Source organism: Chaetodon trifascialis, chromosome 8 (genome assembly GCF_039877785.1).
Source record: "Chaetodon trifascialis isolate fChaTrf1 chromosome 8, fChaTrf1.hap1, whole genome shotgun sequence".
Taxonomy (NCBI): Eukaryota; Metazoa; Chordata; class Actinopteri; order Chaetodontiformes; family Chaetodontidae; genus Chaetodon; species Chaetodon trifascialis.
This window is the reverse complement of record NC_092063.1, coordinates 13,003,845-13,130,000: the sequence shown is the minus strand read 5'-3', so window position 1 is coordinate 13,130,000 and position 126,156 is coordinate 13,003,845. Positions and strand designations below refer to the sequence as shown.

General features: G+C 42.6%; 3 protein-coding genes across 3 annotated transcripts in view; 1 reads left to right on the top strand and 2 right to left on the bottom strand.

Annotated features, from left to right (window-relative positions):
* Positions 1 to 4,480: 4,480 nt before the first annotated feature.
* Positions 4,481 to 77,290, bottom strand: LOC139335393 (chemokine-like protein TAFA-2). Its single transcript, XM_070968984.1, has 5 exons — positions 76,747 to 77,290; positions 41,799 to 41,899; positions 12,583 to 12,732; positions 8,622 to 8,746; positions 4,481 to 4,966 (listed from the first exon to the last, which is right to left on the bottom strand). The coding sequence occupies exons 2-5, from the start codon at positions 41,896 to 41,898 to the stop codon at positions 4,955 to 4,957; spliced, it is 387 nt and encodes a 128-aa protein (XP_070825085.1). The 5' UTR covers position 41,899; positions 76,747 to 77,290; the 3' UTR covers positions 4,481 to 4,954.
* Positions 77,291 to 90,761: 13,471 nt separating this feature from the next.
* Positions 90,762 to 110,153, top strand: LOC139335391 (rho-related GTP-binding protein RhoA-D). The gene is made up of 5 exons (XM_070968981.1): positions 90,762 to 90,877; positions 104,818 to 104,973; positions 106,673 to 106,793; positions 108,043 to 108,173; positions 108,260 to 110,153. Exons 2-5 carry the CDS (start codon positions 104,818 to 104,820, stop codon positions 108,431 to 108,433), a joined length of 582 nt encoding a protein of 193 aa, XP_070825082.1. The 5' UTR covers positions 90,762 to 90,877; the 3' UTR covers positions 108,434 to 110,153.
* Positions 110,154 to 110,945: 792 nt separating this feature from the next.
* Positions 110,946 to 126,156, bottom strand: part of LOC139335419 (putative helicase mov-10-B.1) — an 18,095-nt gene continuing 2,884 nt past the window's right edge. The window contains exons 4-25 of the mRNA XM_070969015.1: positions 125,120 to 125,192; positions 122,228 to 122,334; positions 119,652 to 119,742; positions 119,406 to 119,550; positions 119,071 to 119,317; positions 118,860 to 118,958; positions 118,099 to 118,279; positions 117,270 to 117,412; positions 116,979 to 117,155; positions 115,158 to 115,270; positions 114,826 to 115,022; positions 114,560 to 114,657; positions 114,303 to 114,400; positions 113,701 to 113,799; positions 113,452 to 113,554; positions 113,244 to 113,361; positions 112,122 to 112,313; positions 111,913 to 111,984; positions 111,646 to 111,771; positions 111,477 to 111,565; positions 111,253 to 111,365; positions 110,946 to 111,156 (exon numbers count right to left, since the gene is read on the bottom strand). Coding sequence (XP_070825116.1) covers positions 111,095 to 111,156; positions 111,253 to 111,365; positions 111,477 to 111,565; positions 111,646 to 111,771; positions 111,913 to 111,984; positions 112,122 to 112,313; positions 113,244 to 113,361; positions 113,452 to 113,554; positions 113,701 to 113,799; positions 114,303 to 114,400; positions 114,560 to 114,657; positions 114,826 to 115,022; positions 115,158 to 115,270; positions 116,979 to 117,155; positions 117,270 to 117,412; positions 118,099 to 118,279; positions 118,860 to 118,958; positions 119,071 to 119,317; positions 119,406 to 119,550; positions 119,652 to 119,742; positions 122,228 to 122,334; positions 125,120 to 125,192 — 2,743 coding nt within the window. The 3' untranslated portion in view covers positions 110,946 to 111,094. The remainder of the gene's footprint in view (positions 111,157 to 111,252; positions 111,366 to 111,476; positions 111,566 to 111,645; positions 111,772 to 111,912; positions 111,985 to 112,121; positions 112,314 to 113,243; positions 113,362 to 113,451; positions 113,555 to 113,700; positions 113,800 to 114,302; positions 114,401 to 114,559; positions 114,658 to 114,825; positions 115,023 to 115,157; positions 115,271 to 116,978; positions 117,156 to 117,269; positions 117,413 to 118,098; positions 118,280 to 118,859; positions 118,959 to 119,070; positions 119,318 to 119,405; positions 119,551 to 119,651; positions 119,743 to 122,227; positions 122,335 to 125,119; positions 125,193 to 126,156) is intronic.

The window sequence follows — 126,156 nt, the reverse complement described above, 5'->3', positions numbered from 1 at the left end:
GATGCAGGTTCTTAGTGATTAGAATGAGTAAAACTAAAATTATACAATATTAAATAAAAGAACACAATTGTTGTTTATTATAGCATAATTTGCCAAGTACTGTTTATTTATGCCAGTTAGCTTAATGGGCCCATCCCAGCTACAGCTCCTAAATCAGCCTCTGAGAAGATAAATGTGTAATAAAACCTTTCTGACAAACCGCATGCCATACCAAGTAAAGCACTTGTGTAGCTAATAACTTTAATGATAGGTGTGTTTCTTTCAGAGTCCAAGTTAACCATGTTAGTGAGCCAGTACGTACGATACAAGGGGCCTAAGTGACATTCAGCCACCTTTAATGTTATCACAGCATGTTCATGTTCATGTTGAGTTGAAGTGTATTAGTTATTATTTATTAGTATTGATACAAATGTCGCTGGGATTTGAATGAGGTTTTCTCCCTTCTGGACCAGAACCTGGAAGTTCTGGTTTCACTTCAGCTCTTTATGAAACATAGAGGCGCAGTTAAGCGTGTCTGTGAATTCAACCCTCGACGTGTCACCTTCCTCTTATCATTATCCGAGTAGTGACGTATCAGCTGTAGCATCTGCTCTTGCATCTGTCATTAGCAGAAACCACTTCATCGTCACCGCTTACCAGAGAGCATACTGACTAATCCGTGCATCGTCTGGATATTCAGAGTATAATCACAAACGATGAGATTAATGCTTAGTGGCAGTGTTGATCAGAACTGTCAAACAGATATGAGGAGACTGCACCTGATATGTCACATCATCGCCACTGTTGAATGTTTTGTGCAACTACGTGTGAATGAGAGCGGGTCTGTATAATGGGAGCTGTGAAAGAATTTCAACAGGCCTCACATGGCTGCCTCACGATTGGATTCACACTCAGCTTGAGAAACACCTTGCGAGCAGTTAACAAGAATACTCAAAAATATTCATCTTCTGATGTCAAAACCCTTTTACACATTCTCTCTCTCTAATTATAGCAGCCTGTTCCATGCTCGGTTCCTATTTCTCGCCTCTTGTGTGTGTATGTGTGACAATCTGAGTGTGTGTGTTTATTCTCAGTAATCTTTTAATGACATGCACTAACGACGCGTTGAGGCTCAGAAAGAGCCCAGGCCATGAAATGCACACACACACACACACACACACACACACACACACACACACACACACACACACACACACACACACACACACACACACACACTCACTCACACAGAATGACTGGGGCTCAGTGGAAGGCCACAGCCCCTGAGAGGATCCGGTGGGAGATTAGCCAAATCAAAAAAACGTTTTAGAGGAAGGCAGCTTTAATGCAACACAACACAGATAGTGTGTGTGTGTGTGTGTGTGTGTGTGTGTGTGTGTGTGTGTGTGTGTGTGTCATGGAAAGACAAGATAGCTGTCCACAGCCTTAAACCCAACATTTTGTTTTCAGCGTCTTCAATCTGAGCCCTCTTGTTTCATCTCCTTCATCATCAGGTTTGCATCGGAGGCGTCCTGCCACTCAGCATCAGTATCAATCACTGGCAGCTGTATGCTTGCAGTACAGTATGTCCTGCTGTTTTGATTCCATCTACCGCAACATACTGCACTTTCAATGGTTCTATATTTAAACCTACATCAACCTCATCTGACTGTAATGTTTAATATGACAGTGCTTGGCTCTCCTGGGTTCTGACTGAGTAGAATTTCCCATTTACTTGTCAAACTTGATGACTGACACAGGTGGCTGGAATAGGACGAGAAAGCAGATACAATACAATACATAGTGTGTTTGACTCAGTTCTTCTTAGTGGGCACAAATCATCTTCCTGTGATCACATGTCAGTGCTCCATACTGTTGTCAGTGACTGAGGACTGTGAAGATCTCATCTGGGTGTCTTATTCCCCGTCTTGCAGGTACAAACAAACATTGTCTTTTTGTCTTAAGTCACATGTAGTTATGCAGTCCTGGGTTTTTAAAGCTGATACTATCTCATTGTTTGAAAGTTTAAAAACGTCACTAAAACATATCTTCATCTTTTTACAAGAACAAATAACACAGACCAAACACTTTTTATAAGGGTTCCCTCAAATTTGGTTCTTGCAGGATTGCGACCAACATATGCACTGAGAGGGAGGGACGTTTTACACTTGACAATTAAACTTATCAGTGCTCTCTGGTGGATAAATTATGCAGGGTTTCCCACAGGGATTTATCGTGAAAGCACGCTGCTTTGTGTGAAAGAAAGAGTGCCAATGTCAGAAGAAAATATTACATTTTAATGAAATATAGAATACTATAATAATATTAGGCTTACTGCCTCCACTGAATCAGTGTGTCGTGGGGGAAACTGATACGTAATGCCAATACTTTATGAGTTACCTCAAAATATCATGTCTGCCTGATTAATAGCCTTAATATGATGTATCTATGATACATCTGTGGTTTAAATCTGCTGATAATATCAGCCATGCCCATGTATTGGTCAGATTTGAGTATTCAAGTGATGCACTGTGGAAAGTATTTAAGTTACATAAAATATAAAATAATGGTAAACTACAATCAGTGTCATGGTTGCATCCCTTCACCAAACAGTCAAGTTGCACTTTACACCCATGTCTGCCTGGACTCATGGAACAGGAGACACCTTGCCATGGTTGTCATTCAGAGAGAGGAAGTGAAGAGGTACCTTGTAGTCCAAATCAATAGAAAATCAGACTGAACTAACAACACTGAAGCCCTGTCCAGGAAGGGACAAATGTGAAATATGATCACACTTTCTCCTGTTCCTGAGTTATGGTGTTGAATAATGGCCAGAGAAGCATATGATGTCACAGTGAAGTTGACCTTTGACCATTGACATTGCTATAAGATGTCATTACTTTATGGTCAAAAACACATGAGACCTATGACCACAAAATTTTTAAACAGTTCATCCTTGGGTTCAAATGAATATTTGTGCCAAATTTGATTTCATCCCCTCAAGGTGTTCCCGACCTGTCATATTCAGGAGAATGGGACCGTGATTGGATGGACCAGCCGAACACATAAGGTTCTGCCATGTCTGTCGCTGGTGTAGAGGCATAATATCACATAATAACACAACAGTTATACTTTTCTGTAAGAAACCAGCAACAGGATGGTGAGGGTGCTTCTGCTGTATACCACACAAAAGTCAAACCACTACAGAACAAATGCAGACACAACAAGGCTACAAATGGTACATTATGCATTAACTTATTGATGCCAACAACTGTTTCACTTTAACAGCCCAAAGCTTCAGCTGCATCAGTACATTGTATGTTGGTAATGAAAGTGGTATCACTGCCAATTCACAATCATTGTTAAAAAAAACAAAACAAACAAAACTTGTCATCAAGCTCCACAGAATGCCAAAAATAGAACCACAACATCCTGCCTCCAAGATTTAGTAATCTTGTTTTCCAAGTCCTGCCTGAAATGTACAAACACCTTTTTCTTCATCACCTGCTGAGGATTTTTGTGGTGAAAACTCCAACCAAATGTCCAGGTTTCTCCTGTAACGGTCGTTGCATTGTTGATTACACAAAGGGCAGAAAATGCTGTTCTCTTAACTCCGACCCGCTGATCAATCGCCTTTGACAGGGGATGGCCAAGGAAGAACTGTATTCCATACTTGAAGGTTTTTCTGTCAGTGTTCAGAGCTGTTTGTTTGAAGCAGGAAATAAATCTGATCCATTTTTAAATGAACAGGAAAGCTGGTCATTAATGATGTTTCCTGGAGCCAACACAATAACACCAGTAATTACAAATAAATGATTTTGAGTTTCCTGTGCCGTCAAGGTTTCTTGAGAAGTGGATTCAAACTGATGTTATCAACAAAGCTAATAGCTTTATGCATCTTCTGTTCAACAGTCCAGTCCATTTGGTTTTACTTTTATTACACTTTTTTGCTTACACTGTGTGGTATGCTGTGAGCGTGTGACCAAAGGTTCATTTGTAGAGCTGAAGCAAAATGCAGAGATTAATCTTTTCTTTTGAAAGGTTTTATTCATTTCATATAATACTGACACATGTACTCAATAGCGGTTAACAGGCGTTTAAAAACACAGATATTAAAACCATTAGAGCGTCAATTTATTTTTAACCCCATTGATTCCATGGACCTTTTTTTGTTTTTGTTTTTTTTACACGTTTACATGTTTCAATATACCATAACATCTACTTGGTATTAGTCTAACCTCACCCCTGAAAGGATTTTGTTCTTTGTCAAAAAACAAAAGAAAAAAGAAGACTGACAAACTGTCTCCCCATTTTAAAAAATGGCGTGTGGTAAGCCACAAACTAGTCAAGGTAAAATATTCTGATGGAGGTGAAGTCTGAAAAAAGAAAAGGTTCGGTTTCAGATCTGAGAAACATTTTGACAGCATCAAGTGTGTCCTATGTGGCACAGTTAAATTTAAATGTGTCATCCAGACTACATGAGACAGCCATTCTGGATCCACTCCTCTTTTTTTTTCTTTTTTCTCTTTTTTTGTAGTGACGTTTGTAATGAGGGACAGCCGTCTCACATCCAGACCCTCCTTTATTCCCAGTATGCGAATGGAACACAACTAAGCCATAGAAGAGAAATGAAGAATACAGATTGTTGTAAAGAAAGTTGTTTTTTGTCATCTAATCCGGTGCTGTTTAGGTCATAGTTCATTTTTTTGAAGTTGTTGTTTATAGTAGCAGTAAAGGATTGTGGGTGATGCAGTCCTTTGCAGTAAAGGACCAAGGACACTCAGTTGTGTTCAAGGTGATGGAAGACAGTGTCAGAGTCCTGTCTCCTCAGCCACCGTATCCTCAGAATAATGAAACAATTACTGGTTCCTCATAGAAGTCCATCTGAGTGCATTTCCTCACCACTGGTAGGTCCATTGTGTCGTGTAAGTAACTCCACCGCCATTTTGTTCTGCTCCTCTTGCGACGGGTACGACTATCGGGTCACCTGTAACAGGGAGAAAAGAAATGGGTCACGGAAAATAATTCCTAAAGAAGTAAGAATGTGGCTTGAAACAGCACGAAGCCGGCTCTGGTACAACATGTCAGCAACACAAAGTTTTTAAATGATGCAGCACAGTCTGCTACTTGAAAATAATGGGAAGTGATTGTTGTTGGTGGTCCACCGACAAGCATGGTCTCTTCTGGCAAGAGACTAAACAAGACTCAGCTTGAGTCATGGCAGCCAGCCCACAATGCCTCACTCTCAGCGCTTGGCCCACTGCCATGTCATTTCGTCTGTTTGTTGAGACGGCTGCTCTAATCATATGGTCCCTTTATCTCATCCATCCATCTTTCCATTTTCTTTGCTTGTGCTTTATTTCAAGCTATTAGGAGACATTTCCAACCAGCCAACGACCAGACACAAATTGCTGTATAACTGCCAGTGCTCAGGCATGTAACAGACCAGACTTTCTAAGACTATTATTCTGCTTTCCTGCATGCTTTTCTCTCTCATTGTGTTTCCTGGTGGCTTCCCCTCTCACCACCAACACGTACTGTCCCCCTCGTATTTCCTCTTGAGGGAGCCAGTCTTTTGTCAAACCCAGGTGCCAGCTAACAAAGTGTGAAGGCCAGCCATCACTGAGAGAGCTCAGAGGAGCGTTTCCCCCAAGCTGGCAGCTGAAACTGTTCTACTGTATCTGCTCTCGATGGCTCCAGGCCACCCTTCCTGGGCCCGCTCTCATTGCCTTCAGGCATCTACTCCTGTGCCTGATCAAAGAGTCTGCAGGCGTTTGTTGTCACGCCAGTTCACTACACAAGCACACCGCTGCATCTCTGAGCCTGCTATGGTTCAAAAGTCCCTTTAGGTGTTCATCCCCCTGCCTGTTTAAATATGCCTGTAGGTGGCAGTTTTTGTGCACAATTAGATAGCGGGTTTAAATAGTTAGGTATCAGTTTACAAAGAATACAATCAGTGCTCAAGTATCATCTTTATGGGCCTTTTGAAGCTCATGCATGCCACATTGTCTATTGGTTATTCCACAAGCCTTAACTGTCTGCATGGGTGGCTGCTCAGATGGCTCCAAGGCAGATGTCCCCTTCACTCTTACATTATACACATGTTTTATAACACACAGTTTCAATTATGGAAAGTCATTATTTCAATTGTTTGATCTTTGGTTTGTCTTACTGTGTAATCATCTAAAGCTGCATCAAATCACAGTACTGTACACAGGCCTTGATTCCCTGTTTGTGTTGTTTCTATCAAAGAGAAAAGGGCTTTCAGCATATCTTACCTAAAGAGGTTGGTGGTGCTTGCAGACTGCCCCATCTGTTTAGTGTTGATGTAATCTAGCTATATAGGAAGTGCATTGCTGATACCTTGTCGTTTGTTTGTTAATGTGTGTATGACAGTCAGCGTGTGCATCTACGCAAATGCACACTTGCCTCAGTCGACGACAGCTCAGCGGCTCGGCAGCCCGGCTGTGTCTGTCTGCTCATCCATATGATATTATTTGGCATTGATCGAGCTGTCTTCTATCCCCTCCCTCTCTCCTCCCTCTGCCCTCCTCCTCTCCTCCTTTCCTCTGCTCCCAGCCAGGGATGGATGGAGGAAAGGATGGAGCCAGCCAAACCCTCTTTGTGTTCTTGCCTGCTCTATGTACCCAGACACAAACATAAGCTCCTTGTCAGCTGACCAGTTCCAGTATTCTTGTTTTCAAGTGCTTTCTTTATTCTTTAATCTACCTATCACCCCTGCCTTCAGTCTTTCCTCTCCATTTTCCACTTGTTACCTTTTCTTCCATCCATCTCCCCTGCCTCTGTCCTTGTTTTTGCTGCTCTCCATGTCTTTCTCTCTCATCCCCTTTCTCTTTCACTCAATCATCAATTTCAATTTGTGAGCAGGTCTTAATGGGACTATAAGAGAACGTTCGATGTTATTGATCTGGATGCCTGTGCATCTTGACCTCGGCGTACCACACCAGAGGAGAAAAAAAATCCGTCTTTCATCATCAGGCAAACACATCAGCTAACACGATCACATATTGTACACACACGCAAACTCACACAAATCATTGATCAAAGACCTGAATGCAAGAGACAGAAAATATTTGTGCACTTTCAACCTACGACGGAGTCAATGATAAAGCGGTGCCTGGCTGAAACTGGTTTGCTTTGATCTTGTCGGGAAATTATAAATGCGCACTTTGAGGTTGATAAAACTAAATGCATGAGATCAGATATATGAGGCAACATCCGGATGGCACTCACATATTCAGAAATTGCATCATCTTCATATCTGATCAACCCTCGTGTGTCTCTCTGTGCCTGTTACACACTCGAAGATCATTCTGTAATTTTCTATACTCCTCTCTTTGTGTCTTTATCTTGCCGTTTTGAGCAGTGAATTTGGAAAGTTCAGTTACACTTATGCCTAACACAAACTTGAGCACGGCAGCACAGCAGCACACATCTATTTCAGGGTGAGAATAAGAGGAGGGGCTGTTGAGAAGGAAGGAGTGTAACTTGAGGGGGCGAGATCCACTTTGCTAGGTGAGAGGTGAGTAGAGGAAAAAGTAGGTAAGGAATTTTTAATCAGCCCAGCGTATAAGAGACACTCTCTGAGTGTTTTAGAGAAAGTAAGAGTGGGGAAGAGAGAGGAGACCATGTGTATCTCAAGCTTTTCTCATCCCTCTCTTTTGCCCAAGCAGATGCACTCTCCCGCCTCTGTCCACGCCTTCAATCAATTATTTAGGCAGAAAACAAAAGTCTGCACCCAGCCATGAATAATGGAAGGTGAGAAGGCAGAGAGAAGGATGGAGGTTAGAAACAGAAGCATACAGTGACAAGAGGTGAGTCTCGCACAAATCCTCTCCTATGACAGACAGCTAAGAGCCTGCTTAGGTCAAGCCACTGAAGAGAAGCTAACAGGTGCCAGAGGGGGCTCAGCAGAAAGATCTATAATATACAGTACATGCACGCACATACACGCACATGAAGAAACAGACAAATGGAGAGTACATGAGAATCGAGGAAATACCAGGAAAAGAACACAAACACACACACACACACACACACACACACACACACACACACACACACACACACACACACACACACACACACACACACACACACACACACACACACACAAACTGCTCATAGTGTTTTATGGGCAAATGGGAGCATAAAAACTATCCAAGGACAATTACCACTGGAGTGTATCTGGTGTGGTGAGTTGTTTTTGCATGGAGTCAGATGGCATACCAGTCAGATGCAGGGAAGCAGGGCAAGTGGGAGTGAAGGGAATTGTGATGTTCTCTCTCCCTCTGTGTGCGTGTGTGTTATTTGTCTTGTTCCTGTTGGCCTTGTTTCTCTTCAGAGACTGTTTGATGTTGGATCCAAGAAGGGCGTTAGGAGATAGTAAAGAGAGAAACTGGGTGAGAAAAGAGTGATATGGAAGAGGAAAAGAGAATGATGTAGGGGATAGAGACAAATAAGACAGAAAGGAGAAGGAAAGAGGATGGAGATATAGCACAATGGAGGTGGAAGTGGGTCACTCGTGGTGGGTCTGACCGTGTGTGCATCTAAGTGTAAAGTTAGTGTGTGAGAGAGGGAACTAGAGCTATTAAAGAGAGATAGAGTGTGTGCACACCAACCTTTGTGGTCTTGACTTTGTTGCCTGTGCTGCAGCTCCATCCTGTGAGGTCTGGGAGAACCTTACACTCCTCACCTTCCATGCATGGCTGCATCTGACACCACCACTTCTGCGCTACAATGGAAGCTGGAGGAAGAGACACAAGTATAGCAGATATTTAGTTTGGTAAAGACATGTCTTGATGTTTGTTTTCTTTCAGCACTTTCATGAGACATGACTCATGGGACCATGCATTTTCTGAATTTTGACACCAAGCTTTCCCGAGCCAAGTTTCCATCCAAATTTGGCACAACATTGAAGCAAATGTCTGCAAAGGAAAATGTGAATTCATGTGCGTTTCTACCAGGTTTTCATCTGCCTCACTTTTCATCTCTTCAATAGAGCGTAAGCCTCAATGGATATTTACGTCACATGCTCCATGTACGTCATGATTTATTCACAAAGTATCAACATTTCCATCAAGGCCAAGTGTAAAAATGTACAATATTTTAAGTCGTTTGTTTGTTTTTTGAAACAAATTTCCAGTGCAATGTGCAGAATGAAAATATGCATAAAAATGTGGAAGCAAATGCTGATAGACTGCTTGATATGAATGCCAAAATTAGGAATGTTAAAATTAGGAATGTTTTACACCATGCTTACCAAATATTTCCAGCTACCTTGCCTTAATCAGTGTAGTGTATGGAGTAGTTTCCAGTCTCCTTATATACACCCTTATTGATATTCAAGGGAATATGAAATGGATTTTATTTTCCTGCAGTGGACAGATGACCAATAACAGCAGAGTTGACATCCAATCGCATGATCACTCACTCATGTGATTGGAGTCGCTATCCAATCACATGAGGGTTTCCTTTTAAAATGCCTGTGGAATCATCCAATGGTTGTTTGTGAAGCCAGCAGGCCAGCCTGATTAGATCAACGTCAGTAGCATTCATGTGCTAATTAGAGCTATTCGAATAACCACGCCCCCCGCCGACAGATGGTTCGTTTCCGATGATATTCGGAGCCAGCGAACTTCCCCATAAACTCCCGTAAATTGCCGATAATCAGCGAAATTCGCGGGAGTTTACTGGTCGGAAATGTGGTTTTTCATGCAGTGATGTTTTGACAGTCTTTGAACAATAAAGAAACATGTTCTGTCTGCAGAGCATTGTTTTAAATGCAGATTATTACTGTTTAGGGTTCATGGGCACTAAAGTCATGTGAATTTAATCAGCACATAAGGGATCATTTACATTTTCAATTCAAGTAGGAAAAAAGGACAAAATTTGAGGCAAGGCAGGCACAAGACAGCTGGGATAAGTTGTGATCCTTCAGGATTTAGAGTAGATTTGTTCACAACACATCAAATCAGATAAAAATGAACTGATGAAGTGCCTTTAGCAAACACGGAGGAGAAAAAGGCTTAGAAAAACCAGCCACATCAAGAACAAGAGGATGATTAAATATCATCTCAAGAAAAAGTAACAAAAGAACCACAGTAAAAGCTGTGAAGTGTTCTTATGAATAGTCTTTCTTTATTGGTCATTCTGAAGATGTGTTTTTTTTACCACAGGTAGTGTTTAACATGTTAGTATTTAAGTAGTCATAACATACTTACTCAAAAAACAGCATTCAGCAACATCATTGCCAGGGCATTACTGACAATTTCTGAGAGAGTTACTTTTTCTCTTTAAGAATTTCTTAGTAATCAGATGGTGCAGATGGTAACCATTTTGGAAAGAGAAACCCCAGTATAAAAAGATTAGGCAGACTTTCATCAAGTCGTCATTATGTGTTCCATCAGGAATTGTGTCAGCTCAGTGTTGATGTAATGCCTGCAAGCAATCGAAGAGTTTTTTGGTTAATAAACCCTTTCCAAGTGTAGAGAGTCACGAGAGTGCTATTTTGTCAAAAGTGATAGCCTAATAGTGCTAATGATAATAATATATGCTAAATAAACTCATAACAACCCACAAACAAAAGATAAGAGTCAGATTGTTGTTAATCTTTGACAGCCATTGGTGCTAACACAATGGTTTAAGCAATTCAACTCTGAATTCTACAAGTCTGCGTACTGAAATTTGTACATCCTTATTTGTTCATTGTATATACCAAAGGTTTAGGGTTTTAACATGAACACTAAAGCAAGAAACAACAGAACGGCAGAGACTGCCGTCTGGGAAGTGTCGCTCTTCATAGCTGCAGGGGGTGCAGTATAGTGATTTTGTGGACACAGGGACAGCAGCCAGAGGGGTTTTCCGGGTACATGGGTACAGTTTCTGGTTCAGAATTGTCAGCACCACTGCGAAACAAAAGCTCATTTATGTGTAAGAGCCAAGATAAACATTTGGGTCTAAAGAATCAACCTTTCCATCATTGTCAACAAAGCATCTCCGGAAAGATCACATTTTCTCCAGATTATAATATTTGCAGTAAAGATTCATGTCGGTAGTGCTTTTATGTTCACATAACATTGACTGAAGTGCTCAATATACAGTAATAGTAGGAGCACAGGAATTCTCCTTTATAGAACATTTTCCCCTATTCTGCTTCTCAGTTAAGAAGCCATTATATTATATTAGAATTTGTTCTATTCATTTTTTATGTGTATCATTGGAATTATTTGCTTGGTTATGAATCACAGATTGCTTTTACTGTTCAGAATAGTTCCGATTTGTGCTTCTTTTACCTTTACGGCTTATTTGGGTAATAGCCGGAGAAGACATTTCATTATTTTTGAATTGCTTGTGTGTGCAGTACAACCTTTCGTCGTACAATACGTTTGTAATTCTGCTGAATTTTTCACAGAAATATAATTGGCAAAGTCAGTTTATAATTTTATAATTGATCACGCTCCTGAAGTCACCAGCAGGAAGCAACGTTGGACAAATAATCACAGAGGATTCAGGTTTGCTCTGATTATGTTCTGTGCTTTTTTTATTGACCCCGACAGTATTTTGTTTACCAGAACCCAAATATACTGCCATGAGGGTATTGACATCTATCGTTTCACTTTTATATCAATTTCCTCAACAGAGCAGCATCTGCACATTCGAAATTGAGGATCACTGTGTCAAGGCCATCCAGAGAGTATCACTTGTGTTTCAGTCAGAGACACTTATGTGAAGAAATTTGCCATTTATAGCAAATAGTTGCACTGTCAGATTTGGTTAAAAAAGCCTCTGCTTTTTGAGGGGTCTCTCAAAAATTCAAGCAGCATCAGTGTTCATGCTGGGACAACTAAGCCCCCACCTCCTAACAAACAGGTACATGTACATTACATCTGACTTAAATCAGAAGCACCAAAGGATATAAGACATAAGAGCAAGGTAGGAGCACATTAACAGAGCAGCAGTGAAAAGAATTGGGTTATAATGGCTGTGCTGTGTACCTGCATGAATATAATTGGATATTACTCGTCAGCTAGTAGCCAAACAGCTTAAGACATGGGCAGTGATACATTGGATGACTTTTTAGCCAGCCCCTAAGGACTTTTTTTTCCTCTAAAATGCTGCTGACTGGCTATTGTTTACCTCAGTTCCAGAGTCAGAGTCATCTCCCATGTATTTTGTATTTTCAACAACACTGTGTGGGTGCATGTCCTTGCTTGTGAGTCGTCCCCACCACCCACACACACACACAGTAAGCATCACACACACCAATCAGGGAGTAATTTAAGAGCCCGTATAAAATCTGGGGTTACGGTATGTAACCAATGTTCACTTGGTTTAACTATTACTATACCAGAATGACTTTGACCATAATATTTTCACCTGTTCATCTCTGTTGCAGCATTTTGGGGTGAGAATTTTTTGTGTGATGTTAGAGCGTGACAATGATGGTGTAAATGTGTCACATGCTAGAAGCGTGACATCTGGTTTTGCAATACAAAACGTTTAATCTTTACTCCCCTAGTAGACACCAACACTATACCCCAGTCAGCATGAAAATGCTGAAATGCAAACAGTCATACATACCATCAACACAGGAGGGCATGGCCCGGGTGGTGCCAGCGACCTGTCCTGGGAAGCAGGAACATTTGACAGTCTGAGATCTCTCCTCAATCTTGTTCTTGTTGCAGCAGCGATGGGCAGCGATCACCTCACACGTCCCTGCCTTCACATGCACTGTGAAACAGAGAGACGCAGACAGTATCGTTCAGTATCAGACATTTTCCTCCAACATGTGATCTAATATCAACGATTAACAAGCGAGAACTGACATTTTGTCACATTAGCGTGGTTCCGGACCAATGAATTGCTGCCCAGGTCTCTGATTTATTTATTTTTTTCCCCTGTGTGTCACATCGGTCTGGTGTTGTGCTCGCTGACAGGTGAACTGAATCAATCAGAACTTTGTTTGTGGGGTTATGAGGACGTACCCGATACCTGATCCAGAAAAACACCAGCATAAAAATTGCCTTCAAAAATGGAAACAAGTGCAGATCAGATGAATGCAGCTAAACAGGTGGTTGCAATTGCACCTACAGAAATAACAGTTAAATGACAGAACTGTCAAATCACTGCCACAAGACGAGGACAAAATAACCACCTATTCACCAAATAAAAAAAGGCAGCATGAACGCAATGTTCGACTGAATAATGAAGTGAAATGAAGGGTAATTCAGTGTGATTAGAGACTATTATCAGATGCCATGAGCCAAAAGAGCAATTCATAATCAGAGCTACCAAATTAGACATTTTCTGAATTCTGACTCTACTTATGCACCACTGTGTGCACAAACAAAACCAAGCACACATGCAAAAATCCATATTCTCCATATAGACACTCACACATAGACTCATAAATATAGCAAATCTGAAAGTCCCAGCTTTTACTGCATGGCTGCTGAGCCACAGCTGCTCCTTCACTAAGAGGATCTGTATAGAAAATGCATGTTAAGTCTCTTGTAGCCCTTCTGCAATGCACGGGGAATAAAATGGTAACTCGGTAATTGAAAGAGAGGAAAAACAGCCAATGTTTGTATTAGAATACACTGATTTGATTGTATAGTATAGCATCCCAAGTGAGTATTAGCTGCAAGACTAATGATGGGTGGATGTGGGAGGCCCCTTCATTTCTGCTATGGCTACCACTTTGTGTGCACATCTACACACGTACACACTTCAATCAGCCAGCCGTGTGGTTAATTAACAACAAGTCCACCCTTAGCATAGAAGTCCCTTGAGTCAGCTGACAGAGAGGGAACAAAGAAATCACTCCACATTTGAAGATTTGTGATGTCAACACATGGTCTTTTCATACCAGCCTTTCATCAAATACATTAAAATGTCAAGGACAAACAATAAGCCTTGTCAGGAACGCTGTGTGCAAGGATGCAGTATGTGCATGCCTGTTTGTGACTCCATGTTTCACCTACAATGTACACCGTTCATGTCTTCACACATGTGCGTATATGTATGCATGTATAATCTCATGGCTGTGTAAGTCAAAGTCTGTGCGTTTGGGACTTTCACACAGTTGTTGGAAATTACCGCTATTTCCATTACAAAAGAGTCTGCCCACAATACAACAAAGGGTGCACACTGCATGGCAATGAAAACTAAAGCAGCAAACAATGACTCTGCTCTGTCTAAAGAGTATTTAAAAGTGAGGCAAGCTGAACTGAAAGAGGCAGTATGAATATGTTTAACAGACTAACAGAGATTTGAAAAGTTCTTAATTTGCTCCGTTAATGAGAAAAAGACAAAGCAGCAATCCTGCAAAGCCCAGTCCAATTAATATCTCAGTGAAAAGCTCGTTCTAATATCTCACCCGCTCTGTGTGTGTCTCTCATCTTTCTTTCATGTCCTCTAGTTTCTCTTTGGGCTCACTGCTGGTGGAGCTAAAAGGATAGTGATGCTGCTTGATTGATCTGTCCATCTGTCTGTCCATCAGTCCAACACTTTGGTCCACAGAAAGATATCGCATCAACAGATTGCTGCAAAATCTGGTGTCAATGTTTATTGCCCCTAGAGAATGATTCCCAGTTTTGGTGATGGTCTGACCTTTGGTTTATCATCAGCATCAGACAGACTTCCATTTGTATACGAGAAATATGCACATGTAATCTGAGCTTTCCTTCACCAGCCTCAGGTCAAATGATGAGCTAGTCATAGTATTGTATTTCCTGGATGCAATGCTGTGTGATTAGTTGTGGATTAATGCCCCCCAGAGGATGATCATTTCTCACTCTCTGACTTTGGTGACCCCCCGACCTTTTCTCTGTCCCCACATCAGGCCATGCTTTTATGGCTTTTAATCAGACCAGACCAAATTACCAACTTTGTACACAGACAGTTAATTGTCAGTTTGACATGACATTTCTCCACTTTTTTTCCTCAGCAGAGGATAGATTATATTGACTTTGCTGATACTGTGACTTCCTTGTGCCACTCTTAAAATATAATTTCTACTTGCAGAAAGACATTTGATCATTTAATTTAATTACATTTATCCTTCCCCGGAGAAAAAAAAAAAAAACCTTTTTGAATTTGGAGATTTCTTGAGCAGGTCACTGATCCGGCACGGCTGGAAGAATATCCGAATCAACTGTGTGTCATTTATTCTATCCAACACTGTCATAGCCTGGGCTGAAATGATTACTGCAGCCTCTAGAGATTGCTGGTGGGCTTTAGAGGTTTAGTTTTGTTTGATACTAACACCTTTCATTTTGCCTCTCGGCCTCTCTCTCCATGCACCGCCCTAATTGGCTTGCTTCTTTTTTCTTACAGGCTTGACAAGCCTGTTGGCAGATACACAGCTCTGGAAAATCAACACACACAGAGTAAACACCTTAACCCAACCCCCCACAGGCACACACACCCCCTGGCCCATTTTTAGGCTCGGCACCTGCAGTAGTAATTGACTCAGCATTAGGAAGAGCGATGGTGCATTAATCCGAGGATAGGGTAGTAGCGAGGGGGGTGAGGGTTTTACTGGAGCAATGTAAAAGTTCATTGAGGCTTGATTACACATATTAATGTTAATAGATGGCAGTAAATTTCTTCACTATGGACCGCATGCTGAAATGAATAAGAGCTGGAGCCGTGTGACAGAATGGTTGAGATGATTATTTCAGCACTGCTTGATACATAGATGTCTACAACAGACTGTCTTGTTTTATTTTACACATCCTCTCATTTGCAGCTGAATAGCTGCTTGTTCAGTGAATTACTCTGTAAAGTTAATTCGACAACTTTTAAAACATTACTGCTGCCGGATGGTAATAATAGTTGTAAAATCACTGGCTACCAGAAGCACTGACCATGTGATGTAGTTGCTCATACAAGAAAAATGAGGCCACGGGAAACCGAGCGTCGAAAGCCCACTGACCACAATAGTTTGATTATTATAATTGCTGTGATTGCTGCTGTTCATTACTCTGCTTGTGGTTTTAATCCTTTCAAATCAACCTTCAAAAAATGTTGATTTGAGATTTAAAACGTTAGCAGAAGAAGACAGAAAACAAGGTCCTGATGTTTGCTCTTGTCTCAGTTGTTGCAATCACTCGCCTCCTCCATCATTCTTACTCTCAGAGAAAAAAGAAGAATGACATGCTTTTACCAGCATCATGCCTTCATCAGGATGTGATGCACTGTATGTCTGAGGTTCTCGTAGTGAGACCCTGCTGATGCTGGCGATGTTGTAAAACACCTCATACATGTTACTGCTGCACTTGCTGCTTACTTTGGTGGACCTACAGGCTTTATGATGGCCGAAATCTATGATCTGATCAAGTACAAGATTCAGCATGTGAAAAATGACTACATTGAGCAAAAAGAGACTTGGAGGTAAAATACATGAAGTACTCACAGAGAAACAATACTACAAAGGCATATGTGTGCACAGTGTTTAGTGTGCTCTTGAGCTGTGTAATCCAGCTTAAGGTGTCAACAGTTTGATGCTATGTTGTACTGAGATGTTTATAATTACCAATCTGCCAGAGAGTGAGGCCACAGACTCCAATAAACTCGATAAATACTCAGCTGAATTAGGCATAACTCACCACATGTCATACACAGAAGGACACACACAAATATACACAGAATACACACACTCGCAAAGAAGTCTCTGTGTGTCTAGTTGTGTACAAGCCGCTAAAATAAAAAGCAGATGTAAACACTCAGGAATGTTATAAACTCCAGGGATATAGAAATGCATCATGGATTGCCTCGTGTGTGTGTGTGTGTGTGTGTGTGTGTGTGTGTGTGTGTGTGTGTGTGTGTGTGTGTGTGTGTGTGTGTGTGTAATAATGCTAAATTACACTAAAAGCCTTGCTTGGTGAGAATGCAGCCCTCTTTCAAAGATGGCGCTGCTTTTCTTTGCAATCTCTCTTTCCCACTTCATCTATCCATATCTGCTCTCCTCCCATCTCCTCCTTTTTCTCCTCCTCTTCCTCCTCATCTTCTTCATCTATCTTATCCTGTCCTACTGCTATTTCATAAATGACCCCTCCTTTTCCCAATCTCTCTTAGCCACTCCAGCACCCCATTTTTCTTTTGCTCTCTCTTGCTCTTAGCTTTGCACAGCAAACTCAGCAGGGCAGCAAACCATTATCCTCAATCACAGGCTCTAAATCTGAGAATTTTTTACACTTTCTATAATGTGTTCTCCCTCTCTCACCCTGTCTCTTTCTCTTCCTGTCGATGTCTCTCTCCCGCTTGAAGCCCCCTCCCATCTCTCTTCATGGCATGAGGACTTGTTATCCCTGCCTCTCTTAACACAGCAGTGGCTGTTAACCCCATTTACTAAGGATGACGTGCTACTGACAGACTAACAGATGGACAGATTGCCCTGACTCTGAGCAACCAGGAGCTGTGTGTGTGTGTGTGTGTGTGTGTGTGTGTGTGTGTGTGTGTGTGTGTGTGTGTGTGTGTGTGTGTGTGTGTGTGTGTGTGTGTGTGTGTGTGTGTGTGTGTGTGTGTGTGTGTGTGCGTGCGTGTGTGTGTGCGTGTGTGTCTGTTTGTCTGTGTGTGTGGTTTTGCAAACACACACAGGGCACAGAGATAGCTCTCATAGTCCCAGTGGGGTACTTCTTTCAAATGTCATTCCTACCACTGGGGCTTCTCTCTCTCTCTCTCTCTCTCTCTCTCTCTCTCTCTCTCACTCACACACACATATATACAGTACATACAGTATTAAGAACCAGCAGAAATGCAAAAGTAATAATTCAACAAAAAATGGACCAAATCTACTTTCAGTGACCATTGTGAAAATGTAAATAGTTCAGGGTCATTTCACATCTGTCAAAAGTCCCAATTGCACCAGCATTTGTCACACTGAAATTCTGGTCCAAAATTAATTATTTTGAGGCGAATAGCAAGTCCATGCAGTGCAAGAGGTTAAACTTGTGCAGTTGGCCATTTGGAAACCCTCTTTAGTGCTGAACTTTGAGGAAGTGGAATGAACCAGAGAGTCCAAAACAGAAGATTCATTTTGTTGCACCGTCCACTTCAACAGTATACAACCCTTGTCTGTTAAGGCCCCAAGAACAGCACTGGGGGATTTTGGCAAAGTGTTAACAGCCAAAATGTCAGCTAATGTGAGACTAGGGCTGGGCGATAAAACGATAGCGATATGTCTTGCGATAGACATGTAATCAATATAAATAAAACATGCGTTCGATAAAACATTTGATAAAAAAGAAACCAAACGTTGCAAAGCAAGGTTGGTTGCATGAACAAAGGCACTCGCTCTCAGGTAACCGAGCAACGGAGGGAGTAATCACTGATCAGTGAGATCGTTGTCTCGTGTTTGATTCTTCGTGAGGAGTGAGATGAGAAATAGAAAGTGAGCGCTGCAGCGAGCAAAGACATTGTCGATAAAACAGGGAAAGTCAGCTCGCCAGTATGGCAGTTTTTTGGATTTTATAAGTCGGACCGTAGTCAGACCAATGTGGTCTGTAAATTATGCAAGACTGTCGTCTCCACCAAGACCGGTAACACCACAAACTTATTTAACCACCTTAGCCGCGCTCACTCTTTGGAGCGCAGCCGTATTCGCCAACGTCCACCGACCGCAGCACCACTGCACAAGCAGCAGACCACCATGCAGAGGTATCTGCTTCAGTGCCTGATGACAAATCATCTAAAAGGCACGAAGACATAGGCAGCGGCATATCATATAGCTAAAGACATGCTTCCGCTGAGCACTGTGGAGAAGCCAGGTTATAAACATCTCTTACGCGTACTTTTTTTTTTAACACACTTGCAATAAAAATATAATTGAATAGTTCATGTATGTTTAGAGTAAGAAGAGTGACTAAAGTTGTTCATATGTCTAGGCTGGTTTTATAGTTCAGTCAGTCTTACTGTACTGTCTATCATGTTTGTTTGTTTGTTTGTATGTTACAGATGTCAAGTCCACCTCAGTTTCTGCCGTTTCCAAAACACTGCAAATATTTGAAAACATTTTATTCACCAGAAGGTGAATCAGCTTGTGAACTTCCTGCACTAAATGTGCAGAAAAAAAGTTCTCAGGTTTCTCTCTCTTTACATTTGAACATTTTTATTTACATTTATTATCTGAGTGTTTTCCATGGTTGTGTTGACATTTCCTTTCCTTTCTGCCTTGATAGCTGAGGGGATTATAATCAGAGGAAGGTTCAATTTAAAATAAAATTGTTTAAATTGAATGTATTTTTCTCCTGGTCCTTATTTTAAATAGCTCATAAAAAATAGCAATAATTATCGATATAAACCGATATAAAACACTTATATCATGATACAGTTTTCAGCCATATCGGCCAGCTCTATGTGAGACTATGGTACCAAGAAAGAGCTTTCACACACATAATCAAATTACTCTTAAAACGATCTCAGTCCATTGATCTGTTTGATGCAGTATACAGCCACAAAGAGTCACATTAACATATTGCTTGTTTACAGGAGGGTAACCAAAGACTCTCATTAGAGTGACTGAGCCACCATGTTTGGACTCCTCATCATTTGATTCACTCCTGTGTCGAGTGTATAAATCTATCTGAAATTACAGCTATGGAAACGAAAGCAGCTATTGTGGATGTGGCAGTGTCATTGAATTTTATATGATGAATGAAATCTGCACTGATTGTGTGTCTTGACAGTTTCCAAGCAGTGAAGTTCAGATTGGCCCTTTTTAAAAGACACAAACCATCTCTGTAGATGCATATTCAATGGCCGGAGTATGTTGGCGAAGCCAGTCCCTCATCAGGTCTGATCAAAGCACGGGCGTGATGTGTGAATGGAGAGGCTTAAGAGTGAGACAAACAAATACACAATGACCTGATTATCCATTTATGCTTTTAAGAGAAATACAAATCATTTTGACCACATTTGAAATTAATTGAGTAAATTGGTTTTTAAAAGTTATTTTTTGTTGTTCAGGTATTGAACCTCACCCAAAATAACTGACAGTGAAAATGATGCTTCAAATTACAATTAAAATTGTATCCATGCTGCATATAGATGCACTATATAAATCACATATTTAGTATCTATAAATATTTATATTTTTTCTCCCCAAGGCCCATAGTGTTGTCTTCACAAAGAGCATATTTTTAAATGAAAATGAGTACAGAATGCTTGCCAAGTTAATTAGATTACAATGTACGTTTCTCAGTGCATGAGCGTGTGCCCATCAGTGCATGTACGTCCATGCATTTGTGTTAATAATTAGATTACATTGGCCTCTGAGATGGCACCATTCGCTATGAATCGTAAACACAGAGCAAATTAAAATTCTCTTTAAGAGCCTGCCAAGAAAATTAGCATTGAGAGAAAGGGAGGCACGCTTACTCGACCACTACTGTCTTCTCCTTATCAACCCTGCTTTCGATTCTCTGCCATGTCTGAGTGCTTTCTGCATGATGTCTACAATACCACCTCCTCTCTCTTCTCATCTACTGCCACATCACTTCTACCTAATGACTTGAAGGTACAGGAGACAAATATTTATCATTCTTTTTTGGGAAACATGAAGATGTGGCAAGCTAGAAGCAGAAGAACTTCAGATTTTTTCTTTCCTCGATGAATTCCTTTTGGATATGAAGTAACGTCACTGTGCTGTCTCTCTCTGCTCATAGTGTGTGTGTGTGTGTGTGTGTGTGTGTGTGTGTGTGTGTGTGTGCGCGTGCCTGCGTGCCTGCGTGTGTGCATGCCTGCGTGCCTGTGTGTGTGTGTGTGTGTGTGTGTGTGCATGACTTGACTGATCAATGGCAACCCCCTAAGGAGCCTGACTCCCCTCACACACTGATGTCCCTCCCTGTTATCATAACCCTTGAGACCAGCAGGGGAAAAAGAAGAAGGAAGAGGAAGAGCAGCATGAAATTCGTCCAGGGCCATGGCGCACGTGTGCATGTTTAAAATCATGGTCTATTCTAGGCAGCACAGCTAAGACTGGCCTGAGCAATATGTCTAAAAACACCTTTTTAATCTTGGGAAATAGACATGTCATTTTTTTTTTTTTTTTTTTTTTTTTTGCTCCTGGCTTCACAAAAGGAACAATTCAAGCAACGTTTTTGACTAACTAGAGTTTTATAAATATCTTTTTGTCGGAACAGAATGAAACTACAAATTTAGATACAAACTAACACAGGTCTATTTTCCACTGAGCCTACAAGGCAGAATGGTATGGAAGCAAGTTCCTCCCTCTTCCACAAAGTCTGCCATGTTACACCGCCATGTTTCTACAGTAGCCCAGATCTGACAAACCAAAACACTGGCTTTCAGGCCTGGTTCAGACTACACAATTTTTTTGTCGTGTCAGATTTAACGACCACAGTGCTGTATCATGGTTGGGTGACTCGCCAGACTACACATATGACCCCAATTGATCACGGCACGTCTCATCTAACGATCACGCACGACATCAGATGTCATTTTCTTGTCGAATTCTGACATGCTAGACTTTGCGTCGGGGTGTCGTAGTTCGTCCCAGCGTCACATCGTCCAGTTGTCATTCACAAGCAGCTATTTTGCTGGTAATTTATCAGCCACGACAAAATCGTCTCAAAATTGGGCTAAAATCGTGCAGTCGTGTGGTCTTAGAGAGCAGCTTTTTGCATTTTTCTCATTTTTAGTGGCCACCCTAAGGGAGGGTGAGGTGAGGGGTATTCAGCTGGTTGCAATTATGTCCAATTAAATAAACATGAAAACACAACATGAAACAATGGGCTTGCAACAGCTGAAACTTCAAAATAGTGAGCTCAATTCAGTTAGCCTTTAATTTGGTGGGCATAATTGAACTGAATGTCTTGGTGGTCTGCAGCACTGTACTCACTTCCTTTCACAAACAACATGAGTCACTTGCAGGTCTGTTTTTGGTTTCAAGCAACTTCTGAGGAAAATGTCTGTCTCTTTACCCGCTCAATGCTCCACTATGTTCACCAGCCCGTCAGTTGCTGTGCCTGTCTAATGTTTGGTTGTTTGGTGATGAGCAGGGAGTCTTCAGTGGATCTTTGGAGCTTTTTCACTGTAAACAGCAGCCCACTGTAGCCGAAAATTACGCTATGAGTGGTGAGTGAATCAAAACAGTAAATTCGTGGGTCTGACAACTAAACAGTGAGCCGTGGGGAGCTGCAGATTCTGGTGATAATGCAGCACAAAAAATATGGCTAAAATAATAGCTGCTTGCTCAAGGTTAGGTGGTCATGTTAAGAAAAAAACAACGCTGACTGTTGTAGGGGGGTTTGTTAATTTAACATGTGTTGTTATTGGACAACAAAGAAGGCCAAAACATCAGCACCATAACTTGGAAAAATACCACATCAAGCGCAGACTGCAGGTCAAGACTGCTCTAAACAAGGTTCACACACACACACACACACACACACACACACACACACACACACACACACACACACCGTCCTGTCCGGTCACACACCACCCCTCAGCTCAGCATCCTTGAGCGAGTGAGTGACCACAATTGGAAAGTGTTCCCTCACAGCGGCAGTTCCTGCTCACGATGTGACAAACATAAAGAGTGAGAGAGAGAGAGGAAGAAACAGTGGGATCAGGCTCATCGGAATTTTGATTTGAAAGGAACAACAGAATACTGCGGACGTCCACACGCAGGGGATCGTCTCTGTCGGAAAATGTGCAAAACAGAAACAGCCTCAACATTATCAAATACTCAGAACATCTCCTCCTGATTGCATTCATGTCTCCCTTCATATCTGTTGTGCAACTGGTTCTCTTTCACTCTAACAAGGTGATTGACAATTGTGTCACTGAGGAAGGGACGACCCGCCTGCTGAACCTCTCCATCTGCAACATGCTCCCTCCACCACCACCACCTACCCACACACCCATCCCTGCACTAATCATCCTCACTGATATGAGAACAGCTTGTGCCACATTTTCTCCTGCTTTCCAAAAACCACGCCTCTGTTTCTCCGTCACTGATCTCCATGCAGTTTTAATGCAGCACAGAGAAGGGAATTATCTCCCCATGCCACCACCACAGTCCTCCTGCTACATCATACAAGATATTAGCTCCTGTGACAGGGCTGGCCTGGTGACACGTGTCGTGTCCTGACATACTAGTAGCCCCCACCACCACCATCTCTGCCACCCCACAGCAGACAATTTGTACTAATTTGTGCTTCAGGCGAGATATTAGGGTGGTGGATTGGGTATAAATTGTTAATATGCACAGATGTATTAACATAGCATTACCACTCAGCCATTAACCTGTGGCAGCATGTGAGTGTGTCTGTGTGTGCGCACGAGGCCGGCATGTTTTAAAGCCTCCGTTAATTGTTAACTGCTGACTGGAGGTGACTTTTCATAAGCCCTTGGGGAATGTCCAGGTCTCCTTACTCATCTGTATTTCTGTCTCCCTCTTTCCCTCCCTCCTTCTACTCCCACTCTCTCTGAAGTTCGAAACCCATCCAGTGCATAAGAGTATTTGCATCATTTTTCCCCTCCTACAGCGGTCTCTCCTGTGTATTGTTGTTGGGGGGGGGGGGGCTCAGAGCCATGCCAGCCTCTTTTCAATTCTCTGACTGGTGTCTCTCTCTGTTTCTCTGCCTCTCTGTCTCTCTGTCTCCTTCTCTGTGTCATTCTGGCAGACCAGTATAGAGACAGAAACACAATGATTGTGTCTGGTCCAAACACCCCCCTCCTCCACTTTTCTCCTCTGTCAGTCAGTGAACAGATTGGAGAGGAGAGATCTATAGCACAGCAGCCATGTTGATGATGATTTTATTCTGTCTGAATTCTCTTCCTGTCAAAGGAATAAGGGCGGACACTCGTAAACATCAAACTCTTCCTATTTCACTTGAACAGGTTGCCATGTGTTTGTGTGCACGAGTGCATGTGTGCGTGTGTGTGTGTGAGAGAGAGTTATGGTTGTTGTTTATGTCACTCTGTTGTAGTGGTGTCATTTCACAGATCTAGATAAATGGCTTGCTATAACCCTGTTTACTCTCTGTGAAAGACTGGACAGTCCCATATGTTACACCACACACCACCAGTCAGCAATCCTTGTAGGTCTGATGTTAGATTTTTTTTTGCTTTTTTGGAACTGAAGGATGAAGAGATGAAGGAGCTGCACATTTTGTAATTGGACATTATTTTTATGATGATAATGGTTTTTAGCAGACAAATTATAGGCATGGTGTTTATGCTGAGGCTAATGAATGGCACAATGCATAAAGTGTGGCGAGTTCTGTGTGTGTAAGCGTGGGCACGCAGGATGAAAGATGATGATACGCTGGTGCAGACTGTAAAAGGATGAAGTCAAAGTCATTTTGTGGCAATCCACCAACATGTGGGCAAATTTCGCTTGACATATGGTCGCAGGCCTACAGATGAATAATAATAACTGATGAATAATAAAATGGTCTGCCTCAGCCTCCTGACAACAGATTTAATTCTTACTGGTCACGGCTTAGTCGTATGCACAGCCTGATCAGTGTAAGAGCTCCATGTCACCAGTATTTATGACTGGGGCATTTCAGACCAAAACAAACCCAACACTTTCATTCGTATTGCTGCGATCACTGGAATTATTTGTTGAGGTGAAAGAAATTTGCATGCTACTTTGGTGTAGAGTTCGCACCAATTGCAAATTTTCATAGTTAATTTATTTATTTTACCTTTGATGGAATAGAGCTAGACTGTATGAGTCCATTTCAGAAGAATCTATCACATTAGGTATGCTGCAGCATCTAATTGTATATTACACTGCTCTGCTGAATGAAAAGCAAAGCCAGTGCAGCTTTGCTCTTTGTGTCCATTTTGCCAGCAATAACCGGTGCACCCCTCACTGGTTGGCCACTTTGTCACCAGGCCTCCAGTAAAACCTATTTCATGAAGATGCATGAAAAGCCACTTTCAGGTGTGATCAGGCTCTTACCTCCTTAGAAGATAAAGGTTTTACAAATCAGTTTGGGGAGGGAAGATAGTAATGGGAAAAGGGTGCCAGTGTCTCAGAGAGGCCAGAGATGTCATGAAGTGGTGTGGGGTCCTGGGAGTTGTTCATTGTTAAACAACCACCAGTGCAGATGAAAATCTATTTGATGTGATTCAGTCAAAAATAACGTTCACAGACGAGGTATCAAAGTAAAAGTATCAAAGTTTTATTCACGTTACATTTAGTCACGTCCACTGACCCGTCCTCACTCTCTGAAGTAGCAACAAACAGCAACAGGTTTTTTTCAACCTGCTCTTGGGGCACCGCTTTAAAATCTGTTCATGAAGCAGTGATGTCATTGGTTCTCATGCTATTTCAGCTTGGATTTCTAGTCTTTGGTATCCAGGGGGTGTGCTCTAGATGCTGCTCAAATGTAAATCTTTCCTGTCTCACTTGTTTTGGATATCCACATAAGAAGTGTTCAGTTTTTCCTTTAATAGTGAAATGCTCGAATCTGGACATTCAGGGCTACTTACATGAGCCAGAATACTGTGCTGAGGACTTACAGCATATCGAGGGGGAAGAGGCTGTCGCAGCCGGGGGTCAAGCACTGCCACCCGATGAGGACAGCAATGCAGAGCCAGTGGTGGCACCTGCAATAAACATGCGCTGATGGAAACAAGTGGAGTCTTTGTACTGCCGAAAATTTCACAGAGGAGAGATTCTTAAATGAAGATGCTGAATCTTATTTACAGAGGAAGGGGCACGAGCTTGGCTACGTTACAGCAAAGCTTTGGGCCACATACGGACAGGGAAGTGCTGGAAACATTTTTCAGGACACCAAAAATAAACTGGAAAAAACAACCAAGGCTGACGGGCTGAGACGACGTCTGAGCATAGAGGAAGTACAATAGCAACAGTATTTTGTTACGAACGCAGCATAGTTATGGTGGGAACTCATGCAATGAAACATTTTTATGAGGCCTGTTCAAGACTAGTTTAGCGCACACCTGTCCCACTTTGTTATCCAGCGGTGCTATCAGAGTTCAGCCTAATGTAAGTGGCTCTAAGTGGCTGCTTGTTACACTTCAGTAACCTTTGCGTAACTCGTCATCTGAAATAGTCGTATGCTTGCAAAACACATAGTTTAGTCATTTATGAAACGTGGGTGTTATGATGTCTTGGGAAAAGCAGCATGATATTATCTATTATTTCAGTTTTTCTAATTCACCAGGGATTTTTTACATTGTTCACTGACTGCATGTCCCCTCAACAGAGACATGCTGTGATATTATATCTGCTAGATGCGCTACATCCATCAAATGTTCGCATTCTTATACATTATGTAAATCCTTCCGAGGTTCCTTTGGTGTGAAACATATATATAGTGTAAATAAGCTTGCCTTGCAAGTATTGTGTTTTTGCAGACAATATTGCCTCACTGCCTATCACCATTTCTTGGAGTGGATCTTGCAGGATGAGAGACTCAGGAGACAATTGTCTGGTTTTGCGGGCCTGTGTAATGCAGGCCATTAGGGCATCATCTCACCAGAGTCATCACCTGACACCTGACAGTACTGTGGATTCACAGAAATAACAGATAAAGGAGATGAGCTGTGACTTTGAGCTGATTTAACACATTTGTTTACACCTTTTTTCTTTACTTTTTTTTTTACGAGTGAGATCATAACATTATTCAGCTCACAGAATCATTGCAGTGTGCAATAGGAGGTTGCTCATGCATATTTTTTTTAGAACTTTTGTGAATAAAACTTTAAATATGTGTTGATTGTAGCTTGTTCTGTGAAGTATGTGAATCTTGAGGAAAGGCCGAAACATCATCTGAATAAAAGACAAACATATGGAGGCAAAGTGACAGCTCTTTTCTACTCTCTGTTTCACTGTCATGTTCATGGTGAGGGCATGCCATTGAGTTATGAAAGCAACAGCAAATATTAGGTTTGTGCTTCTTTCTATAGATTCTCTTTGTGCACAGCTATTGCTGGCATAGATCCATTCTGCACCTGCATCATTGCTACATAATTTGTTATAATAGCCAGAGTGCTATTACACCAGAGTACTGTATCACGCTAAGAATCCATCTTTTTTACAGTGGAAAAACTTTTCACACTCTTACACACTTTCTCACAAGACATCAGATGTCTGTTTTATGACAGTATAATTTATTGCAGTCATAAAAAAATAGTAATCCAAATGCAGGCGTTAACATCCCAAAAGCACTTCATATTGTAATCTATCCCTGCTACTTCTTTTTGCAAAACAGAGCTCTGTTCTATCTATCCATCTATTGCAATAACATTGAAGGAAATTGGCAGTTTAAAAAGCAGACTGGAAATTTGTCAGTGGGGATATTTTAATTTGAATTAGCAAAATTAATAACAATTATTGCACATTATTGCACAGTCCAGCATCACACCCAGAAGCCTCTCTGGCTTTGGAATTGGGTTACTCCCTTTGAAGGTTTGGCCAGTGCAGGCGGGGGCAGGGCAGGTGGTGATGCTGGTGTCATCTGGTGTGGAAGCTCTGGTCAAGCCGATCCAGTGGGAGCTGCTTCACACTGACCTTGGAAGGCAGTGACAGCAGTGCATTCTGGTTGTTTTAGGTTTTCTACCTTTGAGCAAAAGGGTCTGTTTTCCCTGGAGCACCCATTTCAAAGACATTTGTGCCTTTCCACAGCATAGACAGACCAGTTTTAAGACACAATCATCATTCCAACAGTGAAATTCCCCTTTAAGGACTGATAAACAACAGTTTTGTGTAATGAGGTCCTGCTCATTTCTGTCCCTAATGTTAACACAGTCATACAGATTGAGCGTGGTGGATGACACTGGCATTAATACAGCTAAATTAAGATAAACAATATTAAACACAAACATAATTACTCGCTTTATTTGACAAAGATGCTTCAAACACTGTCATTGGCCATTGAACACTGATGACCGATCTGATGAGGTCTGTGACTGGTGCGTTGAGCCCATCTCCTCTTAAAGCCTCTCTTCCATTGTGTCAGCACTTTCTCTCTAACTGCATTCATCAGGACAGATCATTACATCCTTCCACTCCCCTCCTTTCTTGCCTCTCTCTGCCTCTCAACCCATCCCTCACTACCAAATAGAAGGGAAGCCCTGGTGTGTCTGAGGCTGGCTGGCAGCAGAGCCAGTGGTGGAAAGATGAGGGAGGGGAGATGAAGGCAGAGAGGAGGAATGAGAAAAGAGGGAGACAAGAGGAAAGAAGCACAGCCTGCTCTGACTGTAAATGGTGTGAGAGGAGAGAGTTTGCGTTGGGTGGATGATTGGTCTGTTAGGACTCTGTGGGAAGGAAACTGAAAAACCACCATAACTGGGCTATTAGTACGCAGCGGGATAAAATTTAAACTCTAAGTCTGTCTGCTGCAACTTTGAAAATCACACTGAAAACAATGAGTCCAGAGAAGCACGTACTGTTTGCTCAGTTGTGTATCTGTGTTCTGCTTACTGCAAAATTATGTGAAACCTTTTTTTTTTTTTTTTTAAACCTTCAACAGCACACTGTATATTTATTGAGCTGGCCTGGTTACAATGACACAAGATGCTTTACTGGCTTTATTCGGTCATCAGTGGTTATATTGTCGTTACTGTCCATGTGCATTACACCCACACAGACATTTTCTCCTATTTTGCTTAAATAAACCTCTTCTTAGGTAGGACCACACCAGATTTCACTCGATGTTCATTTCAGTGATTGCTTCTGGTCATGAACTGACCCACCACATTCACTTTGCACAGAGTTCAATCTCATTGAGCTTTTACACACAAAGTCACAAGGCTCTTGGCTGATCAGCCACTTTGAGAGATCAGGACTGACCTCTCCTTCAAGGTACTTTTTATTTTCTTTGCTAACAGCACAGAGAAATAATCCAAACAGCAGAGAAGGAGGGATGCTGATTGGCTACAAGGACAGTAACAGTGGTTAATGGCCATAAAACGCTGTATAATCTATAACTTTCTGAACTGCTGTTGTTAGCCCACTGAAAACACTTGTGTGGGAGCACACAGCCTTGAAAAGAGGCAGGATGTGACCTAAGTGCTTTTCCTTTTTGCATATCCCTTTGGCTCTCACAGCCTCACAACGTTGGAAGACGGAAGCGTTTTGGTTTTTTTGTTAAAGGAAATCACACCAAAGTTGTTGCAGCACAGCCAATATTCTGTACTCGCTTCAGGCAGTTTGTATAATTCACTTCAGACTCACCAGGGGAGATATTAAAGAACTCAGTGGCAGAGTTTCATTTTGAGAAGAATACAAAAGCTGAAATACAAAACACTCATTTATTTGTTTCACATTTCACAGTTTCTTAACAACAGAATTTGTATTTGTTTCAGTGAGGTACAATCTGTGAACATTGCCTGAGGAGATCTAAGGAACGCCGTGTGCTGCGATGTGTACATATTCATCTGTGTGTATGCAAGCAACTGTATGTTTATCCTTACTCTTGTAACATCTTAGTTACACATACCAGAGGGTCATTGTTGTGCGAGTTTTTGGTCATAACATCTCGAGTTTTTGGTCCTTTGACAAAGCCTTTGCAGTTTTTGTCAAAGAAGGTGATTTCTGTAACAGTTTGAAATGATATCTGTAATTTAAATTCCAGCAGAGAAATTTGTTGATTAAAATATTTTTTCTTAATCATCAAGGGGGCAGTTCCTGATTAATTACTGTAGGTTACCTTGCACTTCACATGTCTTTGTAATTACATTCTATACACAGCTGGCACACGACCCAACTTGAGGCCAAATGCCGCTGAGTCAAGGAGAAATTCACAGTATTTGTTTGGCAAGCAGGAAAACGACTGAGAACACTTGTTAGCAGAGAGAGAGGATTATGTACAACATGCAGAAAAGGAGACAAAGGAGTTAATTACAGTGCCCGACAATGCAGCACAAATGAAAAAACAAATAGAGCTAAATGAAATGTATGAAAGGAATCATGACCTCTGTGTAAAGGGGAAATACATAAAGGTTGTCTCAGAACCATTTCTACGACTGTCTCAAGCATGCAGAGTCTTTTACTGATTCTCACAGTGAGTGCTGTATGTACTGGCTAAAGCGCAAGATACTTTACACACACACAAATGTATGTGTGTGCACACAGGAAGACCACACAGAAAACAGCAAAAGTCCACAAGGAAGCGCAGTTATTTCCGGGACATCTCTCCCGTAGATGAAAAATAAAGGAATTTCTATTAATCTGAGCCAAAATAAGCATAAAACACTCAGTGAGGGATTGAGTGATTTGTGCTTTAATACAGCCCACAGAGTATTTACAGTGGTGTTCTGCTAGGATTAGTTGTGTGAGAGGATTAGTGAAGCTGCATTACTGCTGTTTTATTTAACTCACAACAGCAAAAGACTAAAAATAAAAGCCTCTTAACCACATTTAGGCAACATGAGAGGCCAGGCTGGACAGTTAGACAAACATGTTTGCGCCCTCTTAAAACTCCTGTGCCGGAGAGTGCAGAGCATAAACACACACAAACATTTCTCACACGCTCAACTTTCTGTACTTAATCTATAATCTAGTAATCTGCTGAAAGTTGCCCAGTGCAGCATATGCTGCGTAAAGAAACACTGTGTCATATCTGTTAAGGCGATGATGTTGGTGAGAGTGCAGCATATGCAGATACTGGCAGGATCAACAGAGTGGGAAACTCGCCGAGAGAGGAGAGGATTAAAGCAAAAAAGAGACCGGGAGAGCGAGGGAGACAGTGACAGAGAAAGCGAATGAGAGAGAGAGAGATTTGCAGAGGCAGCACATTACCCTCTCTCTCTCTCTCTCTCTCTCTCTCTCTCTCTCTCTCTCTCTCTCTCTCTCTCTCTGTCTCTCTCTCTCTCTCTCTCTCTCTCTGTCTCTCTCTCTCTCTCTCGCTCTCCCACACTCTCTTTCCTTGCATCAGCATTGATCACAGTACATCAGTAAAGTAAAGAGCACCCCATCCATCAGTGCATGGCTCTGGAGCTGCTGTAAGGAATACTAAAGCTGCTCTCCACAGGACTTGCACACAGAAGCACAATCATATGGTCTCTGTTTACTATATCAACATTAGCATTACAACGACCAAAATAGAGACGCCGCTAATCTGCTAAAATTGTACTACATTTGAGATGGCACACTGGGGGTGTTCACAATGCTAAACCAAATTGCTAAAATTTCCCCAATCACATTTTTATTGAAGTAGTCACGACCGGTGCCAGGTTTACATTATGCCACGTGTTCGGTTTTGGTTCTGCTTTATTGTGTTTTTAGCACACGTTCAAACAAGTCCTGGTTTGTGCAGGATTCATCTTTTCTATTTTACAAATTTCTCCTGCATTGGTGGCTGTTTGTTTGAAGGTCTGCTTCTAATGAATGATTTTTTCAGAAAAAGGAAACATGAACTTATCCAGTATGGCTATGTACATTTTCCCTGCCCACATATACGAAGCTCCTATATAAGATAAGTATGTTCCATTCATTATTCACATGGCTTCAAGCATGCCAGCTCCACTGGGAAAACTCTGGAGGCTATTCTACTTTAGATCCAGCCAACAGAGGCCAAGCAACACTTAGGAACCGTAAACATGTAACTGTAGAAGCTATTGGTAACAGTGTTGCTGGGTTATGATACACAATGAAATAGCACTAATCCATCCAAATCATTCTTGGGTACAAATATACACATGGCTGAGGAGACAAAAGCTTTGGATGGATTCCTGCCTCTCCTGAAAGCCTGTCTCAAATATCTAAATGGTTCAAAAGGTAACATCTAGCCATTTGTGTCCCTGCCAAACATCTGGTCATTTGTAGAATCCCCTGAAACTGTAAATCAGAAACCGTGTACGTGAGGAACAAAAGGGGAGGGAAATGGGGTCAAATGGACCCCAAGGAGGCAAAGAGAAATGCTTTGATATGCTAAGAGCTTGACTGTTTGCAAATTACACAGTAACATTCTGAGAGTCATGTATATCAATGGTAATTCTTTACTATACAAACAATAAACAATAACTCAATGCAGAGTGCAGATATATGTGTTCATGTCGGGCAGTTTGAAACTAGGTTTGAGGTCATTTTCAGTGCATTTCATGCAGGGATCAAGATAATGTGTTTAGGTTTGCTGTTTACGTCAAAGAAATTGCTTTAGGCCAACATATCATTACCACGTTTTCTACACTCCCATGTATGGACAGTATCGGCCTCAAAATCCAGTTTCAGTTAGGCTGCAGGGAGTATAATAAAAAGACAAGCAATAAAAAGACAAGCAAACATTATTCAAAAGCTCCAGAACGAACTAATGACCACCATATGTCCTGGCTGATAACCCTCTTGATACGAAACTGATTTTACTTCACTTTTTATTAGAAAGATTTTGGTGTGATCCCTTTCATCTGTATGTTCTTCTGTGGGGGTTAAGACCAACGGTGGTTTTCACCCTGCAGCTCAGGGCACTCGTATTCCTGGATAGATTGAGCACTATTGCTTCAATGTATGGTTTTCTGTCTGAGCGATGTGATTAACCAACAACCTTCAAGTCCCAAAGTAAGCTCCCCTGGTCATCCTTGACTCTAATAAAAGAAAATAGAATGTATTGGCTATACATATTTCAGAGCATCTCTCCTCGCTTGCCAAGAGCTTAGTTGAAAGAGCGATTCCCATCTCAATGTGACTTTCATGTAAAATAAAGCCAACAGAATTGCAGATACAAAATTGGAAATTCAAATGCATGTAACCGTAATACTGTGTTTCTATGAATACCAAAGGCGAGTATTGTACAAACACATAAGAACAAAACCGCTGCGCCGCCCACCAGGCAAATACTTCTGGAGGACAAATTGGAAATTGAATCATAAACTATAAAGAGCCAAGGTTGAGTTCAGCTGCGGAAGAAAAGACAGACGAGATGGAGGTGGAGAGGAGAAAAGAAAGAACGGCTGCATTAAATAAAAGTTCACTCTTTCTCTCCTGCCCCTGCAGAAATTCACGCTGTGCTACCTGATTGAAATTTCCTGGTTTAATAGCTGTGAAATAAAGTAAAAGTTAGGAAGAGGAGGAAAGAGAGAAAATGAAACAGAGGGCAAAAGAGAGGAATAGAGTGGTGCTGGAGCAGCGAAGGAGAGGGAGGGAGACTTGAAAACTCAAAGACCAAAGATACACAGATTTAATGGAAAGTGAATTTCTTTATGACTTCTAAAAACTGCAATCAAGGCTAATTAGTCATTACTGTTTTAAACACGTCTCCCTGTAGTTCTCTTGCCAGAATGCTAATCCACAGGGCTGTCGTTACCGTCCTAGTTCCACATAGTGGCTTAACCAAAGGCCGAGTCAATACAGGCTTTAGTTTTGCTTAAGAAACCCTACAGATGTATCAGGCTGGGTCTATGCGGGGTTGGCTGGTGAGCTAACAGGTAACGATTAGCGCTAATGAATGCAATGAGAGGGCCCCGATGAGGTAATCTCACCGTGCAGCCACAGGAATCTTTCCATTTACACCAATTAGTGCAGACACATAGGCAGGCGGTGGCCACAGCAGCCAGACACGCACTGTAAACGCTTTTATTGTTAACTCTGAGGGTTAAACTTTGTGTGTGGGCGTGCGGCATGAATCCCTTCCTCTGCATTGTCCTCGGGATCTTCTCTCAGGCTCTCTGTTGTTGTGTTTGTCAATAAAATGTTGGAGTGGCCTGTTTGTGAGTGGGATTTTTTTCTGTACTATTTGACCTATTGGTAACTTTACAGAAATACCTTCTCTCAGGAGTTTGATAGAGCAGTGCGCAAGGACGTCTTTAGGTTACTGTGGATCGCAGTATGTTTCACATTTTTTCCACAGGAGCATTTCATTTGACTTTTTTTAGCCATGCTATTTGCTTGACTCTCGGGATGGCAGTGTCTGTCTGTCAGCCTCGTGGTCCGATGGTCGGTATGCACTGTAGACCAGACTGAAATATCTCAACTTAAGTGATTCCTTGACTTTTCCTCTAGTGCCACCATTAGTTTGACATTTTCGTTCTATAATAAAATGTCTCAACAACTATTAAATGGATTGAAGTGAAGTCTGGTTCAGGCATTCATGTTCCCCTCAGGATGAATTGTAATAAATTGATCCCTTGACTTTTGTTCCAGCCAACCAGAGAAGTTTCCACTTATGCTATGAAATATTTCAACATATCTCACTATGAAATAAGATTCAGGTTCCCAGATGATGAATTCTCCTAACTTTGTTGATCCTCTCACTTTTCTTACTCTGCCGTCATCAGTTCAAAATACTTTGCCTTAATGACGTGCAAAACTAATGACTGTCCCTTCAGCCTCAGCCGTACAATTAGGGACGCATGTTGTTTGATTTTTGCCAATATCCGATATGCTGATATTGTCAAACTCATTTTGGCCAGTTGCCAATGCCGATGTCGATATGTGCATAGATTTTTTTCCCACCAAACTGCAAAGTACACTTGTTGTGATGGCCCAATTGCAGATATAAAATACAGTGCTTTTCAAAGTGAACATATTCACTGGGAAAAGTAAAACTGCTGCTGACAGGGTTTTTCTTTTTTGCTTGTGACTGTTGGTTCTTCATGAATTTGTGATGAGGATGACGACGAGCAGCTCAATTTTTAGTATTGAAGCAATACGATTTGGCTCGTCCTCACATTAGTGATGCTGAGCAATCACTGCAAGTAGCAACTTTGCTTTGGATGCTTCAGACAAACCTTGTGACCACAGACATACTCGGGTCACATGCACGGAATTAAAGTGTGATCTTATTGGCAGAAATGCTCATTTTCAAACTTGGCCATGCTGATGGCGTGCTGATACTGTTGTGCATGCCTAAGAAACATTATACCAACTAAACTTCTGATGCTGTTGATCATTGTCTTTAATAAAAAAAAAGAAACAGGGATTCCTTAACAATGAGAAATTTCACATTACTTAAATTTATAGACTTGAACCTCTGTATCATCAAGAACCACTGCCCTAAAATAGTGACACGCGCACATGAATAGCAAACGCAGAAGACACATTTACATAGTCAGATATATTCAAAGCACATGGCTGGTCCTTAGTAACCCAATCACACCCTCACAGTCCGCTTTTGTTTATCTGTCGACCTGGTTCTTCAGGCATAGGCCATGAATCACTCTGCCTCCCAGCAGAGTGCATCTCGCTGTCTGGCATCACCTTTCTACTTTCACAGATATTCATTTTCTGCACTTGGTGGAAAATAACAGCTATAAACACACTTCCCCCCCTGGTGGAAAAGCCATTTTTGTTGCTTTGTGACCCTCTTGTTCAATATTTCAGCAAACAGTCAGTCCACTTGACAGACATTAGAAAATGTATTTCTCATCTCCACATCCCTTGAATATGCGATGGAATCATGTCTGAGTAGGAATAAACGCAGAAGATTATCTTGTGATAGACTACAAAAGGCCAGAGTGCCTGGAGCCAGTTATCAGATACACTCCTGGCACCTTAATAACTAAATACATCATGGTTAAAACAACACTTGCGTTACCAAGGACACGCTGATTGGCGAAGGTTAGAATATGTAAATTTTGTTCCTTGGAATTTGTCAACACCAATTGAAGTGGAGCGAGGGAGAAAAGAAGGGAGAGAGAGCCAGGGGCTATGTAACAGCCATAATGATGAACAAATGGACGCGTCAAAATTAACAGGTATCTTGGTTGCTCTAAGGCAAAGGGACAAAGATCATGACGTCCTCAGTGGAAACCAGTATGGCAAAATGTAATTATGATTTCATAATGTGAAACATTTCACTAAAGGCAAAGGTAATTTTTAAGTATGCTGGACTACAAAGGTGTTTGAATTACCTGAAAATGTACCTGTTCCCAAGTTCTCAATGAAGGCAATTTCTGTCCAGATTGTTTATATGAACTGCTTTATTGTGTGTCTGGCCATCACTGATGTTTATATTGTCACAAGGCAGCAAAACCTCAGTTTTGATGATTAGTAAATTAATATTGTTTTTTTCAATCAAGAATCAATGATTTCCCATATTCACGACCTCATGAAGGGCTTCGCAGATTTGACTGAACGCGTTTGAGATGAAATAGTGTGCAGAACCAACATGCACAGACACTGAGCCTTTTCACACGCGTACACACACACACACACACACACACACACACACACACACAGCGACATGTCTGCCGCCATTCAAATGTCACAGCCTGAACTGGCAAAACGCTGAACTTCCCAAAAGAACAGAACAGTTCAAACTGTCTGCAGTAAAAGAAGGAAACACCTCCTGCTCAGTACCACAAAAGCAAAAGAACATAGTACAATAATGGCGCCGTTGTATCTCACCCCTATCATCAGACAAGAACACTAATATTCTGCAAACCGCCTGTTTATCTTTGACGTTTTTTTACATCCTGTGCCAAAGCTTTCATGATTGTCGCTTTCTTCAGTATTGTGAAACAACATCAGTTTACTTTTGATAAAAAGGTGAACATTAATTACAGAAATGCAGTCTCATAGTGGGACATGCTTACGTGCATATCCACCACCTTGATTTCTGCACCCTTATTTCCACCTCACTGCATAAAGGGCACACTACTTCCTGCATTAGAAGAAGAAGAAGAAGACATCCCTTTATTAGTCTTCTCCACTTTTAACCCATCCCGGCAAGTCCTTCTTCCGCGGCAGACCAAGAGCGGTGGGCTGTCAGCCGACGGGACCCAGTTTCCTTTGTCACCATTGGTTCTTGCATGTTTTTAGTGGGTGTTTTTTTTATGGAGGATACCCCAGGTGAACATGCAAACTCCACACAGAAATGCCCCTTTTTCCTCAAGCAGCAGGCACTGAGGGCATGGCACCCACAGCGCCCCAGGTTGGAATCAAACCCGGAACCTTCTAGCTGTGAGGTGACAGTGTTACCACTGGTCCACCGTGCCATCATTAACCACCATTAACAGTAAACACTGCATTCAAAGGAAATCGTGATGTGCAATATGAAGACAGTTATTATTATTATTATTGTTCTCCCTGTAATTAGTTGACTTCATAGATTTGACCTCTCTTTCTCTCTCTCTCTTACATAAAATAACATAAACACACTCTCTCCATGTCTTGACCAGTGAATCACAAGTGTTTGGGAACGCTGAAATATTTGTCAGCATGAAAAATTTCACATTTCTAATTTTCAGCTTGAATTTTTCACGGGCCATATGGAGCTGTGTTGTAGACCAAGCGTGGAGTGCAGCTTTACTGTGGAGCAGCGTCTAAGGAGGGCAGACAGCCTGTCTCTGCACATCACATTAGAGAGCCTCTTTGAGTGTGCGTGCATGTAGGTGTGTGCGCATGTGTTTGTGTGTCTTTCCGTGTGCATTTACTGCATGCCTGACTTAATGCACATGTCCCTATGTGCTTGTGTGTGAGTGGTTCAGCACATGTGTCTCAGCATCCCGATACTTTGTCTTTGTCCTTACGTCTCTGTTTCCCCTTCCTAGCGGACAGAGAGCCTTTCAGAGTAAGTTAAATTCTTAGTAGCCTCTAATCAGTGGCGATGTATGGAGATTGCAGCCTATAGACAGAATCAATGACTTGACAGTGTGTGGTGAAGTGATCAGCATAATCACTGTTCCGCTTTACTTCAAAATCCAAGCCAAGCCATTTCTCCAAGGCTATTGGCAAAGCCACTGAGACATTTAACCACGGCCGAGACTTCGTCTTCAAATAAGATCTCTTCATTGCAGGAGATCTGTAGTCCACTAAGAGCATTAGAGCTCTGTGGTCTGAGTATAAAGCTTGTAACTTTCACTCAGTTCTGTAGCGATGTGTATAATAAAGCATGTGAATAAGAGAAAAAGACAGGAGGATGGATGGTTTAACAGATGGAGAGGCACCGATGGAAAAAAAAGAAGCATCTTTTTCTGTTCTGGCCTAAGAGATACAAATCTGGAGAATAAAAGGTGAGCAGAAGCCAGGCGGTCACGCATACACATCCATATACACACATATAAACATGCATGCTGAGACTTCCTTTGCCACCTTCCTGCCTCTTCCACTTTCCTCCTGAGGTTTCCACAGCCTGTGTCTTGTCAGCACATGCGTCTTGAGCTGGTGGCAAGAACGCGGATGCACACATACTCCCACATACATACACATTAGGGCCATGTAATTTGACCTAAAAAGAAAATCTTGATTTTTTGGGGGGGAATTCATGATTTTAATTTACCTCCCTGCAAAATGTGAGCTAAAGCTGAAACATAATTGAAACATATTTTTTTAGGAATGCGTATGCAACACAGTCAAGCAAATATAGGCTTGCACACTTGCAGGATCAAAAAAATACAGGTTAGCTCATGCAGCTTTGGACTGCCAGTACCAGATGCTTTACTAAGATGAGCGTGGATGTTCACTTTAATTATCCGTGTCAGCACAAGCTGAGCATAAAAGTCCATGCGCTAATTCATTTGTTCCTGCTGTTTGTGTTTCTTGGGCTGGCTGGCTGGCTAGCGTTAGTGAAAATCAAACCCGCACACTGTTCTGTCTACTCCCATGGCTTCACCTACTTTAACAACAGATAACACCTGGTCAACAGACACAAACCGAGCTCAGACCTGTGTCTGTTTTCAGTCTATTCCTGTCATTGATTCAACTGTTAAATTTGCTGCAAAGACGGCCTGAGATAACTAGACACCTGCAGTTCTGACAGTCCCATAAACTGCAGCAGGTGCACATTTACTAAAACTACTATCTCGCAGTTTGCTAACATAGCCCACTATCATCTATTATTACTTTTTGACTAAAAGCAATTAATTTGATATGTTGCTACAAATAGGAGAGGGGGATGCTATTCGCAGCAACTATCATGCAGAAGGGTAACATGATGACCTCAGCCCAACAGTATTACAATCAAATTTTCATACATGCAAGCATATATGCATGTGTGCCTGTGTGTCTCTAAAATGTGTGTTCTCATGAGAAAAAGACAGTGTGTGTGTGTGTATAATGTATGTGTGAGAGCGTCAACCTTGAAGTGACCTAAGGGATTGTATTCAGTAATTATCTGATTACTCGTCTGTTTTTCCCCACTCAGACAACCTGCAACTGGATAACGGTGTAACTCCCTGATTACAACTTACTCCACAATCAATCACCCATTAACGGGAGCACACAGACAGTACACATGCCCACACACACACACTCGTACGACTGTCAAGCTGCAACACTAACACCACCATTACTGCCACTTTTTTTCAGGGGATAGTATAATACAATAACCATGACAGTGTTCAGCAACACAAAGCGGCAACCACTAAACTGTGTGTTTTCAGTGTTTCCGTTGGATTGCGCAGACCTCAGCACTTCACTGAAAGCCCAATGATGCTCGACAACAAGAGAGCATCTAGATCCTTTTATCGTGTCTTTTCACCATCCTTCCATTTATGAAAATGTTCGCCCTTGCCTTGTCGAGAATGGCTGGCATCCAGAGAAGAGGGGAGTCAACCTTACACACAAACAGAAACAATATAAGCACACACACAATACCATGGTTATAGGAGCTCGCTTTCCAGCAAGGACATACACACACATACTGAACAGACACTTAAACTTACACAAAGAGCCATATAGTTTCCAATAAGTGATAATATAATGAGAAATTTTCAATTATGACACAGACGGCCAAAGGACAAGTGTACTATAAAGAGCTGCGCTCCTTTTAAAGAATTAGGAAAAATACTGAGACTCATCAGTCATTTTCCCTTTCAGTCATCCGCCATGTCAAGAACATACAAGGCAGATGTTTGGGCATATAGTACGTTAACTTGAGGATATGTGAATATCTTCAGCATCAGTGATGTTAGACACGCAGTAACAACAATGACAAACAAAGACAACCAGTTCAGATGAAGGCCAGCTGTTGCACTCCACTTTATCACGGCATGAAAGCCAAAGGCAGTGCTCGGCATTTTCAAGCCATCACACCCTATCATATGTAGTCAAACCCAAGACAAAATCCACTATCCATCACTGCTTGGTTTTATCCTTGGGTGATTTTGTCATCGTCAATGACTTATTTTGGTCAGATATGTTTTTTAAGATGTTAGTCACATCCTTGATTTGGGCTGATTTTTGCTCCGCAAGTCTGGAGGAGCAGGCTTGAAATAAAATTCACTGTCTTAATGATCATGTCCGTGATACTGGCGCCAGCCTTTCAAACTTGGTGTGACGCCTTGCAACCCCTGGAGCACCAAAGATCTGCATCTTTATTGACGCCACTGAAGTGCAGACTTGAAGGACCGCAGGTGCCTTTTGGGGTCCATGTAGTCATTATTATTAATTATTTTAGTATAACATAATCACACCTCTGCTGGCACCCTGTCCCACAATAGATTCAATCCTCCAATCCTTCAAGACTCCATTCCTCAAACACCAACCTCCTGTTCCCACCATCCAGGACCATGTAGCAGACTGTAGGGTGACAGGACGCTCTCCAGAGCCACCCCCTGCCTCTGGGAAGCCAATCTCATACATTCAAGAACTTTTTGTGACTGTCAGTCTGAAATATCTATTTGATGGATTGCCATGAAAATCTGTGCAGACCAGAGGATGACCTGTAATCACCTTTACGACCCCTTAACTTTCCATCTCTCTAATCTATCTAATAATTTCACTCATGGCCAAGTACCATAAACTAATGGAAAGCCACTTTATTAGGTACACCTGTAAAACAGCCCTGCTGTGACATCTATCTTCACAAAGCTTATAATGTTGAGTTTTTATTGTTTGTTGTTGAGCTCATAGTTAAAGGTGTTGTTGTACTGGACTATGTTATATTAAGTGTCCTCCCTACTTACATACATTAAGTGGAGTATTGTAAACACCTCTGAATACATACACTAACACCAACTGAACTAGTACAACTAATAAAGTAGATGCTGAGTGTTAAGTTTCATGAAGCAAGCATTTTTTCTAAGTTTGTTGTACTGGATAATATTGGATGAAACTATTTCAGTCAGTAAAATGATCACTGAGTTTTACCTTTCTGACGCCATTTAACAAAATCTAAACCCTGAAAGTTTACAGATACGCAGATGTGTTCATATTCATATTTCCACCCCAAGAGTGTCTGTAAGTGAACAGCGTGCCCTCAGGAATAATAAAGTTCTCACTCGTATAGAGGTGCAGTAGTAGTAGGTGCAATGTGCTCTCTATTAAAGCTTTTTTTTTCCTAGAGGAAGGTAATTTTTCCATGTCACACACTGCTGATCATTGTGAACCACAGAGGCGAAGATACCTAACCTGCACATGAGAAATGAACTGGAAAGTAGTAAGAGGCCTCAGGGCTCAATCATGCTGGTGACTCAGCCACTTGGCCCACATGGGAGGAGTATCACGCATCCAGGGATTTCTAATCCATAAGGCTCACTGCTCGCCGTCTGTGCTGTAACCTACAGGCATTTTTGAGAGTCGCCCCACTGATGGGACTGCAAAGACGTGAAAGCCCCTGAACTGAGCAGACCTTTCTTGTTGGATTACTTGTGTTCCCTTTCCTTTTATTAAAGAACTTTTTGTGTGTTCTTCTTGGCATCCAGCCTCTGTGGTCTTGTATTTCATTGTGAATCCGACCTCTGCATTCCCTCGGGTAGCACGCGGCCTATTCACTCCAACTTTACAACATGTGAAAAGAAATTGGCTGCAGAGGTTGCCTGCAGTGGTAATCCGTGATAGATCCAATCCGGTAAATTTCTTACACAGACACTGACCATGTGACAGGGATATGAACATCCACACACACACACACACACACACACACACACACACACACACACACACACACACATATACAGTTACCCACCTGTGTGACTCCTGTGTGCATGTGTGAGGGAGGCCAGACAGAGGGACAGCAGCAGACTCCACAGACCTACTCCACAAATGCAAGGACCCCGTTCCCGCATTCTGCCATAAAGAGACAAAAGCACATATACACCATTAGGAAATGCACACAAACAAAATGAATAGAATATACTGTATACTCTTCTTTCAGCTGTTGTAAAAGCAAATATATCCCCCCTTACTGCCTCTTTAGCCATTCTAGCAGCAGATTGCTCCTTTTTTTAAGGCATAATACCTGCAAAACTAATGAAATTCCCATCAGTTCATGCCAAACCTATATGATCGACATGGTAAAGATTATATATGCTTCACATCAGCATGTTAGCATGATCATTGTGAGCGTGTTAGCATTCAGCCAGCAGCCTCACAGAGCTGCTAGCATGGCCGTTGACCCTTAGTCCTGTTAAAACAAACTTTCCAAGATAAATGTAAAGCACATAGACACAACCGACTTCCGCTGACAACCTACAGGAGCTCTTTGTCTTGCCAAAGAAAACAATATTTACACAGGGAAAATTATTGTTGACCGCAAAAACACTCAAACAGAAAGGGAGAGGGTGAGTGACATAGAAGAGGGGGAGAGATGAGGAGAGAGAAACAAAGGGATGAAAGACAGAAGTTTGGAGACTATCAAACTTGTAGATTTGGAAAGTCTCCCTCTGCTTTATTCTTATCTTGGCAGCCAACAGGAAAACTATGTAAAAAACAGTGATGAGCCAACTTCTGTTAATACAACGCTGATTCAGTCTTGTGTATGTGTTTGTAAATGTGGACGGTTGCAAATAGATGGCATCTGTTGCTGCTGAGTGAAGAGCCTAGTAATCCAAACTAAAGCAGTTCAGAGCTTTTACAGCCTACTCAGGTCGGACAAATGTCACAACTCACAGGCAAGGCGATAAAACTTCTGAAAAAGCAATAATGGAAACTCTCTAATAAAAACAAAAGTAACAAATAAAAATTGTTGAATAGAAGAACTGTGTTTTGTTTATCAGCAATATATTTTTAATAATGGTATTTATTTTTTATGATATTACTCTGAGCAGGATGCACACAACAATGAATAAACACTGCAAAACACAAAATCTGTGTGTGTGTGTGTGTGTGTGTGTGTGTCTGTCTGTCTGTCTGTCTGTCTGTCTGTCTGTCTGTCTGTCTGTCTGTCTGTCTGTGTCCCTGTCTGCCCAAATGCTAACAGGTGTTTACATTGAAGTGGTGATCAGGGATGCATATGATTAAAGTACTCCATATTCTGAGCACTGAGCAGCAAGGAAACTTCCACAACAGACAAACAAACTCTCTTTCTCCACCAGGGAAACTGTGTTTTGTAAGTAGGCCTGTATACGTGTGTCAGTGTGTGAGCAAATAACTGCAGGAGGCAAGCAAAACAAAAGCACGTCTAAGACTTAAGACACAACGTGACGAGAAACTTCAACCCATTTTGCCTTGAACCCACCACATTGATATAAAAACACTTAAACCCAACTCAGTACTACTGCTCTCGTTTGCACACTTTGGATGTCTTTGCAACTTTAAACTCTCCACACCGACAAGAGTTGGTTTTGGTCTTTCTTTCTTGTATTTCTCGGCAGGGGAGCCTTTACTCAGATTGGAGTGAACATGGTGTTGCATTGTCCTTTGGTTCGTCTTTTTGGTCTGAAGTGCAGCTGCTTTCTCTCTGGACAAAGGGAAAGAACTATCATCAGAGCCTGGGACCATAGTCACATAGTCATATCATATCTGTATATCTACATCTATAATTTACAAACTCAAACAGTGGATTTAGTGTTAAGCCACTCTTTCGATACTTTTCATGGAAGTTGATTTACTTTTCTAGTAAACCAGTAAACGTGTAGTACAGAAAAAATAAAAGAATCCAGTGAAATACTTTTTGAGTGGATGTGTGATGATGTATGTAAAACAAACCAAACTTTCCAGGTTTGTGTGAGAGTCTGTGCAGATTAACTCAGTGCAGATGAGATTATACAGTACTCACACACACCTGGTTGGTTATGTCTGTGCTGATGTGTTTATTTGTGCACGCATATTCGGGGGCATGTTTGTGAACTCTTTGCCATGAGGAGGTGTGTGTGTGTGTGTGTGTGTGTGTGTGTGTGTGTGTGTGTGTGTGTGTGTGTGTGTGTGTGTGTGTGTGTGTGTGTGTGTGTGTGTGTGTGTCTGTGTGTGTTAAGCCCTGGCTTGAGTTCTGAGCTGGGTGTGTGAGTCATCTGGCTATGCAGCCAGGCATTTCTAGAGCTGGGAGAAGCTGCAAAGCCAGACAGGCTGAGCCAAGGCTTTCTCTGGTTAGAGGGCTTCATGCACACGTGTGCACACACCCACGCACACACACGTGCGCACACACACACAATCATACACATATACGATTTATTGTCGCTTTTCGTCTTTTCTCCCATTCATCTCTTCGTGTCTCCTTTAGACTACCTCCCTCCCTCCTCCACTTACTCCCTTCCTCCTGTCCACACCTATGTTCTGCTTGTAGTAAATAATTAGGAAACAACAGCAGAGATGCTGCCCGCTTCCTCTCCAGCTCATTTAGACACACAGCAGTGTTTGTGATGATGCAGTGCCACTTCATTTTGGCTGGTTGTTTGGTCTGTCTGCCGCAGAATGAGTGGGTGTGTAATATAGAAATGGATTCAGAACGAAGCACGAAAAGAGAGAGAGAGCGAGAGAAAGGGGGAGGGGGAAGTGTGTGTGCATGTGTGTGTGCGTGTGTCTGACTGCTCAGGAACACAGGGCTCTGATCAATAGCCTCTAAACTGCTCTAAACTCAGCAGCCGATCATGACTCATGTGCACACACACACGGACAAACTCACTCATACATGCCCACAAACAGCAGCTGCTTTTGTACATAGCATGGTTTAAGTCAAGGGATTCGTGAATTTTCTGATTGTGTGCTAAGTGATCGAAACAATTGTGTTTACACTTCTTTACATCTGCATATTGATCCCGTGCATGTGTGTTGAGAAAATGTTTCCAGCAGCCCCTTCAGGTACTGCAGATGTCTGATAGAAATTCCTAAACTCCCCAGATCATATCTGCCAGTATGAATAGCGGGAAGAAAGCAGCATTGGATCCTCTAACCCTGGATGATGTAGCTTTCATTAACCAAACACAGAGGAGCAAAATAGAAAGGAAGAGCGAGAGGAGAAAGAGATAGAGTTGGAGAAGGAGTGGAGGTCTCAGATGAGTTTTGCAGTCTGTTCCATCCCTTTAATTAGTCCCATTGGAATGCCCTCGCCGCTCCACGCTGCTGATCAGCTTCCCCTCTATATCTCCAGTCTGTGTTTGTGTGCGTGTGCACGTGGGCGTGTGTGTTTGTATGCATCTTAGCTAAAGCCGGACAGACATCTCACGGGCATATGAGCTCTGGTTGATCTCCCAACGGTGGAGGAGAAAAATGTAGTGGAAATACATTAATATTCAAGGAGTTTTCATTCCCTGAGACATCCGCCATTTGGAAAATTGGATGCCTGTACTCTCTACATCAGTTACTGCGGCAATTAACATGAAACAATTTTGCTATCAGAAGATATACCATAGCGGTGCTACTTTCATCCTTATCCTGAAAACCTAACTGGCAGTTTTAAATATTGAGAATAGTTTTAATCTGTGTCTGCGCCACGACAGTATGCACCTTGTTTGGGGTACTTGCACGCTTTCCCAGTTTGGTTCAGTTCAATCAAACTCTGTTGCATTTGCCAGTTTAGTGTGGTTTGTTTGGGCTGGTGTGAAAGCTGTTCATTGATCTCTGGTGTGGACCAAACATCCAGACTGATGCTTTGAAAGCAAACCTGAGGTGTGTTTATGGTCTGAGGCAGCAACGCCAGCACAGAGTGTTTGGAAAGTGTTATTTGGACATGATGCCAAAAACTAAACTGCTGTTCAGTCCATCAGCTGATTGTGATCTGTAACCAATCTTAAAAGACCTGTATAAGCGATATACAGTATACTGTATATTTAAACAGCTGGCAATTGTAACAGATATCCGTGTCAGCTTGTGAATGACAGGATTTTCCCTGATCCATCAGTCAGTCAGAATCAGTGTGAACAGCAGTGTGTTGATCTTGTGTCACCTGCTGTACCTACTGTGGCACCTCAAGTCTACAAAAAATATGTGCTGTAGAGATCTTACAGTAATATCCCTCCATTAGATTATGTACTTTTGTCATTAGTTGCCAAAACTGTCCAAACAATGAGTTACTTGAACATGAACTGGACCAAGACTTTTTGCTCTGATCCAGACCAAATGTACTGAGCTGCAGATGTGCAAGCACCCTAAAATGTTCCCAGTGCTGTATTGTGTCATGTTGTAATTTTGTGATTAAATATGAGAAAAGACTTCTGCACCAATTAGCAGTGAAATCTGTGATTCCCTATAAGCTTGTTTGTGTATGTGTCTCTGTCTTTGTGCATGAGGTGTATGTGTCTCCTCCCTCACGAGAAGTTAACTAGCCCTCGTATGACTATGGATTGGGAACAATAGATAGGGATCTCATTCATTCATCCTGGGAATTTAACAGAGAGATGACAATCGCAGTCTCCTGTGGAGAGGTACCATGCCTAAGGTCGTCAGGATACTCACAGTAGCTTGCTGTGCTGTTCAAAGTCGCGGTATCAAAAGAGAATGGAAGATATTGTCTGATATTGTCAAGGGGCAGCAAAGAGGAGCCGAAAGGACAGAGATGATAGAAAGCAAAGATGAAAGGTAAGGAGACGAGTGCATAGAAGCGAGCTAAAGAGCAAAAGTGAATGGCACAAGGATGAAGGAGAGGGAAGAAATCCCATTTACACCTGTTATTAAAATGTTATCTGTATCCAGACACATTGTCTGGAAAAGGAAAAACACTGTAATGCGAGGTGTAAATGAGTCGTGACTGGAATGTGATCAGATTGGATCTGTAGGTAATCTGCATTGTGTTCAGATCTTAGTTAGGCGTAAACAATCCACACAACGTGCCGCATCCATAGGCTACACAGTCACAGAGTAGTCTACACGCCTGTGCTCCAACACGCCAGCACAAACTGGCACAGTATATTTGAACGCCTGGGAATGCCCGTCCAACAATTTCTTATTTCCTGATAATAAAGGGAAAATGAGCACATTTTTTTAAACATTTACAACAGCTTGAAATATATTTGGAAAATATGTAGGCCTGCAACTTTCTTAAAGCATACTCCAGGTTAGCACAGCAAGCAGCAGACGGCGACAGAGCAAAAGAGAGGGAGAGAGAGAAAGCGTATTGTAAGTACTGAACACATTCAGTAGGTCTGAATGAATGAGTGATCTTTGACTTTTCACATTATTTTCCCCCACTGCTTCTTTCCGTTTTGCTCATCTAACTCGGCCAATTAAAGGTTTGTTTTGACTAACCCAGAGTTGGTGAACGTTGAAACGGTGGAAAGTTTCATTTTGTTTCTGTTGACTTTGAATTGTGCGCTCTGTTGATAAATTGACTATTTCTGTAAATGGAGTTTGGTGGCTTTGCCGAGGAGATAGCAGCTGTTTCTGGCTGAACAAAAAGGTCTGTTTTTGTAGAAATTCTTTCCATAATAGAATAGAATACCAATCTGAGCATGTCTCTGGCAAAAAACAAGCACCTATAGTGGTTTTGCCCGTTTTGCGGCTGCCTGCTGCAGCGCTCTCGCTCAGTAGTGGAGCAATTTGAAAAATTAACCGTAGATTCTTAGTCTTGTTAATATGCTGATGCACCAGTGTCTTAACTGCACCTAACTCGTCTCTGCTCACCCACTTATTCTTTGCAAGGTCGCAGGTGACGACACCTTATTCAGCTCAGACAAACACTTAGCACACACACAGAGCACATACATAACCTATGTTTCTAAGGCCAAAGCCTTGGATAATTTGAATACTCGAAAGAATGTGAGCCATGTAAGGTTGCAGGTGTACTTAATTTCTACAGTGGCACAATAAATGAGTTGTGGCTAATTAATCACACAGCAGAAGATGAAAGTGGAACGGATGGAAGGCAATAGTGTGATGATTTGTCAGAGGAAGTCTGTGTATTCTTGTGACTTAATTGAAGGGTTTTTTTGTAGCTGGACTTTGGACTGTGACTCTCCAAACCTAATTGCAACTTCGGGAGATTTCAGCTTGATTAGGCTTCCCTGATCCTGCCAGGAGCATGTGTGTGTGTCCATGAGTGTGTGTTTCGTGTATGTTTCATTAATAAAAGTTTGGCCTTTGTGGAGAAATTCACTGCATGTGACCTGTGGAGAAAGCCTGCAGGTTCAAATTAAGCCTCCAATTTAACAGGCATTGTGGAAACTCAACGGTGTGTGCGTGTGTGTGTTGCAGAGAAATACAGGGGGAAAATGGAAAGAACAGAGAGAAAATGAGGAGTGGGAAGCTTTTGGCCCTTTCCTCCTCCATTCCTCCAACTCTTATCACTCCATCATTATTTAACTGCATTCTATGGCTTGAGCAGAATGCACATCACAGGCTTGACATTCCCATCTTTCAAATCAGCTTTTGCCAGCTGCTGCTACATGTGTGTCCTCAACACATCCCGAAAGCTTGATTCGAGCCAAAGGTGTCACACTCCATCTATCTCCCTCTCTCACTCTTCCTCTCTCCCTCCTCTTTTGCTCTGTCGCTGTCCGCTGCTCGCTGTGCTAACCTGGAGAACTCACTGCACCGCGAGGTACGATCCTGATGTCACTACAAATCCATCGTCCACACAACGGCACAGCCACCCCTAAAACATCCCCAGGTCAAACACAAACAAAGACATGCACGCACGCACGCACACACACAGACACACACACACAGACAACACACCGCTGCGGAGTGTGTTTGCTGACAGTGCAGATCCAGGTGGTAAATGCAGTTATGTTGTCTGAGCCTTTCTATCACCCACAAGTCCAACAGCATCAGACAATAAAAGAAAAAGGGAATTGCCAGCCTTCACCTACAGGCACGGGCTACACCATAGCCATAAGCTGGCTTAACACTGCAAAAATAACATCAAAGTCCCTCTCTCCAAAGAATACACAGCACAAGACTTTCATATTTATCTATCACATTTTGACTACACTTCAATTTTCTACAAGGTTCTTGGGCAATGACAGAAAAAAAAACCACTTTGAACTAAATAAACAAATGCAAAGTGGGGATCTCTTGAAGCTTTGGAATTTAGGAAATATATTAAAGTAAAATGCAAATGGCTTCCACTGTGCGGTCCCTGAGAGGGGGCAGCGTCAGGCATGGCAGAGCACGGCCGAAAAAACAATCCCGGGGGAAGCAATGGCTTCTTTAATTCAATTTCAATCCAGGTTTTTTTTTACTCTTGTGGCGTCTTGGTTGGGATTATATAAGTGAGAAAAGTGGAAAGCCATAAGCCGTACACACTAACACTATAAGCCTTGGTCGACAAATGTATTGAAAGAAAAACAGATAAAAGTAAAACACTCAGTTTTATTCCAAAGAGCTGACAGTGTTGCTGAACAAGCAACATTAGGAACAGAGGCAGTTCAGTAAGAGTCTCATCAAAGGGTGTAAAACAATAAGGAGCGCCTGAGCCTCAGATGTTTTGGGATAACTACCTGGACTGTGAAGGGCTGGAGGCTGGAAACGGTGCAGCTAGTGCAGGAAGACGGCACGTTCTACTTTTCCAGCACACTTTAATAGGAGTCTGATTTCATCCGTCCATCTCGCAGACAGACAGGTGAAAGTGACCGGCAGTAAAAGCACTTTCTCTCTCTCCCTTTCCCCTCTTACTCCGTCTGTCCTCTCCTCTCTAGTGTGCCACCCAATTTAATTTTTCATCACACTGTGGTTTTCAGAGGACCAGCACTTTTTCTCCTCTCCACCGCCCTCAGCTGGTATATTTAGATTGTGTTTCTTTTCCCCTTCCATTTCTCCCCCCCTTCTCTCTCTCTCTCTCTCTCTCTCTCTCTCTCTCTCTCTCTCTCTCTCTCTCTCTCCTGCTTCCACCACGTATTAATGTCTTCATCACTGACATGAATGCTTTGATGAATCAGTAGCTTGACTAAGACTGCGTAATGTAATGTGATACACAGTACTGTACATTACGTGCTCATTAAAAATGTATTAAAAGACCACTAAAGCCACAGAAATTATCATGTAATAACTCAGTCATAGAAAATAGGTTGTTACACTATTAACCATAATTGCAGTGCATAGTGTAGATAGGCTAGTTTTGTATTGAAGTTAAGGTGACAGCTTGAACCAGCAACAGACTGAACATACCACTGAACTGCAGACACTCAGAATCAGTGCAGGACGTCACGATGATGCGTTCACTTACGATCATATGTACTGAAGTGCCTCTGAAAAGTGCAGAGACCACTAATCTTAGGTAAAAATTGAGCTAACTACAAAGTGGGAACTGAGTGAACATGATTTCCACCTCTGTGATTAGTATTTTTCAGTACTTTGTGATAATAATCCGCAGATTAATCAATAATTACAATAGTCGTTCCTCGTGGCTCTAATTTATAAAGAGGCAGATTGTGGCATCTGCTGCCTTCAAATAGAACTCGTGAGCCCGTGGTTATGGCATGTGATGGCGTTAACACAACATACTTGTCCTTTGAGTGGTTGAGTCATGAGAACACAACTTTGAGGCCACAGCAGCACAAATGTGGCCATCAGTTTCTAAAAGCCAGCGAGGCTAACAATGTAGCAAGCTAGTGAGTGGGCAACATAATGCAGGAAATGCACAATCTGAAATGTTTGAGCTCAATGCTTTTGTTTTTTTCTCATTTTCCTTAGTGATGAGTATGTTTTGATAGTGTTCGCTGAGTGATGTCCAGCTGAAGTCAGATGTTACCATGGAATCTATTCATATTTCACAGAAGTATGACTCCAACAAGAAGCGATGAGATGAAAATGCTTTGAAGGTTAAACACATATATTAACACGTGGTCTGCTTAGAGGAAACCTCTCAAGTTACACACCGGAGAATACACCTGCCATCCAAGAAAGCACACACACTTGCAAGCACTGTGGCAATAATTTGTTTAAAGGAGATTTTTTTTTTAAAGAGAAGCTGCTGCCAGTTGGGGAACCTCAAGAACGATCAATGTGAGTGTGAAAATCTTCATCCAGAACTGGGTTCATCCGTGTGTGTCAGTGGAGGGTTGCCAACGGGGCTGGTTATAGTTTATGTAGAAAAAAAAAATGGTTGAGAGAAAAAGCAGTGGAGCAGAGTAAAAATATATTAGGGGAGTCAACAATCCACTATCTCTGTTTTTCTTTTTTTTTCTTTCAGAGAGACTGTGGGCAGGGGGAGAGGAAGAGATGATGATCAGTGATGTGCGTATGTGAGAGGCAGACAGTAATGATTAGTGTCCAAGCTGCCCATAGAAACTTCTGCCTCAGTTTAATGAATACTTAAAGATGGAGAAAGAGCCTGAGAGATGGTAAAAGGGCATTGACGCATCTTTCCCATCCTTTCTTTTCCTTTCCTTTCCTTGTCTCTGCTTCTCTGACATATTAACACACAGGGCAGAAGTTTCCAAAGAACAATGAAGAGATCACAACGGGACGACTCACTGATGGCCTCAGTCCTCTCTGGTCTCATTCTGTAGCCTCTCCTAAACTCTCCCGGTTCAGACCTATTTCTCTGCCCTAAATGCATAATTTTGTAAATGAAGCATCTGCTTGGGTGGTCCCAGTAGACCCATGTGTATCAGGCTGAGGCTGACACACACAGAGACGAAGCCACACGCGCCATTGCTCAAAAATAGTTTTGCTAACAGTCCCCCAAAAAACGTAGTGCCGAGGAAGTGTCTTTTATGGAAATGACAGCGACGTTTTTAAAATGAATGCAGCCTCATATGTTTACATTTCAGCTTGTGCACGTTCGGTAAATGTTGATTAATAAGAAGCAGTGGGCTATTGCTGATTCCTGCGTAGAATCAGTGAATCAATGAATCAATGAATCATGCCACTAAAAAGGACGGTTGCAGCGTGAACTGAAACAAACCACGTTTTGCTGTGATGGCGTGCACGCACAGACTCACAAGGTGAAAACAGTTCCAGCCACGCTGTCGCAGCTCGTAACATAGTTGTCGCTGTGTAGCTTCATAACTTAGTGATGATATCAGCAATTCAAGGTGTTAGATGCTTGTTAGTGTGGATGTTTGTGTGTGCATGGATGCGCAGATGCATCTATTTAGGTCTACTGATGGATTATAATGAAGTCTTCCTGGGATGTTCACCGCATTTCTTGATAACGAAAAGCAGCAAAGACAATAAAGCAGAGGGGCTCATGCATTACACAAACTTTAGCCCTTCTCTTCTCTTTGTCTCTTCTCCCCAGATCACTCCTTGTTGCTTTCCTATTTCACCTCACAGCCTGGTGCACATAACTTATGCATGCTGTTTTCATACAGGTTGCCATGATTTGGTGTGTGACTGTGTGGGTGTGTGTGTGTTTGCCAACCAGCAGCCTCAGATAGCAGCAGAGCAATAATGGTGTATAACTCATCCTAATGATGCAACAGTGAAGCAGCAGCTAAGGTCAACACAAGACACTGTGGTGGAAGGTGAACCGCGTGGACACACACACACACACGGACAGACTCATGAATGAATCAATCCAGCAAACACACCTCCAGGCTCATAAACATGTACGCTGCCAATCTCTATATCACTCCCAGTCCACATTCTCCCGTATTTGCTTGCAGCCCATTATTTTTTCACCTATCCCTTTTCTTCTCCCCTTTCCCTCCACCCATGCCTCTCTTCTCCCTCCAGCCGTCATCCCTCATCTTCTCCTCCCTCCCTCCATCCCTCCACTTCATGGTGATATTGTTGGAGGTCAGTCGACGCCCTGAGGAAGAGGGCTGATGAATAGATCTGTGATCACTGGCTGTAATTACAGTGTCAAATGAACTGTTAGCTGTCCAGTGCGTGCAGGTTGAGCGTGTGTCTGTGCGTGTGTGTTTGCGTGTGTGCGCTTTCCTAATGTGCTAGTCAGCTCCCCACAGATGCAGTTGCAATATCAGCATACACAACAACAGATGGGCTCCACTTACACACATGCACACACACACAAAGGTATGCAAAACCACTGTCTCACGTATCATTCATCATGGTCTGCAGTGACAAAAAATGAAACCAGCATGTTCAATTAGAATATTTATAACTGTACATGTGTATGTGTGGAGCATTCTGTTTTGTCTTCATGCCAATTCTAACGTTTCTGCACAGGCTCATATAAGAACAGGCAGGTTAGTATGTAAGCATTTCAACATATTACATCCTGTCATTGAACATCTCACTCAACAGGACCCTCTTTACTCTGCCAGTTAGTCTGGCAGACGTGGAGCTTTGGCACTCACACACACACACACACACACACACACACACACACACACACACACACACACACACACACACACACACACACACACACACACACACACACACACACACACACACACACACTCACACACAATAAAACTCCCATCACACGTTATTGCCAGGATGTCAGGGTGAGCTATTGACTTCTACACACAACCCTCCACTGGACATGATAATGAAGAACTGAGGCCACTGGGGCAGGCAGATCAGCAGCTGGCCTGGCAGGAATCAGAGGCAGACAGACGGACAAACGGAGAGTTTCGTTTTCCTGGTGGGTGAAATTATGTCTCTTTCTGTTTCTGTCTCACTCAGGGAGAGGAAAAAGAGAGAAAACAGTCGAACAGGAAGCTCTTGAAACTGGTCCAATCCACTCTCAAGCATTATTCAAATCAGAATGTATTTACATAGCTCAGAGCTTAAGTCACAGACTAATGTGAGGCTTGATTGAATGTTTATTTTACATACTGTACCTTTCAAGTTGATATGGTGAACTTGTTGGCAGTTACCGACACATCCAGTAAACACAGAGCAACATTAACATTCAGTCTTGTTTATCGCCAACTGGTGTTTTTAATTTCAATGTCTCTTTTAACATTGTTTTTAGTCTTTACCAACTCCTGAGGGAAATATCAGGCTCCTCAGCTGCTAAATACTCCACTATGTTCACCAGCTTGTCAGTAGCTGTGTCTGTCTGCTGTTTGGTGCTGAGCTGCCCGCTGTGTTCGAGCATAATGCTGTGAGTGAACCAAAACAGTAAGCTTGTGGGATGGACAGCAAAGCGAGGGGCTGAAACTTGCTATGAAGCTGAGGTTCATCACTACAAGCGACCCCTTTCACATTGTTTTCACGTTTCCTTTATACGTTATTAGAATAATATCAAAAGCCACTTTAAACCCTACTCTCTCTCAATATGTGTGCATTAGAAGCAGAAATGAGTTGGAAGAGAAAGAGTTGGACTGATTCTGCGTCTGAGAGTGATTTGATTTTCTACATCCTGTTCTATCCGGGCAGACATTTTCCTGCCCTGTCACTGTAGGTTGAGTAAATCATTTATACTGCTTGGCCTGATGCACCCATGGTGCCTGCAAGACAAACACACACACACACACACACACACACACACACACACACACACACACACACACACAGTGTACCACAATCCACTGTTCCCATGGATGCATTATATGCACAGCAAGTAAACATTTACATTGCCAAGGTGAGGCACCTAATCACATTCAGAGCTACATCTAGAGGAAGAGGAAACATGGATATACATTCTAGCCACGTGTGTGTAATTGTGTGTGTGTGTGCATGTGTTTGTGCCTTTGACTGTGTATCTCTGTGTGTATCCATCTGTATGTGTGTGTGTGTCAGAAAGAAAGACAGACAAATAGAGAGACAGTGCGTGTGTGTGTCTAGTTGGTATTCCAGGACGGCTTGTTGTGAGTGTGGTTTCCCACAATTCTTATCAGAGTTGTGATCACAGAAACCTGGTCTCCTCAAATGGAACACATCCCTCCCGCGCACTATCAGGGACACACACACACACACACACACACACACACACACACACACACACACACACACACACACACACACACACACACACACACACACACACAACCCTATGTTTCTCTGTTCTTGAATCCCTTCCTTGAGTCTAATTCAATCTTCAATTTATAGCCTGTCGCCGAAACACGTACAGCGACGAACATGAATGCAATTTGGAACAATCTAAGGTGAGTATGTCTGTCTTATGAATACATAAGAGTTTTTCCTTTGGAAGTCCTGCCCAGAACCAGCAGAGGCATTCTGCCTGGGGACGGATAAAACAATTGCTGGCTTAAAAAAATTGAAAACAAAGTTTTTTAAAAAAAAAAATCCTTCAGCAAATACAAAGTACCAGGATGAAGAGGACATGTGATATTCAGTGGGAAATGTAAAGAGGTCGACATTTTGAGGATTGGTGCTGAGGTGGGCGGGGGGCAAATGGCTGCCAGGTTGTCCCCTCTCACCTCACAGTGAATTCCCTGAGATTGATTCGCTTGATAAGTAGTCTGAGTGACAAACCAGCAATGTAGTATAGTAACTCAAAATACATAAGCACTCACATTAAAGCAACGCAGCACTTCAGTAGCAGTGAGGTAGATCTGCATGCTGATATGCACAGAGCGGTTCATGCAGAGGTAAGAAAGTGACAAGAAAAATACTGAGATAAAAAGAATCTTGTTCAAAATCTGCCTTTGCTTCATTCTGGGAAATGTGTCCCAGTTAGCATCCTGCTGCTCCGCACACACGCAAGCACAGACTGGCACGCGCACGGTAGCGTGCGCGCTCACACATACAGTACACACACGTTCCTGTGCTGCTAATGAACAGGCTGCTTTCTCCCTTGGGATTTCTCTCCCTATATGTTTCTTTCTCTCTACCTTCACTTCATCCCTCTGTCCCTCCTCCCCTTCCTGCTGTATTCTCATGACAGCTTCTCCTCTCCCGGGTTTAGACGGTTGACATGTGTCACTCAGACATAAGCAGACTGGCAAGTTGTGAATCCAAACACAGACACACCCACATACACACACATGCAAATAATACAGAGCATCTTTCCCAAAAACAAGCCAACTCAATGTAATGAAATAGACTTTGCTCTCTCTCTCTCTCTCTCTCTCTCTCTCTCTCTCTCTCTCTCTCTCTCTCTCTCTCTCTCTCTCTCTCTCTTGTCTCACACACACACACACACGCACACACACGCACACACACATACCTGTGATCCAAGGCAGTCTTCAGTCTGTGAATATATTAGCACAAGACAGTGTGACACCTCTTGTAAGTTACTGTGTTGTCATCTGCAAATTGGATGAACAAATAAATCTATAATTCCCAAACATCACAGGCTATTTGAAATGCGTTAATCCCCCGATCCGCAATGTGTTCATGTTATTCATCTTCACGCTTGACATACACAACCCCTCTTATTCAAATATTTGTTTTCGCATCCTTTTAATCAAATTTGCATGGATTGATTTTCAGAATGTTTAAAGCACTGAGTCCCTTGCCTATAGATAGCACCGTAATCCATTTGAAGACTGCGTGGTACACTTAACATTACTCCAGTTTAACATTGTCTTGTGTGATACGTGTGGTAATTGAAGCAACTAGTTATTTCTCAGCTTTTGTTGCAGCTCACAGTTGTGCCTCATCAAAGACTTACAGCTGTGAGCCTCGGTGTCAAACAGCCCTACATTTTGAGGCAGACTTCAAACAGTTCATTTTTAGTCAATCATATAAGCTGTTTTACTCGGAGGCGTTGTTCAAGCCAGGTTGAAAACCTTTGAAAATTATCTGGTGCATGCAGATGTGTGTTACAGAAATAGAGAGAAAGGGAGAGAATGGATCGTCATCACTGATGTCAGTTAACACAAAACACAAAGTGAAAAGTGGTGCCAGCTTGGCAGTCTAAAGCCTCATCTTCAGTGAATCGCTGACATGGGGAGTCTGAGATACATGAAGTTTACCTTTAGCCACCCACTGTTCAGCCTGCAGGATGCTAGCACTGTGCAGAAGTTTGACTGACTGTGAAAAGTTGCACAAAAAGGTGTCGTGTGTATCAATATATTAGACACTTTTAGGTCATTGTGGTCATTCTCAAAAAGGATGCCATGTTGCAAAAGTAATCCAAGTATTATTATTATATAATATTAATAACAATAATTAATATTGTTTATTCTTCATTATCCTTCCAAGTTGCTAGCTACATGAAGCTGGTCATGCGTGTGAGTGTTTAACTTTACTTACTGTGACCATAGTCTTCATTGCACTTTTGTATTATTTTTTTCAGTGTATAAATAAACCTCTACCAGCACTTGAGTGAGCTTGTAACACTGTTAAAGGTTTTGATACTTTACTCACTTCAATCACTGGCAGTTTGTTTGGTCATATGTGAAAGCCAAGTAGGCAGGAGGAGGTGAGAGCTTTTGTCAACGTTGGTGTGCGACTGTGGCTATTTCCTGCACAGTGTGGGCTAAACAGCAGCTAAAGCCTGCTTGAAAAGCCATGAGATGTTGCTAGACCGCATGCAAAATGATAAAGTCAAAAAAAGTCCAACCAAATTAAATAACTCTAACTAGCTTTATCGTTAGATATTCAGATTTTTCAAGCTGCTACATTGCAGCCAGATTGGTTTGTATTCACTGAGAAGCAGTACCAGTGCACATTTTTTGTCACTCTTGCATAATTATCTTACGATTAATAATAATCCACTTGTTTTAAGGGAAGGTCTGTTAAAGAGAGAAAAATGCTCAAAAGAGAAATCTTTTTTTTTTTTTTTTTTGTAACACCATATGTGTTGTGTTTGTGCCGAAAGCCTCGAGTTAGACAACAGGCACCTAAAGGAATTCCCTGTGGTGGCAGTAAATGATAGCGTTGCATTTGCCCCATCACTGGTTTTACAGTCTAGCAGATGCAGTTGGCTGTGGGGTGCTATTTCACAGACAAGCCTACATCAAAAACACCAGCGGACAAACAATTAAGTGATCGCGGAGATAAGAATTACAAGAGCAGCCTGTTAGTCAGCAAAAAAAATGAAATGTTTGGAGGAAGTTTGGAGGGTGTGTGTGTGTGTGTGTGTGTGTGTGTGTGTGTGTGTGTGTGTGTGTGTGTGTGTGTGTGTGTGTGTGTGTGTGTGGATGGGTGGGTCCATAATTAAACTTCATAAGTTCCATTGAACTTATAGAATAGCACACATACAGTGCATGCATGCACACCCATTCACACCACCTGATTATGCTTGATTACAGACTGTCTTCTGGGTGTGGCAGCAATTCAGATGTACAGTCTGACACACATGCCATCCCACCAGCAACACAACCCCTTCTGCACACACACACACACACACACACACACACACACACACACACACACACACACACACACACAGCCAGTGTCCCACCGCCCCTGACAGCATATTGCCAAAATAAACAGCATCAGCCCTGTCAACACAGAAATCTCTCACTGCGTGCAAGAGACTCAGACATACACCTGGTCGTCACACACGCCTACACAAACATAAATACACACACACACACACACACACACACACACACACACACACACACACACACACACACACACACACACACACACACTCACTCACTCTATAAACACATCTGGCAATCAGAGATGTGCAGAAACACACACAGCAGGGAGAGGAGGATCAGTGGGGTATTGCTATTACAAACACTCATGCAGATACCTGCTCTCTCTCTTCCTCACACACACACACACACACACACACGCACACACACACACACATACACACACACACACACACACACACACACACTCCACCCCTGACAGAGATGCAGACTGTTACTGACAGGCTGGAGGACAAGTGATTTCCTGGCAGCCATCGCCTCCTTGCCTCTTAATCCAAGCTGTGGGAGGCAGGCAGTGTTGACATCTGAGACCAGTGTATGGGATCCTCTCATATCTGACCTTTAACACAGCCAGACCAGAGCAGGTAAAGGTCTACAGCTCCCCAGTGGCTTGCATAGATTTGATGGTGCACACCAGAGCAACAGCAACAGAGAGAGAGAGAGAGCAGTGGGACAAATGGAGAGTCCTTGAATAAAAACCTATTAGCTACAAAGAAAAGTAGGTTCCTCGCTCTTTCTTTTCAAGATCACACATTCAGATTCCAATTTTTCTCAATAGAGCTTTGCGCCTGTAAGACGATATTAGCAAAAGCTTTAAATGGCATTACTCCCACTGAGCATCAGCATATTCACTGTTCTATTTTCTTTCTATCTGTGGTTTGAATTTTTATTCATAAACACAGAATAAGGTCATTAATGGACTGAGTAGGTTGATTTACCATAGGCCCCTTTTAAAACACAACACATTATGTAACTGCATTATTGACACAGCATCATTGTGAAAATAAGCAACCCAGTATCCCAATGAAGTAGGCTACATTCATAGTGGACAATTCCGCAGTGAAAAACATGCGATTTCCATCCAGTGGTGGAGAAGCGACATTCGAAACTGTCACTACAAGCATGTGAAGCTACAAGCGACCTTCCATAAGAAGTAGGTAAGCTGCTGAAACAAAAACACATTGGTTGAAAGATAAATTACAAGTTAGAAAGAGAAAAAGTGACCTTGTGACACTGAAGCTCTTTCACATCAAGAAACATCTGTTGTTTAGTAATTTACAGCAATGAACAAATGCGCCTATTATTTAGTGGTGAAATCGCCTCCAATGCCACATTAAAGGAACAGTTCAGCATTTTTTAGAAAAGCAGAAAAGAAGAAGATAAGTGTCACTCCTGCATCTGTCCTTTAAATCCTCTGGAAGTGTTGTTGTCATCACTATGAGCCCCCCCTCACACTTGTCATTTTTCCACTTCGGTTTATAGGCACTGGAGGTGGATTTTGTTACCCTCAGACAGAGCCAGGCTAGCTGTTTCCTGTTTTCAGTCTTAGTGCTAATCTGAAATACCTGCCTGCTGGTGGTACCTACATATTTACCACATAAACAAGAGAGTGGCTTTGATCCCCTGATGTAACGAATGAGTGCATTTCCCAAAATGTCTGCTATTCATTCAGCCGTACCATTACCATGCTATAGCTGCCATTCATGGATATTGTGTTGCACATTTGCATTCAGTGTCAAAAACATGTGACCGAATATAATCCAGGATTATACTGAATTGTCCAATATCTTCCTGTCTAGAAATAGGATTGGAATAAGGCTTTAGTCTGGGAAAGTTGCTTTGACGTGGCATGGGATTATGGCAAGCGTTAATCATCGAGCAGCATCACCAAACAAGCTCCTACATCCACAGCTCTCCCCGGCCAGGAGAAGCGAGATGAGGGCAGGCTTTGACCTGCCACCCGTACCCATGACACCTGCTACACGGGTCAATCAACCAGGGGTGCCACGTCTGTCAGGGCCAGGGTGAGCTGGGTAACTGGTCACCAAGCAGTTTAATCTCCAACAGATTCCCACCACCTGGCTCTACTGGCTTCAGACCAAGCCCTGCAGACCTCCAATCTGGCAACTCCTACTGTCATGTTACAGAGGATTCAACAGGAACTCAGCTGGAAATGGATGGATGGATGGATGGATGGATGGATGGATGGATGGATGGATGGATGGATGGATGGATGGATGGATGGAGCACATAAGTGCAGGTACACCATGAGGCCTATTTTTGAACTCTTATCACATCTCATTGAGAAAACTGTTTGAACAAATCATCTACTGTATTCCCCTGATCAGCCCTCGGTATGCTGCGTACAGTTGGAGCCATGGGTGGCCCGCAGGCTATACTGCTGCATAAGTGTATGTGAATACATGAATGTTTGCCTCAGGAGAGGATTTGCTCTTGGGTCTTTGATTACCAGTTTGCAGTCAGGCTTTTCAAAATGACACAATTCTTAGATTTCCCTTCAGCAATATAGCATGTGGCTTGTAGTTAAATCTCCCATCTGTTGGATGAGGACTTAGCATTTTGGCTTGGCTGTCCACTTCTTTGTTGTAAATGTTTGCTGCAGAATTGTTTTAGGTCTCTGAATGTGGAATGAGGTCACCCATTTCTGGCTTAGCTCCAAAAGGAGGCTGATGAAAAGAAAAGAAGTGCTTTTCTTAGTTTTGTGGAATAATACAGAGGATCATATTTTGTATCAAACGTATATCTTGCTGCACTGGATTGCATAACCAACCAGAATCTGTGACAAAATTTGGACACAGCAGCTTCATTTCCCTATCCTCCAAATCCTTTGCTCAGCACATTATCAGCCTTTGTACATACACACACACACACACACACACACACACACACACACACACACACACACACACACACACACACACACACACGTAAAATAAAGATATGCACAGAGACTCACTGTATGCCCCCATTCCCTGGCACACACACACATCTCTTTGCAGGCGTAGCTAAAGGATGCATCTGTCTTCTGTATTAACTTAGAGTTAGTTCCTGTGTATCTATATCTCTGTATGTAAACCCTTTACATTTCTGCTAGTCAACCAGAACACAGGAAGCAAGGCTGCATGCACTCACACAAACAGATAACACGAATTCATCAAATAGACTACATCTGTCGGCTTTCTGTGGGAACAAAGAGGAATCAAATTAAACTCACATCATCCACTGTCGACACACGCGGACACACACGTGTGCACAAAGTGGGTGAAAGTAGTTTAGCAAGGGCTGCAACTAATGGCTAGTTTATCAGTTTAATCAAATATTATGTTACAGTAAGACACTTTAAAAACAAACATCAATGCAAGTAGTGCATGTTACGACAGCTGAAACTGATCTCCTAAAATATGTTAATTCTGACCAACATACAATTCTCCAAAGGTATTTGATTTACAATAATATGAAGTGTATGCAGGCTGCACGGTGGCGCAGCAGGTAGTGCAAGAAGCAAGAAGGTTGCAGGTTCGATCCCCATGCAAGGCCTTTCTGTGTGAAGTTTGCATGTTCTTCCCGTGCATGCGTGGGTTCTCTCCGGGTACTCTGGCTTCCTCCCACAGAGCAAAAACATGCTCATTAGGTTAATTGGTGACACTAAATTGCCCCTAGGTGTGAGTGTGAGCGTGAATGGTTGTTTGTGTATATATGTTGCCCTGCGATCGGCTGGCGACCGGTCCGGGGTGTACCCCGCCTCCTGCCCGTTGACAGCTGAGATAGGCTCCAGCCCCCCGCAACCCCGAAAGGGATAAGTGGCATAGAAAATGGATGGATGGATGAAATGCATGAAGCAAAAAGAGGCAAGTAACTGAGGAAACTGACTCTTACAATTAATAGATCAAATTGCTGGAAATGCAACAAACAAATTGCTGGAGGGCTAGTTTTACTTTTAAGACACTGATGTAGCAGCGCAGAACATTAGCTTTAGCATAGCTAGCTCCAGAGTGCTAAAAGGAGCATTTTGCTTAATGTCCACATAGATAGTGGCTCTGATGTTTGGTGGTTTCATGCTGTAGTAAAAGGGCTACTTAAATAAAAAGGTTTCAGATGGCTGTTAAAATATCCACGGGATTTTTTGTAGATAATGTTCAACCTTTTGACTGCTTGAGTGTTTTCTTGACTAGTTGTCTTGTCCACATTTAAACTTCTGTTTATCGTCAGGGAAATTAGTCATTGGGAACATCCCTCAACTGTACATATTGTCTATAAGTACAATTGTATTTAAAAGCTTGGGAATCGCTCTTCATTGACGTTCATGCTAATAAATCACACTGAATTGAATTAAACTAGATTGAATTGAGATACGTGTGGTGCATAAGCAGGAGAGACAGGCACGTCTTTTCAGCACCCAGACCCTGAGGGAATAACACAAACTGCACCGTCTGATCCAGTCACACTTCCGTTTTCTCACTCTGTTCTGTTTCCCTCCTTTGGATGACTAATAATAGTCTGCGCAGTTCCATGAATCATGGTTATTAAGTGCAGTAAGAGAAAATATTTTCACCTAACTCTCCTGGCTACTTATTTTTCACAGTCTCATTGACCAGAGAAAGTTAAGCCACAGACACTGAGCGCTCGCTCATAATACCAACAAAACAGCATCTCCATGACTCAACATTATAACACAGTTAAGCAAATGAAGAGCTTATATTCACGCTGCACTCATCCTCTACTTGAAAACAGAAGGGCAGAGTCAGAGAAATGGAGAACCCGGATTGAAACAGATGAGTGTAAGACAAGAAAAGAAGCCAAGAGGTACCGAGTCATGGAAAGAAAGAGGGGAATGGTTAATAGGTGGGGACCTTGGAGAGCTTTTGTTCTCTGAACACAGAGGGTTAGTGAGGCAGCATTTGGCTGCTGGTTCAAAGCAACACAGTCCAAATCAATCTTTTACAGCTTGTCCAAACAGACTCACACAGGCGCAGACACACAGGCCCAAAAAGGGCATACACACAAAAAAGAAACCACAAACAAGCACACAATACCAGACATTTTGTAGTAGACCTGTGTTGCCCATCCATCCATTATCTATAACCGCTTATCCTTTGCAGGGTAGCAAGGATCTGGAGCCAATCCCAGCTGACACTGGGCGAGAGGCAGAGTAGACAGGGCTGAGACAAACAACCGTTCACACACACATTCACACCGACAAGCAATTTAAAGCCACCAATTAACCTGCATGTCTTTGCAATGTGGGAGGAAGCCAGACCACCATAGGAAAGCCACACAGAGGGGGGGAGAGCATGCAAGACCCCAGAAAACGACCCAGAACCTTCTTGCTGTGAGGCGACAGTGCTGACCACTGCTCCACCGCACAACCCTGACCTGTGCTGTGAGAAAGAAGAAAGTTTTCACTTCCTGTGCGTGGTATGTTTGCAGTGGGAGAGAGTCTGAGATGATACTGAGACTCTGTGTGTGTGTGTGTGTGTGTGTGTGTGTGTGTGTGTGTGTGTGTGTGTGTGTGTGTGTGTGTGTGTGTGTGTGTGTGTGTGTGTGTGTGTGTGTGTGTGTGAGAAAGCGTGTGGCCAATGCTGTGTTTCTTTAATGAGCTCGGTTTACACACTTCGTTAATTGGCTGGCACAGCAAAGGACCGTCCAAGATCTACAGACCAGTTTACACGCGCGCGCACACACCTACACACACACACCTACACACACACACACACACACACACACACACACACACACACACACACACACACACACACACACACACACACATCTCCATTTCACTGTGCTTATTTATTCATGTATTAGTTAGTTTGTTCCACTAGGTTCACTTGCAGGCTGCTGTAGTAATTGCCACTATATTCTCTGCATTGATTTCCACTCCGGCTACAACGCGCACGCGCACACACACACACACACACACACACACGCACACACACCCATGCATACTCAGTCACCAACTCCCTGGAAGCACCTTTTCTTTGCAAATCTGCCTTTGCAAGAAACAAAGCAAGTGCAAATTGCATTCTCACTCAATTTATCTAGCCATTTATCCATTTACCTGTATCTCCCAAACATGTATTCATTTGTGGTAACAAAGAGACAGGTGAGACAGCAAGAACTGCAAGCATTCTAATTAAAGGATCTGGGAGGGGAAGAGAGCTGAGCTTTCTTTCAGCATATCACACCAGCTGTAAAAATAGCATCAACCCCACAATCCCGGGCAATGTTCTGTCTGCTTGCAGCTCAGGACTTGTTTTTGGTGAGCAATGGGAGGTACAGTGGAGAGATTTTGCTGCTGCTGCACAACAAATACAGAGCAGCCAGACTCCGCATAGGCATTCTGTTCGAGCTGGATGTGATAGTCCATTCAGTCTGGGCTGTGTATGTGTGTGAGAGAGCCATGCTAAACATGATTACAGATGGGAATGGTGTATGTGTGTGGGTCTGTCTAAATGCATGTGTGTGTGTGTGTTTGTGGATATGTGGGCAGGCAGGACAGGAGGTCTGCTGGGAGAGATAACTGCTCAAATCTGTCCTCTCCTTCTCACTCACACCCTTCTGCTCAGACCTCTAAAAGCTTACCCCTAGGCTTACCCTGCACGCACACACGCACACACAACCCACACATGCACGCACACATGCAGGATCCTCATATCAACCCTATCCCCAACTCCCGTTTCAGTCTTCGCAGTTCTCCCAAGTCCATAGCAGTTGTGGTTGATTTGAGAGAGATGGACGTGGAGAGACAAGGGATGGACAACAAGTGCATTAGCTCAGCTCTGTCCAGTCATGGTTATCATCTATTAATGAGGCATGTTCACATATGCGTGCACATACAGTATATGCGCATGTGCACTCACTTGCACTTGCAAACACGCACACATTCACGGAGAGAGAGGAAGTTTTAGAGGGGTCGTTTAATATTTAAACAGGATGCTTTAAAGTTGAAATTGGATTAGAATGGCACGAGGAGAGTTGAGTTCCCCTTAAAAAATATTAAAATCTCGTACATGCTGCAGGTAATTATACAGCATGAAACTTAAAGGGAACGTACACAATGCTTCCTTCACAAAACTCAATCTTTTGTTCATCCTCCATGTGCTCACTTTCAAGCATTCCTTTTAGTTTTCCAGCAGCTGTTCTTCCTTTGCAATGACCCCTTACCCTCCCCTCTCCTCTTTCCCCCCATGAACAAACAACTCCACGTCAGATAGATTTTCTCCTCACCATGCCTCAGTGCATTATCTCTTCTTTTCCCAGCACCTTTGGGGGTGAGCGGGACCAGGCTATGTCAAGGAGATTCTTAAGATCGCCATCTCTCCATGCTCGGAAGCCTCAACTGTGAACAAATCTGTCCTTAAAGCAGCACAGCACCCCCTTACCTCTGTCCCGGACAGGCAGCCAGAGGGCAGCGCTGTCATGATGTGGGTGGCACAGTCTCATGAGAAATGATTGTGATCAGATGAATCCATGTCATGCATACCAAGTGGTGTTACAGTGGCCACTCAAAACATCTTTGTTTCCCAGTGTTTGTTCCTCGCTGCATCATGCCTGCAGCACCACGGACAGCTCCCTCATTGAATCCTGCTGCACTGGTCAGCACCATGGACAGCCCCTACTGCATTAGCAGCAGTCTGGGTGACACAGGACAGCGCTTCTCAAAAAGGGGTCCCAGGGCCTTTAGGGACCTCATTAGTGTAGTCAGAGGTAGGACTGTGCACAGTATTCCCACTTCCAAGAGTACTCACAGCTCAGTGTGAGAGTAATTTCTACAGTGTACAACATGGATGGTGAAGTCTTACCTGATGTCTTTAGACCCCCTCCATTACCACCATTCCACTTAAGAAAATTCAAGAAAGATTAATGACACTCTGACAGGATTAAAGTATATAACAAGTATCGTCGTCCCATGGCGTGTTCGTGGTGATGAGATTCAACGAATAAACACTAAACTCTCATCCTGTCAGCTCTGACTGCCTCGCTTATACGCTGCTGTAATCTCTCTTATGTAAAATACATATCACAGCCAGGCACATTTTTTTCTTGCTCACTACAAAAAAAAATGCACCAGGATCAAATCAGGGATCTTGAACATCAAAAGACTGATTGTTGTTGACAGCACTTGACAAAACAAGACGAAGACTCTCCAGCCAAGCTAGCAGCTCTGTGAGGATGTACGTTGGCGCCTTACCATGTTCAGTCTAACATTTTATTATGTTATTGTCATTAAATGTCATTAGGAATGTCATTTGTTTTGTAGTGTATTTTAAAAATTGAAGTTCTTACTACCAGATGATGGTGCTGGATGAAAAGTCAGGGGATCGTGTTATTCCAATTCATCCTGAGGGGAACATTTAATGTATGTGCCACACTGCGTGGTACACTGTCCAACACCTTTGAAACATTTCATCCAGAATCAAAAATGTCAGCCTCATGGTGGCGCTAGAGGAAAAGTCAGGGGATAGCCAAAGTCATTAGGATTCATCCTCTGGGAACCAGAAACATCTGTACAATATTTCATGCCTTTACATTGAACAGCTGTTGAGATATTCCAGTCTGGACCAAAGCGGTGAACCAACAGACCAACGTTGCCATCTATAGAGCCGCTAGCATGGCTAAAAATGGAACTTTGCCTCATTTCGTCTTTTTTCACAGAATAATACAGACAAGCTTACTAGGTGAAGGCCAAAGAGTTTATATGAGAGAGGAGAGCAAAAAACTTGCAGAAAACATATTGACAAAAAATAATTGACAATGTAATTCCTTGTGACCGAAAGCCCTAAAGCCATCGGCATCACAAATTAAGCTCCTCTTTGTGCCCTTCTCTGCCACAGCTGCAGCCTGGGAGAGGACACAAGGCCAGCTCAGCCTCATCTCATAAAGGCAGGCGGAATGCTAATAAAGTTGGATTCAATCAAATTGAAAGCAGTCTTTTGGTAATTCATGGCTTTAAAATTAGAATTCTTGTTCTGCATTCAGAGCCTCTCTCTGTCTCTCCCACACAGCCCGACTCTTCTCCTGGCTCAAACTGAGAGAATGTTGTGTTATCTACCCACAAGATGGACACGTGAACCTTTTTTTTAAAACTTTAATCACACGAAAACGTAAAAAATATTATGATTATGAGTAAAATCCTCTTCTCTTCTTATAACGTGATCTTTGGTGCTGTTGTCAATGTGCTTTTCCCCCCATGCCATTTGTTGATCAGGCCTTGCTGCCTGTAGGTACTGACAAATATCTTTGTCTCCTCAGCCTTGGGAGCTTTCAAATCCAGCTAACAACACATTCCTGTAATGAACTGCTGCTGCTGGCAGAAATATACAGGCCTTTGCTGTCTGTCCACCAAATGGTTTTCTCCTGAAATGACCTCACCAGCACTGGCTATTTAAAATGTTTGCTAATGAAAGAGCTCCACAGATGCTGTGTCAGTCATACACTGCATTAAACCAGCTGTTTATTTGTATGAAAGTGTTGAAGATTCAGACTCAAAATCTACCCAAACGCGACTGTTTGTGTGCATGCACATGTACATGACTATAGTTTTCTCCCTATGTGTGCCCTCAGAGTGCTGTGGCTAATGGCAGTGTCATAATATTAGTCATATTAGGAGGGGATTAGTAAGAGAAACCGTCTTAAGGATGTGATCCCAGGGAGGGGGTGCCAGATACTGCTTGTATTACTGTCAGCCCTGTCTCGCGCACACACTGGGAGCCTAGCAGCCTCGCCTGCTTTCCTCAATAGGATCTGTAGAGGAACATGACACACTGAAGCGCACCACCTACTGTAGCTCATTCCCCTCTTCCACTATGTGTTTTTTTTATCTCATCTATTGAAGTGCTGGTGTGAAATGCGTCTTGCAGAAAAACAGAAATGCTCTGGCTGTGTTGGAAGGTTGAAGCGCTCGGATTAGGAGAAGGAGTCCTACGCTCTTGAGCTTCTTAACAAGGTGTTCCCTCTTACTGGGCAGACTGTGTCATTTATGGTTGAAGCCAATGTGACAAACTTTCCAGTGACTACAGTGTGTGATTTACGTTGAGTATGTTTCTGAGAATGCAGTGTTGATATGAGTGACAGCCAGCCAATGGAGGCACACATGCCCCACCTGCCACAAGAAGCTTAATAAATTATTTTTAAACATTTGGAATGAGCAAATGAATTAGTTTTTACTTTCAAGTTTGACATTACGTCAAATGAAGTTATACAGTATGAAATTGACTGCAAAGATGATGATATATTTTGTATTCTCTGTCTTAATGGGGCCTTACAGCCACGCAGTGCACACTAATTCAACACTATCTTCCTCCTGATCCATGATCTAGTACAAAATAAAAAAAAATGGGATTCATGAGTGATTAGCTGAGCAGCCAATAAAGACTTTTTCGCCACTCTTTCAAGAAATAAAGCATTAAATTAGGTCTCTGAAGGGTCTCTGAAGGTGAGAAAAGAGACTAGATGAAGTAAGTAGCCAAGCTGAGCTGCTGAAGGGAGTGTGTACTCACACACACCACAACCACCCACAAAACTGCACTAATTACTGCTGTGTGTGTGCTCCAGCTCAAACATACCAATCTACAGTATATAAAGCTTCATACTGAATTCATAATTGCATAATTAGATATAATTGCATTTGCTGTAGGGTTGCCTGACAACCTAATGAGGCAGCCATAAAATAGCTAGTGGTCCCACTTATAAGAACATAATCAAAGACTACAAGATAAAAGGGCATACACAGATAAACACAGCCAGTAGCAAAGGCCCAGAGCTATGCACACCCAAAAAAGAGTAGAAATTATTAAAGGAAAGACAAGAGTGAGTGAGCGAGTTTACTACTCTTATTACGCTCTGTCAACAGTGCCTCAGTTCCTCATGTCACAGCCTTTGGAGCGTCATTTTGCTCCCTTTTCTCACTCTTCGCCATCGCCGAAGGAATGACCAAGGCAAGACTCATCCAAACATGCCTCAGGAGAGCAGAGATGTAACACATGCACACACACAAGGCCGGGCCTAATTATGCTGGCCTAATGACCACAGTGATTGCCGTCTAGTTGTTGTTGATGAAGCAAGCTGCCGGAGCCGGAGGGTTGTATGTGTGGTGTAGCTCTGACTTCTGGCGAACAGCTCCTCTTCGCCATCAGCCATAATGAGTCAGCCCTGACACCACCAAAGCTACAGTGTCTGTGTTGGTCCGTTTATAACTGCTGCTGAAAGTGATACCACATCCAAGCCCACACACTGGTGGACAGTCCTGTCACTGCAGACTCATTAGAAGGAGCTATAGCTGCAGCGAAATCAACAAAGCAAAACTACTTTCTTAACAAGTTGCAACGTGTCACTGCAAGTTAGCAGATATACTAGCAACCATAGTTATAGATAGCCTGCACACCGTGAACTTTGCTAAGGTACTGCAGCATCCACCATAATCTAACGGTTTTGAAATATTGTCAGTTTATACCTCAATGAGCCTGAAGGTTGACAAACACAGTCCATGAGCACTGCTTTTTCTGAAAATATATTTTATGTATTCTCACCGCTCTTCGCTGTGTGTTTTACACCGTGTTGCCAGAATGCTGAAGGCAAATTTCCATTTCATGTAATGTAATGGACAATAAAGTTTTCCTCTCTTATCTTATTTACTGACGTCAGTCAAACAACTTCTTACAGGGCAAACTCTTTGCTTTGCAGTCAAAAAACGTGGCTTTAACACAGCACAAAATATTAATATTTAGAAGATTTAAATTATTCTGAGTGTCTCTCAGGTAAAAACAAAACAAAACATGAAGGTCCAGGCAGGTGGAAGAGTCGTCACGTTCCTCTGCATCTGTATGAAACGCACAAAGTACCCTTTAGCATCTGAATGAGATGCACCGGCCTTTCAGCTAACTCCAATGTAAACCTATACGTGGTAATATTAGACGCCCCGAGCAACTGCTCCGGCCGTCCAACACATTCTCATCTCAGTGACGACCTTCCCGCCAGAAAACCTTTCTAACACTGAGCCTGATTGGTTTGGTATTGGCAGAGATCGTTCATCATTTTGTTTCTCACATGACACGAACCCCAGTCTTGTTGGTGAGGGTGATGTGTATGACTCACTGCTCTACCCCAACTTCCACCCCTCTAAGGACATTTTCACTATACTAAGTCACCTTGCTCTGAGTGTCTTATATTGCTGAGGATGAGTTTACACGGGAGATAAGTGAAAGCCCGGTGCGTCTCACACAGACACTAAAGGGTACTTTGTGCAGCAGTATGAGATGCCGATGGGCATAACAATGCATTGGTATTTGATGCTGTGGGAATGAGACCAGGCTTTGTTTACAGACAGCATTTGCCCCGAAGAGTCAGAGGTGTATAGAGAATAAGCAGCATCACCATAACATGCATACATTTCTTTCTCCATCTCTAAGTGTGTCTGTGAGTCTGAAGGGGAGAAATTTTAAAGGAGCTCAGTACAGAACAATTTATGGTTCTCACTATTACATTACATTAAAGCTGGAGAAACATGCAAGAGTAAGCTAGATTTTGAATATACAGCCAAACAGCTTCCATCCAAAGACACTCCCCAAAGACATGTGAACATGCACTGCCTGACACCGCTGGAGGACGAGTAGTGATGAGACAACCAGTTCTTTTAATAAATACATAAATAAACAACTCTGTTAAATGCCACAACCATATCAACACAAGCAAAGCAATTAGCACAAACGTATTTTTCAGTTTTTCAGTCTGAATCGCTACCTGGCCGGCATTCACTGCTCACTGCTTTGTGCTTTGTCCTACTGGATTAGCTGCTGAACGGCGGTCTGTCAGCTCAGGGGGTGTGTACTGGAGCGCAGCGCATTGTCGTCGCCGCTTACCGTGTCCAACGACCTCATGGCTCATTCACATGCAAGAAAACAGCTAACATTATCATAATGAATGTAGACAATGAACATGGCTGTTGTTAGTACTCACAGCTGTCAGACTAGCATGTTATAGGTAGAGGGAAATTGTGGATGTACTTCCTCCACCATTCTTGTGCGACTAGCTTAATAAAACGTTAACAATATGTCAGCGTAGCCTGGTGAAGACCGGTCATGTGCACGAGTGTGCACAGGGACGTAGGCAGAAACACCATCCAATCATTTAATTCAGGCTGAAATGATTAAGTGTGTTTATTACAGCCACAGATATCTGATTGTCTTCTCTTTTTTTTTTAGTTTTTTTTAGGAGTGGAGCTCCTGAGAGCACCAGGGTCGGCTCAGACATACTTCCTGGTTAAAAGCAAATTATAAGAATGTGAAAGCCACATAAAATAAATATGTAAATAAATGACTGCTGAGGTACTAACCTTACAAGTAATCCTTAAATACACCTGATTTTAATCTGAACTGAATGTAACAGCTTGAACCAGCAACATACTGCTGAAATGAAGACAGTCGGAATGAGCGCAGAACATCGCGGCTTAATGAACTGATGCACATGCTGAGGTGCATTTGATTGCTTAGCCGAGGGAGGAAAGTGAACGAGCTACATGGTCAGTGACTTCGAATGTTTGAACTGTGCATATCAAATGTCCACCTCTGGTTTAAAATGAAAATTTGAATTTGCGAGTGAGAGACTGACAGTGAGACAGCACGGCAGAGAGTTTGGTCAAGGGAGATGGCCATTAACAGTGTAAATGAAGGGAAACATGTAATGACAGGACCCCAGAGTCCCTGATGAGGGTGATGGATGGCTTCCCACTCAAATACATGGCAGTCCATCACTCACTTCAGACATAAACACACACATACACATTATTATGGTGCATTTTCACACACAGAACCACTCACTCACTCACTCATGCTCTCTCTCATCCTCTCCCTTATTAACCTTCTGCACGTCCACTTATGCATTACAGTGCTATTCAGCATTGTATTTCTGGCATTGCAATCTCATATACAGCCTGGGAAAACACTTGTGTATACACATGCAGAGCATCATCACATACCCTCATTAGTCAAAGAGGGAGAGCACTGCCACACATTTTCCCGTCATCTGTCTTCTCTGTCTGTCTCTGCCACAAACGATTATCATTATTTATTACTTATCACTTATTGCTTTCAGTAAATCAATATTTTAGGATACAAAATGGCAAAATGAATGTCAAAAAGCAATCACAGAATAACAGAGTTCAGCAGGATGTCTTAAAAATATTCATGTTGACAAAGAAATCCCAAAAGTGTTCATGGCTGCAGCTAACTTTATGAAGGAAATATACTCGATAAATGACTTGCAGCTACTGGTTATTTTTATTAATCTTTTGATCATTTAGTCGACAGCATGTCTTAAAATTGCTTGTTTCCTCCAATTTATAATCATATTGTAACAGGCAGGAAATTCTTCATATTTAAGAAGCTGTAACCAGATTTGTTTTTGCATTTTTTTCCTCGATAAAAGACCTCACCGGTTAGTTCAAAGGAACACACTAGCATTATTACGGCATTAAGCGACAGAAGTTTGTTATCCCTCGTTGTTGAATAACATAGACAATTCATTTTGGGCTGCAGCTACAGATTACTTTATTACTGATTCATCATTTATTTCACAAAATGTTGCAAAATTGCTTGTTTTGTCTGACAAATGGTCCAAAACACAAAGATATTAAATTAACTGTGATCTTTACAGCATTTTGCTTTATAAATGACCTATAATATATACACCAACTCTTTACACTCTTTTTATTTTGTCTTGGCACCCTGTCTGCACAGCCCCATCAGCCCCAGAGAAAGCACATTTCATCCATCCTGTGTACAGTACATGTATGTGGATGGGTTGACGATGAAGCTCTCCTGAGTCTAAATGATCGCTCTGTTTTCAAAATTGTTGTCATTAATTTTCTGATGATTGAACTAATTGATTAATAATAACTTTTCTCCCATTTGACTGCTGAATTAAGCAGCTAATTGTTTGAGTGCCACCCTGACTGTAATGGAGACGGTCGCCGAAAGATAAGCTTCATGTTCAATGCAACTTCTCTCCTCTCCCTATGGTCTTCACCTCTTCCTTGCTCTGTAGTCAAGGGACACAGTGTGTGGGCCACAGAGGTCCTGGGTAAACAGTGGTTCTGCAAAGTGCTTTTTCCTGGGCTGTGTATACCCGGGTAATAGAGGCAGTAATGGAGTTTGTTCAGGCTAAGGTAATCCTGGAGCTGTGAGCGCAGCATCTGCTGCTGTTTCCCTCTGACGCTCTTCTGTTCCACAGCAGGTACTGATGTTGTTGTAGCTGTCACCGTTACTGTCCCACACAAGCCATTTGGAAAGCAAAGCAATGTGTGCATGTTTGTGTGAGTGTGGAAAAAAGTGTGTGTCAAAAAAAAAAAGAAAAAAAAAAAGTGTGTTTATGTCTCTGTGCATCCTGAGCAGAGATTGCATCCAGAGAATGTGAGATTGTGCTGAAAGATGCGTGTCTGTGGGGGAGGGAAGGTGTCTGGATGTGTGTGTGTGTGTTTAGTGGAAAAGTCTGGGTCTTTGTCTTTGCGCGCGTGGATGTGTGTGTGGGTGGGTGTATGTGTGTGCGTAGAGAAGGAATCTAAAAAATATATGTGTTTGGATGTTATAGCTCACCTTTGGGAGGTGGGATAAGAACAGGGCTGGCGGCTAGGAATGAATTTACGGGGCCAGATCTCCCAGAAACAATTTCTTTATGTGGGTTACACACATTTAGAGTGGCTACTCGTCCCCCCTGGGCCTCAGCACACCACACACAGCTGCTGGAGATGGCCAATGAAATACAGAACACCTTTTATAGGACACATGCTTTTTATTTATTTTTATTTATCCCCTGCAGCTTTCTTTCTATTCCCTCTCTTTCTCCCTCTCTCTCTCTCTCTCTCTCTCTCTGTCTTGTTCCTGTTTCTCATACTTGTTCTTTCTTTTTTCATTTTCTGCCATTCTCCTCTCATCACGCACAGCTACGGGAGGTGGCAAATGAAAAAGAGATCACCTTTTATAGGACACTTTAGGACACTAGGTACTTTTCATTCCTTTCTGGTTGCTCTCTTTGTCTTTTTCTGTCTCTCTCTCTCCTGTCTCTGTTTTTCTGTCTCTCTCGCTGTCTCTCTGGACAGAAGCTTTGACATTATTCCCATGGCCCAAAAGGCTTATTGGTAGAATAGAGGGATAAAGGAAGTGAGTAAGAGAAATGCAGAAGGAGGGAGTGTGTGTTGAAGGTGCACAGGGAGACATAAAGAAGTTGTGGAACATGGAGACATAAAAGCTTAAAGCAAATTTTGAAATGCAGAGAGTAACATTACAATTGGAAAACAATTGTGAACGGCTCTCTCTGCTGGTTTGCAAAGCAGTGCATTATCCCCTGCATTGCTTTTCATAAACAGCCATTAATTTTCCAAAAGCAAACATACACTGGGGCGTCCCTGTGGCATTAGGATTAAGACACCGACCATGGTCTTTGTTGCATCTCTCTCTCTCTCTCCCCTGTTTCCTGTCATCTTTCCTCTAATCACAATGTAATGAAGCCTTGAAATGGCAAAAAAAGAGAAAAAAATATGGAAGCAAAGATACACATTTATCTTCACATACTTCTCTGAGTATCTAGACCTGGAATGAATGGTTATCCTTGGAGGGACCAGTCCCCTCAACGTGACAATACATTTGCTTCCCCACAGCATCATTAATGAAGTAAACACACACTTTTATACTTTAATACTTCTGAGGACCCTCTTTGACAAAATGCAGCCTTATCTAATCAAACCTAAAACCTCAATCTCACTATCCAAAAAGATGCCCTCAATCCAAAAGTCTTAAACCTCACAATGATAGAAGTGCACACACACACACACAAATCTGTCTTTTCTACCCTGTCATCCTCTCTCGCTCTTGTGTTATTTCGGTTAAATTGTTTGTCTCGTTCTGGAGGAAATATGATGTGATTCAGCCAACATGGCAATTCATATTTAAGTAAAATGAGGAAAGCATACTGCTGTGGTGTGTGTGTTAGAGCAGGCCTGTTGCAGGAGGGAGGCTGCAGTTGCTAAATGTTTCCTAAACGACACAGCACCGAAGTAGATTTGTAATTAAATGCATATAGAATATTTAAGCTTTTTCCCCTCCATCCCCTCTCTTTGTCACATCTGTATACCTGTGATTGGTAATGTGAGCAGAAAACCAAAAGTGTTTATTGAATAAACTTGTGATGTTCTAACATTTCATGGTAGTATTCATCAGCCTGTGGCCATATTAAAAATGCATTTGAGAGCCAGCAACTAATCAGTGACCGCACATTTGTTTCCTCTAATGCATTCCTGTATCTCCCCATAAACCCCAACATCCAGTCTTCCTCCCTGCTCCACTCGCCATCTCCTTGCATCTTTTTTCCCCCGTCAATCATGTCTCACTGTCAGTTCTCTTCCTCCTCATTTTTTTTGAACTCCCTCACTCCGCTTCTCTGCCTCGTCTCTTCTGTGCTCTTCACAGAGGCTCGTGCAAAGCCAGGGAGAGTAAGAGACAGATGGAGCAGAGGCATGTCAAAAACATATTCACAGTTGGGATGACCATCTTTGTTTAAAGCAAACCAGCTTGTACGCACACACCAAGATTTATAAACAACTCAAGGTTATGTAAAAGCCGGATCAGACTAGAAATGACATAAGCAGGAGACACAGATAAAAGAAGCCACTACAACACCTCACAGCATCTCTGCTACCACACTGATGTACTACTGCCACCAATAAAGGTCATCTTATGCATCACCATCTAGAGCACATCAGGTGATCCATGGTGCTGCAGAAGACGCCCACCACTAGTTTCAGGGTGATGACTTTCCCCACATGCTCCTCACATATGTTCACATTTGTCATATGTAAAAACAGCCCACATGACGCTCCTGTCATGTGAAGACAATGCAAACCATTGTTGGTTGCAACTGTTTTCAAATTGAAGACAAGTAATAGTGTGAAGGATCTGTTCTTTCTCCATAAAATATGGCGGTAATATACTCATCATTTAGCACCTCTGGACATATCAGAGCTCATAAAATCAATCCACCACAAGAAGTAAGACCGCTGTTTGCAACCGCTAAACACCTGCCCAGCCTAAAATAGCGCACCGAACCCGGCGCCATATGCCCATATACGCACAGCGAAGACCTGCGTGCCCCGGTGTGTGCGTGTGTGCGTGTGTGTGTCTGAGAGAGGGAGAGAGGCAAGCCTATGTCGGCTGTGCAACACCTGAAACAGCCGCAATCATTTGTCTTTGCTCTAAAATCACAACCATGATCATAAAGCTGATACCATACCAGAGCAGGCTGGTGGGATATTACCATGAACAGTCTTTTTTTATAACTCTCGTGCCTTCATAAAATCATGTCATTGTCAATTCTCTAAAATGGAACAGATGATAATCCATTCTGTGCGTATATGGTTCTCAAAGGCTAGATTATGGGTTGACTGTTATACAATCACGTTCATGCGTGGCAGGTGTGCCACTAATTTACTTTTTATCACGCATACTTTGCGCACAGTTAACAAAAAACGCATTTAAAGCAGTGGAGGCGCCGGGCTGTTCTGTGCACGTGTAAAGGCTGTCCAGTGAGCCATACCTGTTGGTGCAGTGTGGTCTTGTTCTGTTAGCCCAGCAGGTGAACCTCTCTCCTCATAGCCGCTCCGCTATCCGACACGGAGGAGAGGTTCGCATCCCCTCTCCAGCACCATAAAACGGCTCCTCTCTCACACCGGCCGCTCGGGTTGGACTGGAGCGGAAAAGTTATACCATACCATCCACCTCCGCAGCCGGCCAAGAGAGAAAGGGAGCCGGTGGCAGATGTGACCTCCTGGGTTAAAACCTGCGCGTTGCCCCCGCGGTTACTCCGGTGCAAGTAATGGTTCCCTGAAAGTTCCGCTCCTCTTCTCCTTTGTTGTTCAGCGGGTTAGATGGGAAACTTAGTTATTAAGACATACCCAGCATGGAGGAAACATCCAACTTAAACCTCCCCAGGCAGGCGTCTGCTTTGCACCGACAATCCCCTCTTTATCCTTTTGCAAGGAAGCGATGCGAAAGTCGCCCAGTGTGGCGGGACAGAGGTGCGTTGCGGTCGGGGAGTCAGGCAGACTGTTGTTGCGCTCCTGTCTGTCCGCCTGGAAGATGGAGAGCGCGGCTCGACTGTCAGCTGTGAAGTGGAGCAGCGCCCCCTGGCGGCCTCGGGAAGGAACAGCTGACTAGACAGGCGCATGCGATGTGAAGAAGGCCATATGGGCTGCGCCAAGACCTGTTGGATATATGATATTAGTCATCTCTTGTCAACATAGACTGGCAGACAAACAGAAAGAGACACCGACTAATATATCAGCACAATACAATACACACACGCACAAGTTCCTTCTATTCGTGTGAGGACACTCATTGACATAATGTCTAGCCCCTTACCCGAACCTTAACCATCACCAAAAGTGAGGACCGCCCAAAATGTCCCCACTTTCCAAAAATTAACTCATTCCCAAAGTCTAAAACTCAAATTGGTTTTTACAGCTGTAGAAGTACACACACACACACACACACACACACACACACACACACACACACACACACACACACACACACAGTCATACAACTCCCGATGCATCAGAAATGCCTCTCAGGGAGCTGGATGCTGGACACGAGGAAAGTCCCAAATCTTTGTGTCACTTCAAGAAGGACAAAACATTATTGGCTCTCACACTCCCTCCCTGCTCACCTCTCTCTATCTCTCTCTCTCTCTCTGTGCAGGTGTGTGTGTGCATCCCTCTCTCTCTCTCTCTCTCTCTCTCTCTCTCTCTCTCTCTCTCTGTCTCTGTCTTTCTCTCAGCTGTGTGAAGTTCAAATTAAATTGAACTCACTTTAGCTGAGCTATGGACATTTCCCAGTAGACTACACCAACAGGAGTGGAGGGGTGATAGACACCTTGCCCAACCAGACTGACCTGTGTGTGTGTGTGTGTGTGTGTGTGTGTGTGTGTGTGTGTGTGTGTGTGTGTCAGTCCACTGCCTGAGATGACCTGAGCTGCCCAAAGAAGTTTACTCACAACAAATGACTTTGTCCGGACTCAGTCACTCTGACCAGTGCAGTTCATTTGAGGAAGCAGCTCCACCGGCTCTGGGGTGTAACTGTGTGTGACCGTGCGTGTATGCGTGTGCGCGTTGGGCGGGGTGTGCAGTTTCTCCCCTGACAGCAAGAGAGACAGATAGACAGTAATAGGTATTAAGGCCACAGAAGTCAGGCAGTAGAGAAACTTGGTCGGAAAACACTAGACACACAAACACAGCCCACTCAATGAAACAGAGTACATCTGAAGTTCCAGCAGTGTGTGCACACTATATAAAGAAGTCAGCGTGCGAGTGCCGGAGTCTGTGTGTGTGAGAGATGTAATCGAGGTGATGATGTATGGTTGCACACATGGATGACAGGGTAATTGATCCATAGTGGGGGTGTGATTGTGTGCGTGTGCATGTGAGGAGGCCCGGTGCCAGTCATATATCATTTCACCCAGTGAGCTAATCTGTTACTCTGACAAAGAGTTCAGATTACTGATCTCTCCACTCCTTTCCGTCCTCCTCCTGGAGCCTTCAACGCTCTCCTCTTTTACACTTTTCTTCTCTTTTTTCAGCTTTTGCCCTCCTCTAAGTTTCATTTCTCATTCTTCGATCCCTCTACATTATCTTCTTAATATACCAAAGCGTTCTCCTTCTCTCTGTCTCTCCATTGCTCTCTCTCCAGTAACATGGATGAATCATGGATAACCTAGCCATGAGATTTGTCTTCTGCACTGTACACTGGCAGCACAGTTAAACTCAGCATGTGGACCGCAAGATAACAAATAGAGACACACATGCATGCGAGATCCCAGGGCTGCTTGGAAGCCCTCAAAAATCAGACTAATTCCTTTGGGATCTGTGGCATTTGCACACATACATCCTCTCACTCACACACATATAAAGACACACACTCCAGCTGGTGGTGTCCCATTGACAGAGACAGGGACTAAACATGTGTCAATCAAGGACACTGGTGCACTTCTGTCACAGAATAGTCAATTTCCATAGAGAGAAGCTTTACAGACCACATGACAGGCTTGGAAAGACGTGTGTACATGGAAAAGTACATGCTAGCACACACGCACACATCCCTGTGCACACAAACACAGCCGTGTGGGTGCATTGGTAGAGCAGCTCAAAATAGTCTAATCAGATTTATTTGTCACATATTGTCTTTAGTCGCTGAAGTGAATGCAGCTAAACAGAACGGCTGAAATGTAGACTAATGCTGCTGGACTATGAGATGATCCTCAGAGCCATGAGGAATTTGCCACATGGTACCACAAGGCAACTGGCAGATTCAAATTTCATAGATGAAAGGTTTTTTTTTAAGTTTTAAAAGTTATATGGTTAATATTCATATTTTTTGGCCACAAATCCCATGAAAAGAACAAAAGCATCAGTGCATTGTTTCATCTATCAGTGCTTTATGACTTCCTCACTGGTCGCGACTGAAGAGGTAAATCTTTGCCCATGTTCACAGTTACAAAGGAACATGTCACCCAGTGCAAACGTTGTGGCTGATTTAAGTTAGTTTTTTTGAATATATAGTCTTCGGACAACAGTGAAGGTCGAAGGAATAGGCTATAGTATATCAGGCTTTGGCTCCGCAGGCCATACTTAGTAGGATCAGTTAATTGTTGGTTTTGGTCTCTTCATGGGATTTGTCGCCATCTGTCACGGTATATAAGTGGCATCACTAAATGTGCCCAGTACAACACGGAATAACATTTAATTTTATGTAAAAACATCAAAGTAAAGATGAAAGCTGTATACAAAGTATTATGTGTGCACATGTGCATGTGTTTCAAAGCCTTGCCAGATGACTCTTATTATCAATACCATGTGGCACAGAGTGCTGAGTGCACCATTTCATTTGGAATAAACACTCGCAAGCACACGAAAAGACACACAATGTCTTCTGTGTTGCGTTGGCAGGCAGTAATACCAGCATTAGCATATGAAAGACAGCAGCTGGAAGGTGTAGCTGTCACTGTTGTTGTTGCTTGTTGCTTCTTGTGTTATCCATTTGGATGGCAGCTCCTCTGTTCTTGCTAACCCTCGCCTTACTAACATTCACTGTTGCACTCCCTCCTGTCTCTGTGTGTGTCTACTTCTATCTGTCAGTCACGCTCATGCTTTTTTTTTTGTCCTGGGACTCATGGATGACTAATCACATCCCTCAGGGAATGTGAGGGACGTGCAGTTCATGTGTGTATGTAAGCATGGGCAGTGATTACAGGCAGCTGTGAGAAGAATGGTGCAAACATGCATTATCACATTCAGCGTCATTCTTCCTGATGATAATTCAAACTTTCAGGAAAGTTATTTCCTGAAAGTTCCCACTAATCTGGAAATCTCTGCGCTCGTTTATGAAATTAAAACAGCTGAAGAAGCCTTTTTTTCTTTACCTGAGCCATGTTTCTTAGAACATTACGTTGTAAAAAAAAAAAAAAAAGTTTCAGCAGATCACTTATCACAGGCTGTAAGTTGAGTTGAAAGACAGAGCTGCCCTCGGCAAAGAACGCTTTATCTCAGATAGCAGCAGGGTGCAACCTACCAACTCAGCTCTCTCCCCTCTTGTCTGTTTCTCTCGTTCTCTCACCCAAAGATGTAAATGTTCAAACGGACTAATTCCTTCAGAGCTACGATGAGCATGAAAGACCTCATTGCTAATTGATGGCCTTGCATCGCAGCATGAAAGCTAGATGAGCCTTGCTCGAGACTCTCATTAGCAGTAACTACACTACAGTTAGCTCCATTAAAATTACATTACAGACATCCTAGACACACCTTATACACTGATCTCCTTTCAGTCTGGTTCTTTCACATTAAATGTCACTTACAGTACATGGAAGTGAACTGAATGATGTCACTTGACTAAAAGAGGAGGGATAACCTCACTGTTGCTCATGTGGTCGAACAAATTTTGTATTTGCGTGATAAAAATTGATACAAGATTGTTGTGATTTGCCGGAAATCTGCTGTGATCATGATGTTGTATTGAAAAGACTTTATTATCACATTAGCTCTATTACACACCTGTCCTTTAAATGCAGGCATTTGCATCAAGCCCCACCTTTCCATGTAAGTGGCCAAACCACAAGAAGATGCCTCTTTCTCAGGCTGGGCCTTTGTCCCCTGGGAAAGCCAGCATACACGAGCATGTGACCATAGCCAGCTGTTGAACCTCAGACTGGAGATCAAGATGACAGGGTGACTGACAATATTTCTCAGCTGGTATGGCAGCACCTGGAGATCCTCCAGAGAGAGCTGGAGGATGCTGCTTCAGAAAAGAACATCTGTGATGCTCTGCAGAATGCAGGTGAAGTTGCATTTTTTTTTAGTTGTTTTTTATTTCTGGATTTTTGTTTGTGTGTGAAACACTTATTCATGAATACAGAGAAGCCCACTCTCCCCCCACTCACCTCAGGGTCATACAGAGAAGAGGACAAGAAGTGAGAATAGAATTAATTTAATGAAAATATGGGAAATAGATTTTTAAAAAGTTCATATTCAGGTATGTGACATTTATTAGTTTTAGTAAAATAACTTTATTTTAAAGCAGCATTTTTTTTTTACCACAAGCTGTGCTATATAAACTATATAAAGTTGTTTTGACAGACGTGACTGAAAACACAAGCAGCAGACACGAAGCAACATTAGCGTTCAGTTGGAGAATTGCGTTCCTTGAAACTTTAAGTCCAGTGTCCACTCTCTTTTTAGCTCTGTTACCTTCCACTAACACCTGATGGACATGCCTGAGTGCTCCACGATGTTTACCAGCTGGTTGCTTTTTGTGTCTGTGTGCCATTTGGTGCCTGGCAGGAGTGTGCAGTGAGTTTTTAGAGCTTTTTCACTGAAAACTGCTGCCTGCTGTGGCCGGGAGCAAGCTCCTCACAGGAGAGCTCTGTTTACCCAGTCAGGTTGTAATCCTCAGGTGGGTTTGTCACGATGAGCGGCCCCTCTCACACAGTCATCTGATCCATTGTTACAATGAAAGTGCAGTTTTAAACACACCTTGAATCTCTACTGTGTTCTCTGCTGTGGCCTTTGAGTTACTTATCCACACCTGTGATGTCAACAGACTGAATCCTCTTTTCAAAAACATAAGCTCAGTGGTCCAATGCTTCCACACAAAGGCTTGGGGACATTCATGACAGCAGCTTCCTCACATCCAGTTGACTTTGGTAAACACAGCAAGGAGGAAACGAGGAGAGTTGTGTCACTACTTGATGTTCTGTTCTCAAAATGTCGCTTCCTTACATTTTGTCAGGCTGTACACGAATGTAGACATGACAGGAGTGCAACAGGGACACCTGCGGGAAAAAACTGTTCCTCCGGCCCTGATATGCCGACCAATCAAACCCGGAACTAGTGTTTGTAGTGGATTCAACGAATTTGACTATTGATACTGATCTTAGTCGATATTGCTCTCCTTTTATCATGATGGCAATCTAATTTAACCAAACTTGATCATAAATTAACCATAGAAGCTTCAGGGCATTCAATCGTTTGCAACTGGACTTTGTCAGTTTGTCTTGGAAGACGTTTCGCCTCTCATCCGAGCAGGCTTCATCAGTTCATGCGCACCAGACTAGATAGGACAGCTCTAGTCCAATGAAATGCTGTTAGGTTCAAGTATTTATCCTGTGAGTGAGGCCAACCCCCAAAACCAAGGATGGTATCACTCTATTGTGAGGCAAACGATCCCCCATTAAGGCGGGGTAGGGTGCGACCCTTGGGTGTCAACGACAGTCGTCTGCCTCGTTAGTGTCCCATTCTTGTCATTGGGAGGCTCCTTGAGCCATGTGTGAATGGCTTTGTTGTTTATTTCCAGAGGCTAAATTTTTGAATCTCTCTGGAAGAGATGAAAGGACAGCATTGTATGTGGGAGATAGGTGGTGTCTCAGGCCTCCCCCTCTGTTCAGAGACGGTTTTTCAACCTTGACATAGATGGCTTCTCTCACTCCTCTTTCAAACCATCTGTCTTCTCTGTCCAGAATATGCACATTTTTATCCTCAAAGGAGTGTGCTTCCTCCTTGAGGTGCAGGTAAACAGCTGAGTCTAGACCTGAAGAGTTAGCCCTTCTGTGTTGTGCCATGCGTCTGCTCAGTGGCTGTTTTGTTTCCCCAATATGTGCATTCCTCACTGCACTGGACTGCATACACCAGATTGTTCTTCTGAGTATGAGGTGTCCGGTCTTTGGGGTGCACCAGCCTTTGTCTGAGAGTGTTCCCAGGTTTGAAATGTACCGGGATGTTGTGTTTGTTAAAGATTCGATAAAGTTTCTCTGATACACCAGACACATATGGAATGACAATGTTATGCCGTCTGTCTCTCTTTTCTTCCTCTGTCACCCTGTTCTTTCTGGAAGCGGCTGAACTTTTCACAAAAGACCAGCTGGGATAACCACAGGTTTTGAGGGCATCCCTCAGGTGTTTGTGTTCCTTGTCTCTGGCCTGTTGGCTGGTTGGAAAATTATCAGTTCTTTGTTGGAGAGTTCTGATAACACCTAGTTTGTGTTCCAGTGGGTGATGTGAGTCAAAAAGGAGGTACTGGTCTGTGTGAGTAGGTTTTCTGTAAACCCCAATATGGAGGCTCCTGTTCTCTCCAATGTGGACATTAAAGTCCAAAAAAGGCAAACTCATGTCCTTGACATCCTCTTGGATTCAGTGGACAAGAATTTGATGTTCTTGTCCACTGCGTTAATGTGCTCGATGAAGGCTTGCACTTCTTGGCTTTGGATTTTTACCCATGTGTCATCCACATATCTGTACCAATGACTTGGTGTTGTTCCTTTGAAAGAGTTCAGGGCCGTTCTTTCCATGTTCTGATTTGCCACAATGGGGGATACTGGTGAACCCATCGCACACCCATGTTTTTGCCTGTAAAACCTCCCCCTAAATTGAAAATAGGTGCTTTTTAAGCAGAGTTCCAGTAAATGGCATATTAAATGGCATATTTGCTCCGGGTTAAGGGTAGTTCTGTTCTGCAAAGTGTTGTCTTGTAACAACTGCCGCCTCACTGTTTCCACTGCATCCTGAGTGGGAATGCATGTGAACAGCGATGTGACATCGAAGGAAACCATTGTTTCTGATGGGTCTAGTTTTAAGTCCCGGACCTTATTTACAAAGTCCATTGAGTTCTGGATGCGGTGTGGCGTTTTAACCATAGAAGTAAACAGAGTAGAAAAAGCTCATATCTGTTGTGTAGGAATGCATGAGACACCTATTTGTCCACACATGAGCTGCTGTGGAATGAGAAGAGGGCCCAGAGTGATGATCCTTTAACTTATCAGATATCCATGTGTGATGGGTGTCAGTTATCTCATACATGGAGGATGAGATGCACACCAGCTGGAAAGCTCTCTCAGTGCAACAAGAGAAGGTGCAGGAGACGTGTTTCCATGGCTTTTTAAAATATTCAGTGGTGAAGATGATGGCACAGGTTCAAAACTGCAGATAAAAGCTCTATTTTTTAATGGCTTTTGGAGTTATAGGGGACCAATAGAGGGTAGTGGAGAGGATGTCAGAGAGAGCACTTTTTGTTTTCCTTAGAAAAACTAAAAACTCACCGTCCCCTCTCCTCTCATTCTCTCTCCTGATCTCTCTCCCTCAGTCTTGACCTCTCAGCCACACTCATCTGAGCAGCAGGACCGTGGGGTCGTGTTTATAATCTCCTGAGCACAGTGAGATACAGGCGTTATAATGCAACAGCCACTCATAATCCAAAAGCTTTTCAGGAAAAACAACGGCCAAAAAAATCCGGGATTATGTTGTTCCACACTACCGGTTCAGGGACAGGAATATCTGCCTCTCCTTCTGTCTTTCTTTTTTTAATCCTCTCTCTCTCTCTCTCTCTCTCTCTCTCTCTCTCTCTCTCTCTCTCTCTTATTCTCTCTCTCTCCTTCTCTAAATCTCGTAAACAGCTTTAGTTCTTATCAGGATGGGATCAGACAGAAAAGGCTCTATTTGGAGGCTGAAGAAAAAAGTTTTCTGCAAAATGCATTTGTCAGGTTTATGTTGCCTGCGGTACAGTTAAGAGAGAAGGGGCAGAGAATCACAGACAGAGAGAGAGGGGAGCAGAGAGCATATAATTTCTTAAGCTTTAGAGACTGTTCTTCCACTTGCATTGAAAAGTATTAGCAGATATTGCGGCCTTTACCCGTCCTTACATCCAACACTCGGCTACACTGTGGCTCCGTGTGCATAAGATGGATTAGAGAGTGTGACACAAGCACAAGCACGGATGCTCGCTTTTAGCTTTACATATTTGAGCAGCACAGCTGGATATTTGGCCCAAGTGAAATGGGATTAAACTTTGACTGTCTCCTCAATTCCTGGATTTTATGTTTGTGTAGGTTGGCTCATCCCTGTAAAGCCTTACACAAAGGAGGCAATTGTTTTTAAACTCCTCATGAACATGGTCTGCTATGCAAAAGTCTGTCCAGCCTGGCTTCACGTTCATACAGGTTTAAATTGCCTGATAGTCAGACAGCATCCCATTCATACAGATGTGTGTCTATAACCCCATAGAGGCATCACTGTGCAATGCACGGCCACTGAAAGCAATTCAGTCCGTTTGTAAACGCTGCCAGTGGGACTACACTGCACTGATTCATCCATCTCACCCCTCCCTCACCCTTCCTTTCCCACCTGCTTCCCCCTTTCCCCTCACTTCTTTCCTCTGACCTCCTCCTTTTCCCCTGTTGACAACACCTACACGTGATTAATGATAATCCATGCCGGTCATTGGCTGCGATTTGGGAGCATTTTATATGAGAGGCAGCAGGGGGAATTTTCATTCACTCGTTCTCTGTTCCCAGCAGTGTCTTTTACTCAACTGACTCCAGCTTACTGAGGAAAAAGACACCAGAGGGAGCCAAGATAAAAGACACTTTGGAGAGAAGAAAACCAGTGAGCCCACATTCTCTGCTACTAATAGCACTATTTTGAAGAAAAATCAGCTCCGAGCATGAGTAGGAGGAGGCAGAAGAGGTCTGTGGTTATAAATGTCATCTTGTGGAGAATTGTGTTTCTTTTTATTTGGTTTTGGCCTAGTTTAACAATCCTAAACTTATCTTCTGAAGGGGTGAATGAGCATGAACAGCAGGCAGGGGTGGTTCATGGGATGCCAATGCTGGTAAAATTAGTTTCTCAGAACACCTTATATAAAGAAAATGAATTATTATGCAGTCATAAAGGAACAAACGCATAAAGAGGAGTGGCGGCGTTGAAATGTGTGTGATTTTAGGGCCCTCTAGTGGTCAGGTCTGCATGCACTTTGACTTTTGCAGAGTGTTGAATGTTGATGGTACAGTCATGAAAAAGTTGCTCTCAAAAAAAAAAGCATTTGATAAAGGTATTTCTTATGATAAGCATCACCAAAAGAACACCTTGGAGGACAGGTGTGTGGGAAAACAGATGCATCTTCCTCAGGTATCACATTCACAAAGTGAAACAGCACATCTGTAATTTCAAACACCAGATGAGACAATTAGCACATCAGCACATGACTGTTTGGTACTTACTGATAAAGTCTTGGACTCATATTATTTTGTGTGGCTCTTTATTTTATATTTTCATACAGACATGCAATAGATGACACACGTTTCTGATACCTATATATGAGAAGAATGTGGATTCAGGAGAACCATTGAGCAACTTGAGGTGTCGCCAAGTGGAACCTGAGACATACAACCCCCTCTCCACCATGGAGACCTGGAAAAGGACATGCCACACAAAGAAGATCAGCAGAAAATCACAATACATACAAGTTTTGATGACAAAAATACGAACATATATTTAGATTGTAAAACTTAAGTGAAGAGTGTGGATTCAGGGGGGCATTGAGCAGCTTCAGGTGTCTACAGACAGGTCGAATCTGAGCCACACAACCTCCTGTCCTGACACAGACAGCCAGGACAGAAAGAGGTTCCTGTCTTCCGTGTTTCTGTCACTATTCTCACAAGATCACCTTGTACAGTGATATACACGCAGGTTGCATTACACATCTAACACCACTAAGTGTCGCTGTCTCCTCACATTTCAGCTGTGTTGGTGGTGTAAGGGTGAAGTGAGGACATGGAGTCCACCTCCACTCTCATGAGTAAACTTCCTCCAGGACGTGATGGGTGACTCAGTAGTTCACCGCAGCCTCAAGCTTGTTGTCTTGTTTCCTGTGTTCACTGATCCATAATGACTAGCATGGGAATAAATATGAGAAATGCAGAGCCTGGGTTTCACAGAGATTATATTCCATTTGAATGTTGAGTCCTGAGGGCGAAGGTCCTGTATCGTATAATCTTAATTCTGAATTCCACATGCTTTCATTGATCAATGAAAGGTTCAGGTCAATGTACGTACAACCTCTGACACACGAGCAGTCCTCTCAAAGTGATAAATGGGTATTTTGTTCAAAAAAGAAATGCAAAAGTTAAGATAACTTCTGAGCTCTCATGTTTTAACACTCTCAGGACTGGGCAGATAGACAGGCATACTTATGGATGATGGGGGCATTTGAGGTGGCCACCCCAGGCCTGGCTCTGGACATGCCCCTCGTCCACGGTATAGTTCTTGTTCGTCTTCAAGGATGTAAAGGGAGATATCTGCACATCATTCAGCCTCTATCAATAACAATCAAGACTGTGCTGTTTGATAACCTCATAGGATACCGATTACAGTTGAATCACCATTCAGAGGAATCAAGTGGATGGTGATGCAACTACCTCTAACAATGACAATAAAAATGGAAAATTTAAAAAAGAGATTTAATGAAGATTTTTTTTTATGTCTCTGCAAGCAAATCCAGTGATTGCTGCAGTTCAATTGAAATGAAAAGTTTGATTCATTTAGACCAGGCATGTCAAAACTATTCCACAAAGGGCCGTGTGGCTGCAGGTTTTTCCTCCAACCAATCAAGAGGATACAGTCTGACCGATCAGCTGATGAAATGAGTCAAGTCTGGTGTGCTGCTGCTTGGTTGGAAAGAAAACCTTCAGCCACTCGGCCCTTTGTGGAATAGTTTGGACATGCCTGATTTAGACTCAATCTAAATGTACAGATTCAGCTGATGCACCACCTGGCCTAGTGTCAAAGTAACAGTTTTTAGAGGTGTTATAAATCCATGTGCAAGGTCAAAGGTGGAATAACAATACACCCCTCCCATAGGTGCTCCTCCAGAAGCTACACTCTCCAAATTCACAGTCAGCCAAGGTGACGATGACTGATTAAGTCAAAAGAAAAAGTGGGCTGACCAAAAGAGAATATGGTGGAATCCAGAGCGTCCTCTGCATGAGGGTAAGTTGGCCTCAATAAATAACATTCGGCAGGAGAAGACGCGTGATTCCAGGGGAAAGAACGTGCAGTTGACGAAGTGATATCTCCAGTGTTATTTACATTTCATTACTATCATGATGCGACTCTGTTCCTCATGGGTGAGGAAGAGGGAGAGCAGCAGGCAGAAGCAGAAGAAGAGGCAGAGGTCGGAGTGAAACCGCTGTCGCTGATTGGCTGTGTGTGGCTCAGTCTGTGCCACTTTGTTTGTTTCCCATGTTCAGAGGCAGGGCTGAGTATAAACACCAGAATTTATTCAGCACACACACAAAACGGGCAGTGAGGAGATATTTGTTTTATTTGATAAAATGTGTACTGAATTCGCATCGCTGGCTGCACCTTTAAGTTCTCTCTGAACTGCAGCTGCGCTTCAAATACTCATCTTTCTGCAGTCAACGCGTATCAGCCTGCAGCTCCCCTCTCCCAGACAGTATACAGAAATAGCATCAGTAATCTATGGGACTGGGAGGTGCCGCTGTGTTTTATTTCAAACTACAGTATGTGGTATTACCATGGAAACTGCAGAGACCTGTCCAAATTACTGTCAGAGAGCCAGGACACAGGGAAGTAACAGACATCCAGTTTGTTGTGAAAGCTTGTGGTTCTAGCTTCTTAACAACTAAGTCTTTGTTTTGGCTCTTTTTCCCCCCTTGAGGAGCAAAACTAATGCATTTGAAATTGGCTGCCAGGTGTTTTTCTTTGGGTGCCATTAAACTTCTTCATTTGACTGATAAGAGTTGAGTGTTTATAATAGTCTACTGTGGGTTGATAAGATGCCTACTGTAGGTTAGAAAATGTTACCCTGGAGCTGCAGTGTTTTTACAGTGTACTGCATTCCGGGGTGAATGAACTTACGACCTCTTCGAGAAAATGGCATGTTAAAATACTCAAATCCCTGTGGTGTGATTTCCTGTTGCGCTGTGGGAGAAAAGCGCCTTGGGTCAAAGTCCGTTTCCTTACACAAGAAGGAATAATAATAATTAAAATTATTGTGATAAGATTTTGCAAAAGAAAGAATAAAACCAAAAAGTTGCTTGTAAGATAACCGAAAACCAAACTCATGCTGACGATTTAAATGACAGACATCCTTCATCATTAAATGATGTCATTATTCTCTAACCGTAAGAGGGAGGGGACCTTGTAACGGTTAAATCCTCTCAGCCAATAGCGTGCAGGCGGTAAACTCTCAAACACTGTGCTACATTCAAGTACAGTCGGGTTTTTTTTTTTAAATCAAGTCTCGTGCTCTTGAGGAAGAATGTGCTATGTATCTGACCCTCTGCTCCAAATGTACAACAGCATATTCTTTACTTATGATGTGTATTTCATTATGTGTGAGACATGTAAAATAGGAAGTCCTTCAATTAGTTGAGTATGAAATTGATGGACAGTTTTTGTCTTTGGGTGTTGCACACAACAGCAGTGCAAAAGCCTATCAGAGCTCTTTTTTGTCAAGGTGCTGACTCAATTATTTATGTCTGACCTGCCAAGGACTTGACTTACATTTTAAGGAAATATAAGAGACGTGAGCAAAATGTGGCATGTGCGTGTTAGTAGAACTCTTGACTGATGTGGTATCATGTTTTTCAAGGGAAAACAGTCAGAGAGCATGCAGGCGAGGGCAAAATGAGGAAAAAAAAATTGAACGTGTACAAAACAGTCTGGCTTGTACATTCTTAAAATGTGTTTTTTCCCCATAATAATGCCAAATGTAGATGCTTAGATGTTGCATTATTTCTTCAACTTGGTTTTCTAGTGGTTACTATGAGAGAGAAATTCAGTTTCAATTCAAATTCAATTCAAATGACAGAAAATTAAACAGCAACTAGTGTGATAATCCATGAACATTTTGTCACACTTCTTGCAAAAACAGCAAACATCGAATGTTGAATATTTTCCGAGTGAGAGGATTTGATGCTCTTCTTTGTCGTAAAAATAATAGAATATAAGTATCTCTGGGTTTGGGGCTGTCGTTCAGATAAAATAATGCATTTGCATAAGGCTCTGGGTAATTGTAATGGGCATTTTCACTATTTTTTGATGGCGTATATACAAAACAAGTAATCGATTAATCGAGGAAATAGTCGTCACATTAAACGCTAATTAAAGTAGTCTTTCTTTGCAGCGCAGTTAGAGTACCACAGAGCTTCCGATGAAACGTTTAAAATTCCGAGGGGATTCTGAATGCAGCATTATGGGAGGGTCTTGTGAGTATCCGCTTGGCCCTTTCCCGACTCCTCACTCTGACAACAGCTGCTTCGAGGAAGAACCACAGCAGGAGGGAAACACGAAGGTACTTGGTATTTGAAGCACACCGTGGGAAAGGTAAGAGAACAAATTGCCCTTTTTAGTTACTTTAATTTCATTTTGCAGCATCTCGAGTTGTTAAAGCGAGTTTGAGGTTTGAAGGAAAAGTAGTTAAAACGACCACCGACGTTAATGAGCGCAGACAGCAGCAGCTCGGCGAGTTGAAACCTGTTACTTGTTGAGAAGTTTTCCAGCGAAATGGATGAAGTGCTGCGATAGAAACTGGAGACACTCCTGTTGGTTCCCATTGGCCGTGTCCTGTCTCGTCATTTCATCATTCCTACACAAAGCCAGCCCTGTCTCTATCTATAATGTACTTCATTACGTAATTTAATTATATGGAGCTCAGCTGTGAAGGCACGCAGAGTCCATCTTACTCGATGGAAAAACTTCATCGCCTCTTTCACTTCAGAAACCAGTTTGGCCAGTAGACGGGAGCTGCTGGTATCGGGTGGTTTTTGTTTTGTTTTTTCAGCACGGGAGGCAAACATATGACTTTCAGGCTACCGACTGAGAGACCGTTTCCGTTTGGTTGTGCTGTCCAGAGCTTTGTTTGCCTCCCTGAATAACTGCTGAACCATGCGTGTGTCGTGAGTACTTTCCTCTCCCGGACTCACCACACCCTTGTTGTGCTTCTCGGCCACTGTAGCGCAGACCCGTGTCTCACACAGCCCTGTCCCCTTGTCTTGGCTTGTTCCCCGTAACAAAACTCCCGGCATCTGAACTAAAGCGACACCCTGCAGAAGTCTTTGTCCACTGTTCCCATTTTTGTGTCCACGCTGTCACTCAGGCCGTTTAAGGGAAATGTACACGCAGGAGAGGAGTGCTTTTCTACATCTTCTCTGGTGTGTGTGTGTGTGTGTGTGTGTGTGTGTGTGTGTGTGTGTGTGTGTGTGTGTGTGTGTGTGTGTGTGTGTGTGTGTCCTTCTTTATGAGGCTACTACAAGAGAAACTATGATGTCATTGTAGCTGAACAGCTGACTGCTGACCAAGCTGTTTGCAGGTGGTGGTCAGAAGTGGAAGCTGCACACACACACACAAAAAATTAGTGCCAATGCAGTGTAAGCAAGTGTTGTGGATTCACCACAAAAAGCAGAAGTCATGGTGTCTGGTGTGGTTTTGACTGTCACTCCACTAAGTGATGAAATCCAGAGCCGCTCTGTGTGAAGTGGGTTGTATAGGGTTGGAAAGGTAGTGATGTCAGTGGTATTGTCTGCACGTACAGTTACTGTAGATTGGGGGGGTGGGGGGTAGTATGCCAAAAAGAAAAGAGTTGTGTCTCTCACACACTCACAGAGGAATCCTTGCAAAACATTGATTGGGTAAATGTTTGTCCAGACATCTGGCGCAAGAACAAGAAAGCCCAAATTACATATATTTCTTGCCAAAAGCTGTATATCAGGAACAATGGTGTAGGACTAGTTAAACACAGCAGAATATGCAGAAAGAAATAGTAGTGTAACTATAATAACCAGGCAGATCATATCAGCGCATTGAAGGGTCTCTGTTGTTATATTTTGTGCTTTATAATGTGCCACACATTTTCAATGGGAGACAGGTCTGGTCTAGAAATAAATTCCTTGTAATTGTGTGTAAAGAAACATTCTTAAATTTTCAAGTGGTGAACCTCGCCCCGTCCTTGTTTGTGAACGACTGGGCCTTTCCAGGATGCCCCTTTCATACCCAGTCATGATACTATCGCCTGTTACCAGTGAACCTGTTTACCTGTGGAATGATCCAAACAGGTGTTTTTCAGAGCGTTCCACAAGTTTCCCAGTCTTAACTCACACCTCTCCCAACTTGTTTAAAACATGTTACTGCATCAAATTAAGAATAAGGCAAATGAGGTAAATCATTAAATATATTGTTGTCATATTGTTTTCAATTTGAATATGTGACAATTAGCTAATCCTCTTTGACATATCATAAAGAGGATTGGCTAATTGTTACATTCAGTTTTACTGATGTTTAACACAGCGTCCCAGCTTTTTTTTGGAATCTGGGTTGTGGTGATTAGTGGCATTTTTTTGTTTATTAATTTGATGATAATTCTCTCATTTAATTGTTTGATCCATGAAATGTCAGAAAATAGTAGAAAATGCCCAACACAGTCTCCCAGAGCCCAATGTGACATCTTCATTTCTTCATTTGTCAGACCAACAGTCAAATAAATCAAAGAGTGTGACTGGTGAAAATGTACTTTAATGATTAATCTGTTAAGAAAATTGTTTGGTCAACATTTTATTTTAGCTCTAAAACATTGGGACGTTCACTCATCAAATAAAATAACATCATGGTTTCCTGCAGTGTTTTATAGGGGAGGTTGGCCACCAAATTAGTACACAAAAGAACAGTCATCATCTTCAATGATTACAAGTGTTTCAGTGTGTCAGATACATATTTAATCAACATTTAAGTATGAGATCAGGCTCTGGCAGGTACTCAGCATTAAAGAGCCAAAAAAAAAAAAAACTTGATCAGAACATCCCTAAAAATAATGTAAATACCCTAAATTTCAAATTAAAATAAGACATGGTGTATCATGTTGACAGAGCTGACATGTTTAGCATGTAAGCTCTCATTCTTTTCTTCTTGCCATATTGAGGTCATCTCAGAAGACAGCTGAATGGCTCAGTAGGTCAGTACGAAAGCCTTCACGGGAAACTGTTACGGCTCAAAAACTCCATACACTGTACGCCACGACTGCCAGAGGCCATTTCACCCTGGTACTGCTCCTCATTTTGTTCCCCATTGGCATGCTGTCTTCCAGAACCTACAATGAGTGTTTTACTTTTCACTTATTGTACATGCCAGCTCAAGCTTCAGGGATGGTGAAGTACGCTTTTAGTAGATCTCCCAGACAGAGATTTCGGAAGTAGTGCAAGGACAGAAGGGGATTGCTCGGATGACAGTTTTTCCATCCGTTCAGCTCACACTCACTCCATTGTTAAGCTATAGGTGCTTATCTGCCGAGGTGTTCAAACACAATGCTCCACAGTATCCTGTCTTAGATTAGTCTGGACGACTTTCCATCAGTGGTGCTTTCCAAGGAGGACGGTGTCATACTGAAAGCTAATTTGACTGCAGTTTCTGTCACGCACGGACCACAGGAAAATGCTGAGTTCAGACAGTTTCTGTTTCCTAGTCATCTGACGGTGACCGACAAACATGTCTGCATGGAAAAATGGTGTCTGTATGCTGTTGGGTGTATCACGCACATACAGCAAGCAGATGAGAACAACCTCCAGGGACAACAGTTAATCTCTGGGAGAGTTTCCCGTTTGGATCATGGTGCACGCAGTTTCAGGAAATCCCTAAAAGGACAATTTAGAAAACTAAACATCTTCATCTGAGTTCCATGAGCAGCAGAGCCCTCAGGGACGGGTCCTGATAGCTGGTTTCTATTTTGGATCCAGTTCCTGGTTGGCAAAACACAGATTCATTAAGCTTAGACACTAACAAAGCTCTTATCAAACCTTGCAGCCCCTCCTCAATTAAACTTTTATTCATGTCATTTCAACATTTTAATATGATGCACCTAATAGTTCGGAATCTGTTTATTATGCTGCTCTTCTCATTTCCATGCTGTAGATGCAGGTTGTGAGCATTTGTTAGACTGCCACGAAAAACTGTTTTTATATATTTGCCTTCAGTTACTTACAAATTTTGAAAGGTAAACCTGATGAGCTTGGATTAGGGATTTGAAAATATTCGATAAATGCTATTGATCCCCATCCCTTAGTGTCCTAATGCTCCACATAGCTGTATGGCACAGACGGACTGGACAGATGAGAGAAACCATAGAGGTGTTGTGAGGTGGCGACTCCTTCCAGGCTGCGTCCGTGTGTGGCAGCTTTGGCTTTCATTTGTGCTGTGTGAGTCGGAAAGGAGGAATGCTGCACCCTAAGGATACGCCACATTAGCTCCCTGATGGTGACATCACACTGCAACACAGGAAGCGAGGGAGAGAGTAAGTGAAGAGACGAGGGCAGAGTGAGAAAAAGAGCCTGGAGGAGGATGACTAGAAGAGAGGGAGCTAAAGGAGCAAGTAATGGGCGAGTAAGTCCAGCCATCAACATAACAGCAGCGTGTGCTGAAAACAGAATCCCAGTCCACCCCATGACTAATTCATCTTTTTTTTAATTTCATACTCTCAGAATATTAATCAGAGACTGACTTACTACACTTGGGTGTGTTTTCAAGTTTCTCCATATCTGTTGCTGTGCCACAACACACTCATGTTCTAGTTTGGACCGCCACACCTCTTCTTCCTGCCTTTCCTCCATCCGTCCGACTTTTCAGCCTGTTTGTACCCAAGCAGAGGCTCAGGGGCCGATGAAAGGATAATTCTGTGTGATATTTCTCCCTTTCGTCCTCTGCTCTGAGCGGAGCTGTGTGCACTGTGATAAATTGGGCTGGGGGAGTCTCAATGGCGCTGTCCTATTTTGGGCTCCTGCTAGGTTCTCTGACTTTAGCCGCTTCCCTGGCCTGGATCCTGAGCAGCCACTTCTGGTCTCAAGTGTGATTCAACCTTGAAAATTTTAGCGTGGCTTCAACTTCTCTTCAAGAATCCCCTGAATCCAACCTCAGGCAAAAGGTTGTTGTGTTTTCTAAGGAAAGAATGAAAAACTCTGAGCAGTATTTTCTGGGTACATCCTCTAGGAAATGGAGGAGTTATGTTCTCCCCCAGTTCCAATGAGAGTTTGATCCAGTATGTATGTATTTTAATTATATATTTAGTTTGCTTTCCCCTACATTACACAGCTCCACAGTGCACACTTAGCCTTAAGTAGGTCTACATTAAATTCCATTAAAATTAATAAAGCAATCTGAGTATGTTTGTCATCTAAATAGCTCTCCATTGAGAAACTACAGCCTGCATCTCCCTGACTGGTTTCCTTTTAAGGGAAAGTCCACAGATTTTACACTTTAAAGTCTGTTTACAGGACTTGGGAAGCACCACTGCACATGTGGGGGAAAAAGCTGAAATTTTTTAAGTTGGTTGGGGCTTCAGGCTACAAGTCTGAAAATGAAAGGAGTCTGGAGGTGTGGTCAGGTTTTGTCAAGGCAGAAGAGTGCATGGAATAAAAAAGATAATCTAGCTCTGATGCATCAGTGTTGACACCTTTTTTTTTTTTTTTTTTTTTTTTTTTTTTTTTTTTTTTTAAAAAGCATGTCCACAGCATGTCAACCAGGAGGGAGATGGGGAGATACTGGTGGGTCGAGGGATCTTGTGTGTTCAGAAGAACAGGGTAAGGGGTGTTGAAAGTGGGTGAGACATTCCTTATAGCTTACGTCCTCCCACATTTAATACAGTCAGACAGAGTTGTGCGTGAGCGTTCGGTGACCTGTTATTAATCATCTTGTGGAATGCGTTCGCTGCTTTGACACATCAGTGTGTCAATAACTGCTAACACTCAGTTAAAATTTGTCTAGAACAACTCAAATGTTTTGTTCATATGTTACCTGCATGTGCACAGTTAGTTTACATTTGATGAGGGTGGGGGATATCATGGCAGAGCTGGTTTCCAAGCAAAAGAATGTCAGCAAGTATTTATTCGTTTGTCGTCAGATTCAGGTCTGCTGAACCGCTGAAATCCTGTTGGTTTATCTTCTTGCCATTCTATATTTACCTTTATCTGTCCTTATTCAGTAAGTTCTGGTAACATCTTCAGTCAGAGATGTTGAAGTATTTCCCTTTCGCCGAATAGGGGAAAAAGGAAAGGAAGGTGATCTACCTCATATATCTATGTATGCACCCTGACACTTTAGTCAGCGTAGCTGCAGTTTTGACTCTTTGCATTTGGGCAAAGAGCGTCTCTGTCAGACTGGATGGGAAGAAGTGACACATTGAGAGCTCTGTAGATTTTCATCAGAGTTCAAGCCCAGACTTGACTTGTCCACACAAGAACATTTACCAACTTTGAGATTGAAAACAACCCTCTGTTTCTGGTATAGGTCATTTCAGGCACCTGTGTGACGAAGTCCAGTTAACAAATCCATCAGTTCGAAGGCTCAGATGCCAAAAAACTGCTCAGCAGTTTATAATACTCTGAGACAGGTTTTCATAACTCAGAAAAGTTGTAATGGCAGCAGCTATTTTCTCATTTTTCACTACGATGATGAGGTAAACAGTAGAAATATGCTGTTTATGTTGCAGAGCAGTCCTCCAGGAATATGTGCTTGCACGTGTTTAATTGGTCACACAGCAGCTAGCTGTGCTTGTTACAATGACGTCACTTTTTGTTGCAGCAAAAGTTGAGCCAAGTTAAACGCAGGTCACCCTGCTGCTTTGCCAGACTGGCCTCATTTAAACAAATGTGTGGGCTGTATTTTTTTTCACGTAGGGCTAAAGTCGGTCTGAGGATGACCTAAGCAATGTGGCGAGGGTTATGTGGTTATAACGAGATGTAACAATTAGGTCAAGAAGTAATTTCCTTTAATGTGTTCTATCATAGAGCCGCAGGTAAAGACATGGGTGTCTGTCATTGTTGGTGGTAGGAAGGTTGGACTGTTTAAAAGTGTCGTTCACCTGCAAAATGCTGCTCAAACTTAGTTGTTGTTTTTTTTTTTAAATAACCCAAAGCAGCTCTAAATGCACTGCTTGCTGCTGCACGTATCATTAATTGAAACAGCTGGTCTCCACACATAGTTCAGTCTGTGCTGGTCCATCGTTTTAACAAAGCACAGCAGGGCATTTTTCAACAGCTGGCATTCCCAAAAGAAACCAAGACAAAAATTGGAAATGCATTGGGCCATTAAATAGTCAGCATGCCTAATGTCTTCATAATGTGATGAGTAAAATGCTTAAAACACATCGATTAAATGTGTGAATGTCTGCTGGTTTCATCTTCTGAACTCTTCTTCTGAAGGAGTTGGATTTCATGTTAAAGGAATTTTATCAGCTGGGAAATTTACCTTGTTGAGGTGAAAACAGAAATATCAAGCAATTTACTTTGATGATTCTGCTTGAGCTGGACTGGTACGTGACATTCACTGTAATAATAGGAGGCTTGAAGTTAGTCTTAATCAAATGGGTCACTAAGTGCAGGCCTGGTGTAGATACCTCGAGTTTGCCAGTCCGTGTGATTAGAATCTGGATGACACTTCAAGAGGACAAAGTTTCTATGTTGCTGTCCCCCCCCCCCGGAGCTCATAGAGTGGCTTGCTTTCCCTCACCACTTCTAACGAACAAGCCTGGCCAATGTGTTACTCCCGCAGGGGTGAGTCAAAACCTGCCCAGGAGAAATGGGGGAGAAAAACGCGTTTGTGCTGCATGTGCCAGGAATGAGAACTTTGTTCTTTGCTACCACACACAGGGAAAACATTATGCAAGACAGGATCATTCATCCTAAGACACGTGTGAACACGCAGTCTCCTGCACGCTAATACGGCCTGTCTCTGTGTGTGTGCATGTGCGTGCGTGCACAGTTAACCATATGTTTCTGCATGGATACTCTGGCTCACCTGTCTGGCTTCAGTGCATTTTTGGGTTCTCGTTGTTCTTTTTGTAGCACGGAGACTGATGCAGCTGTAACTGTCATGTGACTGGCTGGGTCTACACAGCTCTCGTCTATCCAGTTCAGTGCTGTTTCTGCGAGTAATTTCACATCACGCGGATCGCTGTCCTTATTTAAATCATTTCAGAGCACATTTGGACTGTTTTGTTTTTCTCTTAAAATTTTTTTTCCACTAACACTAACAGAGCCCCACTTACCACAGCATAAAATCCAGGGCACACTTAATTATTGATTGTTGAATATAACACAAAGTAGAGTGTCATAATAAAAAGCAAATGGCAAAACAATGAATCGCTGCAGGCACTATGAGATGTGATTCTTCGGTGTCTTTCATTTGCTTTTAATGAGGTCAGTTTTAGCCTTTGGAATATAACTAATAACATTTAAGTATAATTTTCAGATGCAATTAAACTTACTTGAATGGATGAAAAGTGTCCTATTGTTCTGATATCTACAATATTCACATCAAATCATACAACCTCCACTTTGTCATGTGGGTGTCTGCTGAAGTATAAGTTGCAGTGTGTGTGTGTGTGTGTGTGTGTGTGTGTGTGTGTGTGTGTGTGTGTGTGTGTGTGTGTGTGTGTGTGTGTGTGTGTGTGTGTGTGTGTGTGTGTGTGTGTGTGTGTGTGAGTGAGTGAGGATTCATGGAGGGTACACTTTTGTTAAAATGAACATGGAAATCACACACTGTGTGACTTGAAGTAAATTAAGAGGAGGATCTGGTTGTGCTGGACTCCTCCTTGTGCTAATAAAGCTCAGTTGAAGAGACCTGAGGAGAAAAACTCAAGGAGCTGGCCGCTCACTTATGATCATGTCTCATAGTCCCTGTGATCAGTTAGTTTTGTAATTATGGATTGAATTTTTTTGTGATTTTTAGATGTCCTTCTCGACATACAGTAATGGTGACTGAAATACCATGTGGGGCAGAGGGTGGAATGTGCATGAGACTCAGTGCTCTGGCAAAACTCTTAAATCCAAAGGTTTTACTCAAAACATGTAGGATTATGAGCCCACTGTCAAATGGAGGAATGAGTCCTGATAAGCAACTTCATCAGGTTTTTATACGGCCTTGGGTGTTACAAACTTGGCAAACAAGATGTGGCCTCTCTTATCTGAACAAACTCTACACCCCCCTATACCCCCCCCCCTTTGATATGCTGTTTTTGTGAATATTAACCAAGAACACAAGCAAGCACGATATATGAATAATCACTGAATCAAAATCTATAACACCCTCTATGATCAAGATAAAACGAAACTTATGCACACTGGGTCATCTGCTTCAGCTCAGGAGATTAATGAACTGTGATGAGAGGTTACTCGGACATCAACACACAGTGGATGCAGATTTGTCCTTGTCTGCCTGTGGATTCACACAGGTGATGTATACATTTTGAGGAGTTCTTGTTGCTCCTTGTTGAGTGAAGGTTCCACACCATGCAGAGGAATGGCAAGGTGTTGGCCCATAGCTGATAAAACCATCTTGCTGATGCCAGCTCTAACCAGAGGCTCACTCTGTCACCTTGATTGCACTGGCTGTTGTTAGGAGCACTTGATATGGTCCAGATCCACTTAGGCTTCCTCCAGTGTCTTCTTTTGCGGTCTGGGGTCGCCACCTTAACCCCTGGTTGGAGTGCATCTGTCCCTCTGATGGCTTTGGTAAAGCAGCCTGACTCTGTTTATGAACATCAGTAAGAAATTTGGATAGAGACACAATAGTTCAACATATCATCATGTATGATTTCACAGCTAATATTGGTCAGTCATGCAGGGTCTGCTGAAGAATAAGAAGCGCAGTGGTGAAGGGCAAGTGATGGTAGAGATGTTTGAGTAATCGTTACATAAATGTTGATTCGGGAGGATTCATGGCCAGTGAAAGAGCACAGCGTATGATTGTGTTATGACGAGTGGGGGTATAGACAAGGGTGAAACAGGAGACAGGATAAGACAACATGCAAACCCATCGATGTACATCACAAATATGTTTTATCAATGGTTGAAATACTCTGCGCTACCTTTTACACAGGACAAATGTATGTTACTTACAGTGTATGCTGTTCTTCATGTAAACCACAACATGAAGTTAAGCACCATGCCGACAGTCAGGATGTACTGAAGCGGATGAGGAAAATGTCTTGGTGCCACCAGTGAGAATATTCACTTCATATCCACGCAGCGATGATCACTCAATCATGTTTCATAATCAACGTAATCGTTCATCTTTATTACTATGCATTTAGTTTTTTGATGTGCTCCAAAATATAATAACATGAAATAGCATGTCGAGGCAGAGGGTGGAATGTGCATGAGACCCAGCTGATATGTCATGTGATGCCAAGTGACTGAGGAGTGTGGGCACCGTTACATCTGGGAAATGATGTACAGTAGTGGAAAATCAGAAACAGAGGTGCACAGGAAGATAACATGAAGCTCAGGAGTGGTCTGAGTTTGAGCCCACACTACGAGGAGTTATGAATAGAGCATAAAAGAGTTTGCTTTAGCTACTCCTGGGACCAGCTTAGTTTATTGTATGCTGTTTTGGATATGCACCATAAATCTACCACATCACACTCAGTTGACTTGTGATGATTATTGATGGATTATTGAACAGTGTGGAAGCAGATCTGAGCTCATCTGGCCCAGGCGAGAGGTTCTTTTCTCCCACAGAGAAAATGACAAAATAGGTGCATTCCAGTTGTCTTCCTCATTTTCTGTCCTCCATCACAACTGTTTACGTCTCACCAGGAGGTCACTGAAAGGAAGCAAAGAAAGGAAGCGAGGCAGGCAAATGAGTACAGAAATGACACAGGGTAAATCCACTAAAATACATGAAGCACCTGCAGATGCTCACCTAACAAATCATCAGTCTTCTGGTTAACTGAGCACTTCCTGCAGATTTGTTTAACATAAGTCACGCTCTATTCACTTCACTGGAAAGCTTTTACTGTGAGCCACCTGCAGGAAGTGTTACTAAGAGTTAGTTCATGAGCTCATAATAAATGCATAAACCTTGACACTTTCCATTCACCTCTATCTTTCATAGACCAAAATGTCACTTGTCTTGATTTCCTAACCTATTTTTTAAGGTCTTTTTTTTTTTTTTGTGCCAACATACCTCCTTGTCTTCTTCGTCCATCTCGATTAACTGAATACTCCTTTTGATTTAGAAAACGGTTGCCAGATCTTCGGATGTCTTGTTTTGTCCAATGGGGCTATTTGTATAAATAGTGCGCTTGTTTTATTGAGATATTACATGTAAATTCACTAAAAGTGCTAGTGGTTTTATTATTACTGTACATCATGTATGAATATTATATAACCATATATTGCATCAGTGTTTAAGTGAATTATTTCAGGCCACATTTGAACGGTGACAGAACACACCTTACAATCAGCTCTCATGTAGGAAAGAAGTCCTTGGAGTTCCTCTTCTTGTCCTTGTTCTGGCACAGGGTGCACACATCAATGCAAAGGGACGGGGCCATTATCCCCACTAAACACCATGTGCTGCCACTGTCACCGGAGGCTGCAAGCTGTGAGAGCTAGCAGCATCGTCAATAAGCTGCATTGTTTTGTCACAGCACAAGATTTGCAGGACTGGACCCATTTTCTGAAGCTGTGTGTGTGTGTGTGTGTGTGTGTGTGTGTGTGTGTGTGTGTGTGTGTGTGTGTGTGTGTGTGTGTGTGTGTGTGTGTGTGTGTGTGTGTGTGTGTGTGTGTGTGTGTGTGTGTGTGTGTGTGTGTGTGTTTGCATCCTCCCTCTGGCAGTGACAGTATGATGTATGGAGTAGCAGCAGCCTGCTATCACAGAGAACAGGTGGCTCTCTCCTGAGACAACTTGACAACACACACTGGCCTGATTTAACACATGGGAGGAAAAAGCAAACTGAACAATCGTCTTTTTATTCTTGTGGTGAAAATGGTAGCTGCTGTTACAGTTTGTGAAGGTGAAAATGGCTGAGGTGGATTTCATTCTTGAACATACATGAACACCCGGGTGCTCTTGGTTATTTTTAGGCCTCATTGTCTGAAGAAAATCTAATGGGTCGTGCAGGATTTCTCTTAAATGACAGAATAATAGTTTTGGTCACTCTGCATAGAGGAGCCACCTATGCAGCCCACCCACAGACCATTTCAGAAGAACCAGCTGTTTATACAAATCTGTTTACCATCACATGGCACAAAAGTACTGCTAGAGATATCAGAGCTTATAGTTTATTTGTTGATCTGTGCTGATGATGAAAGAAGTACTTTTTAGGGATGTACCAATCCGCTTTTTTCACCTCTGATACCGATATCTGAAGTTGAGTAATTGGCTAATACCGATCCGATACAGAAAAACAGCGCTGAATTACCTAACAAATGGTATTTCTCATTGTGTGGAAAAGACTGGGATCATTCTTTTGTGCAGCTTGAACAGAAAAAAGTCGAGAAAAAATAAAAAATAAACAAAGCGGCTCCCAGTCCGGCTCCCAGACAGTAGCCGGCTCCAATCGTTCACTTCAGAGAGTGACTCTAAGAGCAGTTTCGTCCGCGACCGACACATCACTAATTCCTCTACCTGTTCCACTGTTATAAAAAATAGCGGTGCAACTTGGTGGACGTTATTCTGTTAATTCCTCTGCGTGAGAAATACAAAGTGTGGCGTGTGAACAGGTTGAAATGCGTGTGTCTCACGCCCAGTGCGTGAGGCCTGAGAGTTTTGTGGTTGTGTTATAACTTGACATTTTACCACCGCCCCTTGGAACATTTACTGCGCAGGCATTGCAAGTAGCCATCGAGTTTGTAGGCTGGGACTGATACCGATACCAATATCAGATCGGTGCACCCCTAGTACTTTCAAACATGCTGTGATTTTTTTGTTTTCTTCAATCACTTTTTGTTTAATTCCACAGAAGTTGTTTTACTATTTTTCTTAAAAGCTCCTTAAACCTGTTGTAACTGACTAACTTTTGGCCACTTGACTGGAGAAACAAGCTATGGACACAGCACTGACGCGTGTTATCACCTTTTAAGTTTGTATGGCAAACTTAATAGCAAGCAATTGTTTATAGACACGTCCAGCAGATGCAGAGCAACATTATCATTTGTCTGGGGTCGTGTTTAAAGCCAATTTGTGAATAAGTCTGATGTTATCTCTCCTTTAGTGCAGTGTTTAGTCACTACTTGTAGTGAAAAGATACCAAGAGGAATTTGTTTGTGTCTCTGTATATATTACGGAACCTGGGTGTACTCCCAAAATAAAAACATTTGGATCAAGGGGTAGCTAGGGGTAGAAATAATTTCTCAACAGTAGCAGCACGAATGACCCACCAGAACTCACTTATTTTAGCACAGTCATCAAGACTGTGGGCCAAAGTGCCCCGACCCTGCATACACTTGATGCATATATCTGGATTAATGCTATCAATTTTATGTAATTTTTGTAAGGACCCAAGTAATAACTCTAAGATTGGTGCTCGACCGCCTTGCTAATACAGGTGTGTTTTTGAAAGGCTAAACGCCAACAAATATGGATTGAAGAAGAATGCATTGTTTGACAAAAACGTTGTGAATTTTGGAAATGATTACATCTATCGTTTTTTAATATAATTTGACTTTTGGACTTAACAACGCTCAGGATCACGTGTTGGTAAGGGTTCTATGCAGCCTCCACTGGAAGTAGTCATATGATCCATTGTTAATATAAATCTACTGATCATAGCTGCTTCAAACAATTTGCATGTAGCTCTCAGCTGTGCTGGACGCTGTGTGTGTGATGGTAGAGGTGTTGGTTTTGGGTCCAGGTAGTCTTAGATCAGCGAAGGCTCATGCCGCTGGCAGGCAGCCAGCACGCTGTCTCATCTCCTACTGCCTTCTCTCCATTATTGTCAGCTTGTGGGAGATGGCTATTGATTCGTGCGTGATTGTGTGCATGACCATATCGTTTCAATCACATATACACACCTTTCAGGGGATACAAGCACAGAGACTGGGAGAGAATTTGTGTGCAATACAGAAGGTGTCAAGGAAACCCGGTAAGAGCGTAGATCATGTTGCCACAGGGTTGTAGAGGTGACACATTAAGGATCGGTTTTGATGTGATTGTGTCAGAGGCCATGCATGTGCAGCAGCGTGCAGAGCACTGAGGCTGCAGCTTTCCCAGCACTGTTCCCTTTCCTCCCACAGCTGCTTCATCCCAGAGCTGAACCCTCAGCTCCAGTCTGTTTTCCTCCTCACACACAGGAAAGGGAAGAGGGTGCGGCTCCAAAACAGACTTCCATCAGCTCATTTTTCCCCCTCACTTGTTCTCACTCTTCCTATTTCTGGTTTCATTGTTCTGTCTCTTTCCACTGCCTGAAGAGGCTTGTTTCTCACAGTCTACGGATTGTTTGGTCATTATTATGCATCTCAGTCCTTAATATATAGACTAACCTCAGCGTGTTCTGTTTGCAGATGGCAGCCATCAGGAAGAAGTTGGTGATAGTTGGGGATGGAGCGTGTGGGAAGACCTGTCTGCTTATCGTCTTCAGTAAGGACCAGTTCCCAGAGGTCTACGTCCCCACTGTGTTTGAGAACTACATCGCTGACATTGAAGTGGATGGCAAACAGGTACTTTGTGCTTTTGTGTTGTGTTGATGATTATGAATAACTAGCAATGGTGGAAAGTAACTAAGTACGTTTACTCTATCACAGTACTTTGCAGTATACTTGTACTTACTTGAGTACTTAATCGACTTTATGCTTCTTTATGATTGTGCTAAACCACTTGTATTCATGTTTTGATGTCTGACTTGATAGAAGTTCCACCAAAGAGACTTCACCCCTCTAAACTCAGTCAAATGCTGTGTACATATTGTTCCATCGGTATTAGCAATCTAATAATGTCATATATGGTAATGTGTCAGTCACAGGCAACATGTTACTGCAGAACAAGTATTTTGCTTTGATCCCTTAAGTAAATCTAGCCAATAATGCTTCTGTACTTCTGCTGCAGTAGCATTTCCAATGCAGGACTTGTCCTTGCAGTGGTGAGAAACAGTCCTCGGATGAGGCAGGTTTCTGTGACACACTGAAACTGCTGCTGTAGTGTTAAAGACGTGAACCTGTTGGCTCTGCTTGTTGAGACCACGTGCCATCATGGCTGCTTGGGAGAAGTGCTTATTACAAGTAAATCCTGGGGTCTTTTCATTGTTATAAAGCAGCAGACCCCCAGCCAACAACAGGAAATGGATCAGTGCCACCTTCCTGCTCAGTGTTGCAACCCCCCGTCACACATGCATCATGACTAATGTCCCATTTCCTGTTCCAGTTTCCTGTCCTGTATAATACAAAGTTGACTGTTCTCCTCTCAAATATGGTATAAAGACTTAAAAAAAAAACTATTTGGTGTAGTGAAATATTGCATACAAGTCAGCGTCTCGTTGAACTGACCCCTACTTATCATTCTTTGATTATATTTAGTTGTGGTTACAAGAAGGCTGAAAAGAGGGCATGGTGGTAAAATAAACTACAGATGAGGCTCCTGAGAGACACCTAGTGGTAAAAGAATTGAAAAGCACCAGAAATGGACACAGGTTTGTCATGGTGTGGTGCTGCCGACCTTCCGAAACAGAAGATGTGGAACAGTTCAGCCCAGTCTCTCATATGCTGTGGAAAATGTCCTGTCGATGTGAGACTATAATTTAGAAGGCAGTGTGGCTGACCAGTCTTGCCAATGTAACTAGTTTGTCTGCCAACAAGCGAGACTTGGCAACACATGATTGTAGGGAGACGTCAGAAAAGTCCAGATGAAGTGCTAACATACTGTGTAGTTGCTCTCTGGGGGACTATTAGGACTGTTTTTACCCAGTTCTCAGCTGTACCGGGCACAGTTTTCCAGCTGTGTTGTAATGCGGGTGAGGTTACTGCCGATTTAAATCATCAGGGTGCAGGATAAACTAAGAAACCGCTGCCATTTAGGGGCTTTTACATACAAAAGTTGTATGATGAGGCATGGTGACACTTCTAGGCTACGGTGTATATGGTGCTGTGGCATGTGCTACAGCTCGAGCAAATGATCATTTGCTTGGCATTTGTTTAATCTTGATCGGATCAGGCACTCTGGGATTGCAAACCGTTTGATTAACAGCCTAAGTAAAGCCGGCAGGAGCCATCTCCACTCCTGGGGAGTTGCCTTTTAGGCCTGATATCAGAGGAATGAATTGCTTTTCCTTCCTCTCTCCAGTTACTCTTCTGTTGCTCTTGATGCCCATATTCTCTTTGCCTCTGTTCACTTTCACCCTCTCAATCCTGCTGTCGTTTGTTTAAGGTGGAGTTAGCGTTGTGGGATACAGCGGGCCAAGAGGACTATGACAGACTGAGGCCTCTCTCCTACCCCGACACAGACGTTATCCTCATGTGCTTCTCCATAGACAGCCCTGACAGTTTAGGTAAGGCTGGATACAAACAGTTACAAGATTGTTGTGTCCCAGAACAGTCATTCTTCTAGAGTTAAAAAGCAAAAGAGTTTTAGTGAGCCTGGGCTCATGAGACTTGACACAGAAAACACTTGACACATCAAAATAAAGAGTCTTTATGTTTTTGACCCTTGTCTTGGCACCTCAACAGGTCAAGGCAACTGGTTATGTTTCTTCAGTTTTAACAGAATCTATTTTTCAGACCCACGTTTGAATTCAAGCCATAAAACACAGCACTTTCCTGCTGCACTGATACTAAATAAAGGTGAATAGTAGCTGGTGGGGAGTTCCCTCTGAGTATACAGAACTATTTGCATTGGAAAACCTACAATCAATTCTTTTTTGAAGACATCCAGGAGGGTATTTTGGCTAATGCTCCATTAAATGTCCACATTTTCCACCACAAGGAGAGCTCATCTGTCAGTGCAGTAAAATCAGCACAGATCCTCTTTATAGGTTTTTCCTTCTGGTAATTTTTGTGTTTTTCTTTGCAATTCCCCATTTGCTGCTTGTGTGTAGACTTCGTACAATTAATGATCCACTTCATGAAAATGTAATGCTTATTCAGATCCTTCTTGCCTTATGATTAAATGACTACAGTTAGCTGCTTTCCTTATCTGTTTAGTAACTCAGGTCAGGAAAGTTAAGTAATTCCACACGACTGTCTCAGCTACAGCAGTTTGAATCAGTCCTTGTCAAGCTGAAACTTTAAATACCTATAGCCAGGAGAGTACCCAGGATTGGTCTGCTATGGCTTGACTCTGACCTATGCATCCCTACTAGAGACCAGTTTTAATTCAGACTGTAACCCAGCTGCTGTTGTCCTGTGGGGCTCAGAGATTATGAGGGCCCTTTCTGGAAGCATGCACAGAATATGTTAGATGTATTTCAGGGCAGAATCTGAGTGCTCTTAGCCCTCAAAGACCAAATCAGACAGTTTACAGGGACTTGAGCCCCAGGGCTTTTTCCCACAGTGTTTTGATATGGGCAGTGCCACAGCTGGTATTCCCACTTATCACAGCGTGGCATCTCTTTCTGGACTGCGCCAATTTTTGGCTGGCAGACTCGCCCACGTATCAGAGACGGGTCAGTGACCTCTCAATGTTTGTCTGTACAGTCACAGGGAAAACGACAAGGCCTCTCCCAGCTGTCCTTGTAGGGAGAAACGTCTGGAATGTGCTGTGCAGTGGATTCAGTGTTTTTTGTTTTTTTTTTCTTGTAGAGAACATTCCAGAGAAATGGACGCCTGAAGTGAAACACTTCTGTCCCAACGTCCCGATCATCCTCGTGGGTAACAAGAAGGACCTTAGGAATGATGAACACACACGCAGGGAGCTGGCCAAGATGAAGCAGGTGTGTGTTTCTGTGTATAATCTATACGTTGAATGTCTTTGCCCACAGCGTCATCTTAACCCTCTGTCTGGACATTAAACCTGCAGGAGCCGGTTAAGTCTGAGGAGGGCAGGGACATGGCCAACCGCATCAGTGCCTTTGGCTATCTGGAGTGCTCCGCCAAGACTAAGGACGGCGTGCGGGAGGTGTTTGAGATGGCCACCAGAGCAGCACTGCAGGTCCGCAAGCGCAAGAAGAGGAGCGGCTGCCAGCTACTGTGAAGGGACGGAGTTTGTTGGCCAATCAGCACCTGAGGGAGGACTCCCCCTTCCACTTTGTGAAACCTTAAATCAATGGCTTCCGTGGACTATACTTACTTCACAGATGCAGATATGCCACAGAAGGATATGAAAGACTGACACACCTGTTTAAAAGCAATACAAATCAGCCTTTTTTAAAAACTCTACTTCTTCTGCTACTCACACACTGTTTGTTAGTTGGTTCTCCTCCACCAGCCTGTTTGCGTGAAGGACCCGCCCCCTTCCTCCTATATGAATGTATGTTTGTATTTATATGTGCATATACTTTACATCATGCGTCTGCCTCTGTTATGATTGTTTACAGAGAAGTGTCTTGTAGCTCACGTGCCCTCTGCCTGTTACGCTCTCATGGCTGGAAGTCGCAGCCAGTTTTAGTTTCGCTTTAATTAGTATGGAAGCCCTGCTTCTCTGGAACCTGTATGTATCACTCATTCTCCTTCAGTCACAATCCATCTATTGTCATACCACTATTAATTTACACCCTTAAAGTCCTATTTCACCAAGTGCTGAGCCAGCAGGGCTCCAGCTTTCTCTTCTGACATAAAGGACTAAATTTAGAGCATGTTCACACTGCGTTAATCCACTGAAACCTACATAAACTGAAGCAGCAGTGGCTATTTGTGTGGGGAGGTTTTGGACTGCACCTTGCTCCGTCTCTCTACCATGGCGACAGCTTAAACTGGCACTGGAGACAGTGGTCTATTGTCACGGACACAATGCGCTCAGTCACATTCACACTCTGACAGACTTGCCTCTACCAAGACGTCACCAATGCTTTCCCCAAACAAGCCTGCTGTCTGAACTGTGCTGTTGATTCAGATCCAGTATACAGTCATTTCACATCACTGTGTACTGGATTTTGTGAACACTGTAACCTCCAGGTTGGATAACAGATGCTGTGTACAGCCACCTGGATATTTAGACATATAGTAGGCCCATTCTGTGTATAAAAGTTTTAATAAATCCAACTGACAACGTGATTGACAGCTCAGATATCAGTGCAAATGTGCCATCTCCTCAGTTTGGCTCACCAGATCAGTACCTCTCTTGACTATTTGAACTGAGATTGGAGTGCGGAGGCCAGTTTCCAGTAAAGGTTTTCTATTGAGTGGCCCTTAAAGATGATTGAAATGGGGCCAACTGATATCGGTGTGTTTGGCCTCAAAACCGAAACAGTACATTTTGTTATGTTTTTATAACACCGGTGCATCATAAAGGTGCTGTTGATGGGAGATTTGAAGAAGAAACTGCCCCAGGACTGGGATTAAAGTCTGAAAGCCCACTTTATCAGTGGCCGCATCACATTTTAACCTTAAGTAATTCTCTCCAGAAGTGTATTCTCATCACGATGTGTGAGAGTCATCAAAGCACCTCATCGTCTCAGTCTGTGTGAGCTTCTGTGTCAAATGGAATAAATAACACATAACCAGTCTGTCATGAAAAAACACTGCAAGTGTATTTAATAGTCCCTGATTTGATCTTTTAACCAGTACATTCAGACCCACAGAGATCAGAATGTTGTGGGCTTGGGCTATTTCCTGGACAGTGCCTCTACGTCTGTAATGTCAAACACCATAAGTCAAGAGAAAATGTTGATTGTGATGATGCTTTACAAACAGGAGTGGGATCTGCCGAATGTCTGGATGAGACAAACATGTTAATAAAGTATTTTTGAAATACTACATAATCTCAACTGTTTTGACTTTTTGCAATGACTTTTTTTTGCAAAAGCAAAATTAAGTCTTGCAAATGCTTTTTTTGGGGGGGGGAAATGCAAAAGGACTTAGTTGTTGACATTAACTTCATGTTTTAAAACAACACAAAACCATTCAAAATAGACCATTTTTTATTTGGTCAATATCAAAAGTAGTTGATAATGAGTCAGTGATTCACAAATAAAGTGGACTCTTCATACTAGTTGCTTCAGTGAACATTCAAATCATTAAACTGCATGACCCTAAAAGAGCAAAGATGATCAGCAAGTCAAACTCAATAACAAACCTGAGGCTCAGTTTTGGTTGGTAAAATTTCAAATACAAATAGAAATGTATTTAGAACTGAAGATTCAAGTCTCAAAACCATCATCATGCTGTGCTTTGAACAGGGTAAGGCTGAGTCACACTGTAAATATGAATTAATATAGCTGACATTAAAACAACAAAGGGGCGGCATGCCTCACAGCAAAAAGGTCGCTGATTCGATCCCCGGGTCGGGCAGGGACTTTCTGTGCATGTGTGGGTTCTCTCCGGGCACTCCGGCTTCCTCCCACAGACCAAAAACATGCTCATTAGGTTAATTGGTGTACCCCGCCTCTCGCCTGTTGACAGCTGGGATAGGCTCCAGCCCCCCCGCAACCCCGAAAGGGATAGTCGGTATAGAAAATGAATGAATGAATGAATGAATAAAACTGACAGTAAACAGATATTTTGGAAATGCCCTTTCGGTCCCATGAATGGAGGCTCTGTAACTTGCCATTAAGCCTTTTTCAGAGAATTTGAATATAAATGTGAAAAAATGGTTATGAGCCTTTTGTTTCAAGCATCTGGTGCAGAAATAAACCAGTCTAAAAGCAAAATGAATTCCTTGGAGTGCTTAGGATGGAAGTTTGGGCTGTCCTTTCCCTCACTGGTCGTTCCTCAGGCCCAGGTCCACGAGCTGCTGAGAGGCACTCTCAGCGGTCTCCACTGGAAAGAATCACAGAAAGAGAGTAAATCGGGCAATTTTAACATCAATTCAAAATGTGAGGGGGGTATGAAGGAAAATAAAGACGCTTTTGTTACCTCCATCCTCAGCGTCGATCTTGCAGGCAGCAAGTGCTACCAACAAGTCCTCGTCTTCCTCTGCCTGAGACAAACCAGTGTAGCCTCCCTTATCTTTGCAGTACATGATGAACCTGCAGACGAGCAGAGTTAACAGTCACTGCTCTGTTGAATTTAAGATTAAACTGAAATGTTATTGTACGCATGCTGACAGCAGAGACCAGAAGTAGACATGTGACACGTACTGCTTCCAGGTGTCATCTTTGGTCAGCGCTGAGGGGTTTCCCACCACAATCAGCAGGGCTTTAGCTCGAGTCATGGCCACGTTGAATCTCTGGACAAGGAACAAGTGTGTCAGAATGATGCTTTAGTATGCACACGCACAGGGCACGTGCACGTGTTTGTGTAATATACCTTGTCATTCTTGACAAAGCCGAGGTTGAACTTTTCATCTGACATTGTCTGACTCTGGTGGCTCCGAACTGTAGACACAATGATCACTCTCCTCTCCTGACCCTGGAACTCCTCCACTGTACCAACCTGATATGCACACACACATACAGATATATATATATATATATATATATATACACACACACACACACACACACACACACACACAGGTTTAAGACACTGCTTGTGCTGTGTTTCATGTTATGTCAGTATGGGATATTTACTTACCTTAAAGCCGCTCAGGTCCTTTAATTTAAGCTCTTTCCCAACTTTGTCCAGGGCCTGACGGATTTTCTGCACCTGCTCAAAAACAGCAGCAGTTTTTAATTCACGTCTTTAAATGTTTCCACTTCCACATGTGCTCATTTGTACTAAAGTAACCTGCAACAATATTAAGCTGTTGCACTCTGGGTATGCTGAATTGAAAGATTTGGGACCTGCTTCCTGTAGGGGGCGATGATGCCTATGTCACTGGGGTAGATGGTACCCAGGCCCCTCTTGCCGTTTGTCTGCAGCAGTTTCTTCACATAGTCAATCAGCACCTGCACCTCTGCTCTGTTGAAGACTGAAGGACTGCTGGCCTCACGCTCATTAACACCAGCCACGCCATGGAAGATCACCGGGAAGCCCTGAGAGATGCGTGAGATATACTTTATATTTCAGAATATGCAGTAAATATTAATGAAGAAAATGGTTTGGGAGGTGGAATAAACTTCACGATGGGAGTAAAAGAAACATTTACCACAGTTCACAATGTTAAACCAAGCATAAAAAGTGGTGCACAGGTCTTGATTAGCATGCATAGTGTTAGTGTTTTATACACATTGACTGTAAACCTCATGTACTGTTGAACTTTGTCACAGTGACCTCACATTTTACATTAATCTCTCTGTTATTCTCTGCAAATAACAAGCTGTGAGAGCCTTACTCGGTGCCCAAGGTCAGAACAGGACAGGACGAGATAAGGTGGACTGAATAGATACAATAAATACACAGAGTCAGTTAGAAGGCTGGTTTCTTCTTAGCAATATGAGGCGTGTTTGTGTGTTGAAGCACAGACAAGTCACTGATGAAATGGAAATCAATCATCCACAATGATCTGATCTGATCTGATCTGATCTGATCTGATCTGATCTGATCAGTAAAACCATTAATCAAGATGTTAAACATATTGTTCTTCAGTGAAAATCATCTCTCAAAAAGGAGAAAACTGACCCTCAAAGTGAGTATTAGAACAATTACATTGATTGTCAGTAAGTCTGCCAATTATTTTCTCGATGAATCATTTAGTCCATGACACGTCCAAAAGCAGTGGATAAAATTTCTCAAAAGTGGACGTCTTCAAACTACTTGTTATTTCCAGCCGACAGTCTAAAACCCAAAGACATCAACTTAGAGATCAACTTACTGTTTCTGCTCTAGAATGAGACTTAAAAGGCTGCCTTATATACTGAACAACAAAGACATGCTGTAAGTCAGTCTTGAGGTGCAGGCATGGTCCCTTTTCATGTTTCCACAGACACTGTATGGTTTGTGTGTGCGGAGAGAAGAATCATTACCTGCGTTGGGAGGTACTCCCATCTACAGAAGGAGGTGCGTACAATTTCATTCGCACTAGCCTTCAGCTTTCCTTCATAGAAGCGCTGATTGGGAAACTGCAGGATGTCAGGGTGGGACCTGACAAACACAAATGAAAACAGAAGATGTGGAAAATCCAACCAATCATTTCTGTCAAGGAGTGACCTGTAACCATCTCTACTACCACACCTGTAGTTGTGCAGCAGTTTGGTGATGAAGCGGCTGACCAACGTGTCCTCGTTCTTCAGGTGCTTGGCATAATGATTCATCATGCGCTCCAAGAGGGAAACTCCTGCAGACAGCAGAGCCTTTTAACTCCAGACTCTCCAGAAATACACGCATAGAGCAAGGCTACGTTTTCAAGTTAAAGTATCCTCATTTATCCAAACCACAGTGTTATAAACAGGACAATGTATGTGTGAGTGTGTCTGTACTTACCCAGGCCGTATTGTACAGCAAAAGGGGATCTGACAATGGGTCCAAGCTGCTTTGGGTCTCCAGCCAGTACAACCTGACCAGACTCTGGACGGAGGAGCCCTTTAACAAAAATCAACACGTCAACACATATCCAATCCAATCCAATCCATCTTTATTTATAAAGCACAGTTTCCAAAGTGCTGTACATTAAAAAACAAACAAACAAACAAACAAACAAAAAAAAACCTGACCCTGACCCTGACCCTGATTCCCCTTGTATCGGGAAACAGAGGCATCAGAAGGCACTATGGAGGTCACTGCTACATAAACGTTCCCATGACATAGACTCTGCCACCAACATCGCCAGTTTGGACGTGATCCTCCAGCTGCAGGTAGCCTACCAGCACCAGCTTTTTTCAAGCTTCTGGTTCAGGGTCTGTTGGTTGAGCTCTTGATAGCACTACAATTGAGTTTTTGTGTTATAATTTGGAGATTTGTTTTTTTTAAACAGTGCTTGTGAGGACGAAGGTGGAAAAAATCCCACTTTCAAATTTTTTGGGATCGGTCTTGTAAAAGAAGTTCAGTACAGTCACAGCGAGCACACTGCTGTTTGTCTTCTTTACCTGCCAGTGGGATTAAGCATTCAGTCTCTGTGGCTTGTCCTGCCTCGTCCACAAAGATGTGAGTGAAATGACCTTCGGGGATACCTCCTGTGACCAGCCTGCAGTGATGAGAGAGGACATGCACAGAAGTTCATCAGCAGAGCTAACTGTTGGTATTTTGGGTGGCAGACAGGATGTGAATACTGTCATATATGCACCAGTGAAATGCAAAGCTTTTATCGTGTCCTGCAGGTGAGCAAACTGCACTCATTCACTACCTTCCAGCAGTAAACAGGGTGGTGACCATGATCCGATACTCCATCAGCTCCTCCTTGGTGGGAATAACGAAACACTGCCCTTTCAGGTTACAGCATGCCTGTGAAAAAAACCACAAAAGTCAACAACAATAGAAGAACAATATCAAACACATGAAGCAACAGGAAGTGCAGCAGTATTGTAAGGAACGCATGCGAATGTCCATCTGTTACTTTCAGCATCAAAGAAATCTTCTCTTCTAAAACAAACATCATGCATCGTCACTGACCTTTAGTTCTTCTGGGACGCATTTTGGCTCACAATTCTCGGCGTACATGCGGAACACTAAATGCTTGTCCACGTTGGCCACAATCTTCTGGCAGAGCAGATCAGCAGCGCTGTTGCAGGGAGCGCAGGCCAGGATGTGGCAGGAGGCCTGGTTTTTGTTTACCTGCTTCATGGCCTCCACCAGGGTCACAGTTTTGCCTGAACAGACGAAGAACCATCAGAATAAATTCAAGCATTTCTGGCTTTGTGAGCGGTTGTTAAGGTAAAAGGTCAAACCTGAATTGTTTAAACAGTGACAACTAAAGCAAAGTCATACACTGATACTTGCTGTACCTGTTCCAGGTGGGCCAAACACCAGGTAAGGGGCAGGTTTGGATGAGCCAGCTACAATGTGTTGTACAGCCTGATACTGCTCTGGGTTTTTCTCCAGCTTTGAGTCAAACAGCCTATCGACAGGAAAGGTCACAGGTATGATGTCAGAGCTGCGTCCGGTACAATTAGCCATGATGTTTACATGCACATCACATATGCTCTCGTCAGGTAACACAAGTACCTAGTTTTGTTTGAGCCATGTTAGAATAACATGGTTTATCATTTAGTGACTCAAATATCTCCACTGATCAGTCATTTCGGTTCTGACTGAACAGAAGCCCGATAAGCAGGAAGTATTTTCTGTTGCTGCTCCTGGGATCATAGTTTATCTCTGTATTTGTACAACCCCGATTCCAAAAAAAAACTGATGTGTAAAACATAAATAAAACAGCATGTGATAATTTGCCAAACCTTTTTGACACAGACTCACTGAAAACAGGCAATGTATTTAATGGTTTGCCTCCTCAGCTCCATGTCAGGAAGCCTCCCCCCTCCTCCTTTTCCCTGTTTCCCCTACTCCTCTGTCATGTCGGTCCCTGTCCCTGCCATCTCAGTTCACCTACACCTGCTTCTAGCACCAATCAGCCACCACAGCTGCAGTCAATCCAAACTCATCAGCCACAGGATAAAAACCCAGATCTCCTTTCCAGTTGTCACCAGACTGTTGTACTCACTAGCCTGTCAAGTCTTGGCTGCTTTGCTAGCCCTGACTAGCATGACTATATAACTATTTTCTTTGTGCCTCTGGATCATCTCCACATGTCCCAAACCTGCTACGTCTGCTCAGCTCCAGTCCACAACCTGAAGAACCTGCTGACTCACTTCATCTACCTGTTCACTCCTCACCTGGATCATCTCCTTCTGAACATTATCCACATTTTGTGACAATAAATTCCTGTTACCATTCACATACTCCTTTGTCTGTGTTCTGCATCTGGAGTTCAGCCATCAATCTTAGACCTTAACACTTCATTGATTTTTGTAAATATATGCTCCTTCTGAATTTAATGCAGCAGCACGTTTCAAAGAAGTTGGGACAGGAGCGACTTAAGACTGAGAAAGATGTGGAATGCTCCAAAACACCTGTTTGGATCATTCCACAGGTAAACAGGTTCATTGATAACAGGTGATAGTACCATGATTGGGTCTGAGATCCCATTTACACTTAGGGAAAACGCATATGTTTACACGCAAACAGAGTTTTTTTCACGGAAAACGATCATTTTTAAAAACTCCGGCCAAAGTGGAGATTTCAAAACGCCGGCTATTTGTCGGCGTGTAAACTGGGTTAAATGGCGTTTTAGGTTCCGAAACATCACAACATGTGATTGAATACTTAACGTCATGTGAGCGACCTATGTTTACACTCGCGCCCATAGGTTTGGCATAGTTATGATGCACTTGACGGCGTATTTATGCGGGTTCATGTAAACAACAACATTTTTGAAGACGATGTTGTGTGCATGCTGTTATTTTTGAAAACAAAGGGGCCAAAATATCCGTTTTCCAAAATACCCTGCTACATGTAAAGGTGGGGTGAAAGGGACATCCTAGAAAGACTCAGTCATTCACAAGCAAGGATGGAGAGAGGTTTACCACTTTGTGAACACATGACTGTATGAAGGATGTTATTACATGGGCTCAGGAACACTTCAAACGTTTTTGGAATCGGGGTTAGAAATTGGAAAATCCTCCGGTCCCATTTTTCAGACATCTGTGCTGTAAAATAGCCCACTCACACATTACACATCATACAGAGATATAAATATTACTATACTGTACACTAGTTTTTGGAGCTTAGTTTGCTGAGAGGTGGAGGCAGGTACAGCAGGGAACAACACTTCTCCCAGTCCACGTTCGACTGCCAGCGCTGCTGCTCTGTGCTGAACACGCAACGTCAGGCGGTTCACAGTGAACTCAACATTGAATTTCATGTCAGTCACAAAGCACTTCAGCAATCTGCAAACAAATTCAAAGTGTGTGAATCTTGGTTACTAACAAACATGTTGAATATGATTGTTTATTATTGATGCTTATTTATTATTGTGTGTTACTGTAATGTTATGATCTTACTCTGAGTCAAAGCCAAGTTTGACGGAGTTGAGCTGCACACTGTGGACGTAGCCGCGGTACTTCACCTCATTATGTCCTAAAGGCCACACCAACAGTGCATCGCCTCGTAGCACAGACGGGCGGTTCTCAGACAGACCAGGTACCTGGCAGGTGAATATGTCGCAGTGTTAATCACAGTAATTTAAAATATATCAGACATAATATGTCTCTTTGTTTTCCTAGATTTTTTTTCTTCTCATCATAGTGCATCACAACCTGCTGTCAGGAATGTCTGATTTCACTTTAGCCAGTGTACCACTGGAGCACAGATTACGCCCACGCCCTGCTAGTTACTCCCCTGTCAGTTTGTGACTAAGGCTGATCGGGCTTTTGCTATCAAACTCAGTCACACTCAGTCCCTGGCTTCTTTAAAATCTCCTAAAACTGTTCTGTTTGTGAAAGCTTTTGGAAATATTTGTTTTTATTTTCATGGTTCTTGTTCTTATTCAGTTCATGTTACTGGCTTTACTTCCTCTGTGCTCATGTCCGTGGCCCTTTTCTCATTCTATTTGCATTATCTGGTTTTATTTTTCATTTGTAAACCACTTTGTAACATGAAGAAAAGTGCTATATAGATAAAGTTTATTATTATCATTATTATTAATACTTGCAATCTTTGCAGTGTGGTGGTGTGTATTAATGATATGCACCTGTCTGTTTCATTTATTCCTCCTGTCCAGGTACTGCAGATGCTATTTACTGATGTAGCCAGCGAGTGCAAATGATCTTTATTTCCAAGTGAGAGATGGGGAGTATTCATTCCCCATAATCACAGCGATCAAATACTAACCTCCAGGACAAGAAGTTCACTGATGACCCGATCTGTGAACATAATGGCCTCCTTTGTTTCATCGTTGGGGATGTTGTATTTCTTGATGTCCACCTGCATCTTTTGCTCCTCAAGATACAGCAGCGTGTGAAACTTCTCTTCGTAGTCCTTCCAGCTCAGGGCATCTTCCAGCACTTTCTTTCTAAACAGACCAAAGGAAAAGAAACGCATTGTATGGCAGTGTATACATATTTTAGAACAGAACAGCTGGAGTGTTTTATATCATGAATGTATGATTTTGGCCTGTGTACAAACTAACCCTGTCTCTAAGAAATTAGGTTTCTATATACATAACTTGTTTTCCCAATTATGTTGTGCTGTCACACATAATCACTGTCTGGATTATGTTCAGGGGCAACATTTTTTTCTGTGAATGAAGCCCTGCACATATCTACCACACTGGAGACTCTGGAAGGTGGTTACTGTGGATAGTAGATGTACAAAGTGTAGGACTGTGACACCAGAGACCGGGGTTCATATCCTGAGTTTGCCTCTGAATGACAATATTTCCTCATTATGTTGCTAGAAAACATAATCTGGCCAGCATGACATTTCCCTCAAAACATATTTGCTATTACAAATTAGATGTGTATAATATCTACTAGCTGTATAAAACACATTAACATCACATGCAAAACACGTCAGTGAGGTTTGGCTTTCCTCAGTCATTGCTACAGTCCTACTGTCCCGCAGCTGGACATCAAAACCTGAACTGAGTTTACCTTCTATTGGATGTAGACGGCTTCAGAAGCGTGTTCATATATTTTGGTATTGGATACTGTGGTAGACGAATCACAGTTTTTAGCTTCACATCTGAGGGCCTGGTAAGAGGAGACAAAGTGGAAAAGGTTGGACACTTCACTAGGAGACATGCAGCATTTCACTTTTTACATTTACTTCATATTTAACAATGTGTTGAGAGAAAAGTGGCACCTTTCAGGTGGCTGTCCATCCACAATCTTGTAAGCAATTTCAGGAGTCCAGGCAGGGAGAGAGCGAGGTTTGTAGGTTGCTGTAGGTGCCAGTTCCCGTCCCAAGGCATTTAAACAGTGAACGTCAATAAAACGCACAATGCGAAATGCATTGGTCTGCAGGTCTGGTTTGAATTCAAAAGCCAGTTTAGCTTGATAGAAACCAACCGAGCTGCAGCAGATGTTAACATGGATGTCATAGCTATCACCTGGGAAAAGAACATAAGGAAGTAATGTTGTATTCATAGCGGTTTATCATGTCCATTAGTAAATATGGCATTGTGATATTTACATTACCTTGTTGTAGACACAGAGGGTTAGTCTTGGTCACATTGGACTTATCTCTCAGAGTGAAGCAATTACGCAGCTTTGGTGGGATGTAGGAGATGAAATACACAGGTTTTGTTCCAAAGTTTTCCACTTTCAGATTTACCTCACATTGCTGCTTCGAAAAGAAAAAAAAACAACAACATAGCCCCACATTTGTACCACAGCCAAGAATGAGTAACAGATGGTTGCTGCAGTTTCTTAAAATAACAATACCTCACGTTCATCCACGCTCAGGCAGAGTCTCTCGTTCTCAAACTGATGGTTGGGGCTGCTGCAGCTGATGCAGATATTGTGTTTGTCAGCACTGTGGGTGCAAAAAGAGCAAAGGTTATGATAGACTGTATTAAAGGCTGCAGAGTGGTGTGTGACTTTGAAGATCACTATTAAATCAGTCAAACTTCAGACTTGCTGTCATGCATATTCTTATTTTATAGCTGCATAGAGAAATAATATACAAATAAGAATGAGGACTGTAGTGAATGCAAGGCCAGTGACAGAAGTTAATGACACTAAATGAGGTTTAATAACTAAGTTCAGGAACAAGACCACACCTCAAACACACCCTAATTCCTCTAAAGTTATTTAAGCGCTCCTGATTCATTCATTCATTTCCCCTTCGACTCAGTTTCTGCATTCAACGCTCTGAAGGCCAGGTCATATCAAATCTTACTCAAGCTCTCCTAATTTCAAAGCTTTCTCATCCTCTCCTCCTTTTCTCCCAAACTTCACAATCAATTTGAGCACATACATCCATCCACCCCAGCACTATCCCCTCTTCTCCTCCCTCCACCTTTCATATCCCATTTTCCTCAGCCACCTCACCTCCTCTTACCTCTATCCTGGTCAGCACAGCCACTCCCTCAATAGCGATACACAGTGGCGCCTTCAGTCAAATCTCATAACATTCTGACAGCTTGCCATCCAAACATTTCTTGCCATTCATGTTCTTCTCGTCTATAAACACAAATGCTACGTTCACGTTTATACTCGCGCCATGCTTCTCCATACTCTAGAGTAATGTGCTACAGTACAAAACGCTGCACTCAATTATCCATACCTTACCAATTCCATTGGCAATATTATTTTTTACCCCTTTTTTTCGCACAGAACATACATACACGTAGCTGATATTTTATTTCATATCTCGTATTTCTATTCCCCCTTATGTCTCCTTTCATTTATTTATGCTACGATCGATGATTTCTGTAATTTCAGAGAATTATGCCACTCGCATTGTCCCCCAAGGCCGACCATACGTGTCACACCTCCTCTCCATCACCTCCTCCATCTCATCCCTCCACAATTACATCACACTCAACAAAGCATGTAAAATAGAGCTAAAACTGTGGCACCAATTCCTACTGTCCTGGAACAACATCTCCTTCTTCTAAAACAATCACATCACCAAGCAAGAAAACCCCTTCACAGACGCCGCTGCTCCTTCTGTCAGATTCGATGGATACCACAGTGGAAAGCAGATCTCAACCGAATAGCCTAGCGAATTCGCATCACTCTCCCCTTCCTCCACTACATGTGAACTGTATCTAGTCATTATAGCAGCCATTCTTTGGGGGCACGAATAGCTAAAAAAGGTAATTGCAATCCACATCGACATCAGGGCCATCGTTGACATAATTAACTAAAGACGGTCACACCATCTAGACATTACGCAATTCATATGGAAGCTCACCTTAGTTCCAGCCCAACACCAGTCCATCATCCACGCATCCCACATCCCAAGCCGCAAAACTCAATCACTGTCTCTCGCTTCTCTTTCCAGAAATTCAGGCAATTTCCTCTTCCGACTCCAGTCCCACTGTTTTCAGTCACATTCAGCAAGCCCAGAGCTAGAAGGCTTATGGATCGCTTCGCAAGATGCCATCCTTAACACTGGAACCGCTTTAAAGCTCACCTCCGACCTTCTGGCCCGCTGCATAGTCACCCTGCCCTCAGGTTATCTGTCTCCATTCATAGACAAGGTACTGGAATCCATGTTCTTACTCGCTTTCTTCGGCTTCCTGCGCTATTCCGAATTCACTGCCACCACTCTAGACTACCAACCATCCTGGCACGCAGCCACCGATATTTCCATCCTCTCGTCCGACTCTCTCGTCTTCCACCTCAAATGCAGTAAGACCAATCAGTCCGGTCTGCCTCAACCCATCCACTTCTTCCGATCAAACTCATTTTTAAGTCCATATGAACCCATGCGCAATTACGTAAGCTTAAGACAAGCCAATCGAGCTTCGCCCCAAGATCTTTTGTTCATCTCAGAAATGGACCACGTAGCCACATGCTTCTGGTTTCATCATCACTTCCGCCAAATCTTATTCAGATCCGGAATTCAACCCAAACCTTACTCAGGTCATTAATTTCGCATCGGTGCCGCCTCTACCAGTCCCCAGCAGGGAATTCCCGACCACATCATAAAAAATTTTCAGCCGTTGGCCTTCACTTTCATACATTACGTATATCCGAAACAATATGAGAAACATCAGAAATGCCCATGCACAGCTGTCATCTGGAAGTTCCTTTGAGGCTTAACTGAAAGCCAAAAATATCAGAAGAGACAGCTGCCCCACCCTGAGTCTCTTCCTTCCCTGGTCACCAAATTAGCAGACAACATCCATTCCTTTGTCCCCTCATTCCTTCCCCTTCCCCTTTCATCCTCTTTAGCCTCATCCCTTCATCCCTCGACCCTCATTTTTTCATCCCTCCTCTCAGCCCCGCATATTAGCATTTTTGGCAATTGAGACTGCAGTGACAAGCAGTGGCAAAAACACCTGTACCTGTCTCTCTTCAGGCTCATCAGACTGGCTTGAACTCCCTTCGCAGCTTCATGTTGGGAGGTCTGTACTGTCCCAGAATTGGAGGCTCCACTCTGGACATGCTGTGGCTGCAGAAGACATAACGGTATACTCAGCAGTTCTTAAAGGTACCTAACCTGCAATTTATATTATTTAAATAAATGTACATAAATATAACAGCAAGCTGTGTCTTAAAGGACCAGTGTGTAGGATTTAGTGGCATCTAGTGGTGAAGTTGCCCCACCCCTCACCGTCCCCTTTCAAGCACGTAGGAGATCCTACAAAGACTGCTAAAAACACGAAAGACGCTCTCTAGAGTCAGAGCTGGGTCACAAACTGCCTGCCTGCAGGCCAGAAGTGGTCAGGCAGCAGTGTCCGACATGTAGTTCAAAAATACTTCTGGATCGATTATTGGTGTCTTCACAAAGGTTTCAAGAAATAGGCTACATAAGGTCTTCGAAGTATGATGCGAGGTTGTTTATTCAAAGCAAAAACAGTTTGAGCAAACAGCAGTGGACGCGTGGTCCTGCACAAAAACTCCCCAAAACTCTCACTTTCTGGTCTTCTACAGCTCTTTATATACTCTACAGAGTCCCTCCTTCAATTTCCTCCCTTCCTGACAGACCACAACCCGCTCTTTTAAAATCTTGTTTGAACCAGCTGCGCCGCCATTAGGTTTCATGTCAGGACTTTCAGGGGATTTCCAGTTATAACCATGGGGGATAGTTTCCACTTTGCATTTTTAAAGGCGATAGTGAGAACTTCCAAACTACGCGTAGTGGAATGTAGAAGATGGATTGGGGATTTTTCTGATCTAATTGTGGCAAATTGCAACTACATTTCTTTTTTAAAAGGTCAGGCATGCCGAGGCATGCTTTTACATTTTATGACTTTTGTGATCACTCAGGCAAAATAATAAAAAAAAAACAATAATACTAATAATAAGCCTCTGCTGCCACCAATGCTACCATGACTGCTACTACTACTACCAAAAACATTATTCATAATAATCATTATCATATTCATCGTTGTGATAAAATCAGAGGGAGTGGTGCTTCGTCCCCTGGCAGTGAAGCAGGACCATAACACCATGAGTGACCTCCAGATCGGGTCAGTCTGGTGGATCAACCAGGTTATGGTTTTAATCTAATAACAACTGATATGAAATTTATTTTGAACTTGTTGAAATGAGGGGAAAAAAATTGACCCTTGTACCTTCACAACAACACTTGAAATGAAGAGACATTCAGGAAGGCCCATCCTCCCTACAGTACATGTTTGTTTCAACAGGTCATTTAACTTATAATTTAATGTTTATTATTATTATTTTATTTTGAAAATCAAATGTTGTATATTTTATCTGAGGATTTCATAACTTCAACTTAAGTCACACAAGCAAAGCAGGAGCCAGAAAATACAAATTTGAGTTCTGTATTTCCGCCTAATCAACAGCCGGTGACCACACCCTGAAAACTGCCATTGCTACACTTAAGTGACTTTAAATGGAGTGACAAAAAATTAATAAATTATAATCTATTATCTGTTAGTGTTGTGAAAAAGGGAGAACTGCAGAGCCCTCACAGTTACACTGATCTTCAGAATCAGAATCAGATATACTTTATTGATTCTGGGGGAAATTGTTTAAATTAATAAAACTGCTGATGAAAGCTAAAGACTTCACACCAACTCCACATCATCTCATCACAGCTGTGAATCCATAAGGCTGAAAAACCACTGAGATCTGCTCATCATGTCGAGGTGCATACCGTGAAGTATATACAGTCTTCATCTCTTATGATGTCGCCGTACACTCTCAGGCCATAGAGGACAGAACCAAAGTTTGGATATTTCCTACAACCAGACGCACAAACAAATTAGTCACGGACATATTTATGATTTATATATTTATGTCAAACATTCACTAAGATTTCTAACATAATGGAAATAAACTTACCTTGTCCTGAACTCCTCGTTGTAAATTTCTTTTAGTTTAGTTCTCTGTCTGACGGCATCTCGACCCGTCTTCTTCAAAAACTCAAAAAAGTTGAGTCCAATACGGCGAAACCAAGCAACCTTCCTTCTAAACATAATCAAAGGCTGATATGATGGAAGTCAGAAATGGAAACGCTGCGTTTGAGTACTGACACTCAGCTTTAAGACAAACGGGTAGATGGACCGTCTCACAGGAAATCCAGTGGCTCCGCTTTATCCCCGGACAGCCCGCGTGGGCGGTGTCTCTCTGTCTCTCGTAATGCCGACCTGCAGCACGGGGACAGTCGGGTTCAGGTGTACAAAGCAGGCGCACCCACGCAGTCTGTCAGGCCGAAGAAACGAAACTGAGCCTGGGGAACCCCGGTCCTTCACACTGCTCTGCATATCCCGGCACATATTTTAACTAGCTTATTTGTATTAATACGTATTTCATCAAGCTCAATCTTTGATTTTTTTTTTTGATTTTTTTTTTTATGGTGATGATAAAATGAAAACAAATCACAAAACAGCCACCTCTAGTTTTCTCTCAAAACCAGATCTCGGTGGCTTGCTGTGTTAAAGAGTGTCCACTGAACACTGGCTGAAAATTACCATTTCATTTTAAAAATAATACAACTCTTGATTTAAAGAAGCGATCAGAATGTGATTCATTCAGATCATTTGACCTGGCTTTTTGGTTTTGCATCATATCCCTGTTAGAGTCATGTCGGGATGTTTGCACAGCTAATTATTCTATGTTTGTATACTTAGTTATATTTTTTGAGAACATTTTCTCTCTTAGTTTTATTCTCATCCTTATTCTTCTTTATTGTGTATATATACAATAAAATATACTCAATATACTCAAAACAGCCCTGCGGTGTCTCCTATGTCTCCTCTGACCATCTCCTCGCTGTCCTCGTGGTCGCAGGCTGACTCTTCACTCCCTGTTATGTGCCTCTGGTGAAGATTCAGCCTGCGACCACAAGGATAGTGAGGAGATGTTCAGAGGAGACATAGGAGACACTGCAGGGCTGTTTTGAGGTGACAGACTGGCAGGCACTCTGTGTGCCACATGGGGAGGACATTGATGGGCTCACAGAGTGCATCACGGACTAGATCATTTTCTGTGTGGACTCCACTGTCCCAGCCAGAACTATCCATTGTTATCCGAATAACAAGCCGTGGGTGACAAAGGACATCAAAGTCATCCTCAGTGAGAAGAAGAGGGCTTTCAGAGCTGGTAACAGGGAGGAGGTGAGAACAATACAGAGGGAACTGAAGATGAAAATCAAGGAGGCTAAGGAGAAATACAGGAGGGAGGTGGAGTGGAAGCTCCAGCAGAACAACTTGAGAGAGGTCTGGACCATCACTGGCTTTAGAATTGTTACAGAGAACATCTTGTTCAACACTCTGATATATGAAAACATCTTGTCACTTTGATAGAATCATTGCATGTCTTGAAGAACGTGACTCTTAGCCTTGAGTCATAAATATTAGGTCCCCGGAGACAATCAGTGCTGATAACAAGATGCTCATGGCACCTCTCCTCCTTATTTATGACGTTTGTAATATTATCCCCACGCCTAATGACAACACACATACACACATACAGACTGTTTATCACATGTTCAGAATAAGATATGTTGTGCCCAGTATTTGGAAACTGTCCAGTTATGTTCTGTGATGTATCTGATTCATGTACGGGGTTGGTCAAACCCAACACCATAAATATGAACTTTTGTCTGAACACTGTGCTCATTTTGGCTGAGATCCTGAGGGAACTCTGACACTCTGAGACCAGCGCTGCATTGCTTTACCTGTGACCTCCAATAAATACTTTGGCTGTGAACTGAAGACTTCTCCGGACCGTTCTTGAGCTTCCAAGCAAGAACCGAGCTTCAAAGCTAACAGAGCGACCAGCAGCAGAGGAGTTGAAG

Bases quoted from the DNA above. Each gene is read 5' to 3' on its own strand.
- LOC139335393 (XM_070968984.1), bottom strand. From the start codon at position 41,898: ATGCGGGAACGGGGTCCTTGCATTTGTGGAGTAGGTCTGTGGAGTCTG. The intron at 12,733-41,798 runs GTGGGTAACTGT...TCTGTTTCACAG, and splicing joins TGCACACAGGAGTCACACAG to TGCATGTGAAGGCAGGGACG. The intron at 8,747-12,582 runs GTATGTATGACT...CTCTTCCTCCAG, and splicing joins CATGCCCTCCTGTGTTGATG to CTTCCATTGTAGCGCAGAAG.
- LOC139335391 (XM_070968981.1), top strand. From the start codon at position 104,818: ATGGCAGCCATCAGGAAGAAGTTGGTGATAGTTGGGGATGGAGCGTGT. The intron at 104,974-106,672 runs GTACTTTGTGCT...CGTTTGTTTAAG, and splicing joins TTGAAGTGGATGGCAAACAG to GTGGAGTTAGCGTTGTGGGA. The intron at 108,174-108,259 runs GTGTGTGTTTCT...TTAAACCTGCAG, and splicing joins AGCTGGCCAAGATGAAGCAG to GAGCCGGTTAAGTCTGAGGA.